The 144,179-nt window shown below is 27.5% G+C and overlaps 4 protein-coding genes across 10 annotated transcripts; 3 read left to right on the top strand and 1 right to left on the bottom strand.

The window, feature by feature from the left end:
• Positions 1 to 45,564: 45,564 nt before the first annotated feature.
• Positions 45,565 to 46,949, top strand: LOC135927084 (uncharacterized). The gene is made up of 2 exons (XM_065463021.1): positions 45,565 to 45,783; positions 45,829 to 46,949. The coding sequence occupies exons 1-2, from the start codon at positions 45,615 to 45,617 to the stop codon at positions 46,947 to 46,949; spliced, it is 1,290 nt and encodes a 429-aa protein (XP_065319093.1). The 5' UTR covers positions 45,565 to 45,614.
• A 4,356-nt stretch (positions 46,950 to 51,305) lies between these two features.
• On the top strand, positions 51,306 to 52,444 carry LOC135926299 (transmembrane protein 120B-like). Its single transcript, XM_065462120.1, has one exon. The coding sequence runs from the start codon at positions 51,342 to 51,344 to the stop codon at positions 52,404 to 52,406; it is 1,065 nt and encodes a 354-aa protein (XP_065318192.1). The 5' UTR covers positions 51,306 to 51,341; the 3' UTR covers positions 52,407 to 52,444.
• A 23,630-nt stretch (positions 52,445 to 76,074) lies between these two features.
• Positions 76,075 to 88,621, top strand: LOC135926199 (dnaJ homolog subfamily C member 25-like). The gene is made up of 11 exons (XM_065461966.1): positions 76,075 to 76,202; positions 76,254 to 76,282; positions 76,332 to 76,397; positions 76,442 to 76,495; positions 76,541 to 76,595; positions 76,641 to 76,747; positions 83,869 to 84,036; positions 84,321 to 84,385; positions 84,738 to 84,864; positions 85,559 to 85,693; positions 88,183 to 88,621. The coding sequence occupies exons 1-11, from the start codon at positions 76,097 to 76,099 to the stop codon at positions 88,306 to 88,308; spliced, it is 1,038 nt and encodes a 345-aa protein (XP_065318038.1). The 5' UTR covers positions 76,075 to 76,096; the 3' UTR covers positions 88,309 to 88,621.
• Positions 88,622 to 93,780: 5,159 nt separating this feature from the next.
• LOC135927551 (uncharacterized) lies at positions 93,781 to 134,894 on the bottom strand. 7 transcript variants are annotated; one of them, XM_065463609.1, is made up of 3 exons: positions 134,876 to 134,894; positions 102,902 to 103,743; positions 93,783 to 95,873 (listed from the first exon to the last, which is right to left on the bottom strand). In XM_065463609.1, the coding sequence occupies exons 2-3, from the start codon at positions 103,623 to 103,625 to the stop codon at positions 93,940 to 93,942; spliced, it is 2,658 nt and encodes an 885-aa protein (XP_065319681.1). In that variant the 5' UTR covers positions 103,626 to 103,743; positions 134,876 to 134,894; the 3' UTR covers positions 93,783 to 93,939. The 7 variants fall into 7 exon arrangements, with proteins under 7 accessions (XP_065319682.1, XP_065319681.1, XP_065319680.1 ...); XM_065463608.1 differs by having other exon boundaries at positions 102,902 to 103,747; positions 134,876 to 134,892; XM_065463606.1 differs by lacking the exon at positions 134,876 to 134,894 and adding an exon at positions 115,390 to 115,530.
• Positions 134,895 to 144,179: the final 9,285 nt, after the last annotated feature.

Genomic DNA, 144,179 nt, shown 5'->3' with positions numbered 1-144,179 from the left:
ATTTAAAACTGTATTCTCAAACATTAAAACACTCAACTTAACCTAATTTAGATAAAATTAAAAATATTTTTAAAAAATCGTATAAGAAAATTGAAAATCTTATCCAATAAAAATTCTTCTTTATTGTTGTAATCAGTGTGGTTTTATTTTTAAATTGAAATCTTAAATATAATATGTATTGCATTATAAATATTTTGTTTAGATTATTTTTACCGATTAGTAACAATATATTATTTTATTACCATTTCTTTTTATTATTACTTGTATTTAACTAATCAATTTATATTAATTTTAAAAACATGAGTTTGCAGCTATATTTTATATACATAATTGATTTACTTTTGATATAAAAAGAGATCTTATTATAAAAACATATCAGTTTTACATACAATTAATTTTGCATTGGAATTCAATAAATATACCATTTTGCAGGTTTAATTCTTAATTTAAATCCTAATATTTGAACTGAGCTAAATCCTTATAATTACTATTCTACAAGCTATTTTCCCCCAATACCTACTAATAGAGAGACCATAACAATTATCAGGACAAGACTTTTCCACGCTTATCTTTAGATTTGATTTATAATATATTATAATGTAAATTTCAAAAAAAAATAACAGAAATTTTATATTAATTTTAACTTAGAAAAAAAAATTAATTATATGCTATTACATTTTTGATAACCTATTATATAAGCTACTATACAAATAAAATTAATAAATGCAAAATAAAATATATTTTTTTTATTTGCGAGTATAATTGTGATAAGAATAAATGATACTTTCAAAAAGATATATGCTTTAATTCTCTTAATTTTAATTACCTCAATTAGTATATTTGAATGTGGTGTTGTTAAAAGGCTCGATATGAGCCGATTTTAAAAAACGGCTAACTCAATGATATATCCAGATAAATATTAGGCAATTTTGAAGATTTTGCTCATAGTTGGCACTTAGATAATATTTTTCTGGCTAAAATATTGAGTTAGCTGTTTTTAAAAAATCGCCTCAAATCAAGCCATTTATCAACACTATCTGAATAAAATGGTAAACTTTTTTTTATAAAATTTGGTCTTTTTTAAGTTCGATAGTGATACATTTAAAGGTGTAAGAAAGAGAGAAATTATAAAATAAAATGCTTTAAAAATTTTAATTGCTTACGATATAAAAGTTAAAGTAATGGATGATTGGTATAATAGAAATAATCCTTAATAATTTAAACGATTCCGATGTAACGATTGACAAATTGTATTATTCTATTTTATTTTCTGCTTTCTAAGTAACAAGCGCGATTGTCTAGAAAATTTGTGCCCCAACAACCTCTGGCAGTTGACTTTAAAAAAAATGTCTGTAAATTATAAAAAGAATCAAATAAGTTACAAAAAATAATACATATATATATATATATATATATAAAACATTATTTAAAATTTTGATTAAATATCCTCTTTATTTTTACCACTAGACAGACACCCAGATCTTGAGTAGCACTATCCGAAAAAGTGACCCTTTCAATAGTGAAAACGCCTAGGTAAGGAGTGGGGATAGCATTTCTCGTAACCATAGCTCCAGCTACCATCATTGTAACACCAACTACTAAATTTGTTGAAGGTCCTACAACATTTGTAATCGTATCAAGCACTCTTACTCCAAATAAGGATTGATAACATAATTTTCACAAAAAAATATATATTTTTTGAAATAAATTTAATAATATTTTGACTAACAAAGCATTTTTTAATCAATAATAATTTTATAATAATAATAAAATAATTAGGCTTAAAATTCAAAATAAACTGCTTATAAATGTTCACAGGGGCAGGCCAAAAATGCAGATGCAAGATATATTTTTCAAAAATATTATTTGATTATATAAATTTATATTTTTTAATATTTATTCCTTCTCTTTTCTTTTTAAATATATATTTAATTTATATATATTTATCACATTCATTTACTAAGTTATTTTATAAATTAATTTTTATTTCAAGTGTTTCTTTGGCGCAATATTTATCTATTATTTTCAAATTTCTAGTGGCGTTATATTTATCTACCCCTTTCTCTATTTGTATCAAATCGCCTATCGCTCAATTCTGCGATCTCATTCATAACTTCTCATGTTGATCAATAGAAAGATGGAATCTCCTAACCGCAGTCGGTTGTACATTCCGAAATCTCTAACAAATCTATCATCGAAACCCTAATAAAAAAAATACAAAATTGTCTTAATCCTACCGAAATCAGTGATATATAACTATTACAAAACAATGATAAATACGGCGGGCATGAATGGCTCGAAGCATTTCCAAGCCAAACCTTAGATAATCTCTTAACCAATGACCAACTGAGAGTTACTATGGGCTTTAGACTTGGATGCACGCTTACACATTCACACTCTTGCCACCAATGCAGCCTACCCGTTTAAACTAACGCCAGACAGGGTCTAAACTGCACCCTTATTTTTTAAAAAATATTATTAATAATATATAACATATGGAATTATCATTTTATAATATATAATAAGTTTTCCCTTCCACCTGCATGGTAAACAAAGTGGCGATAAAATGAATTTACAATTGTTCATAGGTATCCCAGGAAAGAACTCTTGGAATCAAAAAATTTTGAGAATCAGAATTTATAAATTTTTTTTATAATTTGCGGGAAGAACAGGAAGTAGTACACATTTTAAAATTTCCAGAAAACGGCTTTTGGAACAGGCCCTAACAAAAGTGAGTGTAATTTTTTTGTATATTATATTTTAAAGGCATGATTTTTTTTAAGAGGGTTTCGGGTTAAAACATAGAGTATAAAAAATAGATATTGCAAATTTTAACCCTATATTATGTGAGATTAAGCATAAGTTTTAACTAATTCACTTTATTGTACTCCACTTTTCTTTTTCTTTTTTGCAAACTTTTAACAATTCAAAGCAAGTTCAAAGATTACACATTCCCTTTTGGGAGATTCATGGGGTATTTACTCTATACCTGAATACGAGCCTGTCAAAATCAGATCTTTTAAGATTAAAAAAATTCTTGAAGAAAAAAGAAAGAAAGAAAGAAAGAAAGAAAGAAAGAAAGAAAGAAAGAAAGAAAGAAAGAAAGAAAGAAAGAAAGAAAGAAAGAAAGAAAGAAAGAAAGAAAGAAAAGAAAGAAAGAAAGAAAGAAAGAAAGAAAGAAAGAAAGAAAGAAAGAAAGAAAGAAAGAAAGAAAGAAAAGAAAGAAAGAAAGAAAGAAAGAAAGAAAGAAAGAAGAAAGAAAGAAAGAAGAAAGAAAGAAAGAAAGAAAGAAAGAAAGAAAGAAAGAAAGAAAGAAAGAAAGAAAGAAAGAAAGAAAGAAAGAAAGAAAGAAGAAAGAAAGAAAGAAAGAAAGAAAGAAAGAAAGAGAGAAAGAAAGAAAGAAAGAAAGAAAGAAAATTAACTACTGTTCATTTGCCCTTATAAATTGTTTTTTATATCAATTTTTATTTGCGTTTTTCTTTACCTATAATATAAGAAAAAAGGTACTATAAATTTTTTTTCATCATAGATCAGCATGGGCCCGACCGTAAAAAATATATATATTTATGTTTTTTTAAATGCCAAGGTATATTCAGTAAAAGTTTTGAAAATAAAAATTTAAATTACGGAACAGAAATTATTGATTTCACTTTTATGTATGTAATTTTCCTTGGAATGCGTTTATGTAACTGAATTTAGTATAATTTATTATAAAATATTTTCATTAACCAAATTATCGGTGTATTATGAAATGAAACAAAAAAAATTCTAATTTTCCAAAAAATTACAATTAATAATTTTCCATTACTATTGCTGTAGTAAGGAGTCGAAGAAGCATTTGATGCTAATCCTTGGACAACTGAAAATGTCGCATTACAGTCTTGCGGCTATAAAACACCTGCTCCACTTTTGATACAGGGACCATTTAACATTCCTGATACTAAAATTTTATTTAATATTTTATTTATAAAAATTAAAGAGTATTTTCATGATAAAAATTAAAGAGTATTTTCATGATAAAAATTAAAGAGTATTTTAAATAATAAAAATTAAAGAGTATTTTGATGATAAAATTGTAAATAGATGAATAAATTTTTTTTGGATTATAGGAGGTTTGAATTTTAGAAAATTTTTCTATGAACTCGAATAATAATTTATATTAAATTTTACATATATTTTTTTTATATAAATTATTAAATGACTCAAAGGTTAACAGCAAAATTGTCAACTTTTCATAATATAGGTATTACAAACATGATAGAATATATTTCCGGTAAAATCAGATTTTTAAATTTTTAAAAACGCGCTCAAAAAATGATTTAAATTTGAAAAAATAACACATTGCCGGAAAAAACACATTGACGTTAAATGTCATATAATTTAAAGGGTTCTTCATTAAAAATATAAATCAAGAGAGGGCTGAAGGAGGATATAAAGTTTGTCTTTCTTTCTTTTCTTTCTTTCTTTCTTTCTTTCTTTCTTTCTTTCTTTCTTTCTTTCTTTCTTTCTTTCTTTCTTTCTTTCTTTCTTTCTTTCTTTCTTTCTTTCTTTCTTTCTTTCTTTCTTTCTTTCTTTCTTTCTTTCTTTCTTTCTTTCTTTCTTTCTTTCTTTCTTTCTTTCTTTCTTTCTTTCTTTCTTTCTTTCTTTCTTTCTTTCTTTCTTTCTTTCTTTCTTTCTTTCTTTCTTTCTTTCTTTCTTTCTTTCTTTCTTTCTTTCTTTCTTTCATTCTTTCTTTTCTCTTTCTTCTTTCTATGTAACATTTGAATGAATTTATTTAATTTGTTTTTTTTAACCTATTGTAGAATATGAGTAGGTGAAGTTGCGAACAACGTAAGTCGAAGGCTGCACTGAACACTGGCAAATGACTGCTTCTATATCGTTATAATTAGTGCTCTATTGATTCAGGTAATAATATAGTATAATAAAATATCGCGATAATAACTTTACTATATTCATAAAAGAAAAGTACTTACCAACATGACGTAAGAAGAAGGGTGCTAGCATTATCAGGACCAATACGGATAGGAATAAATTTTTTAATGAATATTTCTTTTTCATATATATAGTTTTTAAATGTAACTAAAAAAAGGAGCAAAATATGGGAAAAGTATCTATAATAAATTATTTTATAAAAGAAATTGGGAATATTTTTTTTTCAGTTTAAATGGATGGTTACGTGATATCGAAGAAGGTATTTATAATAGTTTCTTAATGTAACCCTAGAAGAAAAAGTTTCGAATTTCATATAAATTATACATAAAATAATTATATATAAATAAAATTCAAGGTTAAGTCTAACCCTCATATGCTGATTTTTAATAATAAATTAAAAAAGATATCTTTATAAATATACCCAAAAAAATAACCTTTAGAAAATATTATCCTATTTTTGCAAAGCGTCACTTTATTGTCAGATATGCGGGGTAAGTTATGTTTTTTTCTAACACAAATTATTTAAGGGTAACTCTCCGATCATATTTATTTAGCGATAAATGATCAAAAACTGTGAAGTTTTATTGTAACAACAACAAAACAAATTATACGTGATTTTATCAGAGTCGTATTCATTCTTCCTAAATTTATTAGTAAAATGGGGAGAAAAAAAATATATCAAAGTCGATAGATATAATAATTTTTAATAAATTGGTCTCTCCATTAAGCCTTCTCTCATAATAAAATTTTGCTTTAAGAGGAAATTTAGTGTTTAATATTCAAAAATTTCGACACCTATTATCTAGGCCTTGAGATTTGTCCATCTGTTTAGCTTTAATTCTGGCAATTTATTTTTATAAGCTAAAATTTTGATTTGGCCGTTTTTTTTAAAAAAATTAAAGGAAATTATAGTTTTAAATAACTATTGAAATCACATGATCATGGAAATAGGTAGATTATAGTTTAATTTTATAGGTCATTACCCCTATCTTTCCAATTCAAAAATGATTTCAATTTTTTTTTGGTAAATATTGTTCAGAAAATAATGAATAATAAAAAAAATTTTATATTCCTCGTTGTTATTATTTTTATGCTTAGCAATAATGATGCTAAAGGAAACTTCCTTACCAAATTTCGATATCTAAAGAATATAGGGCTAGATAAATTGATAAACCCATATAAAAACCTTAAACATTGATGTTATTTACAAAAAATATTTATCAATGTTGGGTCATGGGAAAAATTAATCATAAAAGGTTAAAATGTTAACACATCTAACTTTAAAGTTATTTTTTTATAATTGTATATTCAGTAACGATTAATTATCTAATAAAATATGCTGTTAACATATTATAAATGTTACTTTTTTTGACCTTATTTTCTGCATAAAATTATTTTTTTAAAATACTGTTGCGTTATATACTTTTTGTTTTTTGAACTAATTTTTATTATTTATTATAATCTAATTTTTGTTATTTGTTATAATCTAATTTTATTTTATATACGGCGTAACCTTACTTTTTTATATTATTTTACTTTTTTTTGTATTTCGTGTGTATTCTAATTTGGACTTATAAAAATGTATATATACGAAATGTGAAATGAAAAAGAAGTTAGTTAATATTATATATTTTTACTGACTCGCACCTCGCGACATATCGTTAGTCCCCTTATTCTTTTCAAATACTATACTATAGTTGTTCATACAATCAACCATGCTGTTTTATTTTATTTTTTTTATGAAATTTAACTAATTTTATTATGCTTATCAAATTGATATTTTATGAAAAAATGAAAGATAATGTGGTAATTTACGGCTATATCTAGATCTGTCAGAGTTGGGTGAGATGATTCTGCTGTACCATATAAAATTTTTACAACTATTTAAATTTAAAGTTTTTATTGGATTAGCGAAGATAAATTAAGCTATTATTAATACAAAAATACAATAATTTGAGGAATAGATCTAGATATACATAAAATTTTCCCCTTGGAAATAATTTTATTTTGAATCTAATGTGTGAATCCCCAATATTAAAAAAAACAAAGACCACAATGCCAAAATATTCTTATATCCTTTTCTAAATGGGTTACAAATTTTAGTTTTATTATTTCATTCCTTTTCATCATTAATCAGGGGCTTTGCAAGTCTTTACAATTTCAGGGGGCTCAACTAAAAAAAATTTATGGGGGGCTTCGCCCCAATGCAAATTTGTGGGCTTACGGCCCGTTTTTCCGGCCTTCGGCAGGGTTCTATATTAGTATATTATACATTTTTATGAATTTAACTCTGAACCAATATTTCTAAATTTAATATTTTTTCATTTATTATATTATGCATACAAAATAAACTGGCTTATAGTGTTATCAATATTATAGCCAGAAAAATATTGCCTAAGCCTTTCGAGATTTCTCCAATAGATGTCCAAACCTTTGTTCCTACAAACAAAATCTTCAGGCTTGCATAATATTAATCAAGATAAAATATTGAGTTAGTCGTTTTTAAAAAATGGCTCAAAACGAGCCGTTTAACAACACTACTGGCTTATAATAAAATAATACCAGATTTCTAAAAATAATATTTTTTAATACAAAATATGTAGTTAGTACATTATAAAATATTTTCGATTGCTGATATAAAAAAATTTACGTCTAAAGAATTACAAATTTATTCATACATATGCCTCGATTAATAGTTTTTAAAAACCACATAATGCGATAATATAATTCTTAGCAACTTACATTGACAAAAGGTTATGAAACAAATATAAATTCTATTACCATTTTATACAAAGTTTTATAGAATAGACTAATAAGGAAAAATATATAGGTCTAAACCAAATTAACAATTATTGAAGAAGAGATAAACGACCAATCAAATCATAAAACTATATGGTGGTTAGAGCTTTCTCTTAGATGACATAATGGAGGCTAGATAATTAATCGAGAAAATTATTGTGAGATATTAAATTTCTAAAAGATTATGTTCCATTTTTAATGATATATAAACGAGTACACAGTTGACTATTATTGTATATCTAAAATAATGCTCTCAGCAGCTGTAGTAATAAATAAACCACAATTAATATTTACTGTTAATTTGCATATTTTTTATGTTAAATAAATTGATAAAATAAAAACACTAAGAATCTTTGGAAGAAATAATTATGCAAATATATTGAAGCCTTGAGTTATTTACACGGCAGATGCCATATTAGAAATGATTTTATATCTATAAGATCAGGACCAAAATGATATGATGAAACAATTAAGATTTTATATAATATTGTCGCACCACCTCTATTTGGTATATTTTATCTTATAATAATAGTAGTTTGTACAATATACTTTTATTAAAAATTTAACTCAAAACTGTTTTTCGAAAAAGAAACACGTAAAAAAAGATAAGAAAAGATATCTAATTTATTACATCCATTGTAGGATGAATAATAAAATGTTTAATTTAAAATTATTTTCTAAATAGATGGCGTTAAATACATGAATGCAAATTGTTACAATATTATTATCAAAAGCATTTATTAGTAAAATTTATTATAATATTAACTGTAATATATTATTTAACTGTCTAATACGTCTATAAAAGTGGCATTTTATCTATTATTTTATAACCAACTGTATATAATAGAGGATTATAAACTATATGTCTATTTACTTACTTTTTATAAAGAAATCTCTTATACTTATTTGGACCTTGGTTTTTAGGAATAGGTATGATAATTTAATTTAAAAATAAATATACAGTTAATTAGTCATTTGAACTCGGCTAATTATTAAATTTGTTAGTTTTCAATTAATAATTGATTATATTTATTTAATTATGGTTATATAGTAATTTAAATAATAATAGTCAATTAAGCCTCAACTATTAATGCTAAATTAATATTTAGTTAGTGATATTAATATTCTATTTTTAACACATAATGTTTGCAAGCTAACATAGTGAAAATATAATTGTGCATTAATCTAATCTAATCGAATATTTAAAATTAAATTAAATTAATAAAAATTTAGACAGTCTTATCAATTTTTAAATTATAAAATTAAATCTATATATTATTTAATATAAATATAAAAGAAATAGTTTAGGGCTCAATCAACAAAATATTTTTAGTTCAAGGGGTTAAGATTCCATTTATTAAATTTTTTAAAATATATTTTTAAACCATCACTTTATTTTTAGATACATAAAGGGAATTAAAATTCTATTCTACTTCCCTCAAAAAAAAATTATATTGTCATTCTTTTAATATTTTGGACATACATAGCTTATAAGCATATGATGTAGTATAAAATTAAATATAAAAACTATAAATCTACATTAAACATTATTTGATTACATTGGATATTATATAATATTATATATATATAACATAAAAATATAAAATTAAAACATGGCCATCGTTCACAGGTCATATAATATTCTCAAAAAATCTATTATTTCATTTAATTTCTAAGATTAGCTTCATTTTTCCATATAATCTCCGAAATTCACTTCATTTTTCATCAATTCATTTGATACCATCATCTCATAATCTTTTTCAAAACATTCAATTTTCCTTGCTACCATTACTCCCATATGTAAACCATTTTCCTATCTTTCAACATATCAGGGCTTTAATGAAACATATATGATATATAAAGAAAGAAAGAATCAATTTAAAAATTGTTAAACAAAAATGTAGACAGTTTTTTATAAACTTATTAAAATCATTTTAGAATGAATAACAAAATATCAGGAAGTGTTTTTAACAAAAAAAACCAAAATTAATATTGAAACATTTTTTCCCCGAAAAAATCTATTATATAAATATAAAGTTAGCATCTAACGATTTGATAATTTCTATCATAGAACTTGTTACTGTAAATAGTGGCCTTTATCAATCATTGAAGATTCGGGATTTAAAATAATCTTAAATCCACTTTTATCTGGGCTTAATTTAGTTATTGTTACATTCTATATTTTGGTTATTGTTTTACTTTTTTATAATTTCATTTTGTAACCTTTTACTTTTTATGAATTCAAATTTATCTTTTCAATTTAACTTTTTATTTTTGTAATTCAACTTATATTACCTTACTTTATGTTTTTATATATATTCTAATTTATATTTTTAGAAAATATATATATACCTTAAGAAAAGAGAAAGAAAATATAGTTAATAATAATAAAATATATTTTTATATACTTGCACGTTTATCATGATTCTTTTCATTAACAAAGAAAATTTATCCTAACTATTAATAAAACAGAACAATATATTATAAATAAAATATCAAGAGAGGTAGAAGGAAAGCTAAGTTTAAAAGTTGATGCAGTTCAACGACACACAGGTCAATTCTTGGTATAAATATTCTATTTATATTAAAGTCCATTATTGAGAACTCTTGGAATTGTAAAGCTGAAAGAAAGGGGTACAGGAAAATAAACTAAAAACTTTACAAAATAAATATATACCATTACTTCTGACAATAGGCAAAAAATTTATTAAAGCTATAAAACTCTTTCAGCCTGAAATTGATTATAATATAAGGAGTGAATCAGCAGATAATAAATATATGGATGTAAATGTATATAAATGATATATCGATGATTTTCAGAATATATTTAAATAACTATTTTATCCTATCCAATTTATAGTGTGCGTTGTGCAGTTCATACATTTCAGCTTGCACTTTAAGATGCAATAAAATTATCACCCATTGTGGATACTTCAAAAGCTAGGAGTTTAAATTAAATTAATACATCTCACATATCAAAAGTTAATGAAAAATATGAAACTCCTTAAGCCTATGTTAGATTGCCACCCATGGCATTCATGATATTTTAGAAGCTTATTTTAATCAAACCTAATATGGACGATTTCTTTTCAGAGAAATCATTATTTATTGACTAAGATTGGAAAGAGATAATAACGAATGTTTAAATTTTAAAAACACTAATTTCAATCTGTACAGTTAACACTGACAGATTTTGATGCAGAATGCTTGATGCTGCATCTAACTAGAAAAAAATTTAAACCATTTTTCTCAATTACTATAAATTTGTTATAAGAACATTGAAAGAAAGGTTTATAATAATGAAATTCTTTTAGCTGCCATTGGATCCAAGATACTAGGTTAATTAAAAGCTTAATAAATTAATTATTTTGGATTTAAAAATTGTTATTTTATGAAATTGGCTTTATTATAAACCGTATAAATACTTAGTGATGATGATAAGATTTGTGAGAAAAGACATCTTGTCAATTTATGGATAAAAGCATAACAACGCCTATTTTATTTAATTATTAGCGATAAAGTTATTGAACAATAAGATCATTTAGAGAAATTGATAAAACTCAAAAGGCAGCGAAATTACTTAAAAGAGGGCCAACGATTGTAGAGAGTAGTATTGGAACTATAATCACTGGATTTAGCGATTTTAAAAGATTTGAAGAAATATTTTGGATTTTTGGGAGTCTGCTAAGCTGGTCTTCCCTGATTTATATATTTTATCCAAAATCTTATTTGCTGTTCCTGCAACCCAAGTTAATTTATCATATTTTCACGTAAATATATTTAATATAGGTTAGCGTTGAAAGATCTTTTTCACATTTGAAATTCATTCTTTCACCACATAGAGGATAGTGAGCAACTCTTAGAAAATATTATGCTAATACGTCTAAATAAAAATTTTAAATTGATACATGACTATGCTCAGTATTTTAACTATATTTTGCCTATATATAAAATTTATTTTTTACAGATTTATGCCTAGATTTTTAATTATGATTTAAATATATAAGTATATTTTTTTACAAATTCAAAATTTCTTAAGCCGGAGCTAAACACGAACGAAACCCGAGTTCATAAATATTTCCCTAGAACCTGTAACGAACCCACCTATTTTTATTACCTTAAACCGAACCCGAACCTGACTTGGGCTTAGAGATATTAACAATAATTTTTGAGTCATTTATTTTTTCTAAAAGCAATTTAGCGAAGATTTAAAATGAACATAAATAAAAATTAAGTATATTATGAAATAAGATAATTAATAAAATTATATTTAATATATATTTTAGGATATAACATCTTTTGTCTTTATATCTCAAATAGGGCTTATAATTAAGTGTATTTACATTCTTATCATAAAGTCGCTTGAGAATTAGAATATTCCATTTCCATTTTTTGGAATTTTACAATACAATTGAATGATTAACCTCCCATTACATATAATTTGAGTTGAATTATTTTATAAATATTTTGGAAAAATTGATCTATGTAAAAGAAGTCCTATTGGCAAAAAGTGGATATAAAACAATATAATTCTCTGGCAACTAAGTAACAAGTTAAGTGCAATTTTCTTGTACAATTATATTTCCGGTAATTCTAAGTAATTATATTAATAACACTTAATAAATTTAAAAAATTTTTACAGTTCTTGCACAATTTTATTTTGTATCAAATTAATTTTTTTTTTTTAAAATTATAATTTTCGCCAATCTAAGAACTTTGGATTACTAGCCCCACATTGATAGCACTGACTCGAGGATTTTTTTAAATATAAAAAGTGGTCTATTCTTCTGTCTATGCACATTATTTTATAAGAATAAAATCATGAGGCTCTAACCTTTTCAAAAGCATTATAAAGGTTCTGTTCAGGTTCGGCATTGAAACGGATATTTAAAAATCGATGTTGAACGATAAAGAATTCATAATATAAAAAAGAAATTTTTTAACAATAAAAAGAACTTATGGAAGAAGTGTAAAAATGTCTTCAAGTTTAAGGATGATGTCAAGAGTAGAGTGAGGAAAGATGTTAATTGTCCCATGTCCCTGCAGGAGATCCTAGATGTGCTAATTCATAAAGTGTAGTGAATTTAAAATCATGAGTGTTAGGAGCGTTTGAATTTAATTGCATGAATTCGGATTTTCTCGAGTTAAGAGAAAGTTCGATAGCTTTGTCCATTTCATGATTTAAGTTCTTTGCCAATTTCACAGCTGGAACCACTTAAGATTTTATTATCGATGTACCACGCATGAAGCCATAGAGCATGAAAAGTTTATTAATTTTATTATGTCATTGATTTCAACTAAAAATATAACCGGAGGGAGGTCTTCCTATTGAATGCCCTCGACTGAAAGTATCTTTTCTGTGTTGAAATGTTAAATTGTTATTGGGTTATTTTCGAGATGAATTATTGTCAAGTACTTACAATTGGTAGGGGCTGAGGATGTGTGATGCTTCGTGTTTGATTCATGAAGAAATTAATTTTTCTACCAATCTGCCATAAGTTGAACAAATGGAGATGGGCCGGATTTCCCTGTTAAATTTTTTGAGTGCGATGTATCTGGCCCAAAGAGCAAGGGGGTTATAAAGTACATCTCCATTTAATATTTTATTGTATAAGTTGGGGATTTTAGTGAGAATTAAAACATGTGTACATATCAAGGGAGTGGTGATGTCTTATAAGAAGATTGGTCTAACCCCAACAATTCCATGCGCTGAGTCGCGATAAATAAATAGGATTGCTTTTCTTACTTCTTCCTATGTGAAATCTACTGCACTATGCTTTAAGGTTAAGAAATTATTGGCTTAAGAGTTGAAGTCGCGTGTTTTGAAAGTAGCTTGCTTCAGTGGCATCGCTAGGGGGGGGGGCGCAGAGGCTAGAGCCCCCTGAAGCAAAAATTTTTAATTGCTCCTTAATATTCCTTTGAACTAAAAATAAATCTTTCTTTTATAATTCAATTGAGTAATATATAGATTTAATTTTATTATTTAAAAATTAATAAAACTATCTAAATTTTTAAAATACTATTTTAATTATTAGATTAGATTAATACTTATAAATTCTATGTTCACTGTGTCAACCTGCAATCAAATTCTGTGTTAAAAATATATCAATATCACTCACTAAATAATTTAGCATTAACAGTTAAAGCTTAATTGATTTTATTATTTAAATTATTATATAACCTTAATTAAATAAGTAAAATATATAATCATTTATTAATTAAGAATTAACAAATTTAATATTATAATTAGCCGAGTTCAAAATCACTAATCAACTACATTATTGATTTTTAAATTTAATTATCATGTCTCTTCCTAAAATTATTTTCAAGGTCCAAATCCAAATGAGTATAAGATATTTATTTATAAAAAGTAAGTAGATATATGGTTTATAATTATATATAATATATAATTATTTATAAAATATTAGATAAAATCTTTTACAGACCTATTTGACAGTTATATATATTACAGTTAATAATTTTAAAATTTTAATAATAAATGCTTTTGATAATAAATATAAGTAACAATTTGCATTCAATATTTACCGCCATTTATTAAATATATTATTAAAATTAAACTTCTTATTACTCATCCCACAATGGATGTAATAAATTAGATATCTATTCTTCTCTTTTTTTACGTGTTTTTAAGAAAGCTATTTTTTTCTTCTTTGAACAGTTTTGAGTTAAATTTTTAATACGAATATATTTTTGATATTATTACAATCATTTTAAGATATAATATACCAACTAGAGGTGGTGCGACAATAATATATAAAATCTTAATTACTTTCATCATATCACTCTGGTTCTTATTTTATAGTTACAAAATGCTTCATTTCTAATATGGCATCCTTGCCGTAGACTTCAATATCTTTGCATAATTTCTTCTAAAGATTTTTACTGTTTTTGTTTTATCAATTTATCTAACATAATAAATTCTGATATGGGTTACCATCGTGAGTGTCATGTGGCTATGACTGCAAATTAACCAACATCTATTATTTATGTGGCTATGTAATTTAAGTTTATATGATTGCATATTTTAGATGAGCAATAATGGTCAACTGTGTAGTCGTGGGAAATAATTTTAGAAAATTTAATATCTCACAAAAAAATTTTCGATTACTTATCTTACTTCCATCATGTCATCTAAGAGGTAGCTCTAGCCACCATATAGTTTTATGATTTAGATTGGTCATTTATATTCTCTTCCTTAAGAATTTTTGATTTGGTAAGGCCTATAAATTTTTTCTTATTAGTCCATTCTATAAAACATTGTCTAAAATGGTAACAGAGTTATATTAGTTTCATCACCTTTTGTCAACGTAACTTGCAAAGAATTATATAGCCTTATGTGGTTTTCAAAAACCTTTATCAATTTAGGCATATGTATGAATTAATAAACCTCTTTTATTACTTGTTTTTTAGGCATAATTTTTTTATATCTGCAAGCGAAAATATTGTATACTGTAATAAATAGATGTATTAAAAAATATTATTTTTAGAAATGTCTTGTATTGTTTTAATTATTTATATGCCAGTTTATTTTGTATGCAAAATAATATAAATGACATTCAGAATAATTGTTTATAGTTAGCATATTTTAAAAATGTATAATATATTAATATAAAACCCTGCCGAAGGCCGGGCAAAAGAGGGCCAAAGGCCCGCAAATTGGAAAATATGGGGGCGAAGCCCCCTATAAATTTTTTTTAGCTGAGCCCCCTGAGATTGTAAAGGCTAGCGACTCCCCTGGCTTGCTTATGGTTTCTTCGGAGAATCAGCAAGAGTGTCATAGGTGGAATAAAGTTAGAGAGCCCCTTTAATGTATTTCTGTCGATTTTCTTCGAGATCAAAGTAGTTTTTTGCTGAGATGTTACTTCTTTTTTTTGGATTGCCAAGATTTGAGTGTCGTGAAGACGGGTATGGATATTTAACTGGCGTCCATTTGTTGAGGATTTCTGGACTCGTTCGGTATTTTTAAAGTGTTGTACCTAAAAAAGAATTTTAATCATTCTTATTCTTTGTTAAAATATTTGCAGGACTGAGGACATGCAGTCACAGAGAGATTTGGAAACTTTTATTCTTGCACTTTTGGGCATTCTGGATATGATACTTTGTTTAGTGGTATTGAGAAAATTGTATGAGTAAGAGATATTCAAGGCATGGTTTAAAGGGGGTGAATGGGCCGAGAAGCGAGTAAGCTATCTGGGAGAGAAGCATAAGTCTTGAATGAGATCACCTATTAATAATTGGTTCTTCATGAACATAAAATACACATTCATTTTTTTAATGCAAAATTTCAGACAGGTAGGGCAGATTTTGGTTCGAAGGAGATAGCCATTGCTGTAATAACATAAAGTTGAATAAACCTTAAGATTGCGCGATAGAATAAATGGTTCCACTTTGACTGATTTTGTTGAAGTAAATAGTATGGATATCTCCGGTCTTTATAAACATTGATGTTTTCCGGGCTAACACAACAAGTTTTCCATCAATTGGTTTCGTTCAAATTTCTTTAGAAATTTTATGATCGTTTAAGCTATCTCCCAAATATATGAAACATAAATACAATTACAAAATTAAGTAGTGCTAAAAGTCAATTATGTGTGAGATCAAACCAGTTCACCATCTTCTTTGAATGCTGGCATTTAACAATATTATGATTATATATAATCATTCTTTTAAATTAGTAACTATCAATTTTACATATAAACATAATGCTGTTATAATATGTGATGGAGTTATTTTAAATTCTATCAGAACTCTTACATGTGAATAATTCTAATATGTATCATCATACTCAAAAAGTCATTCAACTTTAGCCAAAAATGTTTTTTTAAAAAATATCCTTCCAATAAAAATTATCATATCTTATTAGATTCAATAATAATATCATACCAAATTCAAACATTCATTCATTCTTATACATCATAAACATATATAATAAAATTCTTAAACAATCTTCTATTAATATTACGTTTCTTACATAATTAATACATAAATATATTAAATAAGTATTAGGATATCTCACATGCAACAGAATTATAAGAAAAGAAAAAAACAATGGTATCAAACAACCAATTATATTTTTTCAGTTATTTTGTTACTTTTCTCCTTATTTATAATTTGTACTTTATGATAAAACTGTTAATTTGATTTTAGGTAAATTATTTGACTTCTTTATAGGGATTGGTTTATTTATTAAAAGTTGTAAAATATTTATGCCTTTATAATATTTATATTCAGTCTTTGAAAATTTTGACTCCCAATCCAGACATAAAATGTATGTTATTTAAAAAAAAAAGAATAAATAATTAAACTAAAATCTAAATAAACCTATTTGAAATATCATATATTTCTCACATGCACTTTTAATTTAAGATACCTTATATCCTCTTCAACATTGAATATCTATATTCTTCTATAAACCAGATAACTTTGAACCATCTACCGATTAAAGCACTTAGTTATTTTATATTCAATTTTATTCATTTTGCCCGTCAAGATGATAGTGAAATCAGAATTTTCTTATTTATTCATTGATGGACAATTTAGAAATTTCCCTATAATTCTTCTGATTTATCCATCATCAAATATAGTAAAAAATTCCTATTCCCCATCATTCTTAATGTGAGCTGTGACTCCGATATCTAATTTATTTATCTGATTTATCTATCATCAAATAAAATGGAAAGTTCTAATTATATTTTAAAAGTTCAAGGGAGCAGAGAGATGTTTGATTGTTGCGACATACTAAACAATTGACACTAATAAACTTCATTATTTTTAACTAGCTGATAGCCCGTCAAGAATAACGGGCCTTCAGAATATTTACCTTATTCGATGATGGATGTTTAATAAATTTTACCTTTATTTGATGATGGGAATCAGAAATTGTCCAGAACGAATATTAAAAAAAAATTATTATAGGCTTGGCATATGTTTATAACAGAGAATGACCTGCAGGTCTCTGATAGGTTTTAATTATAAAAATATTAAATTGCATGTATAATTTTTAGTAGGCCTCAGATTTATATTGTTTACAAAGTACTAAAATTGTAATTACAATTTATATTATTTATTTTAGATAGATATTCCTATACACTACAATCATTCGTAAAAGAACATTATTGTGGCTTGCTCAACACTAAGTGCGTGATTCCTCTAAATTTTTCTTTGGAAAAACCCTCAGATGGCAGATTAAAGAAGTTAAGATACCATAAATCAGATATATTCCTTTTTTTTTACAAGACCTTTTATCTAATCATAACAATAAATTACATTCAAACTTTATGAAACATCCGTTCTTATAATAGTTCTCTTGCGTTGGCATTGATGGGTGCACAGATTTCTATTAGTTTGATCCCGGACTCATATTGTTTACAGTTCTTGGGTAAATTTAACACAGAACATCTCATTAATATCCTCCCACTGGGAGGCTTCCCAAGTTTTTACAACTATCCTTGAAACTACATAGGCATTAATGGCAGGTTACATATGAAGGAAAATTTAGGTTGCAATGAGGATCTCTTGAAAAAATTAGAAACCCATTTTCTTTTAGCTTTAAAACATTGAAAGAAATTGAGAAAGAAGAAAAATAAAGCCATTCAAGAAAATCGTCTGATTCAAAAAATCAATATGATCTTTCGTGCAGATTGCTCAAGCGACAAGCGAAGATATAACATCCTTAATATAGATGAAGTTGCTATGATTTTTTACAAATGATGATGGTGAACAACCCCATTTTAAACGGGATCAAAGTCTATCCTTGAGTTTATGATAGTAATCTCATTTGATTGTAATCTCATTATTACTAATCTTTTTCCAATGGTATATCATCTATTATTTCTTTTTGTTGACCCTGGTTGGAATCATTTAAAGTGTGAAGGTATAAGGTGTAGAAGAGCAAATATCTCACTATTACAGTTTAAATGTTTTTTATTAGCAATTCGTGAAAATAAATTCAACGCAATTCTTCATGCTGGGAAATAATCCTAACATTATATTTACAGGTCGAGGCAAATAATTTAATATTTTATTAGACAAAATCAGCCAAAATTATGAATAGATGAATATCTGGAAGAATGGGTCAAACAATCTGATTCCTGGGAAATCAGTATCTTTTCAAGGTTCTCAAAGAAATATGCGAGAATGCTATCATGTTGCAATTACCATTGTGCTCAAATTTGGTAAACCTGATTTGTTCATAGCTTATACATGCAATCCTAATTGACATAAAATTAAGGAATATCTATTTCCAGAGGAAAGTGCTTCAGATAGATCTAATTTAATAGCCAGTGCTTTTAAATTAAAATTAAACGAATTATTGTTCGATTTATATATATATATATAATTATTTGGTAAATCTATGGCTTTTATATATACAATCGAGTTTCAAAAAAGAGATTAACCTCATGCCCATACACTTATTATTTTAAACGATGATAGTAAAATTGTAACAAAATTTGATTGTGCCAAAATGCCAGATAAAATTCGAGCTTAAACTTTTTCATATTGTTCCTTGTGGGATATTTAACCCCAAATCGCCTTGATGGAGAAACAAAATCTACAAATTACTATTTTAAAATATAATTATTTATGTTTTTTGATAACTTGTAGTCCCACCTCCGCTATTATAAAATAAGGTTTTATTTTATTTTATATTTGATATGTTAATTTTCATATAATTTTATTTGATAGATTATAATAAAGAAGTTCACATATTAAAAAAAAAATAAAAAATTTAAGAAAAAAATGTATCAATAAATTTTCCTAAAGGATTTCCAATTGGAAACAAGACCAAATATTGATGGGTTTACAAACTATAAAAGGCGAGATAATGGTATTGTAATTCTTTCCAGTGAACCTATGAATAATTCGTTAGGTTATTCCATATAATCGATATCTAATATTTAAATTTAAAGCTATAATTAAGGTAGAAATTTGTGCATCTATTAATTTGGTAAAATATATCTTTAAGTATATTTATAAAGATTATGAATAAACTGATGTTGATATTAAATATAAATATTCATGACGAAATTAAATCACATTTAAATTGCGCGATAAGTGAGTGCATGTGAATCGGAGATTATTGAAAATAGCTGATAGCCCGTCAAGAATGACTGGAAATCAGAATTTTCTCCTTTATTCAATGATGGATGAATAGTAAATTTTACCTTTAATTGATGATGGATGAATCAAAAATTTTCCAATCTTATGAGATATGATTCAGGAATTTATGTTTATTTATTTGGGTAATTCTAAAATTTTCCATTATTTGTAATAAAATATGTTTATGAATTCTATATTTTTAGTAATTTGAATTCATGTAAATTTTTATTCATTTGTAAAATATTATAATATAAAAAAAATATATTCTTGCTAAAAGAGAATTTTGTGGGGCAAAGTTAAATCGAAAATAAGTTAAACAAAACTCATTTAGCAAGAATGTATTTAGATTATAAATTACAAATGAGTAAAAATTTAGTTTAAAAGATTTATTATTGTGCACATAAATTAAAATTCATAAGCATATTTTATAAAAAAACAATAGAAAACTCATAAGATAGGAAAATTTTTGTTTGATTTTCATTGAATAAAGGATGAAAAATTTGATTCACCGTCATTCTTGACGGGATATCAGCTAGTAATGAATAATGCTAATATGTATTTTAGTTTACAAGATTATATTGATCTTACCATCTTTGAAAAGTAGCTGATGGATAAATAAAATCTCTCAGGTCGAAATCTTTTAGAGATCCTTTTTCATAGTCAATATAGTTTTAAATTTTTAACAACCCGATATGAAACAGAGAAACCTCTATTCACAAAAAAAAACACATTTTCTTTAATATTTTTATCTTAGAATGTTTATGAGAGCGAATTGAATTTTATATGTAAACTTTTGTCAAGAATTTCATGCTATTTAGGGAAGAACATATCGAGAATATTTTATAGCACAACTCTTACCGAAATTTCTTCAGGGCTAATACATAAATGGCGAAAACTTTATCGTCATTTTATAATAGCTTAAATCTTATAGAGAGAGATAAATCGCAAAGAAAATTTAAAGAAAACTATTCTGAGAATCATTAGCGAAATCGGGGAAAAAATTCTTAAAATCAAAATAGAAAAAAAAAATTATTTTAGTTCTTTCAAATATTTTTTCTGGTTCAATTTATTCCTTTATTTTAGTTCTTTCATATATTTTTTATGGTTCAATTTATTCCTTAAACTGAATAACCGTTTTTCGGGGTAATTATGTTTTACATATCTAGCTAGCATTAACTAATAATTCCTGAAATCCAGTATTTTTTATGAGATTTGAGTTTTTCAACGGTTTAAAAAAAAACGACCCAATTAAGATTATTAACCAAAATGACATTACGTAAGTCTAAAGATTTATGCAAATAGCTGGCAGAAATGTTTGAAAATTTATTGGGCCAAATTTCGATGCTCACATAATTATATTTTAGCTAAAGTTCTTTATCGGGCCATGATCCTAGTCAGGCTTTTTTACTCTACTAGTTATAACATTATATGGTTAAGTAGTTAATCGATATACTTTTAAATATTGTTTATAATTTTGGCTAACAATTTTATTTAAGAAATCTTTTTCAGGAATATAATTTCCTGCAAATTCTTTAATATATAATTATATTTCATTTGGCAAATTTTAATTCAATATAATATATATTTTTAGTGAATTTTTTTCCCCTATTTTATTAATTTTCTAAAAAAAGATAAATAATCTTTTTAAAAAAAGAGAGAAATTTTTTTCCCAGGAAATTATTATCCAGGAGAATTTCCTTCAGGGAAATTTTTTTTCTTGAGGATTTTTTTTAGAAAATATAGGGCATAATATATTGTTGAAAAAATTTATTTGGTAATTTGAATTATTGACATATTCTATTTAACATAAATTATTAAGCATCTAACCAAAACTATATATTGCATCTCAGTTATTTCAAATAATAAACCCTCCCCCCCCCCACCAACTATAAATATTGATGTTAATAAAGTATTTGACAAAATTTTGATCTGCAATGTAATTGGCGATCTCCTTATCGACTTGGATCTGGTATAGACTGCAGATGTATGGGAATACTGGTATTCATAGACCTAGACCCGGCCTTAAGCCCCTCCCTGGTACAAGGTCCGGGCCTTTAATTTTTTTAAATATACCAGGGTAAGGCTAAATTGCAGGTCCCAGCTTCCATTGATTAAGAGGTCAATTGAGATCTGAAGTATCTGATCTTAATCTTATTTTAAAATGACTACCAAACTCTCAATTTCTTAAAAGTTAGAAACGATCTGGTAATAAATTTAGCCTAATTAGATATAGAAATATTTATAAATCGTAATAAAAATTATTTATTCTTTATTTGATTTTGTATTGTGTGTAATACTATATTATTTTTAAAAAATTTAAATCACATATATAATATGAATCGTAAAACAATTTGTTTAAATTTGATTTATAATTTATTATTGTAAATTTCAGAGAACAAAAAACTATTCATAATTATGAATAATGAAAGCAATAAAATCATTTTTTGTGAGTATAATTGTGATAAAATAAATGATAATATCAAAAAGATATATGCCCAATAAATAATTCTCTTAATTTTAATTACCTCAATTCAATTCGTATATTTTAAATCAAAGACGTTCTATAAGAAGGGAATTAAGAGATAAAATTTGGCCGTTTCTATGTTTGATAATTACGAGGGGTAAGAAATTATAAAAAAAAAAATGTATAAAGAAAACAAAAATAAGAAAAAATGTTTTAAAAATTTGATTGATCATGGTAAAAAATTGAAATATTGATTGGTATTTGATAAATTGACAAATAATATTTTTTTCAAAAAAATTTACTAAAAATATTTTCTATTTTATTTTCCGCTTTCTATGGAGCTCGTGAACTTGAAATGAAAACTTTCGCTCCAACTTTAACACCGCTGGCAGTTAACTTTTAATAAAAATAAAAAGAAAAATTATCAAATTAAAAAGAATAAATGAGTAACTAAAAAATAAAACATTATTTATAAAAAATAAAAATGGTCAAAATTTTGATAAATATTTTCTTTTTTTTACTATTAGACAGACACCCATATTTGCGGTGGCACCTTCGGAAAAAGTGATGCTTTCAACAATGAAAACGCCTTTGTAAGGAGCGGTTACCGCAGTTCTCGTAATCGTCGTAGTAAGTAACATTAAGGGCGTATCAACTACTAAAGGCATTGGAGCTGTTATCACACCAGTCATCGTATCAAGTGTTCCTACAGCAACTAAGGATTGATAACATAATTGTGTTACAAAAAAAATATATATTATTTTGCAATAAATTTCTATATTCAAAATAAATTTTGTAATAAAATGTGAGTTAAATTCAATCAAGTTTTAATTGTAATATAATGAAAATAAAAGGAACAAAATTAAAAAATGAAACTTTGTAAAAAATATATGTGTGTAGTTAAAATTTAAATCTATGCTAGAGTAAGGTTATTATTAAAATCATATGAAGATCAAAGGTTTATTTTGCATGAACTCGTATCAAACTAATTTTAAAATATCATTCTTGGGACACAAAATATAAATGCAATCATTATTGGATTTTTTTTAAAATTCCTTAATTTTAATTTTTCAAAAAAATATATTATTACTAATGTAAAACTTTCCTTAGAATCATCATTTTATATTAAATGGTAAACAAAAATGGCGAAAAAAGGCGCACTTTACTATATAAAAATAATATGGATTTACATTTACTCCAAGTTATCCTAAGAAGGACTCTTGGAATAGGAAAAAATCTGAGATTTAGAATCTTTTATAATTTTTGTGAAGAACAAGATGTAGAACACATTTTAAAATCCAGAAAACCCTATTTTGTAACAGGCTCTAATAAAATTGCGAGTAATTTTTATACATATTATTAAAGGTTTTTTCATGATTCATTTTAGGAGTGTTTTTTATTTATATATTTTTTTAACTCCTAGAATTAGGAATAGAAAAAAATACATGAATTTAATAATTGATATAATTATTTTCTAGCAAAATATATCAATGATTTAAAAATTTGTATGTATTATGTTCCCTCTTAGCTGTAAAAATAAAGCTTAAAGTTTATAGCTTATCTAGATTGCGCTATAACGATTAGTACAATAATATCGCCTTGGAGAAAAGTCGTTATGTGTAAAACGGTTAAAAGGTTGCTTCTGATTATAAGAAAATTTTGAATTAATGTCTTGCAACATATAAAAAAAATATTTTTGACTATAAGGAACTTTGATCGATAATTTATGTGTTATATGGATTAAAATGATTAGAACAAATTAGTTATAGTAAATGAATTGACATTGCCTGATCCTATCATATTGCCTAATCTCATTCCTTATAGCCATGTTAATTTAACATTAACTATAAAAATCTAGAGATTATATTTTAAATTCAATAAATATTAGATACCTAATGTTCCAAATAATTTTCGTAAGATACATTATCGGTATTATGAGATGAAAAAATTTAAAAAAAAGAATTCCTTTCTGGTAATTATAAATAATATTTTTTTATCACTGGCGCTATAGTAAGGAGCCGCAGAAGCATTAGATGATAATCCTTGGACAACTAAAAAAGTCGCAGAACAGTCGATCGGCATTGCAAGAGATTTGATACAGGGACCATTTATCATTCCTGACACTAAAATTTTATTTTATTTTAATTATTTTACCAAAAAAAAAATGTTACGAGTACTTTATATGATATTAATTGTAATAGAGGAACAAATTTTTTGGGTTTTACACTATTAGAGAGGCTTATTAAAAATTACTTATATAAATAAATTTTGTAAAAAAACGTTCGTATTTGTGTTTTTAATAAATAATAAAGAGGCCTGAAGGAGGTTTTAAAGTTTATCTCTCTTACCTTCTCTTTCTTTCTTTCTTTCTTTCTTTCTTTCTTTCTTTCTTTCTTTCTTTCTTTCTTTCTTTCTTTCTTTCTTTCTAACATTCGAATGATATATTTATTATATTTGTTATTTTTTTTTACCTCTTTGAGAATATGAGTAGGTGAAGTTTCGAAAGACGCAAGTAGGCGGTACCAAACCTGCGCACGCACATGCTAATGTTTCTATATAATTATAGTTTAGTTTAGTATTCGTGAACTATTGATTCAGATAATTATTGTATATAAATAATATAGTATAATGAAATATTCCCATAATAAAAAAAAACAATTTCCTTTTATTTTCTAAAGGAAAAAATAATTTTTTTTATTTTTATTAAATGAAATTTTTTTTTTAATTTAAGTTCAAGTCTAGGTAAGAAAAGAAATTAAAAGAAAAGAAAAGAAAAGAAAAGAAAAGAAAAGAAAAGAAAAGAAAAGAAAAGAAAAGAAAAGAAAAGAAAAGAAAAGAAAAGAAAAGAAAAGTAACACTTACCAACACGATGCACGATGAAGGGTGCAACCAATATCAGGACCCATACAGATAAGATTAAATTTTTCAATGAATATTTCATTATTTAATATATTTTTACTTTAATATAATTTAAAAAAAGAAGAAAAATATGGAAATGTATCTGTAATTAATTAATTTAAAAGAAATTGGGAATATTTTTTTTTTAATTTAAATGGTTGATTTCGTGTTACCGAAGATGGTATTTATATAGTTTCTTAATATAACCTTGTAAGAAAAAAGTTTCAAATTTCATAGAAATTTTTACACAAAAAAATAAAAAAAATTTAACAATTTAAAAAATAAATAAATATATATATTTTCTATTTTTTTTAAAAAAAAACCTTCTAATACAAGGTTAAGTCTAACCCACTTATGTAGAATATTAATAACATATTTTAAAAAAAAGATACCTTCATAAAATACACCCTAAAAAATAACTTTTATAAAATATTAATCGTTTTTATAACTATAAATCTTTAGCAAAGCGTCATTTTAAGTCAGTTAGCTATAATCAGATCTGCTGGCCATGAGTTGTGTTGATTTTTTTAACACAAATTCTTTAAGGGATCAAATTTATTTAGCGATAAATGGTGGAAAGCTGTAAAGTTTTAATTGTAATAACATAACAACAAAACAAATTATGCTTGGGGTTGTCGGAGTCATATTCATATTTCTTAAATTTATTAGTAAAAGAGAAAAGATATGATAATTTGTTTTTAAATTTGGGCTCTCTTGTTACCTATAATTATTTTAAAGCCTTCTCTCTCTCTCCAAAATAAAATCCTTAAGAGGAAATGTATAGTGTTAAAAATCCAAAAATTTTGCCCACATTAAGCATTACCTAGGCCTTGAGAATTTGACCAATTCTGTTAAAATTTTGCAGTTTACTTATAATTTTTATAATCTAAAATCATGATTTAGCGGTTTAATTTGTAAAAATTGATGTTTTCTTTAAATATCAAAGGAAAATATGTAAATAAATAGAGAGATAATAAGGTAGAAACTATTAGTTATTTTATGACCCTAGTTATTAACGAATAAATTTATTTTATGGCGGGAAGGTGGGGTGGGGGGGGGGGTAAAGGGACCTTTTCTTGAAATCAAATGGTCACGGGAATAGATAGATGATAATTTGATTTCATAGGCCATTACTTTTTCCAATCTAAAATTGATCTTAATTTTTTAGTAAATATTATTATTCAGAATAATGAATAATAAAAAAATTTTATATTCCTTGTTGTTATTTAATTTATGCCGAGCAATAATGTCGCTAATGGAAATATCCCTTTCAGATTTGCGATAGCCAAGAAGAGAGGGCTTGATAAATTAATCAGGCCTATATAAAAACCTTAAATATTGATGTTATTTTTGTTAAAAAATTTTTTTTATCATTTATTGGTTCGTGGGCAAAATTAATCGTGAAGGATAACGCATTAAAGTTATTTATTTATTATAATAGTATCATCAGTAAATGATTAATTTATCTAATAAAATATTTTTGTTCTTACATATAATAAATGATAATTTTTATTTAAAAAAAACCTTATTCAACCATTCCGTTGTGTTTTATATTTGTTTTTTAAAATAAAATTTAAACGATTTTTATTATATTTATCAAATTGATATTTTAGGGGAAAAAAATTTAAGGTGTGCTAATTTCCGGCTACATCCTTAAATTTTATATGAAATAACTACCCAGAGTACCCACTTTCTTTCACGGTTTAACTGGGTTAAAACTTGATGTTCGATTTTTTTTATTTTTATGACATTAAGGATATGTGCATAAGTAAAAATTGTAAGGATGATTTTTATTGACATTTTAGATTTAGGGATATATTTTTTTAAAGATATTAACAATCATTTTGAGTCATTTTTTTTGTTCTCTAAAGACAATTTCAACGAAGATGAACATTGTTGTAGCCGCTGAAAAAAAGAAGAAATAAATTTAATATAATATACTGAATGTCAGTCATTTTATGACATGAACAATTAATTTTCTTTGGGGGAAGAAGGGAGAATGGGAGATCAGAAGATGCCAGCTGGAAAATAACAAAGAATATTGGGATTTGAACTATTTTTATGAATATGAAACATTTATAAATTATTATGATGTGAACATAAATAAAATATGATACAACATGAAATTAAACAATGTGTTTGTTCTTTGGTAATGTTTATTGTTGGTATTTATTTAATTATTAAAAAAGGATTGTTTTGGATTGTTAAGTTATATTTTTAGAGGGAAGGGTTGAGAGTAAGGGGCATTCTTCTATTAACATAAATAAATATTTAAGTATAATGTGAAATAATGTATTAAATATTAAAAAAAATAATATCATTGGGATCAAAATGTAGGGATAGGTTTAGACATTGACGGGTCCCGTAAAGCCTTTCTGGAAACTGTTTTCAGATTAAGAATTTCCAATGACATATAATAATGCCTAGACTGATGATGCATTCAATGAAAGTGTACATCAGTGAAAACGATAGTCATTTTTTTAACATGATAATAATTACTATATGGGTTTACCAAAATGGCGGATCCAGCTGATTTTGCATACAAGGAAGCTTTCAAAATGCATTATCATGAAAGCATCGTCAGTCTAGGTATTATTATTATATGGCAATGAGAGCGTCATAATAAAAAAAATAATATAATATTTTGCACTGAAAAAGAAAATATAAATAACATTATAATATTTATTTAAATTTGATTTTAAGAATTTATTACTTCAAACATATCTATAAGAAACACATGTAAATAAGACATTATTATAAATAAAGAGTATAAATTTATGAATCAAATCAATAAAGATGATAATGAATAAAATTATATTTAATATATTTTTTTTTGTGAGGTATAACATCTTTTGTTTTTTATATATCAAAAAAATTGCAACTAAGGTAGTATTTGCATTCTTATCATAAAGTCGCCTGAGAATTAGAATATTCTATCTTCACTTTTTGTAATTTTAACATTAGAGAGATTGAATGGGGTTTAACCTTGTATGAATTCAATTTTGAGTTATTTTATAAATATTTCGGATTTTTTAAATGGAATAAAAAAATGGAAAAAATGGATAAAGAAAATCTAATTCTCAAACGACCAAGTAACCAGTATAATGTATTTCTTTTGCACAGTTATATTTCCAGCAATTCTAAATAATTACATTAAAAATAACTAATTAAATTTTTTTTAAAAATATTTTATAAGTTCCTGCATTATTTTATTTTATATCAAATTAATTTTTTAAAAAAATATTATTTTTTTTAGCCAATCCAGGATCAAACCATGAGAACTCTGGATTACTAGCCTAACATCAAAAGCACTAACCTAGAGGTTTCTAAAACAAGTAGGAGACCGGGGTAAAGCGGTTGACGGGGTAACAATGTTAACGCGAATAACTTTTTAAACATTGAGTATAAAGACCTTAAATTTGGTGTGAAGATGTATTTTTATATCTAATTTCTTACCTATGTTCATCTTTTAAAAAACTTACCTGGTTTTATATATTTTGTCAAAAAACTGTTTTTTACCCAAAAAATATAAAAATCATTCTCTAGTATATTTTGCTTTTAGTAAAATTTACATATCCTCAGGATTCAAAATTTGGCACACATGTTTCTTAATGTATTAGCTATAAAATAAAATTTATCTGACATCTTTAGCTATATTAGAAGTCACGCAATAACGATATTTATAATATATGTCACCTAGGGGTAAAGCTGTTATGGGTAAAACGGTTAAAATATAAAATTATTCACATTAATTTTTCATTAATTCATTTATTATAATTTTTATTGTATCAATCAAATAATGAGAAATTATAAAAGAAAAACCATATACAGAGATGTAAATATAATAAATGAAGCCATAAAATATAAAATAACAAATAATACTTCATTAAATTTGTCTGCTAAAAAATTTAACATACCTTATACAACGTTGAGAAGGAGATGTAAAATTGGTATTAAAAGTTCAGATCATCATAAACAAATATTTACAAATGAAGAAGAATCTAGATTGTGTGACTACATATTAGAAGCAAGTAGGTCATTTATGGGATTAACGCCTAAACAAGTAATTAAATTATATTGTTTGTATTATATTGTATTTCATAATTTTAATAACTCAATTTAAATATCAATATTAATTTGGTAACTTTAATAAAAATGCTCAATTGAAATTATATTGTATTTCATAATTTTAATAATGCTCAATCTAAATATTATTAATTTGGTGACTTTAATAAAAATGCTCAATTGAAATTATATTGTATTTCATAATTTTAATAATGCTCAATCTAAAAATCATGTGGGGCAACAATTTCAGATTTATGATATTCCAGGAGTGTTAAAAAATGAAATACCAAGGGCAGTGACATCAAATAATATATTAAATGGATTCTTAGCATGTGGCATATTTCCTTTAAACCCAAATATATTTACAGAACAAGATTATATCTGCTGTAATAATTCAAATGCTAACTCAAATATTGAATTTGAAAATAATGATGAAAATATTAGAGTGACTCAAAATCTTACAGTGACTCAAAATCTTACAGTGACTCAAAATAATGATAGTGATTTATCTATATTATTGAACGAAAATGTTCCAGATGATATTGATGAACCTTATCATGATATCTTACCATCATGCTCAAAAAATTATAATAAAGTATTCAATCCTTCATCTATAATACCTATTCCAAAATTATTCAATATTTCATCGGATAAAATATCTAAAAAAAAGAATTCAGAAATATTAACATCTACACCTTATAAAAAAAAATTATTAATTCAGAAAAAAAAAAGATATCAAAAAATAATTGTTTATGTGTTATTTGTAATAAAAACTATAAAAATAGTCGCGAGGGCGATGAATGGCTAAAATGTACAATGTGCCTTGAATGGGCACATTCTAAATGTGCTAATTATGATAATTATTTTACATGTCCTTATTGTATCGATTAGTTTTTAAATAAAAATCATAAATAAATCTTAAATTTGTAATATTTGTTAAATAAAACAATAAATATGTGTCAAATATTATTTTAACCACTTTACCCTAGTGCTTATCCATTTTACCCTGTACCCAGGGTAAAATGGCGAAAATGAGTAGTTTTACATAACTAATCATAGCTCCTAAAATATTATAGGTAGAGGGCTACACTTTTTTTTATCTTGTAGAAGAGAGATGGGGCTACACATTGATCTATAATTTGTTGTGTTTGACTCTTGTTTAAAATTTTTATGGTAAATATGCAAAATGCCTATCGTTTTACCAAAACAAAATTTATTAAATCGCCTTTATTAGCTAAAAAAAATTTGAAAATCAATCCTAGGCCCGGCCGAGCCATGCAAATGGTACCTCTGTAAGGCCGCATTCATAGTGAATCCGATCCGACACGATTTAACAGCTGGTCGATTTTTAAAATCGGTTTATGAGAATCAGAGTTGTTAAAAGATACTTTTAAAATGGATCTAGATACAGATACATCGTCTAAGATAATATCTAGATACAGATTAATCAAAAATCTATCTAGATACAGATACCACATTTTTATATCTAGATACAGGATCTAGATACTTGTATCTAGATCCTTTAACAACTCTGATGAGAATCAATTTTTCTTTATTAAAACCAATATTTCGTAGGTTATTATCATGTATAGAATTAAAGATAAAATTAATGTTATTTAAAAAAAAAATTTATCTCCTCATAAACATATTTTAAAAATCGATCAGCTGTTAAATCGTGAATGAGGCCTAAGTCTTCTGTATTATATATATACTGTACTTATTTGTGATTACTAAACAGAAAAAGGAATTCTTCAAAAAATATATAATTTGCTGTTCCCATTTCCAATTGGTTTAGATTTAAAGCAAAGATTAGAAACAATAAGAAACACGCCCAAATGAAAAGATTTTTCTTCTTCTATGGCAAATGATCAGTTTTCCAAACCTTCAAAAATGTTTTTAAAAAAGTCAATATATATATAAGTGAGCCATTTTATAGATAGGATTCGTGAATAAACAGCTTACAATATAAATAAGGAAATAACTGAATTATGGTAATATTAAGCATTATAAAATATTCATACTTTTTAAAAAAATTGTTAACCCATCTTTGGATGTATAAAAAACAAACAAATTGGCGCCGTTGCCCTACCCGCTTACCGTTTGTACAGACCTAAGCATAAGGAAAGTTATAACTGGCCATATACTCTGTTATAAACTGGTTATGTTATTTTAATTAATAATTTCATTATTAATATGAAATATTAGGATATAAATTATGTATCGCAATTAGGGTTAGCCTTTAATATTTCTTAATTTTAATTATTCACAAACTTAATAATTATGGATAAATATAATTTAGCCACTCATTGAACTTAATAATAATTTTTTTTATGGACACTCAAAACCCTAGCTAGATAACATGTAAAACTCGAAAATATTACAAAGCGATTACAAATTGAACACTTCGTAAACTATAACTATGTAGTATATATACACTATATTTTGTTAAATGTGGTAGATGTAGAAACTTTTCTATAAGTTTTAATAAACCCAGGTGTGTTCAGATTAAGATGTTATAAAAATCAGTTTCTATCAAGGATTTTCACATTTTTCATTAAATTTTTAAAATTTATACAAAAAACCCATTTGTAAAAAGATATGAGATGATTTAACCTTTAAAAAAAAAATTTAATTTAACCATAATTTTTGAAATTCGATATTTATTAATTATTCAAAATATGTGCTTTAAATTTTTTTTTCCCTTTTTATAACTAACATAGAAATAGTATCTTTATATTTATTTAAGTAAAATTGAAGGTTTATCATTAAATTTAACAAATTTCTAGGTCTTCGTTTTAATCAATTTTTTTGTTACATAATATTTTGGAGTAAAAAAAGTTACAAATTTATCTTGAAAATATTTTTATTTAAAACATAATTTTGAAATTTTATACTCTAAAACTAACCTGGAAATTGGATCTTATCGCTATTGAAAGGTTACTTGGATAATGTAAATATTCTTAAAATTTGTATCTTTTTTGTAGTAAAAAAAACGAAGGTTAAAAATTGAAAACAAAAATTTTTTTGGAGGTTATTATATCATCGTAATCAAGGACGGTAAAATTTAATGAATATGAAGGACACGGGTAAAATAATAGTCGTTAAATAGTAAATTATGTAGTCCTGCGTTCTTTAGTCGGCCGCAGGTAACATTGCGAATAAAATATATAGGGACATAAATATTAATGTTATATTTTCTTTCTATTCTTTTAAAGGTTTTAATCATAATAAATATTACAAAAGCTTTGAGATTTCAATCTAAAGGTTAAAAAAAAGTTCATTTTCTTGCAACACATCTTGAAAGCTTAGTTATTGTTTTTTTTGGCAAAGGGCACCTTTGATTTAATCGGAAATGTATTCCAATATGAGTTTTGCCCTATGAATTTCAGACAATTTTGATTTATAAATCTAATAGTCTTTTCTTTTTTAAAAATTTATATGTAAATACCAGATAAAACATCATTATGAATTAAGGTGTATTTCCTAGTGTTCGATCTTTTGAAATTCTCATGTTTTGGGTGACTCTCTATACATGCTGCTTTACTGAATGATTTAAAATCTAGAAATGTAATATACATGAATTTCAAATCCCAATAGGGCACATATATATAGGATAAAATAGACCGAGTTGTTAAAAAGATACCTTTTAAATGGATCTAGATACAGATACCACATTCATATATCGGGTACTTTAACAACTTTGAAAATAGATAATTTAATTATCTAAAGTTATTTGCTAAGACTTCCATTTTTTTCTTTGGAAATGCTTCCTCTTTAATTTTAAACATATTTTTTTTCTTCCTTTTTTATTATTGCAACCCTTTAATGTCACATGGAATTTAAAATCTTGATCATCAGCTTATCATTAAAATCCGGAAATAGCCATTAAAAAACTAATTTTTTTTTGCTTTCAAATTTTTTTTATTGATAGACATTATGTTGTCTCGTATTTGGATAATATCATAGACTAGGACACTCATCGGGTCAAGAGTAATTGCAATATTGGTCATATACATATTAAAATATAAAGTAATTTTATGTTATTTATGTCAACATTTTGCTAGGTAGTCAAAATTTTTGTAGCTTATTTTCTTATTGCTGGCTAATAATTATCCTTGTGATTGTCAGAAACCTATTTCCATTGTTATGATTATTGCCAATTAATTTTGTATCTTCATAGGTGCTAATCTATAGTAATGATGCATATTTTGTTATAGATACTCAATTTTTTTAAATATAAATTTATTTATTTTGTTAAGTCTCATTTTTGGTATACAATAGAATGCTTGTTATAAAATGCAACAGATTCTGCAGAAATAGTTGTTACAGGATATTTTGACTTAGAGAAATTTGGCTATCGCCATTTTTGCTAGATTAAATATCGACGTGCGACAACTTAAAAATAAATTATTAGCAAGAATTTTGATACACAGTTCTATCTGCAATTTTTAGAAAATTTACTTAGCTCACAAATCGGTTGCATAAAAGTTAAACTAAAATTCTTTTTAAATGCTTCTAGAGCCTATGTAACGTGTAATTTTCAAAAAATTTAGACTTTCATTTTAAAATCATTTATATTTAATATAAAAAAAATATTAATTGATAAATATACCAATATCGAAATATTGTTAATTTACTCCATTATTCAATGAAATCATTGTAGTTAATACATCCATTATTTGAAGTGACATTCAGATCATGCCATTATAATATTAGAAATTATAAACTAATTACTAAATTTTTATATTCAAAGACATTAAGTTAAAATAACTCTTCATAAGATGTTAATTCCTTTAAATCTGTTATAGAAATTATTAAATTCTTACTAAAATATACTATATTATTTTAAAATTTGTAGATAATTTTAATAATGATTTTAACATGGCATTAAAAATTTGCTCCATTATATTCATAAAGATAATGTAAAAATTATTAAACTCTATAGTTTATTCTCATTTTTTATAAAAATGGAGAAGTCGGATTACAATTTTGGACCCACGATTATTGATGAACATCATTCTTAGCCATAATCTTACACTAACCCTTATTCACATCCGGTTTTAGTCTATATCTAGTTTTGATAAATTACGTCGAATTCACTATCCCAGCCCTAGTCTCCATCAGGTTTTAGTCTGAACTTAGTTATAGTGAGACAAATCTAGCCCTAGCCCTCATATTTACTAAACCTAGCCATCTTATATTTATTAACTCTAACAACCATCTCATATTTATTCCACAGCATATCATATAGGTAAAATATGACTTAACTATTATTTATACCTGTCGTAGTCAATATCTAGCCTTATCCCGTATACTTAGTTTGAGTAATATGTAATAAACCCTAGTCTATTCAAGCTTTAACTTATTTCAGGCTCTAGTCTAGCCTAGTTTCATTAAAATATCTCTAATATAGTTATTTCATATTGACTTATATCCATCTTACCACATACCATAATTTTGCACGTATATTACTTTTACTTAATATTAGACCATAGTATGGCAGAAACTATTTTAGCTAACCCTGCTGAAATGTCAAAAGCTAGGGTGGCCAAAATATAGTTATAACTCTCTGTAATTTAATATATTATAAGTAAATGTTATACTAATTAATAAAATAAATCGTATAAATGATCGTTTCTATTCATACTTAGACTTTTCTCGGGTTGTTCCTAGTCTTCTAGTCGTCAGATGCGGAAACTGTTGCCTAATTATCTGATTACACATTGAGTAATTAATTTATAAATCCTTTAAGGAATCTGTTTTAATATTATCTTTTCTATATTATCTAATCCTGATTATCAAATGTCTATTAATCAAATGTTTATATACTTATTGGTTCTTAAATCATGAACTATACCTCTTTATGGAAATATTTCGTTTGAAATTTCTTAAATAAATTGCAAACAATAATTGATTTTTTTACTTACTTTTCCTAAACTATCCGCTTTTATGGATGACATAAAATTTTTCGCGCAAAATTCTAAATATGTGGAATACAAGGAACATCTGGAAAAACAGCTACCAACTTTAATCTCGTAGTTACTTTACAAATTTTGCGCACAAAAACATACCAGTATATTTTATTTATAGTTAATTATACCAACTTATTTTATTTATAATATTACGGTTCATGGGGAAATAAAAATATGATGTCAATTAAAGGGCTCTTAAAAAGACAGACATCCGCGGAACATAAAATAGTCTAAATCAAACTCTCGTGCTGGGCCATTTAATTTATTTATTATGACATAAATTTGCCTAATTATCCAGGTTAAAAAACATAATAAAAATCTTGGCTCTGCCCAGCCTTCAATTTTGGTTAGACACCAAAAATATATAAGATTTCCTATCAATCCTAACCCTATTTGTGTTACCATTAGCATACCATATGTTATGTCCATAGAGTATTTAATGTAAGAGAGATCGACCTTCATCTATTTTCTAAAAAATCTTATCTTCCAAGCCAGATATGGACCAAAAATGATATAAAAGTGTTGCTGGCCTTCAATACTTTGTTAAAAATAACACGATCTTTAGAGGAAAGGAGTAAGTCATTTTAACTAACTATCATTTATAATGAATTTGATTATATATATATACTAAAGAAATATTTCTTTTTTAAAGATAAAAAAAAGAAGTAGCATTGAATAAACAGAATTTATAAGGGAAAAATAAATCTAAGATTCGATATTTATTGATTATGTTTTAGATTAATTAACTAGAATTGCCTTTGAAAAAAAAAAGTTTAATTTTTTTTTTATCTCTTTAAGTTTATTTTACATATTTTATTTAACAAAAGAAACTGTTTTAACTCTAAATAAATTTACCTTGTGCACTAAGAAAAACTTTATACGCCGGTTTTTAATTACACTTATTAAATTATTTTTCAAGGTTGGTATAAGTTCTGAAAAAAATTTTTTTTTTCTATCTAATTTTCGTTAATCACATAGGATAATTATTTTGAAAGTTAAAAATTGTATTTTGTAATTACAATTTCAATTTCAAGAAATATACCAAAATTATAAAAATTCATTCCTTATAACTCATGAATGGTATATAATATTTTTTAATATGTTTTATCGAATAAAACCTAGATTTAATACATGTAAACTAAACTCATTAACTTATCATATAGGCTAAATCTAAGCGATGGATGTTAGAAATATATTTTTTTTTATCATTTCATTCAACAACAATATGTAAAGTTTAACACATTTAATGAATTTTATTATTATTAATATAGGTTTTTATGAATGGTTATTATTTTAAAAATAAGAAAAATTAGGATCCGTCATAGTTGAAACTAAAGTAATGATCAAATTTTTCGATATAATTAGTCGGAGGAAAATGTAACGGAGAGTTCCTGACACGTTCCCGGATGGGAACTTGGGGAAAATTATGGAACTTGGAATCAACAAATAAGTGTGATCCCGGGAACGTTTCCGGAAAAGTTTTTGTGAAATTCCGGAAAATAATATTAAGAATTTATTATTTAATTAATGCGAACTCCAGTTTGCTTCACATAATAAAATTATCATTGATTATTTAGTATTATGTGATTTTATAAAAATAGGATTATAAAAATAAAAGAAATTTTTTAAAATCATATTTCAAATAATTTTAACTGTTTTATTATAAAATTTATATTGCACAATAAGAGTTTTTAAATTTCAGTTGATAATATTGTTAGGTTACTAAGTCAGTGTTTAAAGATATTTTTTAGGCTCTCAAGTTTATATTAACACTACACCACAAATATGAATGATGATCATTTAGAATTGGCTTTAGAAAAAAAAGCTGATCCCTGCTAAATTCAAGTTCAGATTAATACGGTAGGTGATATATGCTAACCATGACATTATGTTCATAACGGAAAGCGACGAATGATATCAGTTTTTCATACTGGATTTTATTATAATGTCTACAAACTTCATAAAATACTCATTTCAAACTCAAAACAAGACTTGCTATAGCCAAAAGATAAGTTCGAGGGAACAAATGACCTAAAATCAATTTTACAGGATTTCTCTTCCAAAGAATATAGATCTACCGATAGGTGCAAGATATACTACCTTTACGTATTACAATCAATTTAGATGTCTACAACAAGGCGCACATGACTTGCAGCTACAATGAATATCTAGATAACATATTACTATGGATCCAATTTTGATACTGTACAGAAGGACACATAAACTCTAATAGCTACCTTAACCAAAGGGAAAATCACCATGAAACTATATAATCACAGACCTAGTGATACAATTAAGCTTCAGTTCAAAAATGTTGTCATCGGCTGATAATAAGACAAAAATTGGAAGATTTGGTCGAACTTTCTATCTAGATACTGAAATCATCAAAGTTTAGCACACTAAATCATCACACTTAAACAATCACCGGCATGTCAGGATGTTTTACTCCTTACTGTGCGACCATGAATTAAACGAGGGTGGCCATACTCTTCGATATAGAACAATATAACAAAGTCAGGCATAATAGAACTGCTAAAAAGAACAGCCACTATGCATATACCCACGGAGGGCACCAAGAGGCCAACTAGTCAGACAAATATAAAGGAATCTTTGCAGAAAATAACCAGAATCGTTCACAATAGATAAACCCTGTTTCTTTCTTAAGATGCCCACGGACTATGTTACACATATCAATGCCAAGGAAATGTTAGCTATTTTGATGATAATTATGACACGCAAGGCCATCAACATGGCATTACTTCATATCTTGAGTATACCAACAAAAGTAGGAATCGAAGTATTCATAATAGATTCATATTTTCGGGTATTATTCGTATTTCCGGATCGAATAATTTTAAATTCGTATTCGTACGAATAATAAAAAACATTATTTGATTAGATTATCATTTTGATAAATATAAACAAAAATATATGTTAATGGAATTATATTAAATTTAAAAAAAATGATTGTAGAATAAAGGTAAAAAAGAAAATAAATAAAAAGTTCCGCACTGTTAATAATTAAGAATAATTTAAAATAAGCTTTATTAAACGACTCTTGATCCAATTTTTAAGCACGGATAAAATTAACTTTTTAGCAATTGTTCTATCTATCAGCAGAATCTTAAGGCTTCAGTAATATTTTTCTGGATAAAATATTGAGCCGTTTTATCAACAACACTAATTTCAAATATTTATTAATAATAATTTTGAATATTTATGAATAATTTTCAAATATTTACGAATATCTTCAAAAATATTTTGATCTTCAAAAGAGCAGGGAGAATTTTTGAAAATTTTTTGAATTTTGAGCAAATAAACTGTTCAAAATTATATAAATATCAATATGATACCATTTTGATATTTTTTATCATCCAAGGGAGATATCAATAAAACGGATAACTTTGTAATGATTACTTTAATTAGCAAGAATATTAACTAAGATCTAATTTGGTTATTGAATCCAGAAATATATAAATTCTATATTGCTTCATTTATTTATGTAAAATTTACTGTAGTTTAGGATTTTTTTTTATATTTCCATAGATTCAGTAAAGTCAGGGGGTGTTTAGGCGAATTGTCTTGTTGGAACGAGTTGATAAGATCGGAATACAAATTTTATGACCGTCTATTTGTGCCAACTTAAATTAAAGGATAAGAATTGAACCCGAAAATAAAATACGTATTTTAGGAATTATTATTTTAAAATAAAATAACTATTTTAATAATAAATTTTATTTTTCCAAATTAATTATTGAACTTTTAAAATTTAGAAAAAAAAAGTTTATCCACATGGAAATTTAAAAAACCAATTTTACACCAAAGATTTATAAATTTTTAAGTAAAAAACTCCTTATATTTTAATGTCTTTTAGAAATTTATATTATAAATTTAATATTCCTGTTGAGGATTGATTTTGAATAATTAGTAACCCAGACCCATCACGTGCACACAACAACCATTTGATCGAATCTAATATATCGCCCAATGTAATTGCCGATAATGTTTTATCAATGAGACAAGATCAGCGCTTTGTATCTAATTCAATGGCAAAGAAACGAAATATATATGTGTATATCAAGACTCTGGCTGTCTCCGATTTCTTCTACTGTATCAACGCTATCGCTGTACAAGTTCTTTATATAGCATGTGACAATTGTCACAAATCATTCTTCTTTATTTTATATTCGTTAAAAATTGGATTCCCTCTAATGGACGGCTTTATTAATTTTAACTACCTACTGAGGGTTTTTATATCCTTAGACCGTCTATGGGCGCTCGAATTTCCTTTCTCTTATAGAAGGAAAATGTCCAACTATTTTATCAAATATGCATTAGTTCTAGGTTTTATCTTCAGCTTTTTAGTAACTATTCCGTACAGTTGGGGATTTATTCAAATCAAGTATATAGAAAATGAAACAGCGGGGATATTATGTAATCAGCTGAGCACCAAAAATATTTTGTATGAAGGTTTGGATCTTAACTCAATTGAAACTAAAAATGAGAGTATAAAAAATCATTTAATACCATGTCTTGATAAGAAAAAAGTTATTGTTAAATATACCCATTCCGTTAACCCGAAATCCCATTGGTTCCCGACTTATAGAAAATGGATAACTCTTATCATGTCATTCATTCCATTTACGATATCATCAATAGGTAACTTTTTTATAATTAAGAAATGTTATAAAATTTCCCAAAATAGAAGAAATTTGAGGAGAAGCAATAATGATGTTGCAAATACAAAAGTAAACCCCATAATCAAATGGCTTAATAAAATGGTGTTCAGACATAGGATTCATAACGCGGAAAATATGGAAAATTTTTTACCAGTTATGCAAAAGAGAGAATTTCAGATTACGATTTTAATGTCAGCCTTAAATACGCATTATATATTCAGCACTATTCCTATGATACTTTATATGTTTATATACCAACCATGGACAGATACGTTCTCCAATAGGTCTGAACTATGGTTTCAAAACATAGCCTATTTAACCAAATATGGTAATAATGCGCTGAGTGTGTATATAACTCTTTTTTTTGATCCCACTATAAAAACTATATTTTACGATGTTCTTAAAAAGTACTGTTGCTTTAATAAATAAATATAAAACAACTTTGTATCTGTATTAATTTATAACTATAGTATTTATTTCTATGTGATTAATATAAATTGGTTCTTTTATATAATAATTTGACTTTTAACTCCGAAAACAGGATTTAGCTAAAGAGGGGAGTGAAAGCACCACTTAATGAGTTTTCTTGCATATGAATTTTATTGGATGGGTCTTTCCAGTTTTTCACTTTAAAAAAAATTAAATATTTGAAAATTTTGAATTATACTTCTAATTTGAAAAAAAATATTTTGTTAATCTATAATTTTAATTTATTTGTATATAGTGACCTATGGTGGGAAAGGTGGAGATATGAGAGTTGGGAAGGGGGTGGGGTATTGTCTATAATATATAATAAATAGGCATATTTCCCAAGTGGTACTTGGCGGCTACCCCTATGAAAACTCATTATTCGAATCGCTCTATATTAATATGGTATTAATATTTATAATTAAATGTATATTAATTTTCAAAGTTAGTAATACAAATTTTGAAACTTAAACTATAATAATTGAATACATTATTATCTTTATACCTTACGTAATTATCAAAAATTTAAATTTATACTTGTCATATCATAAACAATATATGATTTTTTTTTTCAATTATATTAATCGTATAAACGAATTTAATTTAAATTAATTTCAATTGAGATGAGAATAATAACAAAGCTTATAATTTTTGCGACCCAAAAAAAACATACCATTGGTAGTCGAACTTATACTTTTATGATATTGCGATCCAGGGCAAAACAAAATATGATAGCAATTAAAGAGAAATATTTAGGCTATCTAGGCCCCATCTTTACCCATCCCGACTCATATAATAATTTGAAACGAGCTCTCCAGCCCTACCATTATAACTTATTTATAAGGAAAACGACTTTAATTTTTGCTTAATTTTTAAGACTTAAATCGGCCCAGCCATTAAAATTTTGTACTCAAGCCCGAAAACCGTTCTCTAATTTTAAATATCAAATTTCTATATAAATTTTTTCACCAACAGACAAAATATCAGGAGTTTTTTGTAAAAAAAAATAATTAAATCTTTAATAAAATTTATTTTAAATATGGGTATTATAAATATTTTTAAAAAATATTTAAGTTCCAATCGTTGATTTAGAATAAAAAAATTATATTAAATTAGTTTATTTTTAAAATAATTCCCAAATTCTACATTTTATTTTGGGCGTTTAACCCGGCCCTCGTAGACATCTTAATAAGATATAAATTAAATTTTTATATATGACTTGTGACGAGCTTGGGAAAACTATTTGAAACTTATTATGAGCTTGGGCCGGGTTTAAGTATTTTTTTATATAAAATATGAGCCACGTTTGGTCTAGGCAGTAGGCCCTGGCTAGGCTTGATCAAAAAAATTAGGCTCAGGAGGATATCTGAGGCAAAATATATCATCCTGTAACATGCAGATCCAGTTGCAATCCCATTAAGGATCAATGTAAACCAATCTCTGACCTAATAATAAAGGTATATAATTTTTAAATTATCTCTTATTATTGCCATATTATATATACATTATTTTTAATAGTTTTGCAATTGCAAATAAATATTTATAATAAAAAAAACTAAATAAAACATTTTTTTATTTCTAGTGTTTGTTAAACCGATTTTAGCATATATTTTTTAAATGAATAACTCGATATTTTATTCAGAAATATGTTACGCAACCCTCAAAATTTTGCTCATAGATCGTACAAAGTTTGGAAGGAAAGAAGGAAATAAAGAAAGAAAGAAAGAAAGAAAGAAAGAAAGAAAGAAAGAAAGAAAGAAAGAAAGAAAGAAAGAAAGAAAGAAAGAAAGAAAGAAAGAAAGAAAGAAAGAAAGAAAGAAAGAAAGAAAGAAAGAAAGAAAGAAAGAAAGAAAGAAAGAAAGAAAGAAAGAAAGAAAGAAAGAAAGAAAGAAAGAAAGAAAAAAGAAAGAAAGAAAGAAAAGCGAAATCTCTAGGCTTGGGCAATATTATTATGGCTAAAATATTGAGTCAGCCGTTTCAAGAAACGACTCAAATCGAGCAATTCAACAACACTAGATAAATAGTATATTCCATTCTTTTTAAAAATATTTAGACTATCGTTACCTTCGACATAATGCTAATGCGCGATAATTGATCCAATACATTTATTTATAAATGGGATTAAAATGCATTCCAAAAGTTTAGTTACCTACGTATACGCCACTTAAATTTACTTTTCTTCCTGATAATTAAATTTGACAAATTGATTTTTACTATTTAGCACACTGCGAAAATTAAGTTATTAATTTGATTTTTTTTTATTTCTGGACTTTTATCGGCCTAGAAAAAAAAATGAAGAAATTTAATAATAATCATCATCAACATTATAAGTGCGATTAAATTCAAGCAATTTAAATTTTATTTATATTATTGTATATAATAAAGTCATTTATTTGTTAAATTTAACAATACTAAAATTTTAATCTATTTAATTGAGAAATTGAAAAAAATCATTTTATAAGGTAAATTCTTAATAATAGCTGTAAAACATAAATTTAAAATAAATTACTCACTTTTTTTTCCTAACTCTGCTTTTATAGTCAATAATCTTTTTTTTCATCTCTTATTTAAGTTTGAAAATATATATTTGTTAATGAATTCTATATTTTAATCAAAAATTATAGTTATTTGACGAAACTATTCCACATTTTTATAGCGCTATTTTTTGGGCACCTTTTAGATGATAGGATATAAATTTTGACACATCAAACATCGTTCTCTCATATGCATCTTAAATGATCATTATTTGATCAATCCTTCAAATCGTGAATCATTGTCATTTCCTAAAAATAAGATATAATATAATTTGTTTTTGCCTCTGAAACACTCTTTAAAAACAGTAAGTGGGATAAGGTTTTTTAGTCGGCGGCATAGTTGGGATATAAAATAGTTTTATATCCATGCCATATAAAAGTATCAAAAACCTTTTGGCAAACTTTAAAAAAAACTGATGCCGGCAGATCTCTCCTAAACTCTACTCTATAAACATAATATATGGTATATCAATTATCACCTAGTCCCGTGTGTTATATTAGATTTTTCATAAAAATAATTTTAGGTTTTTCACTTTTTTTAAAATAAACAATTTGAATTTTATAGTCGTTATTTTAAAAAGTTATTACCCTTTTTGCCTAATTTTTATTTCAAATTCTTCCTTATTTTTGGAGAGAGTGGAGGAGGGGGGGGGGGGATTTAGGGATGTACATGGGGGAAGTTTTTGTTAGCTTTATATGATATTTAACAGACAAATTTGTGATGGGGGGTGGGGCAAGGTATACCCCACCCTTCGTTGCGCCTACTTCAAAATTCCAAATATTTAATTTTCTATTAAATTGATATAAAACAAGAGAAGCGACAAGTTCCTATTATATGGCATATTAATAATCTATCATTTAAATAATAAATTATTATTGTACCCTATAATACTATAAAAATCTCAAAATTTCATTTTTAAAAAAAAAATCTGATATAATTTGAAAATAAGAAATTACCATAAGAGGTATAAAAAAACCAAAAAATTTTGAAATTTATGGAAATTTAAATTTTTAATATTTTTTGGCACCTAGAACGCTTGAACTCTCCCCTTTTGAAAATGGTTCTGGTTTGGGTTCAGCAAAAATACGCTAAAAATTTCTATGAGCGCCTAACTATTGATTTTATTTCAAAAAAGATATTGGCTCCCCTATGTAAGAAGTTGGGGCCCGACCAGCAGGAAATTCCTATCTACGGCCCTGCTGAAACAAAAAAATACAAATATAAAATATAATTATGCCTGTTTGTAAGTTTGTAGTAAATATCTGCAAAGCCCAGCTCGGAGCTCAGCCCGTTGGGCTGGGTAATTCTTGCATAAAAAATTTAGGGTTGGTTCCTTTATACATAAAATATTAGGTATGGCCAACTAGGCAAATCCCTGATTCGCTAGTGAATTAAAATGTTGGTATATTATACTAGCTAAAAATAAATTACATTATGTTTATTTCCTATGTATCTTAGGGAGCGTGTTTGACCGAACTAAATCTATAAACAGTGTAGGAAATTCACAAAAAAAAAATGAATATTTTATTTATAATATGGTATGATACAATTACAAATGCACAAAACAGACACAAATACAATTGATAAATAAAAGGATTGTTGCAAAAATGGATAGCCATAAAGGAGAGATATAAGTAGAACCTTAACTATCATTGGGAAAAAATAAACTTAGATATAGATATCAAAAATGTGGTCGTCGTAAAATGTATGAAAAAATTTAAGAGGCCGGGTGTGGGGCGGTGTGTACTATAAGCTTTAATAGGGCTAGTCGGGTCTGATCTTTTATAAATTTATATGGGCTCGGGCCGAGCAATTTTTTTTAAAACATAATAACGGGTCGGACCGCACAATTTTTGCTAAAATACTCAACGGGCCTAAGCGGGCGGCGCCACACTTTGTAGCCGCTAATTTGTAGCCCCATTTGTTTTAAAGTGGGATTATAGAAATGGTTGTGATAATAAATATGTAGTATAATATTATAAGATTATATTCAAGATAAGCTTATGGAATATATTTTCCAATCCTATGAAAATGGTATATCATTTTAAAATATTGAGACTATCGTTAGTTACCCTAACCGTAATGCGCATGCGAGCGATTCGATAACATTGAATCCCCTAAAATTCAGCGATACCTACGCACACACGCGTTAGATTAGATTTTTTTTTTCGTGTTAATATAATTTAAAAAATTAATTTTAATGTGCTCTGCAAAAAATTAAATATTAATAATTTTTTTTGTAAGATATTTTTTCTTCTAAATTTCACCGGACCGGCCTTGAAAAAAAAAGAAGAATAGAATCAATTTCGTAAATAAATCAAACAATTAAAATCCGAAAATTACATTTTAATCAACTTAAATGGGATTTTTTTAAAAAAAAAAAATTAAATCATAATATACCAAAAGTTAATTCTTAATATTTTGCTATAAAACATAATCGACTATTTTTATCTTCCCCCCCGTTTTTTTTAAGTTAAAATTTATATTCATTATTGAATTCTTTTAATATTGTAAGATTTATTTATCAAATTTAAAAATATTTTTTTTATAGTTATTTAGAAAGAAACTAATTTATTTTCTGCCGCTCTGAGCCAAGGCCATATCTTTCAAGTTGGTGATAAAGTTGGGGAAATCCTTTTTTTATTTTGCCAGTGCCATATAAAAGTATTTTTTATTAAAAATATGGCCGTAGATTATTCCTACATATACTACTCTATAAACATCACGTATGGTATATTAATGTCAACACAAATAGGTTTAGGTTTAATAGGAAATTTTGTGTACTTTTGGTGTTTATTTAAAAATCGAAAAATTAGCAATGGGGAATCATCGGTTCTACCAAGCATCCCTAGTAAATTAATCGTTTCAAATATTACAAATAAAAATAATATATTAGCTTCTTCGAGACAGGTGATATCCAGTAGATCTTCTACAATGAAACCTAAACGAAATATACATTTATATATAAAAACTCTAGCTATCAACGATTTCTTGTCCTGTGTCAACTCTATCACATTACCCGTCATTTATTTGGTATGTTATAATACTTGTCGCAGATCATACCACTTTATGTCATATTCATTAAAAATTGGGTTTCCTTTCATGGACGCCTTTACTAATTTTAGCTATATATTGAGGGTTTTTATATCCTTGGACCGCCTATGGGCACTTGAATTTCCTTTTTCTTATAGAACGGTAATGTCCAACTCTTTCATAAAATATTTAATGGTCCTAGGTTTTGTCGTAAGTTTCTCAGCCACTATTCCTTACGGATGGGGATATATTGCAGTCAAGGTTGAAGAAAATGAAACAACTCCGATACTATGTAATCAGGTGTTCATCAAAAGCATACATCCTGAAAGTATAGATTTTAATTTAACTGATGCAAAATATAGGAGTGTGAAGAATAATTCGATACATTGCCTAAATAAGAAATTCATGATTATTAAATATACCCATTCAGTTAATCCCAATACCCCTTGGTTTCAAACTTATAGAAGGTGGATTACTTTTATCATGTCCTTCATCCCATTTACGATATCATCAATGGCTAACATTTTTATAATTAAGAAATGTTATAAAATTTCCCGTAATAGGATAAATTTGAAAGGAGGCAATAAGGTTGCTATGAATGAAAGACTAAACTCTTTAAACAAATGGTTTAATAAAATAACGAACCGTCATCGTAGAATTCACAATCATAACATGGATAGCATGGCAAACTTACAGACCCAAAAAGCTTCACCAGTTATGAAAAGGAGAGAATTTCAGATAACAATTTTGATGGCAGCCTTAAATATGCATTATATATTTAGCACTATCCCTATGACGCTTTATATGTTTATCTACAAACCATGGTCGGATACCTTCTCAAATAAGTCTGAATTATGGTTTCAAAACTTGGCCTATTTAAGCAAATATGGGAATAACGCGTTGAGTGTTTATATAACTCTATTTTTAGATCCCACTATAAAAACTCTATTTTATGATATTCTAAAAAAGTACTTGAAGTTTTAACAATTTTAAAAATATTATTGAAACAGCTTTACATTTGTAAATTATAAATATATAAATTATTTTGTAATTTGTGCAATTGTCGTTTTTTTTCAAAATTAGAGTTTTTTAATCATGTCATTAGATGAATATCAAATGTCTAAAAAATATGTGTTTTGATTTTTATCTTATATTTATAATCTAATGTCGTTAAGAATTTCTGGGGTCAATTATAATATTTTTGTGACACTATTGAATGTATTTGATTTAATTTTTATATTAAATAAGGCTGGAATTCTCGAATGATCTTTTATATAATTGGAAATGAAAATATTGAACTTATTTTAATAAAGAAAGTTTTTGATCTCCGAATTTATCCATGAAATTTAAATTTAATATAATTAACATTAAATTTTCCATATAATTTTTATATAAAATTATAAATGACTCAAAGGTTAACAGCAAAATTGTCTACAATTCATAAGATAGGTATTCTAAACATTATGATGGCATTCTGTAAAATCAGATTTTTGAATTTTGAAAAACCGCGTTTAAAATATGATCTTAAAAAATAACACTTGCCCAGGAAAAAAACACATAAACGCTAACACAAATACAAAAACATACCAATATATTTTATTTATGATAGATAGTCAGCATTGTTAATGGTAGGTAATTTCAATTTAAAAAAAATAAATAATTTATTAATTACATTATTTTAGAAGCTAAATTTTTTTAATATAATGAGGACCCACAGGCTGTGCTGACTGAGAATAGGGGTTAACGGTTCCTCGACCCAAGTCATGCAAATGTTTTTTTTGGGCCGGAAAGGAAAAATGAGCAATAAGAAATAAATATATATTAAAGCGATTATTAATATTATATACTTTTATATTCTAAACTTATTAAGATGTAAATTTCAAAAATACGTAAAATATTTGAAATTATATTATCTTTAACAATAAATATTCGTTAATTGATTTAGAAAAAATGATTAATTTTTTGAATAAAATCAAAACCTAATTAGGCCCTTATGGACTATATCATGAAAAAAAATTTTTATCGCTAAGTTCATTTTAGTTTATCATCTTGTTACGGAATTTGATTCTTACAAACAAATCGGCTAATTCGCATAAAGAAAATCTCAAGTTAAACACTCCTCCAAAATCATCTATGGAATTTTAAAAAAAACATATATTAAAACCGAAATTTTCCCTAAATCAAAGTTCTATATAATTTTATAATAATGTTTAACAATGAATATTGATAATATAAAATTCATTACTTATTTTAAATAACAAATAACCTTATGAAACGAAAGTAAAATACGAAAATATAGCAAATCTACCAAATATTTAAATCAAACCAAAATACAGGGTTTCTTGGTTCAAAAACTTTTAAATTTATACTAAAAAAGTAAAGCAGTGTCCAAATTACTGCCGGCCCTGGACTAAGCCTACGTATTTATATTTTATTTTATTACTTGTTTATTTGTAAAACAGTCAAAGATAAAAATTCTTATTGGAAATAGTTTTAATTATCGTTACATTCATTAAGTTATAACTGTAATATTGTTGGACGGTTAGATTTAGCCAATTTTAAATTAAGGTGTTAGGCCAAAATAATATTACCCAAGCCTTGAGATGTCGTTAATAGATGTCCAAGCCTTTTTGCATTCTATGGGCAAAATCTCTAGGCTCGTATAAAATTTTTTTAACTAAAACATTGGGTTTTCGAGTAGTTTAACAACATTATAAATAACTAACGGGCTAAATTTACTTCTTTTTTTCAAATGTAACCAGTTACAATTAAATCAATAATAATTACTCAACTATTAACAATAACTTAGAAAAAATTTGGTTAAACTCTGGACTTAGGTATCAATCATTATAAAATCTAATTTTATTTTTTTCACCCTTTCGAGGCCGTCTTTACTTATTCGTTTTATTTAATCATACTTTTAATAATCTCTAAAACTGCAATGTCTAAAATTTTAAATCAAAAAAAATAGGGTACAAATTGGTGTTGTTTCCTTTTATATGTTGTTGAAAAAAAAGGGTTGTATCACTATCGATGTTACAGTCTGTTACTAATCTATATTTGACTCTAAACCTAACAACCATGTTTTTTTTGATATGTCTTAACTAGGACTCCGGTTATGTATACCTAAAAACTATTTCTTCCATAAAACTTATGTCTGGAATTAAGTGATAAGGAATTAAGTCTTGTGGCAGATATGTACTCTTTGCTTCACATGTAGCCAGGAAAAAACATGGGTCATTCCATCCCCATTCGGAAATTAAATCTTTTTAAATATCATTTTAAGGTTATAAAAATACTCCTTATACACTTTTTGCCACACTTCCCCCCCCCCATCAACCCCACACAATGAATAAAATAGGTACAATAATTTTAAAAATAATAAAAAGAAGTATAGGTTAATATTTTATTTAAATAATAGGTATTTAAAAAATTAACTAAAAGCATTTTAATATAAAAAATTGTAATATTCTTTTTAAAATATTTAACCCGGCCCAAGGCTAGTAATGAGGCTGCAGAGCCCTAAAGTAATTTATGTAATGATCTTATAATATCCCCTCTATAAAAATAATGCCTACTGTTCCTATGTTTTACCAAGTACACTTTTCAAAATTAAGTAAAATTATAGTCGCTTTCAACCTTCAAAGCAATCAACTTAAGATTCATTTTTTAAATTTGTATGATGATATTATATACAGTAAAAATAATATGAAATTTTTAATCCACTCAGCTTACTTCGTGAGATATGTCCATTTTTAGAAATGTAAAAAATTTCAAAATACACTATATTTAATTTTAAATATCTCAAAATGTAATTTAAGCAGTATGACTAAATACTGCATAGCTAAACTATAACGTAATTATTAATAATCAATCTGTTAAATAATGGAATTGATTTTTTATATTTAAATTTGTATTAATATTTTATATTACTTTATTTGAATAAAACCTTATTTATTATGTTGATGCAAACTTACGATTATTTTAGCTTGTAACCTTGCTTTTGTTTAAAATATTTTTGTAATATATTTTGATACTTTTTATTTTTTGTTATATCAAATTTGTATTTAATATGAAAGATATATATACCTTATTTTTGATAATAAATTTTTAGTTTTATTAGATTAATGTAAAAATATAATAAACTCAATAAACGCAATATCTTACTTTTCTTTTTTTAACTTTTTGCACCATATTAGCGCCCCGGCCTGGTATGGTTATTCACGCACAATGATATATAAAAAAATCTAATATATATAGTGCCTATGCCGATAAATTTAAAAATAAAAATAATAAAAAAAAAAATTTTTTTGGAATTATGTAATAAATTATAAAAATATTCGATATAAATGGACACACACAAAGAAAAAAAAATAGGATACATAATCATATGACTTAATAATATAATGTTTATCTTGATGCTAATTTAAATAAAGTTTGAAATAAAAGTTTGCAAATTTTAAATATGGACGAAAAAATTATTTTATCTATCAGGGAGGTTAAGTTCCCAAAACTGGAGGGGTGTTTGACTGACACTTACTTGGAGAGACTTGATGATTATTTATCTGAAACAATTTTATCCGAATTAGTAAAAATGGAAACATTGATGAGCAATTTATCTGATGACCCATACGACAAAACAAGTCATTATGAACCTAGGTAGATATCAAAGATTATAGAGTTGTTCTTTAAAAAATTAAAATACCTTATACCTAGTCAAGATATTAGGATTCCAACTAAAAAATTTAATCTTGCATCACAAGGAGTTAAGGAATCTGTTTTGGATTTTTAGACTTTCTAATTTAAGTTTATTATATAATCATTTTTTATAAATAATCATCAGAAACATTTTCTTTAATATACATAAATTAATTTTTCATTAAATAGAAAATTGACATTAAATTTCAAATAATTTATAATTCTATTTTATTAATATTAATGTGGAAAAAATATATTATTTATTGCAACTCAACTTTTATTTTTAAAATATATATCCATAAGGGGGTGTTAAATGCATAAATATGAAAATATATATGTATTAATAAATCTCATAAATTTGGAAATTTAATGGTTGGGAGGCTTGAAAACTTCATTCGCTTCTTTTATAACAAAGCCAAAGACCTTATCGAAAATCTTACTTCATCATTTATTTATATTTTCATTAGTCTTTTTATTTTATTTTATATAAATATAGGGTTTTAAATATTTAAAGTTTAAAGGGCATGGTCAATACTAAATTTAATGTTAATAATTACCTAGCCTTTTAATCTTCTAACATTATTATATTGCAAATTACAAAATTATTTACCTCGTTGTAATTATATTCGCATTTTGATCATATTGGATATTTTATTTTATTCCTCTTCAGCCTAAAAAATGCTTGACGGGGTCGAAATTCAAGGTTATGAAAATTGTCTAAACTCCTGGGACAAACTAGACAGTGAATTTACTTCCTTAAATAATTCCTATAAAGAATATTTGGATAAGGTGAGGGAGTTGCACGAACTTGAAGATAAATGTGCTAAATTGCTCAAACATCACAAATACAATGATTTGAAAATCGCTAAATCCTTAACTGATCTAAAGGATACTTCAAAGCAAAAAGAGATTAAGGAACTTCAAGATAAAATAAGTAGTCGCAATGTAACCTTAAGATCTATTGAGACAACACTCCCAAAGCAAAGTTCTTTATATTTGAAAATTATATTAGGAGACATAAATGTATCACTATCAACTAATGAAAAAAAGTTCAAATACAAAGAAAATTATGAAAAGTTTAAGATCACAGTTACGATGATTATTGTCATATTATCAATCATTAATTTATTACTTGTTAAATATTACAGAGTATTAGATGCAATTTTTTGTTTCCTATTAGTTTGGTATTATTGCACCTTAACTATACGAGAGAGTATTTTACGTATTAATGGCTCCAGAATCAAAGGATGGTGGATTAGTCATCATTATATATCTGCATTTCTTTGTGGTGTCATTTTGACATGGCCTGATGGTTTTATTTACCAAAGTTTTAGAAGACAATTTATGTCCTTTGCATTATTCATATCCTTTTTACAAATTCTGCAATACCAATATCAAAAAGGATGCTTGTATCGATTAAAGGCACTTGGGGAAAGGCAAAATTTGATGGATATTACAGTAGAAGGGTTTCAGTCATGGATGTGGAAAGGTTTATCATTCTTATTACCCTTTTTATTTGCTGGATACTTTTTCCAGGCATATAACTCTTATACCTTATATAATTTAAGTAAATTACCTGAATGCCATGAATGGCAAGTTCCAGTCATAAGTTTTGTGTTCCTAGTTTTGTTTTGGGGGAATTTTCTTACCACAAGTGCTGTTATTTACCAAAAATTTATGCAGAAATATAGGCCTAAAAGCAGTTTTCAGACAAGACTTTTGACAAAATATAAACATTATTAATTTAGATACACAATTATAGACAATAATCATGACTATTACAAGATTGTAGCTTTATATTAATGTGAATATACCATTATATCAAATATGTATTAAAAGTTTATTGCATTGTGCATTTATATTTTTTTGATTATACTCTAAGTTGCAATAAACAATTATTATAATTATGATTTGTGAATTTCAAATCAAATATTTTAGCATACATTTGTATGACTCAAATATTTGTATCATTCCTACAGATTGAAAAATATATTATTCATAATGTGAATGATAAATAATTCTATTTTTTTTTTAAATTTATTTTATAGAATTGACAAGACGATAATTTAACATTAAATAATTCATAATATATCTTAGATGCAATAATAATAATAAAAATAATTATTTTTAAAAGGTTTTTAAAAATATTTTCCCAGTATGGACAACAATATTAATATTTTATTAATGTTACCAGTATGAATGATGTGTCAGTATCTTAAGGTTAAATATTCAATTTTTAGTAAATGTATCTATTTTTGGGATATTTATTAAATTTAGCATTAGAGTATTTTAATTGATTTCTTAATAATTATTATTTTCCCATTATTTTAAATACAATACCATTAAAATAAGTAGGGCTATGCTGATATTAAATATTGGATTGGCACTGATATTTAGCATTTTTCAAAAATTATCTGATTATAATATTTCAAAAGATTTTCTATTTATTTTTAAAAACAATGGAAATGCACAACACCCCACTAAATCTTTATTTATTTAAGTTGAAAATCAAGAAATTAGTAAAATTAAATAGTTAAAATTGATAGTAATGTAGATGACCTGTCATACTTGAAATATATCAAGGAATATTTAAAAGAATCGATGGTATAATAACATATTTTATCTAGGATTGCTTGGTTGGGTCATGATTGACTCATTTGTTTGGGTGGTATCTGTTTATTTTTCAAGCTTGACAAAAAACCACTATTTTGGACATGACTAAAATACGCGTCCCCGAAAACTACGCGTCCCCGGTCAAAGAGGTTTAATTTATATAATATTAATATAAAATCTTATTTAGCTTCATAAAATAAGTTAAAAAATGTTTTTTATGATTTAAAAAAAAAAATAATATCTTAGTAAAATTTTTAAAAAATTATTTTTTTTTAAAAAAAAACTACGCGTCCCCAGTCAAGATACAATTTTTTTTTTAAATAAAAGTAGATTCATGTTTTTTCGGAATCTCCTTTAAAAACTATACACGATTCTATATTTATTTTTATAAAAATAATCTATCTTGACCGGGGACGCGTAGTTTTTTCATGTAAAAAATTAGTTTTTTCAAAATTTTACTAAGTTACCACTTTTTTTTAAAATCAAAAAAATACATTTTCTGTATCCATTTAATGAGCTAAATATGAATCTGCTATTATTTTTAAAAAAAACTGTATCTTGACCGGGGACGCGTAGTTTTTTTAAAAAAAAAATAAATTTTTAAAAATTTTACTAAGTTAACACATTTTTTTTAAATAATAAAAATTATTTTCTATATTCATTTAATAAGCTAAACATGAATCTGCTTTTAATTTTAAAAAAAAATTGTATCTTGACCGGGGACGCGTAGTTTAATCAAAAAAAAATTTTTCGAAAATTAATTTTTTTTAAAAAAAAATTTCTTAATACCATTTTCGGAATCTCCTTGAAAAACTATACACGATTCTATATTTATTTTTATAAAAATATCTATCTTGACCGGGGACGGGTAGGGACGCGTAGTTTAGTTAAAAAATAAAAAAAATGAGTGTTTTTTCAAAATTTTACCAAGTTGACACTTTTTTTTTAAATCAAAAAAAACATTTTCTGTATCCATTTAATGAGCTAAATATGAATCTGCTTTTATTTAAAAAAAAACTGTATCTTGATAGGGGACGCGTAGTTTTTTCATGTAAAAAATTAGTTTTTATAAAATTTTACTAAGTTACCACTTTTTTTTTAAATCAAAAAAAACATTTTCTGTATCCATTTAATGAGCTAAATATGAATCTGCTTTTATTTTAAAAAAAACTGTATCTATACCGGGGACGCGTAGGGACTCGTAGTTTTTTTTTTAAATAAATTTTTCAAAATTTTACTAAGTTAACACATTTTTTTTAAATCATAAAAACATTTTCTATATTCATTTAATGAGCTAAATATGAATCTGCTTTTATTTTTTAAAAAAAATTGTATCTTGACCGGGGACGCGTAGGGACGTGTAGTTTTTTTTTTAAAAAAAATAATTTTTTAAAAATTTTACTAAGATATCATTTTTTTTAAAAATCATAAAAAGCATTTTTTAGCTTATTTTATGAAGCTAAATAAGATTTTATATTAATATTATATAAATTAAACCTCTTTGACCGGGGACGCGTAGTTTTCGGGGACGCGTATTTTAGTCACACCCACTATTTTAAAAAATGCTAATTTTATATATGTTTATTTAGATAACTCTAATAACATTAATATTTTTTCCCCTGTGGATCCACTTGGCTATTGGGGAATTTATGCTGAAAAGTATCCAACTTTGTCAAAACTTGCAGTACATTTTTGGCTGCAACAAGTATCCCATCTGAGTCTGTCTTCAGTATGGCAGAGATTATAGATAGTCTACATCGTAGAAGCCTATTGCCAGAAAATCTAGAGGCTCTCATATTTATTTTAAAAAATCTAATATATCACAATTTTATATATTAAATTTTATTGAATACATTATTAAATATATTCATTTTAGAAATAAAAATATCTAAAATAAATTTAATGCACAATTCGATTTGCATAATATGTATTTTTTAATTATATTTACTTCAAGGTGGTGGTTAAAATTAATATAAATATGGGACACAGCCCTAAAAGTAAGTACATTCTTTTTAAAAAAGTTTATTAAAACTATTTTATATAATATTTAGGAAAATATTTTTAATAATTTTAAGAAAAATATAATTGTGTTTTTAAGAAGGAATAATTGTTAAATTTGAAAAGATTGATTTGTATGTTCTGTCTGTTGAATAGAAATTCCCTTGCTTCAGGTGTTTGCGATTTGATTTTGTGAGCTAAATTTTTTTAAAAGTTAAAAGTTTAACTAGCGATCCTTTGGTATACGTTGCGATTGGTGAGAATATAAAATTGCTGAACTTTTGTATTTTTTTATCCTCTACTGGGGAAAATGAGACACATGTTTAATCTCAAATAAGGGATTTGCCTACGGGATAGTGGTCAGACCGTCGGGTCTTAAGACGTCATCTGTTGAGAGGTCAGGGTTTTAGGATATTCGGTAAGCGAACCTTTTTTAAAAGGAGGCTTAATAATTTGTTTATTGAAGGAAGAGTGACGTTGGGGTCCTTGTTCACTTTTCATGAAATTGAAGCCATACCTTCCCTTGGCATTTACTAGGAGGTTGCAGACATGCAAAATGAGGGTGAACTAGGGGGCATACGGCTCAATATCCTAAAGTTGCTCTTAGTTATTCATTGATTAAGAGATTCCCCAGGTTTTTGCTCGGCAGGGCTTCGTCTCTGATTGAATAACTCAAGGGATGAAGAGGAAGATAAATTCGTAAAAAATTTTATATTAAGGGTGCAAAGATGTTTTTGTGGGCGACTAATGTGGATAAAGGTATATCAGGATGGACACCATCTTGCCACATTCTGACAGAGATCTCATTAGTTATCGATGGGAGATATTAAACTAAATATTAGTAAATTATTTGTTAAAAGGAAAGACAGGGTATGGAGAGATGTTTAGTCGATGCCCCACTCTCATTTTCAGGTAATTGGGCTAATTTTTAGTTGAATATGGTTAAATTTAGATTTCAATTTTTTCCAAGAAAGATTAAAAAGGTGTTTCCAAAATTCTCTTTTAAATTTCAAAATGAAAAACGAAGAGCTGAATAAATGTTGAATTTTGGTGATATATAAGAATTTGCTAATAATATAAAGCCTTTGGAGAGCTGGCAGCCTAATTAAAAAATTTTCCCTGTTAAAGATATTGTTAAAAATTTTGGATAATGATGGCTCACATGGAGGGGCGATCCTAATAGGGTAAGATTATTGATGATTTTGTAACCTGGGAAATCTGAGGAATTATTATCAAGGAAACAGATTTCCGTTTTGGACTTGTTAAGAGCAGTTCCTGTGTTTTTAGAATTTGATTAGATATACTTTAAAACTTCTAATATTTTAGGAAGGGATCAACAAATGGTTCCATCATCAAGATACCGTAGGTTTATGTCCAAGTCAAATTTGGATTTAAGGTCGTGGAAACCGGGATTAAATAGGAGCGGACCAAGTGTGTCGTGTTGAATACCTTCGTTGGAGTCTATAATGTATGGACTGAATAGAAGGGGAGTTTTAATGCTATAACATGTTTGGAAGAATTTTGAATAATGTAGGAATTTTTCATAAAAAATATTAAGAAATCATAAGATATGCTGTTGAAGGTTTTATATATATTTGAATGGCATGAGAGGTTACTTCGCAGCCTCCCTTGACTCCGAAGCCTAATTGATAGGTGCTAAGTAAGTTAATACCTTAGGTTTGACTCGCGTCATTATTTTTACGCGTAATAACCTGAGTACGGAATCGATTGCGATTCGGCTCATACCCTCATTGTGTTTATTTAGGGGTATAAAATTGACCCAATAAAGGAATGGATTTATTTTGGGAATTTTTTATTTGATTATTTAAAAACAATCAAATAATATTCTTCAAGATGTGCAGAATTTATGATGAGAAGAGCAAATACCATCAAGCCCTGCTGCATAGAATTTGTTGAAGGAATTTATGGACTGAATAATTTCGTCATTAGATATGGTAATTGTGATGTCGTTGGTAAATTTAATAAGGATGTACACGATGCAGCAATGTGAATATTAAGAAGCAGTAATAAAGTGCTAGCATTTGGTGGAGCTAATTTATTTTAAATGGATGTTAATTTTAGAGCCCCATTTAGAGTCCTATATCCTATATTTATTTTTAATATTTTATTGCATCGATCAGATAAGTTGTTATCATCATTATCATTATGACTCTTAGGTATGTAATCAATCACGAGGAAGGAGTCAAAAGTTTCTAAATTGTGTTTAATGTGATCAAATAGGGAAATGTTATCGAATTTGGGAGGGGTAAAGCATTTGTATGGAAAAGTTAGTAGATTGTCCCATAATTTTATATTGTTAAAATCATTGTTTACTTAAGAAAAGAGTTTGATTACAAAATTGGTCAGTAAATTTCTCCTGCCTTTAGGAAGGTATTTATGGTGGGGTCATGCAGGTGTTATTAGGTTAAATTAATATTTTTTTTAGGAATGATTAAAGGATTTTGACATATTATTTTGGGGGATGAGGGCATCATTTATGAGGTGGTCCATGTGTATAAAAAGTATAGGGTTTTGGTTAATTTGAAAACCCTATTACAATGAGGACATACTCCTTAAAAGACCATTTCAGCTGTTAATTATAAGGTTGAGCATTATGATTTTATCAAGGGCTTTTAAATGAGATTCCATAAATATAGAAATTATATATTAAAACATTTTAAAAAATGTATATATTTATAAAATTGAATAAACTTTCATACGATAGTAATTATATTAGATTTAGGGTCAGCTGTTAATTATTATCCTGATCATAATGAATTTATTGAGGGCATATAATGTGAGACTCCATTATTATAGAAATTGAAAATTTTCACATGATAGTTATATCATTAATTTAGATTAGTGTTGTTAAACGGCTCGTTTTGTGCCGATTTTTAAAAACGGCTAACTCAATATTTTAGCCAAATATTGACTAATCCTGGAGATTTCAATTATGAGCAAAATCTTCAGGCTTGCCTAATATTTTTCTGGAATAAATATTGAGTTAGCCGTTTTTAAAAATCGGCTCAAAACGAGCCGTTTAACAACACTACTTTAGATAAGTAAAGGAAAAATTTGATCACATCCATTTTTACCAGTAAAAATAAATATATTCTTTAAAATAATTTACCGATAAGGAACCATGCTTTTTTTTAATATGAAAATATTTATAATTACTACGAAATGTCTAATTTTCTCAGATTGAGCCAAAATTTAATAGCTCGTAATATTATTTTGTATTATTAGATAAAATAATAATAAACGCCATCTTGTGGATAAATATTTTTAAAATCGCCATCAGTAAATGATTTAAAATTGAGAGAGATTCCGAATCCCCATACGACATATATATTATTTTAGTATGTATGAAATCAAATAGCATTTATATTTGTTATCTTTTAAATGAACAATTTTTTTGTGAATTTGAATTGCTTTTAGAAGTGTTTCACATTTATAAACGTGGGTTATCATATGAAGCTTTCTTGAATATCTTTAAAATCTTTAAAAAAAGACATGCTATAATTTAACTTGTTTTCCATAAATTATAGTACATTAAGTTAATTTTTTAATCTAATAAGTTTCTTAAATTTATCTTCAAAATATTACCATAAAGAAAATTAAGGTAAATATTATACATTCGAAATTACAAATGTTCTTTTCTTATCTTTCTTTTCATCATGCTATAATTTAATTTGTTTTTTATATATTATAGTACAATGAAAACCATTAAATCGCATATCGCTTAAGTGCAAACAATTTTGAATGCAAAAAAATACCCGCGATTTTGATAAAAATTACCAAGGCATAATGTTAAATTACATTTATAATTGCGAATCGGTTAATTGCTAAATATCGGATATTTACGAAATTTTTCAGGTCCCATTTATATGACAATAACGTTAATTTAATCGGATAAGTGAAAAATAAAAAGATTTTATCGAAAAAAATTATTAGTGACTTTTTTTACATGAACTACACCTTTAACTTGTTTTAATTCAAAAATGGTAATTTAATATATATATATAATCATGTTAAAATTATTTTTAGAATAAAACATCATTTCAAACATTAACCTTCAAGCAAAAGGGAAAATCATTGAAAAATTAAGCACTACTTCAAAAACACAATTAGCGTTAAATTATGAATGTCATGTATCGACAATTATCAGATTGGAATCTTATAAAGCAAGTATACGCTCACGATTTCTAAGGAATAAACCTCTTGCAAATAAAAGAGTTAGAATGAGTTGTTACCCAAAGACAGAAACAGCTTTATTGGTTTGCCCAACTGCGAAGTAAAAATTGCAGTCTAAATGGGCCAGTGATGTTAGAAAAAGTTATGCTTTTTAGTCAAACATTCAATGAAGATAATTATAAATTTTTATAATATATATAATTATAAATTAGAGGCATTACTAATAGCAGCTGGTTGCAGAGATTTAAGAAAAGACAGAATATAAATTTTCATAATGTTTTCAATGAAAAGGTAGTGCAGATATTATTAATGCAAATGAATGGAGCAGAAATACACTCCCATCTCTGATTAAAGATTATCAAAGAAGTAATAATTACAATTGTGATGAGACAGGACTATACCACTGAGCATTATCAAGGGGCACAGTGGAATTTAGAGGAACTCAACCACTGGCTTTAAAACAGACAAGGAAAAGATCTCAGTTCTATATATCATATATGGGGATGGATCTGATAAAAAGTTATATGTTGTAAGGAAATTTAAAAACCATAGGTGCTTTTAAAATAAAAATTTACTAGTGAAATACTACTCCAATAAAAGCAACTGGATTACAATCTCAAATTTTGAAGATATCTTAAGAGAATGGGAGTTCTCAATAGAAGAAAATTTTATTGATAATAATTTTTTACCAGCAAATACAACATCCCTATTTCAACCTTTGGATCCTTTAAATGTCATTATAGAAAGGGTATAAAAAGATGATAACATTTATGGAAGGAAATGACACAACCTCTTTTTATACAAGATTTACATATTACGATAGCCTCTGTCTAATAAAATTTGCATGGGGTGAGGCGACAAGTACCACAATCATAAAATGCTTTATTATAGCTAATTTCTTTTATAAGTCTATGGCATTTGATGATTGGGAATCGGAAGATCATGTAGCACTAACTGACAAGGAAGAAGATGAATTTGATCCCACATTTGTAGAATATGCGTTAAACGATCAGGGAATATTGGATAATCAGGACATTTATATTCAAATAAGATTAGAATTGGAAGATTTAAATTACTTCAGAAATTTTAATATGAAAGCTATGAGAATGACAAAGGGAACCTAGAAATATCTAATCATTTAATTACAAAAAATAAGGCTCATAATGGTTATTATACTTTTCTTGAATATGCTATGATTATCTAAGGGACCATGATTCACTAAGAAAGGTAGAGAATATAGTAGAAAATATTTTACTGGATAGGGGTTTTAACTATTCGCCATTTTAAAAATATATTTATGTAATCATTAATTTCATTATCTTAATGGATTCCTTTAAAAAAAATAAAAAAAAAGGTCGATGCTTATTGGACAAATCATCTTCCTTTGAAAATGGAAGAAAACAGGAATAATTTATTTTAGAACATGTTTTTTTTTAGCTTTAGGTCAATTAAAGAATTAATGTGGGAAAATAATTATTGCAAGCAAATGAAACGTACCTTATCTCATTTCTAAATATTCATTTTTATGAAATACTTTATACATATTAGTTATATATTAAACTGTTTCAACTTACAGGATAAGTAGAATTACGCGAACTACTCCAACCACTTATCGTTTAACTACTACTAACAATGACAATTTTGTAGCTTACTACAGAACCGATATAATTAGAAGTTCACCAACTCACAGTACCATTAGAACTACACAAACTGCTCCAGCCAAACCACAACTGAGAATGACGATTATACAAATTACAATAGAACTGAGACGACTAGAACTACATCAGAACCGCGAAAACAAATCTAATCACAACTGACAAGGACAATTTTAAAACTTACTATAGAACAGTGACAAATTGAAGTTCACCAATTCACAGTACCATTGGAACTACACAAACTACGCCCAAGCCAAAACCAAAATGACGATTGTGCCAGTAACTACAGAACTGAGACGACCAGTACTATATCGACTTAAAACAAACACATATCTTCTAAACGCAACTGACGATTGTTATCAACTTCCTTTTTTTTATCTATATTGTATATTTGTTCATATTTATATATATGCTATTTAATAAATCGATTTTAATATTTTTTTAAAAAAAATTGAACAGGATCGCTTATTTTTATTTCAGATATTCTTACCAAAAATAAAATACCGAGAGTCTATCATAACTTACGTGAGTTCTTAAAGGTTGAATGGCAGGAAAGGAGAAAAATAAATGAATGAAATAAGCCATTCCACCGGAAGAAGGCAGGCTTTGCTTGCTGAATATCTTTAAAATGTTTTACAAACCAGGGCCCGTATATTTTTGCCTGGAGCGTTTAGATTAATTTTGCACGAGTTCTCTACAGAGCGTAATAATTTTTTTTATGAAGAAAAAAAAAGATATGTTTTATTAATTCTAATCATAAATTTTTTTTTTATGAACTCCACAGGCCTGAGTCTGACTCCTAAAAATATTTTCCACAAGTTGTCCGCCGTGAAATTTGCTTGAGCTGCTCAGATCTCTTAGATAGACACTCACGAAATGTAGAAGAATTCAATGTATTTTCCTCTCCTTATAGCATTATTTTACCATTCATTCTTAAAAAAAGAAGTCATTATCACAAATCATAAAAATCAGTTATTGACAGAAAAATATATATATTTGTGCATGATAATTTTAAAATTAAAATTTCGTTTTACATATATTTTAGAATTGTGTGGGGGGGGGGGTCTGTATTGGATGCAATGCTTCTTCCAGAAATGCTATTGAAGGGCCTTAGTCTCTTTTACTCCCCGTTTTTTTATAAGTTTATAATAAAAAAAATATATTCTATACTAGAGCCTTGCAAATTCTATTTTTTTATTTTGTCTCCAACTCTTCCCGATCCTAAATTTTTTTTAAGGTCGTAGCCCGACCAATGACATATAATGATACCTAGACTGAAGATGCATTCATAATAATGCATTTGAAAGAGTAGTTGAATTTAAATCAGACGGACCCGCCATTTTGGTAACCCATATAGTAATTATTCTCATGTTAAAAACTACCATTAAATTGATAACTTGCTTCCTTATTATCTCGATGATCAGGCAATTCTTTAATTAAAGTTTGCGTCAGACATAGGAACAAATTGGCCTCTCGTTTAAAATTTTTAATAATGACATGGGTAATCAAAATGGCGTCCCCAGCTATTTTCATTTGATGTACGCTTTTAATGAATGCAGCGCCAGCCTAGATATTAATTTTCATTGTTGATTTGTTTTGTGATTAATTTTCTTTTTTTAAAAATAAAATTATTTATAACAAAAAAAAATATATATTAATCTCCATATATGTTAACAATGTATGTGACTAAACAAAATTTTTGAGCATAATGATTTCATAATATTTATTTTTTTTAGCATTTATAATATTAAAAATATTATAATGTAGTGTTGCTAAAAAGCCCATACGGCCCTAATTAAGATTATAACCAAAATAACATTATGTAAGCCTAAAGATTCTGCTCATAACTGCCATAAATGCTTGGACATCTATATGCCAAGCTAAAATCTTAATCTGGCCGTTTTAAAAAATATACTCAAATCGAGCTTTTTAACAACACTAATTACTTAAATTTTTTAGTTTGAAAATTAAAATAAATTAGAAAAATGTATAATATTTTATAAAACTTGATATAAAATACTGATCAAAGAGGATCAGACTATGACATATATAATACCTAGACTGACGATTCATTAATTAAAATGCATTTTTAAGAGTCGTTTTCAAATCAGCTGGATCCGCCATTTTGGTAACTCATATGATAATTATTCTCATGTTAAAAACTACTATTAAATTGATAACTTGCTTCCTTATTACCTCGATGATCCGTTAATTCTTTAATAAAGTTTGCATCAGGAATAAATTAGGCTCTCGTTTAAAATTTTAATAATAATTACAGTAACCAAGATAGCGTCCCCAGCTGTTTTTCACTCGATGTACACTTTTTAATGAATGCATCGTCAGTCTAGGTATTATATATGTCATTGGGATCAGCTAAATAAGACTCCATTTTGTTTTTTTATAACAAATTGATTGTTGATGTCAAAAACGAATAAAATTTCGATTTTTATTTTATTAATTAAAATAATAATTTTATTTTTTAAATTATTTTTTCCTTTTTAAATTGCAAAAAAAATAAAAAATCGTCGATTATTAAATTTTGGCATAAATATTTATATTAAACGCAAATGCTTGTTTATCTCTTCGTCTTGATAGCTGAATATTCTTGCGATCCGGGTGAAAGATTTCACCCGCATTCGTATTCCAGGAAATCCTCCTTGGATCACGTGGATTATCACCGAAAAGGCAATATTTTAAATCACGAATTGGCGGGGAGACCCAAATTAAGTTACAACGGAAGCGATCATACGGAAATGTTTCTCAAGGCGAGACAATTCTTGGAGAGTATCGATTTCAATCATACTCAATCATTGTTCTCCAAATACACCCCGTCGTGGTATTCCTCAGCGTACGATAAATTATTGACCAATGCTAACAGCGAGAAAGGCTTTACCGAAGCAATTAACTATTTCCAAACTATTAACCCTTCGCTAGAGGATATAACTGCTACGTCTGGAAAATTGATGAAAAACTTGTTGGAAAGCTTGGAAACGTATTACGGTCAGAATAAGATGCCCTCCTTAATAGAACGACCCAAACCGCGTAATTATTCCATAACTTCTCCATTTTCAAACCTGGACCTCCAATTAGTGACCCCCATAACGTTAAACAATCTCATGTATTATACTCAAACGATGTTAGATAAGGATAGATTAAGCGATTCCAATCTTTTACGCGATAAAAATATTAATCTACCGCTTTCGATGTCAAACTATATGAATGACAAATTGAGGGTTATAAGTCTTTACCAGCCTGATCAAGATATTCTAATTCCCAATAAAAAGTATGACGCCGAAGAAGAGATGGATACTTTTGCTAAGGGTACCTTAATTCGTGATGATAATGGTAATGCTATAGTTAACTCTTCCACCACCAAAGTGTTTAACTCTTACAAATACGATAAAATTTATGATCAATCTATTTTGCAAAATACTACATCATTGAATAATATTTGGAAAGAAAGAAACCTGTTTACCTCTAAAAATATAAATAGTTATTCTATGGAACTTCCTAATGTTAAAACTCATCGGCCAATGATCACAAGTATTGAGCTTGAAGACTATGCCAAAGTTAAAGATGGGAACGAAATAGGAGAGAATAATAAGATATTGAAACATTATCATTACGAAAATCTGTTACCAACCACATTAGATAAGCTTAAATTAGACCACCTAACTTCTCGAAAGTATCGTCCTTACGAATTTGAAACAAATTTAGCCGATTCATTTCCCAGGACGGTCGGAGTTAACAAACCTACTATTGGGCCTGTAAACTTGCTCAACATAGCTAAGAAGCAAAAAAAGATTCATAAATTACTTGATGACTATGTGTACTCGTCAAATTTAACAGCGGAAACATACACTCCCCTTAATTTTGAGAAAAATATAGTCGAGTCCATAACTCTTAGATTTGCCGAAGACCACCATTATTCGACTTTATGGTATAATTTAACAACCCATCATCGAAATTCGCTTTCAGTCACATTAGAAAATCGCGCATTAATAAACTCGTTCGCCACTAGCCCTTTGTATTATTCGTTGGAAAAAGATTTCAAACATTCGATCCATCGCAAGTTTAGGATTAATAGTTCTGATGATCAAATAAAAAAAATTAGTTCTAATATAATAAGGCAAAATGATGGAAGCTTATTGACAACTGGAGATTCCCATAAACAATTGTCATTCCTAGATGCTTCCACAAAAATGTATCGTCATTCAATCAAGAGTTGGTTAGATAAACCTGGTGATCATTATAAAATGGCGGCCAATAATGCTACACCACGCGCAATAGATCAATATAAAAATGCTCCTCACGAGCATTCAACTACTGAAGATAACGAATTCAAAGATCCTTTACTCTATGATGATAAATTCAGGGATTATAGGAAAGGCCTCACGACAGTTAGCGGTCAGCTGAATGAGGGGGAGATGCGAGGAAGAAGTGAAAACCGAAAATCTACTCCCCACGAAATGGATAATCGTATATTAAACCTTTATCAAACTAATGTTTCGTTGATACCTACGACGGCTAGAGATGTTAAATTAGGGGAAGATTCCAGGAAATGGGGTAAAACCGAAATGAATAATGAAGAAACGCTTTCGCCAAAAGAGTACGATAACCCATCGGGTAATAATGATACAGGCGATACTACCTATATGTGGCGTAACTCTTCTAATAATACCGTTAATGATTATTCTATCACTGCAAAATTTTATAAGGTTGAAACTGAAAAGTACGAGGATTATAAAAAGCCAAGCGGCCATATAGCAAAGGAGGAATTGTTGTTGAAGAAATATGGTAGTATCCTATCTGTCACGGATAGGGTTGAAGATGGCCTCTTTGAAGCGCCCAAGCTGGCAGAGAACTGCTGGGCTGAAAGACTTAAAACAGAACCATTCAGTTTTGTCCCAAATTGTAACCCAGATGGGACATATTCGGGAAAACAATGCCACAGACATAAGTAAAGAATATTTATTTTTCTTGGTTTAAAATTTAATTATCTTAAAAGTATGTTCGTAAAGTCTATCATATGAAGTTAAGCTGATATTTCTTATGTAAAAAAAAACAAATAATACATTAACAATAACATCTTTTAATTTCTTTTTTTAACCCTTATTTAGCTTGAAATAATTTACAATTATATGATTTTGGTTTATTGACTTAAAGAAATTAGCATATTTCCTTGTAAAGGTAACGAAAATTTTATTTCCCTTTTAAGATATAAATACAATTACGAACTGAATCATGTAAAACAACTTTATATAAAAAAAGATGTTGGTGCGTAAATCAAGATGGATCCCCGTTCGAAACAGACATAAATATCCGTTTTAGAGCTAAGCTGGCCGCACTCATGCTGCATTGTAAACAGATGGAAATAGAATAGATACATTGAGAATAAGCATTCTTTTTGGGGGGTAATCATTTTTCCTATAACGACTGTTTTTTCCATAATTAACCAGTTTTTTTTGTATAAATCTTTATTTTAACGATAAAATGATGATTCTTTGAAATAAACCTGAGAATGATTTAGAAATTTAAATTGTGTCCCATTTTTTATGTTTCATAAAAATAAAAATCGCTTAGGGTGTGTCCTAAATTCGACTTATTAACTAATCAGCCGACATTTTAGCGGACTAATACGAAAAATGAAAAATTGCCACCGAACATCTAAAACAACCCCATATAGGGTGTCCCAGTTTAAAAGTTGTTTCTCGGGCTAAACAGGAAGTAAATATAATCGTTATGTCGAACCAGAACATAGCCTTAGTTTGTTAAAAAATATATAATAAGGATTTTCTTATTATATATGATGCATATATCTTTCATTTAATATTTCAATATTACAATGAGTCTTTGATTCTTCCTTCACCGTTCGGGACACTTAGTATTTTACGAACAAAAAATAATAATTGTTATTTTTTTGAAAAAAAATGATACTTTGGCCCTGCAGGTTTGAAACGATATTTTTATAGGTAAAATAATTAAATAACATTTTTTAAAAAATTTTATGATTTTTATCACATTGGGGTAGATGGGACCCTCTCCAAAAATGTAAATATATCTTAATAAAATACTTTTTTTTTGAAAGAATTTTATGATGAGACACACTCATAAGATTATAAAAAAAAACTTTACCATTGGCCGATACAAAAAATAATAATATTTGTATCGGTTTTGATATCTGTATTGGTATCTACATATGTTTCCCTCTTCTCTGACAAATGCTCTATAATATATAAATTGCAAAATTTTAACTTTTATACCATCTCAAATAAAAACAACTAACGAATTTAATTAAGGTTAATTTTCAGCGCTTAATATCACATTCCCTTATTAGAATCATTAGAATACGATTTGTAATATATTTTTTATATTTTAGAACACGTTTAAAAATATTTATAAAATTAAAAAATAATAATGTTTAAATAGCAGCATTTTTTAAAAAAAAATATAGAGAGAATTTTTAAAAATAGTAAGAATAATGGGAGATTCAGACATATACACATCTAGCACTGGCAAAGAAAGTGAATACGAGGAAGATTACGACTATTCTACTTTTTTCGATGAAGATCTTCTAAATACTGATTATGATAATATTTTTATGAATAAAAAGGTAATTTTAATTTATATAAAATATATGGATAATGATTTAGGAGGTCGGTCAATCTTATCGCCCAAATTCTAATGTATTAACACTGGTTTTTTTTTTTAAATATATACCTTAATTGCCCTGATTTTAAGCTGCTCGATTTTATCCTATTTTTAAAAACGGCTAACTCAATATATCTAGAATAATACTACGCAAGCCTAATGATTTTGCTCATAGGTGTCACAAAGGTCTAGACATCAATTAACAAAATCTTAAGGCTTAGGCATATTTTTCTGGCTAAAATATCTAATTAGCCGTTATTAAAAAAAGGCTCAAAACGAGCCTTTTAACAACACTACTAATCTTTACAACCTTCCCTCCAATATTTCTAACCCTGAGGTTTTGCTGCACATGTCAATCAGTTTATATAAAATAGGCCCCAACTATAATCGAAACCAGGACATTAATTTGCTAGGCTTTTACAATCAAAGTCTATAGCGTGTGAGCCATCTCACGATTCTAACACAATAATTTTTTTTTGTGTGTCAAATTTATGAAGTTATTTAATATATGAATAAATAAATATAGAAAACCAATGTAATTTAATCTATTGAAACATATGATAATAATAATTCTGTCTATCAATATCATGAACTCTGAGAAGAATTTTGTTCCCAACTGTCAACAAAAGTCAAAATGTCTTTCGGGGTTAAGTGTTTTTCCCGAAAGTTGATGGGAAAAAAGGCATGCTTAAAAATTTCTCTTTTATTCCGTTTTTTTAAGTATGTATTAGTCTTTTTCGTAGTTGCGCTATGATGGTATAAAGCGATGCGATAATATTTAGCTAATTTTAAAATTCGTGCTATAGAAGTCAATCACAGATAATTAAATTATTAAATGTGCGAAATATTCCTTTATTTATTTATTTTTCTTTATACATAGAATATATTATTAAAAATCATAAAGTCAAACATAAAATTTATATAAGGAGAAAAAAACAAATTCTAATTTTGATAAGTGCTTCATTTGTGGGATTGTTCTCCAAATGAAGACGAGTAAGATGTATAGGCCACATATCCGCCAATGATTCCAACCCCTAATTAAAATGGAGTGAAAGGCCTTATTGGATGTAATTATTTTAGTGACAAGATGGCCTAAATATGAACCAATGGGTATTGGTCTGATATCTTTGTGAAAGAAACAAGAGTATAACAAGTTATATTTTGTGTTTTAGATTAAATTTTATTTCTACTTTAAAAAATAAAATAATAATAATTATAATATGTATATCATCGACTGGTATATATACTGGTATGTGTAACAAAACATTTAAATTAATACTCAATAAATTATTTTACAAATTTGAATAAACAACACAATATGTAACAAAACATTTAAATTAATACTCAATTAATTATTTTACAAATTTGAATAAATAACACTATTAACATTCCCCTCCTCGACAAAGCATCAAGTTGCTGCTCAGAGGGCGCATAAGTCTGTCTGATGGCGTGAGTCCATACATTTTTGTAGGTTAGAAAAGTTGCTGTACGTTATCATTATTATAAGGATCAAGTTTGAATATATGGAATAAAATTTTGGAATAAAAGAATTTGGAATAAAATTTTTGGAATAGGGAATGATGTAGAATAACATAAGAATGATAAATCAAAAAAAATTATATAAAATTTCGCGTTTTTTTTTTAAATTTTGCGTTTTATATTTTATTAGTAGCGTTTTAATATTTAATTAGTAGCGTTTTAATATTTAATTATTTTTATTTATTTTCAATCTCCGAGGTTAAAATATGCAAATATTATGCACATTTCCCTCTCTTAAAAAAAATTTAAATTTCACACAATATTTTTCTAAAATAATGATGTTTAATTTTTACATAACCTTTTGTCTTCAAAAGCTTTATTTCAAAAACATATTTATCATATTAAGTATTACTTATAAGGGTTATGTAAATCTATCATGTGATTTAAACCTTTTAATTCATGTTTTAATTACATTTTAATATATTTAAAATTAAAGTTTTATCTTCTTGTTTAGGATTTTTAATGGTTTATTTTTAATTATATCTAAAAATTCATCTTTAGGTTTAGGTAATTTACAACAATTGGTCATCATACAAGAAATCAAAAAAAAATATCAATATTTCACTAAAAAATTAAATAAATAATTTTTTAAGGCTTTTATGTGTTCAAATATGTCCATTATTGATTATTTTAATAAGTAAATTTACAACATGCCTTTATCTCAGCATAAAATTTTAATTTAAAATAACTTTTCTTCTTACGTGGATTAGAATAATAAGTGATCATCATTGGTCTCACAATATAGAATTCATAACCTAACGTCCAACTTCCATATTGGTTCTTTCTAGGTTGTCACATTAGGTTAGGTGCTGGTTATCATATTCCAGTCCAACATCCAGAGCCAGGACACTATGAAGAAAGAAGCTTTTTGCATGAAAGTGCTAGGTTTGATTCTAGGTCATCTCCATAGATTAAGCAATCAACACAATAGGTAGTCATCACAATAGGTAGTCATATAAATAGAGTCATCTCAATGGATTAAGCAATCATCACAATAGGTAGTCATCACAATAGGTAGTCATATAAATGGAGTCATCTCAATGGATTAAGTAATCGTCACAATAGGTAGTCACCACAATAGGTAGTCACCACAATAGGTAGTCATATAAATAGAGTCATCTCAATGGATTAAGCAATCGTCACAATAGGTAGTCAAATCGATAAATAAGGTAGTAATCACAATTTCGAATTTAATTTAATTTTTACTTTTTTATTTTAATTTTAGGCAAATTTTATATATTTTCTTCTTTTTTTTTTTTTACAAAAACGTAACGGGGCGCCATGAAAGAAACAAGAATAAAATAAGTTATATTTTGTGTTTTAGATTAAATTTTATTTCTACTTTAAAAAATAAAATAATAATAATTATAATATGTATATCATCGACTGGTATATATACTGGTATATGTAACAAAACAGTTAAATTAATACTCAATAAATTATTTTACAAATTTGAATAAACAACACAATATGTAACAAAACATTTAAATTAATACTCAATAAATTATTTTACAAATTTGAATAAACAACACAATATGTAACAAAACATTTAAATTAATACTCAATTAATTATTTTACAAATTTGAATAAATAACACTATTAACACTTTGTTAGGATTCTGTAAGGCTTTAAGTCTGGCTCCAAAAAGAATTGGGAGATGAAGTTCGGAACATCACCATAAGATATGGTTGCGCAAGTTTGTGATATTAAGAAAGAATTATTAATCGTTGTTAAACGATACATTTCAAATCAATCTAGATACAGATATTTCTAAATGGATTTAGATAAAGATACAGTTGTTTATTATACTTATGTAAGGTTGGCATAATGCTAACTTTAGAATTCAATTTTTTTAAGTTTAAAATTCGAAGTGAGTTAAAAAAAATTATTGAGCAGATATCACATCCGTATACAAATATTGAATTAAAATAATGATTGTTAGATTTTAATAAATCTTATCCACAAATATATAATTTGACTTGATATCTTTTCAGAGATTGCCTAGAAATATTATCTAAATATAAAGATATATATTTTTTATAATTATATAAATTATTAATACAAATATTTACCATGTTACCGTCATCTATTGCGTAAAATAAATATTTTCTGGTTTGTTTTTTTTAAATAAATTAAACTCGGAGATATTTTTTTTTAAATGAATTTAATTTCAAATATTATTATTTGATTTTATGAGTTCGGCTACCAAATTTAAAAAAACCAACGATTTCATCTCTTTCGAAAGACTTAATTTGTTCAATTATGTTTTGAACTAATATTTTCTATATGGAGGATGGTTTTCAATGCAAATGCATCACGTGATTTGTTCGAATGATGAGTTTAAATAATTTTGTTTGTATGATATTATTGGGACTTTTAAGTTAATCAATATTTAAGGATAAATCGAAAGTCAGGGGATACTCTAAATGGTTTGTAATCATTTAAGAGACTCACACAAAAGAATTTAGACCAAAATTCAGCAACCCTCCCACCCTTAAAGTAATTAAATTATGTCGGGTATAGGCTTTTGTTTTGCCCAACTTTTTTTCATCCTATGGACGTTAAAATATCAGTTTTCGGGATTGTTGTGCATACAAGTATGTGTGGCTTGCCCTTTAAACGGATAATTATATCAATATGAATCCAAAATGTCTCGAATAGAGATACCGATACCTCTGAAATAGTATCTTGATAAAATACATATTTATTATTTCTAATATTTTAACATACCTGATTATTAATGTATCACAGCTATAACTCTTTCTGTTTATAAATTGTTACATTTGGGGTGTAATAAAAATTCTGATTGAGGGAACACGCCTTTTTGCATTCACTTCACTGTCAGAGAATACTTTAAACGTGTGGATTAGTTAAAAGCGGATTTGCGTTTTTCCTTCTATATATCATTATTTTAATAAATTATTTCTATTTTACCCAAACCAAACTCACTATGAAAAATTTTTATGATTAATATACTTCGATATAATAATTTAAATATGTATGTATATATATAAAATTTAATAAAGCATAAATATGTCGATTAATAAAATTCAGATAAAATGAAAATATTGTGTTTACCAATTTTTTTAGTCCATCTTCAAATTTGCTCTCAATACTTAAAATAACTCAACAAATTAGTTGCTACTAATCTTCTTTTACTCTTGCTAAAATTTGATAGACACATTTCATATAAATTTAAGTGTCTAATTTAGACTTTTAATTCAGCATTTCAAAGGTTAGTTTAATGTCTATTATATAGTAAATTCTAATTTAAATATATATTATTTTCTTTTCTCATATATATTAGGTGAACATTAAAGCTTTTCATGCTAAGTGCCGGGAGTTTTACGAAAAAATTTATATATCCCTCAAATATCTAAGCAACTTTAATATGGTATTATATTGTTTAAATGTCATTTAATTATATGATAAAAAAATATAGCCTTTTTCATGCAAAACTACTCTCGATCAATGTGTGACCTATCTAATCAACATACAAAGCATTTTCAAAGGACTGAACTATGGTAAAATTTTATTTTCATGTTTAACTTATCATTTATTAATAGTTAACATAAATATAGGATAGCTAATTTTTAGATTAATAAGCTTTACAATATAATATTTCTTTTCTCCATAATATATTTTAAAGTAGTACTAATCAGATATTAATTTCTGAAGTAGTTTCTTCTATAAATCCATTTGGTCGACTGTTAAATTTTTCGCATAAATGTGATAATCAATTTCACTTTTAGATCCAACCTTTATTATAAATTCTATTAGCAGTGGAAAAATTACTGCAGTACTTATCATTACCCTTCATTGTCTCAACCTATTTTATAGCCATGGTCTTCTTTTAAAAAGTTTGTTCACGCGTTCTCCATATCTCCCGTCATTACTCTTTACTAAATATGAATTGTCGTGTTCTGTAAAATCTGATCTAAATATATATTAAAACCAAGTAGCAGTTAAGCCTGGTGAGCGTTCTGTTATTCACAGATTTATCATGTCGTTTACTATTAAACTATCCCATATCTTGCCTCCTTAATTAATTATCTGAAGCGACAAAATATCGAGTCTTCAGCTAATATATTTAGCATAAGAAACCTTTTCCTCACAAGTTATAAATTGTTATTTCTTTATCAAAATTTATAATGAGTTGACTTTAAACGATTTTCAAACTCCCGAAGTCCTATCTGTGTAAAGGAGATCATTCACGTGATTTGCTCGTAATATAATTCTTCTTTTTAAATGAAATATTCCTTGATTATGCCTAAGGTTTATATAAAGAATATAGCCTCTTTGCCAATATTCACTAATGTGGTAGTAATGAAGGGTAAAAAAATATTACATTTTATGAATACGAATATTTATTGCCTTCGGCGACTACATGACAGAATATTCACTGTAGCGAACCCGCCTCAAAAATCTATCCTCCCCCCTATAAAATTTCCGCCGCCTACGGCAGTATATATAATTAGTTAAACCTTTTTAATTATTATAATGATGCTTCCTACATAAATTTTAAAAAGAATAACAAATTATTAATACTCTACTACTATTAAAATATTGTGAAAGTAAAAGTTATGTTAAAACACGAATTCAATTATAAACCCCTGCATTTACATAAATTCATTATCATAGTTCTCCAACCCTTTTAAATAAAAAGTGATTCAGAAATTAATTTATTTCGAAAATAATGTCTATGATTGTTTGCAGTACGTAGATTTGGTTGATGGTTATATTGTATTATAATAGGTCTATAATAAAATTATTAATTTTTATAGCAATATCTTTTGCCCTATTTCATCTAAAAATTTAATAGAAAACCCCCCAATAAAACTATTCTACCCCTAATCTAAGCCTCTTATAGCCTACTCACTACCCCTCTGCCTCAAAAAAATTGGCAACCTATTCCTACCCTCACCACTCATTTAAACACTGATTGCCTTTTGATGAATAAGTAACCACTATAGAAGCGTATTGTGCATTCGATTTAACTAATGCGCCCATTCAATTATAATATTCTATGAAAGATTGCCCTTTCAACCAAAACTCGAGAGTTACATCTTCCGATCTTTTACTGTCCAAAATATTGAATCCAACTCATTCTAATTAGAAGGAATGTTGGCTGGCAATAGTGTCTTGTGAATTAGGTAAGCCGGAGGACGCGAGTACCTACCCTTATATAGAAGTGTAAGGAATGTGTATTTAAATGTCAACCAAAGTGTTGCAAAGTTTGTAATATCCATAATTGTTAAAGTACTATCAATATTAATATTTTAGTTGATTTAAAATATAAAATGAAAAAAAAAAAAATATTAAAAAATAAACTTTTTCTTTATCTTCTATATCCTTATAAAAAAAATGTGCAAATAAATAAAATTTTAATTTTTATAATAATAATAATAATGAGAACAATTTAGAATGAAATATTTTGGAGTGGTTTCAGCTGCTCTTTAAAATTTAGAAAGATGCTCAAAAAATTTGGAAGGGGTGAGACTTATGTTTTACCATAGCCTTCCATGCAATACACTACTATTAATAGTTATCGTTGCTAAATTGTATCCACTTAATGTTGTGATAATCCATTAAATAAATATTTAAAGCATTTACTGTTCTAGTTCCATTTTATTATTTAAGTGTATAACACTATATTAGGCGGAATGTTTTATAATGCCAAGTTTTGTGGAATAAATAAGTTGAATAAATAATCAAAGATCCCAAATATCATGGTTAGCTTAAACAGCATTGCAAAATTAGGGATGCAATTAAATAACGAACTCTAGTGTCTTTTTTTGAATGTAAAATATAAATATGGATAAAACTTTATATAAAAATATATTTGAAGACAGAGTCCAGACCTAAAAAAAAATTGCTGAATATGCTTTATGTTAGACATGAAAAAATTTATAATTATTTAAAAATGCAGGAAATTATTATTTTTTTATTGCTTGAAATATATTAAATATTTGTAGAAGTGTTCCCTATTAAAGAAACTTATAAATAAAAATAGCTTCTAAACTAATTTGCCTAAACATACATGCACAGGTTTATTCAATCTTTAATATATACTCACAAGGTTGTTAATCTTATGGAATCGATTGTGCAAATTATAATTATGATTGATGCTATTGCTATATGTGTTAGATAGTTAACCTCACCCAATTTATATTAATCATAAATATATATATATATATATATAAATCATGTTACCATATCTAATTGACGAATATAATATCATAAATAAATATTTTATTGCAACATATTCCTACATTATTACAGCTTCTGTTCTAAACTTAAACTCCTCTAAATTGTATTATTCAATTCATAGACTCTTTGCCTACAATTGAAAATTTGCGAACGTTTCAAGATGATTGTGAATTAAAGGGAACTAAGGATGCCATTCGAAATATAATCTATTATTTAGTAAATGTTAAAAAATTGCATCCAAATGATCCGAGCATAAGAGCATATATTAAATACATAAAGGTAATTAAATATTTATTACTTATTGACAAAAAATAATAAAGGAAAATTGTATAGAAAATGATGATCCTAATGGAATTATAAGAGAAATATTTTATACTCTAACAATCTCAAAATAATATACATAAAACAGAAATTATAAAAAAACATTATCTTGTATTATAATTATTTCTGATATATTTTTCTTATATGTTGATCTAAAGATAAATAAATATTTTGTGTTTTTATTTATCATGAATTTTAAATCACACATTCATCAAAAATGGGATGTAAAAATTTAAAATTAGGTTAGTTGGGATGTTTGATACGTTAACTCTTAAATTAAGTTTCATATTATGCTTCCTTTCATGCTTTACAGTATCCGTCTTATCTATGTATTGCGAAAGAGAAAATTGCTATGATTGTAAGTTTTTTATTTCTTAATAGGTCACGATGACTTAATCATATTTAATAGTATTAAAAGTTACAAGAAGCTCATCAAAAGTAATAGATATTTTATAATCATATCAAGTTTATTAAAAAAAATTAACAGTCGGAAATTTCAAAAAGTTATAGAGTATTGGCAAAAGAATATCATCCAGATCGTCACAAATCTCAGGTGATATTAATTTAATATTATATTATATTTGACATCATGTTTAGGAAGACAAGGATAAATATGGAAAATTATTTATGCAAATTGCTCAGGCTTATGAAGTTTTTAATTTAAAAGCATTATTCAAATGTTTATATAAATTTTAGGTACTCAAAGATGAAGAAACACGTAAAGAATATGATTATATGTTGGATCATCCTGGTACATTATTATATCAACTGAATTATTAAAAATTACAAATTTTAGATGAATACTACAGAAATCATTATTATTACTACAGAAGAAGGTATTCTCCTAAAATGGATGTTAGAATTGTTATCGCTGTTATAATTGCAATAATATCTTTAATACAGGTAATTGTGTTTATTTTTTATCATAATTTTAATTAAATTAATGAGTAATTTATAGTTATAAATGATTTTTTTATGAAAAACTTCATTTATTATTATTTTGTCCTAATTATATAAAATTTTATTTAGAACCCTATTTTGAACTAATTCTGAGCATGACCTAATGTTTTTTATATTGGCACCACAATACAGTATGTCTCACATCACATACCTACCCTTCCCTTATATAAATAATTTAGAATATTATAATACTAAATATTATGGTTATAGGGTACAATATTTATTTTATTCATTCCTAATTTACAATTTTCTACAAATCACTCCAACTCATTCATATATCTTAGGGGTCTGCAAATGGCATAATTTTATGACCTGGCCTAGCCAAGCCTGGTTTCAATATTTTGCAACTCGGGTTTTAAAAAAATTTAAATACAGGGCCTAAACCAATATATCGGTTGTGAACACCAAAATAACAACTATATAATATTGAAACACTTTATGAATTATCATTTCGATGAAATATCAGAATTTATCAAATATATCTATGTTAGCGTTAATGTGTTTTTTCTGGCAATGTGTAATTTTTTTTCAACTTTAAATCATTTTTTGAGCACGATTTTTTTGATTTTACCGGAAATATATTCCAGCATGTTTAGAATACCTATCTTATGAATTGTAGAAAATTTTATCAATAATCTTTGAATCATTTATAATTTATATGAATAATCGATGGAAAAACTAATATAAATTACATTAAGTTTAAAAAGTTCATGATAAAATTATCTGAAATTCATAGCTAAAATCAAATATTTAAATTCAAAAAAATTGCTCAAAAAATGATTAATAAGTTGAAGAAGGTGCGATTTTTTAAATTTTAATGATCTAAATCCTTTTTTTGTCCGGAAACCTGTTTTCCCACCATTTTATATTTCAGATAAATTTTATAAGATATTACACACAACTTGACTAAGGCAATTCGGGACTTAGCCAGGGTTGCCAGATGTCATGATTTAGTCTTTCCTGCTCAGCTGTTTAATTTATTTTGGTCCAGCCCAAATAATTTTTATTCAGATGATGGGCAGAGAATCAGACTGGGCTTTGTAGACCTCTACTCTTTCTGCATAAGTTAACTTTCCTGAAGAAGTGTAACCTAATGGATTATTAAAATCCTAATTGGTAAAATCTTTCCACAATATGGAAATTTCTCCCACATAGAAATATTTTAACACCTAAATGTATTTTATATTGAGATTGAGAGATTGTTACAATAAAAATCTGTTTCATTATTTTGAAATGTTATCAAATTGCTAGTTTCAGTGAGGAATGACATGACATTCATGCAATGTTTTGAATTAGATATTGCTAAATATTTGAAAACAGGAAATCACTGATTGTGAATGAAAATCAGTAGCATATCCATAAATAAACTATCATAGTTAGTGTTGCGTAATCGGCTAATTTTAGCCGACTATAAAATGGCTTAGCCGAGATTTTAGGTGAATAAATCGGCTAAGCCTAAAAATGGGCTAAGCCTAAATATTGGCTAAAATAAATTAGTCAAAAATTCTGCATCAATGCCTAGCATTAATTATTATTTATTTATTTTAGTAAAATAATTTATTTTATTTATATTTAATGTAAATATTTTGAAATGAAAATAAATTTATTTATTTGATGTTTTTTTAATAAAAAAAATAATATGCTGCTATATTGTAAAAATGTAATATTCTTTCTAATATAATTTATTAGTAATTTTCACAATCTTCTTTGTAAATACATCTTTTATTGAGGAATTATATTGTAAATTTTATTAGATAAATAAACAATCTTTTAGGTGAAATATAATTTTTTTTATCATTTTTTTAAAATTATCTATTTTTTATTAAATGAGGTGGATTTTATGAAACTTTTTTGATGTTATTTTATATGATCTTTTTAAGGTTAATATTTTAATGTGACAATTGTCATAATCGTTATTTTATAAGTTTTTTGAATTTTTTTGAAGAAAATATGTTAAAATAAGTATTAATAAGATGTTTAAATAAAAATTTAGTGAAGATATACCAATGAAAAGTGACAATTGTCATAATCGTTATTTTTAAAGATTTTTGAATTTTTTTGAAGAAAATATGTTTAAATAAGTATTGATAACATGTTTAAATTAAATTTAGTGAAGATGTACCGTAGAAAAGTGACAATTGTCATAATCGTAGTTTTTAAAGTTTTTGAATTTTTTTGACATAAATAGGCTAAAATAAGTATTGATAACATATTTAACATAAAACAACATTAAAAATATCCAGGACGGGCCGGCCCTGAATATATAAAGTACGGACTAAAAATCCTGGCCAGGCCTAATTTTTTTAAAGGGAGCCGGGACGAAATTTTTATATTTTAAAAATTAGGGTCATGCAAATAACATCTCTACTGTTATCTCATAAATTAATTATTTACAAAAACCACATTTAAAAATTCATAAACAACACTTAATATGAATAAAAATCACTTTTAAAAATATTTAAAAAAAAAAATTTATTAATATTTACATCAAATTTTATGAAAAAATAGAGAAAAAAAGTCGAGAGAATAATTGATTATTTATCAATCAAATTATCTTTAGCTTAAAAAAAATAAATATTTGTATTTTAATTTCTTAACCAAAATTAAATATAGCATTAATTTTAACCCATTTGCTTCAAAAAACTTCAAAATAACGATTATGACAATTGTCGCTTATCTAGAGTACATCTTCACTAAATTTTTATTCAAACATGTTATCAATACTTATTTTAACATATTTTCGTCAATAAAATTCAAAAAACTTTAAAAATAACGATTATGACAATTGTCACTTTTCTACGGTACATCTTCACTAAATTTTATTTAAACATGTTATCAATACTTATTTTAACATATTTTCGTCAAAAAAATTCAAAAAAACTTTAAAAATAACGAATATGACAATTGTCACTTTTCTACGGTACATCTTCACTAAATTTTATTTAAACATATTATCAATACTTATTTTAGCCTTATTGACGTCAAAAAAATTCAAAAAACTTTAAAATCTACGATTATGACAATTGTCACTTATCTATGCATCTTCACTAAATTTTTATTTAAACATGTTATCAATTTTAGCCCATCTACGTCAAAAATACTTTAAAAACTACGATTATGACAATTGTCACATTAAAATATTATCCTTAAAAAGATCATATAAAATAACATCAAAAAAGTTTAACATAAATATTTTTAAAAAATTATTTAAAAAAAACACCCTCATTTAATAAAAAAAATAGATAATTTTACAAAATTGATAAAAAAAATTTATAAAAGTTTTCACTTAAAAGATTGTTTTTTTATCTAATAAAATTTACAATATAATTCCTCAATAAAAGATGTATTTACAAAGAAGATTGTGAAATCACTAATAAATTAAATTAAAAAGAATATGATATTTTTACAATAGCAGCATATTATTTTTTTTATAAAAAAACTTCAAATAAATACATTTATTTTCATTTCAAAATATAACACTATAAGTAAAAAATATTTACATTAAATATAAATAAAATAAATTATTTTACTAAAATAAATAAATAATAATTAATGCTAGGCATAGGCATCGATGCAGAATTTTTGACTAATTTATTTTAGCCAATTTTTAGGCTTAGCTCATTTTTAGGTTTAGCTAATTTTTAGGCTTAGCCTAATTAGGCCTAGCTGATTTTTAGGCTTAGCCTAATTAGGCCTAGCTGATTTTTAGGCTTAGCCTTTTTAGGCTTTGGCGTAGTTTTTAGCCGATTACGCAACACTAATCATAGTATAAAATATAAAATTTTTTATCCAATTTAAACATCCAAAAAATAATTTAAATTAGAAATACAAATAAAAATTGTTGAAAAGCAAATTAAAAAAAAAATATCCTGATAAAAATTTAACATTAAATTACCCATTGACCTGCACAGCCTGGTTATACGGTCCGGGCCGTATTTTAATTTTTTTAATATAACCGGGTTGGTCCTGGCTGGGCTGTATATTTTAGAACCAAATATTTGAAATTAAATTACCATTATTAGCTATAAAGATCAAAAATAAATAAAAATATATTTTTTTAAAAAAACCCAGGCCGAAAAAAAATCGTCAGGCCGCCGTACAAATGGTACCCTCTGTAGGTCTCTGAAATTGCCATAATTTTACGTCACAAATCACTCTAATTATGATATTACATTAATGTTAAAAAAATTTTTTTTAAACTATAATCTTTTGCTTATGGAAATTTAATATTCCAATGTGATTAATAGGAAACTATTTAAAATATTATATATTATTAAAAATAACAACTATTTGTCTTTGTATACCCTAAAAGGAGCTGTCACTATGTCAGAAAATTTCAAGTTGAATTTTTTTTCATGTGGTATTAAAAAAAAATTTTCTTATTACCGTGAATGTAGGGGACATACACTGGCTTGAGTAGTAAAATATATTTAGGAAGTATTAAGCCACTCATTATAATTAATGCTTGTATTTTGGACAAAATTTTAAAATTAACCTGGAGTTATTAACGATAAATTTAGAGTAACACAATTTTTTATCATAATTTCATTTTTCTACATTTTTTTTTTGAAAAATTTGAATAGTTTTAGAATAAATGAATACATTATAAAAATGCTAAAATTTGTTTAATTTTAGTAGTTTTCATTTATTTCAATTATTTTTTAAAATGCTTGCTATCCTGTCACCATTTTTCTTTACATAGTCTGATAGCGACCACTAAATTGTTGAAAGAATGGAGATGAGACTTGTGTCATGTCAAAATTGTAAACAATTTTTGTAAAATTAAATTTCCAGGGTTTGAAAACAATCGAATATGAATTTGTAGATCAATACTACTGTTTTTGATGATCGTAACCTATCTCCTATTATATTTCTCTTAGTTTGGTATTTGAGAAAATTTCCCATACTTTTTGAATTTATTTCTCTTTTTTTCAAGCAGTTTCTGTAATAATAATATATATATATGAATGTAAAAAATGTAAGCAATACACAATATCCTACCCTTATTACAAATCGAGGTGGGGTACATTGTATCCCTAATATGCGTTATAAATGGATTCGCAAAGTCCTTCCCTCACTTAACAATCACTGACGTACGCCATTCTATCAACGGATCGCGACTATTTTGTTTTCGTTTGCAAAATTTCACCTTTACCTTGGCTAGCTAAGATCATACAGATAAAGGAGCTCCAGGTTCAGCGATATTTACTAAAATCCATCTATCCATCTCTTGTTTATTTATTTCTTGTAAGTATTTCTACTCGATTTTCGAAAACGGTCCTTCACCCCCCCCCTCCCTTTAATTCCCGCCCGGTCTTTGACGTTGGCTAATTGCGCGGGGTTAATTAATAAACCGGATATTTACACGTTTGTTTTATGTGTATTAGAGGCTAAGGAGTGAGGATATATCAGAGAAGATGTTTTATATTCACATCAGGGACCTGCTGGCCCAGTTCTAAGCCCGGCCTGGCCCGAACATTTTAAATATACCTGGGCCGGGTCTTAAGTTTTTCTTTAAAAAAATATCTTGGCCGTGCCGAAAAAAATTTTACAAAATAAAAGGGCCAAATATCTAAATGTTTGTGATTTGCAGCGTCGATCTTTGACTTAGTTTTTTAACATGTGCTAGAACACTGAACACTGGTAAAGGGCCCTTATCATTTCACGTTTATATTTACAATATTCTAAAAAAAGATAAAAAAATTGTTATTGGAAATAAAAAGATTATAAATAAATATTAGCATTTAGCAAAAAATTATTCAAAACTTGTCACAAATTAAATAATTTATTTGTTTAATCTAAATTCGAAAAATTTGATATCTAAAAATTAGTCGCACTTTTCTTTTTTTTAAAAAAAAGGCATTTATTATTTTTTTTAGACGATTTTAAATGCTTTGGACACCCTTAAAGAAAGAAAATATATTTTTGCTTCATATTTAATAATGTTAATTAGTATTGACGGCTCGTTTTGAGCCGATTTTTAAAATCGGTTAACTCGATATTTTAGCCAGAAAAATATTGACTAAGCCTCAAGATTTCGATAATATTATGTATAGACCCTTGTTCCTTTTGTGAACAAAATCTTCAGGCCTACGTAATATCTTTCTGGATAAAATATCCAGTAAGCCGTTTCTAAAAATTGGCTCAAAACGAGCCATTTAACAACACTAATGTTAATATATAATATATATATGTGTTAGAAGCAATGTGTCATTTTTTCAATTTTAAATCATTTTTTTTGAGCCCGTATTTTAAAATTCTAATAAAAATATAAGTAAAAAGTTTTTCAAATTGCTGATAATTTCGGCAGATAGAAAAATCGGTGAAAATAATCTAGAAAAACTTATAATCACCATAAATTTATTTTACAATTTTGCCATTAACCCTTGATTCATTTATAATTTATGTTTTAAAAAAAAATTTCTATGGAAAAACGAAATGTAAATTAGATTAAGCTCAAAAGTTCTCATGGCGAAATTGTCTGAAGTTTTTAGAATAGGTATTCCAAACATGGTGGAATATATTTCGGATTCGCGCTCAAAAAATAAATCATTCAAAGTTGATAAAAATAACGCATTGACGCTAACACACATAAAATACATTAGAGATCTGCAAAGTTAGGCACGGCCCGAATGGGCTTCGGCCGGTCCTAATTCTATTTAAAATTATCGGGTTCGGGCCGGGCCTAATATTTTTAAAAAAATCGGGACGGGTCAGGTCGGGCCTTAGAAATTTTTTAAAAATATATCTTAAATTTATCAATTTTATGTTGAATTTTTTTATGTAAAATAAAAATATGTGATTTTTATTTATAGAAAGTAGACGCCAAATAACATATATCCTTTATTTTGAGTTATAAAAATTAATTTCTATATTTAAATAAATTCGGGCCGGACCGGTAAAATTTTTTTTAAAAAAATTCGGGTTCGGACCAAGCTGGGCAAAACTTTATAAAAAAAAATTTCGGGCCGGGCCGGGCTTTAAAAATTAGGCCCAATGCAGATCACTAATATATATATATGTGTGTACACTAAATTATTTACCATTTCAAATTGATTGACTAGTATTTGACTGCGTGGCAAAAGTACAATGAGGTGCTCAACTATTTTTTAACCATTCCCAAATATCGCATAAAAGCCAAAGAAATAGCCGAAAATCAGGGCCTGCTCTCTGACCTCTATGGCCCATCCGCTAAAAGGTTGAATCGTCAAAAAAACCTTAAAATGAGCAAAGTAAAAATGCTAAACTTTGTTTGAAATATATTTTTTTTTACCTTATCTCCCTTGAGTTTGAGTGACAGGAATCTATGACATAAATCTTTTTTTGGTAGTTATACGGGCTTTTGATTGATGAATGGGGTATGGTTGCTTAGGGTTTAGTCCGAACAAAAATAAAAAGGATTTATTTTGAAAATAAGGGGGAAGTTTTGGAGGAAAATTTATTTATTTTTTTAAAAAAATCATCATTACTTTAATTAATATAACATATGATTTTTAAAAATCTTTTATTCGCTTAGGAGGATATGAAATCGGAAGAAGAAAGAATCCTTAAAAAGATCATTCGAGAACAAATGGATGTCAAGTATGACAAATTTAGCATATTACTTTTGTTTTGCAATTCTATGTTCCTATTAACTCCTGTCTGGCCTAGGAGTCGTAAAAATTGACCTAAACTCGAATCAAAAAAATATCGAATCAGGCACGAGTCCAAATGGGTACAAACAGATTTTCACGTTACACTGTTGGCCATGCACTTTTACTTCTACTTCATACCCAATAAGGAATATTAAAAGTTGAAAGATAGTTAAGCCTTGCAAAAGCTAAAAAAATAATAATGTATATCATATTTTTCCCCGAGGAGTAAGATAAAGTTGATGGCTAATAAACTCTATCTAAATATATATCTATTTTTTTTTAACTCCTCTATACAAAAGGGGCGCCTACGCCAAGCCCGAATGGACGGATCTTATAGTCGTTAAACTCGTTCTCTTGCCGTATTCTCTTTACGAATACCTGAACTGGTATGCCAGATGGATTTACAAATTCGATTACCTCAAATTAGTACTAGCTAACCATTTTTTTTAAAAAAAAATAAGCATTAAAGATTTTTATTGGTTATACGAAATGATAGATTTATATGTTACACGATTGCCTTAATATATTGTATTTGTATATAAAATGGGTTTAATATAGAGATGATGAATTTCCAATATCTTTATCAGCCCAATGCTCTTGGTAATCACTCCCCTATTGATATTGACCAAATACCAAATTATTTAATCATTATAAAGGGGGGTTAGTTTAGTATTGCGTCAAAAAATAAAATGGTTTCTCGTGAATTTTAAGACTTTACATCGATCATAATATAATATAAAATGCCTCAAAAGTGTTCTCGAGTTGATACGTCAACAATTTAGTTGCTTTTCAACCTGAATTCTTAGTTATCACTAAATCACAGTGTAGTATGCAAAAATACAGCATTATCTGTAGATATGGACTCCCCCCCCCGCGAATCTGTCCTGATTATGAATTCAAAGTGAACAGGGTGTGAAACAAACTTTTTATAATTCGGGATTTTATGATTGAATTTTATGCGGCACTATTTTTTAGCTTAAAATATTGAGGTTAAGCGCCCTCTAACCCTTTGTAACCAATTTTTTATCTTTGTGAATGCTAAGTAGAGTACTCCAATAATCCCAGACCCACCATTTTATATTTACTTTTGCCTAACAATATTTATCTTATATACCTTCAGGAATACGGAATGGAAGAAAAATTATATTTGATTCGCAAGTTCATGAAAATGAGCCAGTGTCAATTCGATCAATTTACGGAGGAGGAAAAGGAGGAATACTTGGAACAGACGCTTTGGATAAAAACTAATTTTGACGTAAAAATTTTCCCCTTATGATATTATATTATTTTTCGGTTCAACTTTTATTATAGGGTAAATGATATATGGTACACGATTTTGATGACGATATATCTGCATCGAATTGCGCGAAAATTATTAACGCTATTCGCCATGGCTTTCCATTACCAGCCTGCTAGGTATTGGTTTTATAAGTGCAATATCTACGATTAGTTTTGTTAAACGGCTCGTTTTGAGCCTATTTTTAAAAACGGCTAACTCAATATTTTATCCAGAAAAATATTACGCAAGCCTGCAGATTTTCCTCATAGAAGGAACAAAGGTCTATACATATATGATCGAAATCTCCAGGCTTAGGCAATATTTTTCTGGTTAAAACATTGATATAGCCGTTTTAAAAAATCGGCTCAAAATGAGCCATTTAACAACACTATCTACGATTATACATTCGCTGTCGGGGGCAATGATAAATTTGGCGATGCTTTAAAAACCCCCCAAAATAAAATTAGGCAAAAAGGAAAATTCAAAATAGCAGTAAATAAAAGAAAGATTATAAAGGAATTTGAATAAAAATATTTTGATAAGATTTATATAGCATAGCGAAAAAGATGAGGAAAGCGGCCTAATTTCTCGTTTGGGACTATTATTGTATAGATCATTATCGCTAACCAACCTAACAACTCCAAACGTACTCGAGCAAAAAGAACGGCTTAAAATTTCCATATATGCGGAAATTTTAGAAGATCATATTTTTATTCCAATGAAATCGACTACCTTGACTTCCTTTGGTAAGCTTGCATTATCTTTCTTCATGGATTTTGTCACATCTTCAAGGTTACTGGCTTTCCTCGTGAAGCCTTCTTCCTCAGACAGAGATTTGCCATAGCTGTCCTTAACGCCACTTATATAAGCTTCAATGGCAATCTTCTCTCCACAGAACTTCGCTAGATTACTTATTCTTCTTATTTTAAGCGATATTTTTTCTTTGTTTTTTTTAACATAAAACATTGTATATTTTAAATAACTTGTAATTTTTTTAATGTTGAAATATAGTAGAATAGAAAAAAAAATTGATTTAAAGGTTTACTAAATTTTTTTAAATGTAATTTTATATGTAAATATTTTTATATATAGATATTGTCAGTTGCTTGTATAACTATCAAACTGTTATAATATAGAGATCTGCGGCCTAATTCTTTTTGGGCCGGGTCGGGCCTAATATTTTTTAAAAAAAATTGGGCCAGGTCGGATCTTAGAATTTTTTTTAAATATATCTAAATTTATCAATTTTAATGTAAAATAAAAATATTTTATTTATTTAAACTAAACGACTTATAAAGTATGTCTTTTAATTTGAGTAATTATAAAAATTAATTTCTATATTTAAATAAATTCGGAGCTGGGCCAGTAAATTTTTTTAAAAAAATTTCGGGTTTGGATCAGGCTGGCAGAACTTTTTTAAAAAAATTTCGGGCCGAGCCAGGCTTGAAAAATTAGGCCCGATGCAGATCACTAATATTGATAAATAATTTATTATTGGAGTTATTTAAATCATTTCAGGTGCTACATTTTATCTTCTCATGATGGACACCTTATGTTACGAGAAGTATTATATTATGTTTAAATTGAATAATTAATTTAGATCGATTTATTAGAATGTGTACCAATTATCATTAACCAGTTACGCAAAATGTCTAACCTTCCAATTGATATTATAGGCACGTTTTAGCTTCTAAATTTGGAGGAAACCTTATAAAAATTGCTCTAGTAATGGAAATCGGAGTTCCAATACTTAACAAAAGAGCGGGGAATGAACATTTTATTTAAATTTCGCGCATAGTAGCAGATGTGGATATATCGTCTTCAAATCGTGTGTTAAATATTATTGCACCAGGTTAGACGTGATGGAAGGGGTTGGAGTAAACCTTTTTTTTTCAATATAGGAAAGACAAGGATAATATAAATCAGAGACCCCACCCTCGTCAAAAAAACAGGAATTTAAATTTTTATTTTTTAAAAAAAATAGAAATTTCTTTGGGTCCGATGTAAGGGCTCATATTTTTCCGTCCTATTTTTTTTAAGTTTAAAGTTCCCCCTCGGTCATTTACCCTACCTTCTCGGAGGTTCATCTATTAATAAATTAGGGAGTGAGGGATATATCTATGGCAACTTTGTTAGGATGATTTTAGGTGAATAAAGTGTGGTAGTTTAGTGAAATCCAAGAATTTTTAACTCTATTTAACCGAAATTTTGATAACAGGAACTTAATCGAAACCGATTTTTCAGAGAGATGTCTAACCCGCTCCGGTCCATTTTACCCCGGGTTCGAGTTTACATTTCCTGCTCTTATCCCTACTGGAACTGTAGACATCAATTTGTTTTTTTTTAAATTTTTATCTTACATATATGAACGAAATAAAAAATAAAATATTTACGAATAGTAATAAAAAGAACCTAAGGTATTGGTGCATCTCAGTTTTATATTTCATAATTTTATTTTACGAAAGGAATGGAAAAAGGTCAAAGACGAAGAAGCCAAGAAAAAATTGCTTCAGAGCGGCAAATACAAAAACTACAAGCGATGGATGAGGAAAGGGGGGCCGGGCCAAATTTCTTTCGTTGAAGATGAATAAGAATTTATTTTATTTTATTTATTAATAATTTTAAAATCGCGACGTATTTTTTTTTATTTACCAAAAAAATTTTATACTAGAAAATTGTGACCGAGTAAAATTATTCTTGGTGCAAACATTAAATTCGACTTATGTATATTTTTTTAAATTAAAAATGGTCTAAACAAAATCGTCGATTTCAATAACTTATACTCCTCACGCCTAATATATTATATAAAAAAATGTTTTTATATGATTTATTTCGGAAATGTTTTTGCTAATATTTATTATGAATTCAAATGCTAAAAAGGCTAAATTTTTTCGCAAAATGTTATAAAAGGGAATCAATTATTATTTAAGTCACAATTTTTTTTTTTTAAAAATGGAAGAATATAAAGCGTATAGATAAATGATATGATATTTTTTCGACTAACATTTATTTTAATTTTTTTTTTTAGAATTAGATGAACGAAGGAATTTAATTGCGGTTAACTTACACCAGTGGGTAAATAGTTTCGCGCTTAAAAAATATTTTTACATTTGGTTATAAAATACATTTCATCTTTAGGGTTTACTCACTCACTTGGCAAAATTCTTAAGGGTCTTCAAAGTTTTCACGGGGTTTGATTCATTTTGCCCCACGATGGCGCCACTGGAAATGAAGCTTGATGCCCCATATATGTATAGTATAGATTATTCCACCCCGTTACCTGTTTTTATCCCTCTATTCCAATTTCGATATTATATATAATTGCAACAAATAATAGATATTTAATGATAATGAAATGTGTAATAATACTTTATTTCTGCAAATATCCGCATAATATTACTGCACTCCAAATAATACATATAAAAACTGATAACAATAAGAATTTTAATAACGACTAAATTTTTGTTAATCAACAACAAATTTTATTAAATGTCGATGAAACCAATGACATATAATACCTAGACTGACGACTCATTCATTAAAAGTGTACATCAATGCAAATCAGCTGTGGACGCCATCTTGATTACAGTAATCATTAAAATTTTAAACTAGAGCCTAATGTATTCCTATGTCTGACGCAAACATTAAATAATTGCCTGATCATCGAGATAATATGGAACCAAGTTATCAATTTAATAGTAGTTTTTAACATGAGAATAATTATCATAAGGGTTACCAAAATGGCTGGTCCAGCTGATTTTCTTTTAGCGACGCTTAAAAATGCATTTTAATAAATGAATCGTCAGTCTATATATCTATCATACTCCATAACATAGACATCATATATGCGTAGAGTACGGGTCTACGTAATCTAATTAGAGTTGAAATATTTGCAAGAATCAATCTTTCCAAGAAAACTAGAGAAGTCATTTATTTCAGCCCTCATAATATTAAGTAGCAATATGGAATGTGAAATTGAGGTTGACCATTGTAAATGCTTGCAATTAATTTTGAGACAGTCTAGATTTTGGATAGTGATAATTCTGATCCATACCTTGATGGACATTGATATCTCTAGTGCGACTGGTAATATAAATTGCAATGCACCAGCTGATCGAATTAATATGAAAACCTTATAATTTGGCATAGCATATAAATTATGCTAGAGAGTATCCGTGGTATAGCAACAAGATTTCTATAAATAATATGCTAAATAAAATAGGGAAACAATTTTTGAAAACTTTTTTAATAACGAATGTGATCTCGCATTATTGACTCCATTTAAAGAGTGTGTAGAATTTTTTTTCCTCCCAAAAGGGATCATTGATTTAGGTTTATTATTTGGCAGTGAAATAGAAACAAATAAATGAATCTGATAGCTCAGATATCATTTGACTAAATATGCAAAAAAAAACCTGACCTTAAATTTCAATTATCGAACTGCAAGAAATTTATTTTATATAATAATTTTTTTTTATTTATACGTCGATTGTGGCCATTCCATTGAATCGAATGCCTATCATCCCTTTCACTGCAAGTTCTTCTTCTGACGTCCCCACCATAAATTAAGAACATTCTCCTACCTGCCCTCAAAAAAGTTAATATACCACCCAATCTTGAACCGGTGGGTCTTTCAAATAAGGCTTATTGGATGTTATATCTTCTGGACGAACGGTCTTCCACTGACCTAGGACAACACTTGTATCGATTTTGCAGCGAAGATTACTCTCATCCATTGAAACGGCATAAGTTCTTTAAAAAAATATATGTTGGTCTCGTAAACACGGTCTTCATACCAATAGTTGCCAACATCTTAAGCATGTTTCGAAAATGATACCCTTAATTTTATCAAAACCATAGGCAAAAAATGAGACAGATTACAGGCGGTGCCAACGATGATTTCTAACATCATCAGCGATTTCTCCCAAGGCCGATCCAATTTCTTAAGCATTCACTCCTCTCTAGGGTGACACGTGCCACCTTTTTTTAAAATTATTTTTTAATGTATTTTTGATATAAAATTTATATATGTGAACTTGATAACTTTGTTTTAATAAAAAATCTAGATTATTACTAATGTGATGCGATATTCTGACCTGAGTGAAAAAGCAATTTCCTAGTCTATTTCGAAGAACGAGAAATATTATAAAATGTCGGGAAAAAGAATGATTTAAGAACTAAATTATATTATTAATTTTGGAACTAAAGTGTGGAAAAATAAATTATAAAAAAATAGCAATATATTGAATTTAAAATTCAAAAAATGTTTTAAATTAAGTAGCCTACAAATTTAGCGCGCCGCCACCAATTGAGACATCAATGCACAAATGTAATGATGGTACTGTCATCGCTGTGCTCATTTTATAAATCATTATATACATTTTTATATAAATTACAATATTATATGTTGTTGATTGGTGGAAAAGAAAGTAAATAGTATTATTAAGAAATTAAACGCCAATCATTTGTTTTTTTGAATAATTACAAGAAATTATTAGTTTTTAGGAATCACTTTTTGAAAATTCATATTTTTTTAAAAAAAATTATATCCTTAAATAAAAAAAACTTTTCTTTTTTTTGAATTATATTTTTTTTAATATAGAAATTATCTTCATATTTCCGAATTTTAACTGTAATTTTAAATAGAATTAAGAAAATTATTGAAAACATATTCCTTTGTCATTACATTTATAAGTTGGAAGCCCTAGCAGATAAGGGGGTTAAGATAACTATATTAGAGAGTCAAGAACCTCGTAAGTTTGTTAAGATAAAATTTTTTGTTAGATAATATTAGGTGGCTGTCGAAAAGTTATTTTCAAAGAGATCAAGATTAGACATGTTATTTTAATTATACGTTATTATAATCATAATTTTATATTAAAAAAAATGTATGTTTTATTTCTTATTCCTCTTTATTTATCATAAAATTAGATTATAATTATATATAGCAGAGACCTGCAGAGGTACCATTTGTACGACCCGGCCTGGGTATATTTAAAAAAATTAAAATAATATAGGATTTTATTTTTTAAATATTAAGCAATGCGGTATATATTATTTGTTTTTGATTCTTCTTACCTCTGCTATATATACCAGAGACCAAGCAAGCCCTGCCTAGGTACACGGTCCGGGCCGTATTTTAATTTTTTTCAAATACACCCGATTCAGGCCTGATTTTTTTTTTAAATACCCGGGTTGGGCCGTACATTTTAAACCCATATATTTTAATCACCATAATTAGCTATAAAAATAAATATAATATATATTTTTTTTTAAAAAAGCCGGGCCAGGCCGTGCAAATAATATCTCTGCAGGTTTGATATTTATATATGAGCATTATTTTTTCTAAATAGTACTAATAATTTAGAATTATAAAAATCAGAAGTGTAGCGATCGTTAATTGTTTTTAAACAAAAAAATGTAGTTGATTCTATTCCTCCCTTAAAATCACGATTGAAATCATTTAAAAAAACATTAATACAATGTTTGACAATTTTTTAAAATTTATACTTTAACATATGTGAGATAAATTTAAAAGATGACTCCATTATATGCATGTCTATATCCTGATGCTCAACATCTTATACAAACTTGGTATGTGATTGTTGAATTACAATGTTATATAATCCTTGTTCAATCCATTTGTAAAAAAAATTATCCAGATACCGAATACAATTTTTACTCATTGCTACATTGCTGTGAAAATATGGCACATTATGCAACACAAGCGATTAATAAGATACTGTTGTAATTGTATATTTTTTAGATAATTTTATATAATATCCAATGTCAATCAAGTAATGTTTAAATGTAAATTCTTATTTGAGGAAAGCAGCAAGATTTCTATGTCTTGATTTTGATGCTTTCTTTGCGATACAATAAAATATCAGTTATTGATCTCGTCAGTGGGATAATAGTGATTGAAAGAGATTGACTACCCGTATATTTTATGAAGAAAGAGAATTTTCTAAGGCTTAAAGAAAATTTGCAATTCTACCCTGGCCCTTAAAAGTAATTTTGTAAGTTATCCAGCCCGGCCCTAAAATATTTCTCCGATTTATAGTTATTTTAACGGAAACAACCTGAACATTTATTTTTAGATGTCTAATTTTCGAGACAATGATCATACTAATTTATACATTATGTGATAATAGCATGGTTATTATAATAATAATTTTCAGTCAGACAACAAAACGTATATTGATCAATGACATATAATAATACCTAGACTGACGATGCAATTGTTAAAGGTATACATCAACGAAAAACAGCTGGGGACGCCATTTTTGGTTACCTATATCATTATTAAGCATTTTAAACGAGAGTCCAATTTATTCCTATGTCTAACGCTGACTTTATTAAAGAATTGCCTTATCATCGTGATAATAAGGAAGCAAGTTATTAAGTTAATAACAGTTTTTAACATGAGAATAATTACTATATGTGTTACCAAAATGGCGGATCCAGCTGATTTGCATTCAACGACGCTTTTAAATGCATTATTATGAATGCATCGTTAGTGTAGATATTATTATATGTCATTGATGTTGATACAGAAAGACTCAACAAGATTTTAGCACATGATAACGAAATATAACCAAAAAAATTAAGGGACAAAACAAAATAAAAGTCAATGGACAAATAAAAGACTGTCGCAACACAGGTAGCGAATGGCTGTTATGTTATATTAACTTGTACAATATATTTTATACCGGGATCCTTATTATCCTGCTCTAAATGAAACTCATAAATATGCTATACCTGTTATCTTACTACCTGCCTTTACTCACGAACTAGTGTTTTATTTATAATGAAAGAGTTAGAGATCATATATAGGATCGATGTATTCTATTCATGAATATACATTGTATGCGCTTCACTCGCTTATGTGATAAAATATTGCACTTCAGTAAATTTCTGGCGAAATCGCGGTTCGACTTAAATTTCTCGTGAGCGTGATTTTAAGCAATCAAGAGCTAATCTAGCTTAAAAGAAGTGTAATAATGTATCACTGATATGATAAACCATATATATATATATATAAATTTATTAATCAGGGCGTGTATCGTAATTTGATTACAATGATTAGATAAATAAGTTTATATTATAATATATATTTTAATTTTGGTTTAACAAATGTCCATTTCTCATAAATGTGTGTCTAAAACTTTAACAACGTTCTACAAATTATATTCACTTCACATTATATTTTTTTAAATTAATTATTTATGCCAAAATTTTTGAGCAAAGCAGCTCCAAGCGTCTTGGAACATACTGGAAAATGTGGCCCGAAATTGTTCGCTCATGATACAATATATTATAAAATTGGCCGAGCTATTGATAAGGGCCATCATGTCCATCAGATCTCCCAATGGGCTGTAAATTCTCAAGAAAAAGGGTTGCCCCATCAAATTCTCTATACACAATAGCGCCAGAAATCCGGATGGGAACTCCGTTATCAAAAAGCAAAGTAAAACGGTCAATAGTAATTGAGATGTCTTGTCAGTTTTGTACCTGTGGTGATGCGATACTTTGGTCTCGATAGTTTTCCTCGACTTTTCAGAGCCAATTCTAGGCCGCGAGGCTCTGTAACATTTTTTCTTGCGGTCATTCGTAGCTACAGCTGGATCTTTGAAGTTTTTGCTACTCCTTTTAAAACTGGAAACTTTGTTAAGTTCGCCAAGTTGATCATCATAAAATTCTGGATCTTTATCAGGAGCATCTATATTTGGCGCGGTCTCCATTTCAATTGTTCTCAATGTTTTTTCATGCTCATTGACAACATCTTCCTGGTCATTTTGGTTTAAACCCGCGTTTAAAAAGATTGTACTTGATTTAGGACCTAGATTGTTAGATGAATAATTTGAGGAAGTTAATAGCTTAAGAGTAATAGGTTTTTGCTTAGAAAAGAATCTAATAAAGGAAAATTTGGAAAACTTGCGCCAATTTATGGGAACTGGGGTGTTTACTTTATAAAATTCTCCTTCAGATGTAGTATTTAAATTAGAAAACTGACGCTGGCAATTGGAATAAGATCCCACACTATCCTTCTTATATATATTCGTAACATCAGGGCTGCTATAATTCGTTCCAGCCGATTTCTTTCGAGAAAATGATTGCTTTTTTAAAAGTGGTTGATTGTTGGTAGGTAAATTACCCGTTTTAAGTTTTTGACGTCGGTAATTCGCTTTACAAATGATCCATATGAGAAACGCTGACATTATAGTGAGCATTAAGCAAGGCAAAAGCTTGCCCGCCACGCTATAAACTACGAAATTAATGAGTAAAAGATGAGAGTGCTTGGAGTTCATGGCGGTTATGTATTTGCCTTCGGTTAGTGGCCCATCTGGTAAAGACGTTTCATTGATCGTGCCGTAATATATTTCTTTGTAATGATCGCTAGGAATCTCTCTAAAAATTTCGCTAGATTGTTTTTTAGACTCCTGTCGCATCACGAGGTCGGGATAACTGTATATCTTGTAAGACGGTGTTGATACATTTCCAAGTTCCGTTTCAACATCAACGTAGTCGAGAATATATAGGAAGGATGAAGTTCTCTTGACATGTTGAATACCATTGTGACGGGAAAAACTGTTGCGAACAATATCCATAAAAGAATCGTTGAAAGTTGAAGTCGTGATATAGAGACTAGGTGGGGTAGGTACAATAATGAATCTTTTGGAGCGGTATTGGTAGTAGCCTTTATTCTTGGTGGGCTGCACCTCGCTAAAAAATCTTTTAGTTGCGGTGGTCTCGTTAGAATGACTGGCGAACAAATTGTCGAAGCTAGCGTTTTTGGGATGGGAATCACCAGGGATGGATGATTGCGGAACCGGGATAATTATATAACTCATGTAATAAGGCAGACATATTAGGATAACGACCCCATATATAATGGCCAGGCATACAATGGTGGTTACGTTATTGAAGTAGCGTTTTCTCAAGAGGGGTTTCGATATGGAGAGGCAACGAAAAGCGGCCAGAAACACGGTTACCCAAGTGGAGATAGTATGAGCTGTCATGGTTAAATTAAAGTGAAACAAAACGAATAAGGCCCAACCATAACTGTGGAGCGATTCTTTCATGGAAGGTATATACATGTAGAAAGCGAATATCAAATAACTCGCCATCACCAAAACGTCGGCCAGGGCTATACCTTTTATGTATTTAAAAATGAATTTATTGTAAAAAATGTGGATAAATAAGGCATTAATCTTTATAGGATATATGTTATGCGTATCAGGGGAAGTCGGAGCGCGGTATTACTAATGCAATAAAGTAAATGCTTTTTAATCCTTAAACCGCGTCTTAGCTCGTCTTATGTTATTTATTCTAAAAAGATAGAGGGTGGTGACTTTAAAAATAAATAAATCACATATTTCGAGACTTGAATCACTCATGTAAAAATCTATAATAACAAAAATAGAGATGAGCTAAGACGTAGACGTAGACTTATAGTTATAATTGTTTTCATAAAATCAAATGCAGAAAGACTTTATCTAACTTACGAGTTATGGATGAAAAGTATCACTAAATGTTAGTCTCAAAATCACATCTTCTGGAAATAAATAATTTGTTATAAATGGTTTTAATTTAACCTTTGTTTTTTTTAAAAAAGTATTTTGGGTTTGCGTGTCTGTACATGAATAAATTTTTCATAACAAAGTATGACTATTAAAAACCCTATCATGTTATTAAATTATTCTCTTCTTTTTTTTTATTATCTTTATAAGGGCCTAAAATGTAATACGTAGTCGTCCTAGAATCGGAGTGCTCCACTGGACATTTTCAAAAATTTTTGAAGTTAGAATAGGATAATAACTTATTTACTCTCAATAAACTATATCAAAGATATTAATTTTAGCCAAAGTTATAGAGCTCTGTTCAAAATTGATCAATAAGCTTTTCCTATATTTTAATTTTAAACTTCAATGTTGATTTTCTCATTGCATTTGTGCAAGTGAGAGTATTCAAGGCCCGACGAGGTATTTACTCTTTTTACCCCGCCATTGCCCTGAATGTATTAGGTAAACCGACAAAAAAAAGTATAAGAGGAGTATAAGTAAGTTCTAACATAAAAATGAAAATTATTTTAATCCCACTAATAAATACGAAAATTTTGTCGCAAAAGAGCTAAATGTTTTACGATTCTACCCATAACTATTACGATAAATATATCGGACTTAATTGAATTGAGGGTGTTTTTAAGCATTTTCAAGGTGTTATGAATTTGGCCGCAATCAAATGCAGACGGAATAAACAAAAAAAAATGTAAGAAATTTTTATTTATAACTTATTTTACGTTATTTTATAGTTTAAATCAAAATGATTTTAATACGCGTTTATATCTTCACGAAGGTTAAATGGGAAAATAGAAAGTCGCATAACGTCTTAAGAAGTTAAGAAATTAATCATTAATTATTACAGTATTAGCATTTCGTTAAAACAGTTGTGAGACAAACTAAACCATAACGCGTAAAACTATTAATCAACTCAAAAGTAATTTATTTTACAAACACATTATCATTAACTTATCTCTTTTTTTTTAAAATCATAAATTTGATTTATGAATGTTTTCTGCATTTTTTTAATCTTTTCTTCCCGAATTTTTTTTTATCTGATACCAATAATCTATTGCTTATATAAAAATATAATAATTCTAAATCAATTAAAAATTATATAAAATGTGTGTTTCTTCTAAAGAAATTCCTTTCTAAAAAATGTATAATCTCTCTTTTTTTTCTTAAAAAATATAATCAAAAGTTTCAAATGATATTTTTTCTATAAAAAGATAGATATTTTCCAAGAGCTTTGGGCCTTCGATATGAATTCACGGGTCGTTTAACTCGTTAAAGTTATTTAAATTATTATGATTTTAAAATTAGTAATAAGGTAACTTTTCTTTCTTTCTTTCTTTCTTTCTTTCTTTCTTTCTTTCTTTCTTTCTTTCTTTCTTTCTTTCTTTCTTTCTTTCTTTCTTTCTTTCTTTCTTTCTTTCTTTCTTTCTTTCTTTCTTTCTTTCTTTCTTTCTTTTGGAATTTAAAAACGTTTTTTTTGACGCTGCAACATAGTGGAAACTTGGTTCCACTTCTATTCCTAAACACGTTGCTGGGCGAATGGAGGAAATTTTAGGGAAATTGTGTATCGTCATTTTAAAAAAAATAACTTTGTATCTTTGTATCTTTGTAATATAATTTGGAAATATTTATTTGGTTATTAGGGTTGGCGAGAAATTTTCTACACTACCCGTCCCCGTCTAAATTCAGTGGCGATATATTTTAAAAAGCAAAGCATTTGAATGATCAGACCAGACCTAATTTTGAAATCCATTCAATATAATTTATTAGAAAAAAAGTCATTCTAAAAGTTAACCACCCCCCTCCCTTTCATAACAGAAAGATCCATAGAACATTTGCAATGCTTATTTTCTCAATCTTTTCATATTTAGCAATTCTTCCTGAAAAGTGTATTATGTAAAATTTAACAAATATCTGCAATTTTTAGCGAAATCGACAGACGTACATGGCAGCCTCGATTATACATTGTTTGGACATAATTTTAATTAATAAAAAACCTTGGGCTTTTAATCGAATAGCCAGGGAAGTTCTGAGAATTTTGGCGGCCCAGGGACCATTTTGAAACCCCCAATTTTTCTAAAACTCCAAGAATGATCAGAAAATAACAAACTAGGCTCCTTCATCTATAAGATGGGTTTCGTGTATGAGCAGCTTAGAAAAAGTACTATTAGCAAATCGATATCATTTTCTTGAAATTAGGAACTCTTAGATTCCAAGAATATAAAGCTGCCACAAATAAACCCATCATAAAATTCGGATGTAGTTATAATGCTTGTCGGCAGGTGTCATGACAAGGCCCTCCACCCAAAGGGAGGGGCACAAATAAATTGCGTCATTGAAATTTTATATATTAGGAGGAACAATACCATATGTCGTGTTCATTAAATAATTTTAAATGTGACTTAGGCGATAAAAAATCACAAAAGATCTTCATTAAGCTGTGTCAAAAAAATATCAAAAAAATTATTAAATTCACAAACTTTAATGAAAAATATGTCAGAGACCTACAGGCCTGGCCCTAAGCCCGGGCAGTATATTTTAAAACCAAATATTTGAAATCGTCATTATTAGCTGTAAAAATCAAAAATAAATAAAATAAATTTTAAAAATATCCGGGCCGGGCTTGAATATTTTTTTGAAAAAAAAAATCCGGGCCGGGCCGTACAAATGGTGCCGGAAGGTCTCTGAAATATATAAACAATTTATTTTAAAAATATAAAAAAAATTTGTTCCAAAAACATAATTTTTAGGAAAAATTTCAAAAATTTAATTATAACGATATTTAATTCTCTTCCCTTCCCTTCCCTTCCCTTCCCTTCCCTTCCCTTCCCTTCCCTTCCTTTCCCTTCTCTTCTCTTCTCTTCTCTTCTCTTCTCTTCTCTTCTCTCTCTCTTCTCTTCTCTTCTCTTCTCTTCTCTTCTCTTCTCTTCACTTACGTTGACCAAAATATCTAAGCATTCTCAAAATAAAAATCTTCAACTTAAAAAAAAATTTTCAGGGATCTAAATTATTTTTTGATTTTGAAAAAAACTTTGATTTTAATTCTTCAAAAATGGTCTTTGGAGAGAACTTAAGAACTAATGAATAAATTACAATTTAATTTTTTTTAGCGAATTTTATAATTTCAATTTAAAGTGTAAATAAAATTTTTTTTTTTTTAACTACTATACCACATAAAAATAAATTTCTTTATATAAAAGGATTTAATACTTTAATTGCCATGGAGTTAATAAAAGCAAGCTATATTTTTATATATAGTATTTTTAATTAACTTAAACAAACCTATAAACTAAACTCTTAAATAAAATTTAAAAAAAAATAATACAATATACAAGTTCTAATACTATAAATTAACCATTATAAAAATTAAAAAAAGATTAAGATATTATATTTCATAAATTTCGATTTTATGAATTTCTAATTTTATGTTTAATTTTGGTTGGTAAAGGTAACAAAAATTAATTTTTTATATGATATTGTTATCGGAATATTATATCTTTTTAAAATCGAGAATAGATTAACATTAATATATTGTTAGTTAATTAAATTAATATGAAATTGCGATTTATAGGATATTTAAATATATATAACCATGGACCTGTGGGTCCGGCCCTAACCCCGGGCAGTATTTTAATTTTTTTAAATATACCCGGACCGGGCCGGGCTTGAAAATTTTTTTAAAAAAATAATATCCGGGCCGGGCCGTATATTTTAAAACCAAATATTTTAAATCGCCATTATTAGCGATAAAAATAAAAAATAAATAAAATATAAAAAAATCCTGGCCGGGCTATACAAATGGTAACCTCTGCAGGTCTCTGATATATATATACCTTTCTTTAGTGTGCGTAATAAAATAATGTTACCAAGGCGTGTAAAAGCACGAATTCACTTTTAGTGGGGTTAGTTTGAGCCGATTTTTTAAAAACGTCTAACTCGATATTTTTTTTTATTAGGAAAAAAATATTATGCGAGCCATAAGATTTTGCTATTTATAGGTGGCACAAAAGGTTTGAATATCTATTAACGAAATCACGAGGTTAAGAACAATATTTTTTCGGGCTAAAAATATTAAGTTTTTTTGGGAATTTATTAAGAATATTAGAGTTGTTAAATTTCGTAACTTTAACCATCTCGATTTTGGCTTATTCAAGCTTTTAGCCTAAAAAATAATCGAATTAAGTTTCTAAGTTGAGTATTAACTTGAAGGTTGATTGGAATAATTTTGGTTAAAAAAACAACGGCTACTCTGTTTTTATAGTTGACTAAAGTTATTTAGTTTTAACAACACTAAAGAATATATTTTAGTAAGAAAAATTGACATAACTCCTAAATTAGTAAACTATTAGTATTTGTTTTAACGGCTCAATTTGAGCCTAATAAAAAATTTTTAAAAATGGTCAAACATTAGGGTAAAAGTTTACCTAAATATTATAAATCGCTTATAAACATACAGTAAATGTGTATATTGAAGAAGAAGAAGAAAAACTTCTATAAAAAAAAATTACAAAAAAATGTTTCATAAAATTTGTAAGGAATTATAGAAAAATAGACCAAATTTTTAATTTTCTAATGTATAAAATTATATTTATAAATTTGTTGAATAATAATAATATATAGAATTATTTATTATATAAAAAACTATTCTTTTTAAAAGGTATTTTACATTTCTTTGTAAATTTTGATCAAATTTTTCAATGATTTCATTAGTGTTTGTTAAACGGCTCGTTTTGAGCCTATTTTTAAAAACGGCTAACTACATATTTTAGCCAGAGAAATATTGCCTAAGCCTCAAGATTTCTATAATATATGTATTATAGATCTTTGTTCCTTCTATGAGAAAAATTTTCAGGCTTGGGAAATATTTCTCTGAATGAAGTATTGAGTTAGCCGTTTAACAACACTAGATTTCCATAAGTATTTGGGTGTCAAAACCCCGTGTATACGTGTAGAGAGGGGCTAATCGATTCTATTTATTTTCTGAGATATCACTTCTCATATATAAAATGCCAAGTGCTAATGAATGGACCTAGCGGTATAACAATCTTTGTGTAATTAGTAAATAACTCTTTTCTATGGATTGTTTAATGAATCAAGATAGTGTTGTTGAAAAAATTTTCGGGTTTTTTTAAATCTTAATAACTAAAATGTTGTTTAACGGAGGCTTGAAGATTTCCCTAATAGATGTCCAAATCTTTGTGCCATCTAAGACCAAAATCTTCAGACTTTTTTGGCGTAATATTTTTTCCGAATAATTATATTGAATTATTATCCGCTTTTAAAAATCGGCGCACATCGAGCCGTTAGTTTAGTTAGCGATTCGGTCCGCTTTTGACAAAATCTAGAGGCTTATTAAAATAGGCCAAATAGAGGTTTTAAACAAGCATTAAACATGAAGGAGAAAATAATAATATTCTTGCTGATCCTAGAAAAATATTTGAAAGATGAGCTTATCTTAGTGCGAGTTGGGTATGCCATTATCAAATTCACAATCAGGGAATTTATAAAAAATTTCTTCATACTAGTATGGGAGACCGGGGAACTTATGAGCCCGGAGTTCACGTGTTTTGAGATTTTCTTATTTGTTTTTTTTTTAAAAAATTCATAAGCGGCTAGAAAACTTCTTTCGGATCACGTATAAAAATTTTTATATCACAATATATGATTTATACCCTCAAAAGCAGTGGCGTAGACAAAAAGGGAGGGGTTAGGGTTGACCCCCTCCTCTATACCCAAAATATGGATTCGAGCAAAATAAGGTCTTTCATGAATTGAACCAAAAAATTCGGATCCATGATATTCTCCCTAAAAACTCCTTTATAGTAACTTCGAAAATAGTGTGAGATATCACGCGGCTTACAAAATTCTGAGGCTGTGTCCTATCGGCTAAATTTTGATAGGTTCTAAGTATAGGCTAAAAAGTGTATGAACGAGGACAGTTTGTTTTAAGTATTTGGGTTCCATTGATTTTTCGTGGTTTATTCTCGTTTTTTTTGTGTTTTCTTCGTTTTTTTGTGTTTTTTTTTGGTTTTTTAAAAAGAATAATTCTATTACTTTTTTTGGTTGTTTAGTATTAAAGCTGACGACCTAAGACACGCCCTTAATGCTAAATTATACGGCTATACTATACTATATGGTTCAGCGATAAATAACGCATGGTTATAAGCGAAATGGCGGCTACTATAATAGTAAGCACAAATAAATAATGAATTTTAAACGCTTTCGTTTTAATTGGATAGCATTTTTTTTTAAAATTTAAATGTCTCATATTAAAAAAAATATTTATAATAATTAAGGGTTCAATTTTAAACATAACTGCGTTTACGTTTTTTTTTAATTTGCGTTTTGAAACGCTGCGTCGAAACGCGTTCAATATGTGCGCACTATAAACGAAACTTTTTTTGTATTTACCAAAAAGTCATATTGTATATAAAACATGTATCTTCAAAAAAAATACTATTCGAATATTTCGTGTTCAAATAAATTTAAAGTTAAATTGAAAGATAAAATTAAATCGAAGACTGGGGTTCAATAAATATAAAAAAAAAGGGGGAATTTGGGCAGGAAGTCGGGCGAACTAATATCAAAATAATTAAAAAAATCGTACCTATGAGTATAATATTGGTCGGGTTGATCATATGACGCTTGGACAGAACGGCTATGTTGAACACATTGGCTATGATTCCGAAAGTGCAAATGACGACGGAAAAATACCCGTGAAGGTTGCCGTAACTGTGATTGAACTTGATCAGGTGTCTTCCCAAAGCCGAGTACGGAGTAGCGGGCGAGGCCTTCCTTATTTTTCTAGTAATGGCGGGTCGCGTCACCAAGGGCGAAGGAGGAGACTTTATAACGATCGTATCGATGTCTCTATCGCTAAAGTGGTTTAGGTCACCACGGTGGTTCGTGGTCAGAAATATTTTAGAATTCTCAGGAAAACTTTGATCGTTATCCTCGAATACCCCCCGATGTTTACTCCTTTTCCTATTGTTCCTCTTATCGTGGTGGATCCCTTTTTCGAAGAAGGGCCGATCATTATCGCCGTAAACGCTCCCGTAAGCATTTTTTTTGGCTTCGTCTAAGTAAACGATTAAAGATGGACGGTACCGCGCGGATGAAAACACTCGCGATCTTTCGGTTCTTCTTCTTCTTCCTCTTCTTTCTACAGCTTCGGGTTTCCTTCTTCCGATATCCTCTAAGGTGAGCAAAGGATAATGATGGTCGATTTGGGATCGGTTGCTATAAAGAGGTAGGGGAGGAGATAGAGTTTTACTACAAGTTACGTTATCGAAGAAGTTAGGTATCGCCAGGGAAAAGAACAAGTTTGTCATCGTTTAACTCTCTCCTTTCCCCTCAAAACAAAACATAATTCTTCCCGACTTTTAGGATTGGTTGAATTTGAAAAGGAGGTCGATGATATAGCACTGAATTTATCTCTTCCGTCAATTTCTATCTTGTTATAAATTTTTTTTTAGTAATTAATTTTATATAAAAGTTATAAAATATATAGGGGAATTCTTTAAAAAATATATATAATTATTGTTATTATTAATTTATTAGGCTTAAGAAATATTATATATTATTTTATTTATTTTATTTTTTTAAAAAAAAGATGAGATGAGAATATAATTAAGTTAATCTATTTTATTTTTAATAATTTTATGTATGACATTTTTAATTTTTATTAATAATAAAAATATACTAAATAAATTAAAATTGATCATATATTTATTTTATATTTTCATTTTATTTTTTTTGATTTTTATCTGAAAATTTTATTTATATTTTGATATTTAATATTTATTTAATATTTAATTTTCTGTAAAAATAATGTTTTCTAAGGAAGAAGGTATGTATAAAATGAAAATGGTGTTCCCAACTGGTGAAGACCGGGGGGTTCAGTTCAGTGGTCAGAAGAGACTTTCATAAAATAAAATAGTGTTAGGTCCTGCAGTTTTTGGCATATCGTTACCGAACATGGTTACTCACAATAGGTTTTAAGTCCATTAGCCTATTTCGATATAGGTCTTATACAGCCCGGGCCGAAATAGATAGTTAAACCCCCTTTCCTCGATAAATTCGATCTTTCCCTAGAAATATTATAATTTACAAGTGTTATTTTAGTTCTATGACAAAAAAATAAACAATTCATTTCATTTTTTTTTAAAAAAAAATTACCATTTATTATTTAATATTGGCTTACCATTTGCCAGTGGCACTAAATTAAAAAATTATTGACAAATTATTTTACTCGAAAATTCGAACAAATTATGAATAACGAAAAATGATAATTATCCAAAAAAAAATCTAGGACATCTAAAACATACTAGCAATATGAATACTAATTTGTCTCGATTCATATTTTTCGCATTTTCTATAAACCTTAATTCTAAGGGAGATGATTCGGAATAATGGTGCAAAATAAAATGGCTGCATTTGAACCAATATTTTAAAAAACGGCTAACTCAGAAATACATTGCTTAAGCCTCGAGGATTTAGCTAATAGATGTCAGAATCTTTGTGCCATCTATGGAGCGAATTCTTCAGGGTCGCGTAATTATGAAGCGATTTAGCGTCTCACGTAATGTTGTTTAAAAAAACCTCCCGATTTGGGGCGATCGGCCCGATAAAGATTTTAGTCAAAATTGATATTATGTTAATCCTCGAATTTTGGCGAATAAAAGGAACCAAACCTTTCTGACCATCTTAAACGAGCAAAATCTTCATCCAGGCTTTGTCATTAGTGTTGTTAAACGGCTCGTTTTGAGCCGATTTTTAAAAACGGTTAACTCACTACTTCATTCAGAAAAATATTTCCCAAGCCTAAAGATTATGCTCATAGAAGGAACAAAGGTCTAGATATAGATTATAGAAATCTTGAGGCTTAGTCAATATTTTTCTGGCTAAAATATGACGTTAGCCGTTTTTAAAAATAGGCTCAAAACGAGCCGTTCAACAACACTTATTTGTCATAATATCATTATTTTAACTAAAATCTTAACCCGTCTTTTTAAACAACACTTAATCGTAACTCATAAAGTAATAAGGAAATATAACCAATTTTCTGAAAAAATTTTTTTTACAATTTTTACAAATTTTAAGACCGGTAAATAAATGATTAAATATGGTATTGAATTAATATTTTTTTAAAAAAAACTTACTTAGTTAAAATACTAATAAAACTCATAATATATAGCTAATTTTTAATATTTTTTTTTTTGTAAATATCGTATTTTATTATTTTGGAAATGGTTTTTTCTTTATCATTTAAGACGGAAAATTTAAAAAAACGAAATTTGGCAAAATTTTTATATATTTTATATTTTTATTTTTGGATTTCTTTATAGATGCCTCGTGGTGAATTCATAAAGAGGTTGGTTGGTTGATGCAAGATCCCAAGATTATCTTCTATAATAAATAATAAAATAAAACCTTATACGTGATGATATAAAAATTTCACAAATTACAATTTTTACAAAAAAAATAAAATAAAATATAAAAAATAAATAATCATTTTTATTAAATAAAATAAAATTTTTATTTTTTTTAATAAAAATTTAATCAAAATTATTATAGTTTTTTGAAGAAGGAAAAAAGTTAAAAATTTAAATTCTTATCTTATTTAAAAATAATAATAACATTAAAATGTTAAAAGATAAACATTCTATTTACGTTCTGTTCTCTGAATCCGATTTGATTCCACATCCGGTCTAAATTCTAAAGACTCGAGAAGGTTAGAGTTTTCTTCTGTTGAACCTATGGGGGGTAAGATTTCTCAACATCCGTTAAAATCGAACATTGTTTTTTTTTGAAAATTCGGTTACGGCCCCCTTCATTAATAATTTCCCCGCCATTGGAATATAACTATGATTTTCTCCACTCGAGATTGTATATTTTACCCATAGAATCTTAATTAGTTGACCCTTCCTTACTCCAGTGGGATCTGTATATGACACCAATCGTGTTAAAGTTAATATTACTTGAAAAATGGTAATTCATAAATGATATCAAATCTTCAGTAGCTTCATTAAATCTACACATATAATTATGCAGATGTATACAAAATTTCGTCAATTTTTGGTTAGGTAGTTTCTTAAAATATAAAATTTACAATTTATTTTTGATGAATGAATATTAATTTTTATGAAATGTGCATACAAAGCCCCGTATTGCCTTAGTCGAGTTGTTTAATATCCAATGACATATATAATGCCCAGACTGACGATTCATTCATTAAAATGCATTTTTAAGCGTTGTTAAAAGCAAATCAGCTGGACCCGCCATTTTGGCAACTCTTATGATAATTATTCACATGTTAAAAAATTAAAATTATCTCGATGATCCGGTAATTCTTTAATAAAGTTTGCATCAGATATAGGATTAAATTAGCCTCTCGTTTAAAATTTTAATAATGATCAGTGTAACCAAGATGGCGTCTCCAGCTGATTTGAATTGATGTACAATTTTAATGAATGAATCGTAAGTCTAGGTATTTTGGTAATATCTTATAAAAATTTATCTGAAATATAACATGCCGGGAAAACACGTTTCCGGTAGAAAATAAGGATTTAGATCATTAAAATCTATAAAAAAAAATTAAAATAATTTAAAAAATTGGTTTTGTTTAAAATGCTTTTTTTGCATTTTTTAATAATCGAATTTTGCCATCAAAAGTGTATTTATTCCCTTATGCGTAGAATATATATCTGAGAAATGCTAGTCGTCTTAAGGCCGGCCCGGGTACACGGGCTGGGACTGAAGATATACGGGCCGAGCCGTAGATTTTAAAACCAAATATGAAATCGCCATTATTAGTTATAAAAATCAAAAATAAATATAAGATATTTGAAAAAAAATCCGGATAGGACCTAAAAATGTTGGAAAAAAAATCCGAGCCGGGCTGTACAAATGGTACCTTTGTAGATCTCTGGTATATATATTATTTAAATTTCAAATAATTGAATAGTTTTTTAATTTATATACCACGAATTAATCGCAACATATATAATTATTATAGGCAGGAGTTTAAAGTATCTATTTGAGATCCTAAGGTACACCCTGCCCCGGTTTATCAGATACTTCGAAATTTAAAAAAAAATATTTTTTTACTTTGTAATCCAATCTACAAAAGTGTCACCATTTCTATGAAAGCATTAATCTAAAGGTTTGTTAATTTTATTAATCTAAAATTTTAAAGTGGTTTTTTTTCGTGTTCTCATTCTTTTCAAATTGAAGAAAAAAGTTTAAAAAAAAAGCCTAAAAAAGTATAATAAATAAATATATACAAAAACATATTTTGTATTAAAAAAAAATTTCCATTTATATAGGTTTTTACGACCCTAGAAAATAATCTAATATGAACTAATAATAATAATAATAATAGTCATTAAAAAAAATATATATATATTAATAATTAAATTATTACATAATTTTTAAGAATATATATATAATAAATAAAAAAAATCTTTTTAATTCCTATATACAAATTACAATAAAACTTTGTATAATGAGTGTATTTATTTTAAAAAAATTAGTCGTAGAGGAAATGGCCGATATTTGATTACATTCATTCATGTGATATATAAAAATCAAGCAAGAACCTATCAGAGTTCAAAAGTCTAAATTTGACATTTAAATGACTCCAATACCCCCCAACTAATTTTTTTCATATATAAAAGACAGGCTTAGATGCTAGATGGATTCCAACTATCGTTGTTTAGACTATAACCGGAATCTCGCCTTTATGTTCCAGAACTTTCCCCCTAATCATAAATTATAACAGTAAATATTTAGGTTCTGATTTTTAAACCAAACACATTAAAAGGGACAGTTTTTTGATCTATAGAATATGTCAATTTTTCTCTCAATAGAGTCCAACATTCAGCCTCATAGTAACGGGGGAGTGGCAACATCTTTTGGCGGCTAATGGAGGCCTTAAAGGTCCCCATGTGATCTGGGTCTAGAATAGGATTACCCTCTCCTCGACGGAGTGTAAAAACCCACTTAAAGGGGGGTTGATGTCATGAAGGGCATCCGATTGTAAAAAACCTTGCTACAAAATTTCCCCTATGGTTACAACTAAGCATGAGCGGGCTACAGCCCAAGGTACCCCGTGGGCCTCCCCTCATCCGCCAACGACAAAAAGAAGGATGGGAAACCTGGTGAAACCACGATTCATGAAAATGAAACTTACGACGGCCATAAACGAGAGAGAGGGAGAAAAAATATAGGACTTAAGCTTTCGATCACTCGAAGAACAAAGAGAAATTAGGACCAATCTAACCGTACATTTTCGTTTGATTATTATTTTACTTTACGTTATTTTGATAAATTCTTAGAAACCCTGGTATTCCAATTCTGGATAAAGGTGAGTGCATGTAAGTATGCTTGTATTTTTGCATTTTAATCTCATGATTTAAGAAAATAAAAATTTTGGGGTCGATTTTTCAAATTTTAATAATTTTCTTTCTTTTTTTTCATTTCAAAAAAAAAACAAACACGTGATTTACAGGTTATTCAAAACGGAAACGTTTTTTTTGAACCAACCCGGTTTATCAGAGATCTGGGGATTCGGAACAAGTCCCTCCTTGGGCGCATGCGCTGTGAAGCGTCATAAAAAGAAACAAATTAAATATTAATAATAACCTATTAACAATCTATAATGATAGATAACTAATTTAGACGCAAAAATAAAACATTGCAAAATATATATCTTGGCAATATAAATAAAATACAATATATACTCACTACCTTATACCATATATATATTTATTCTAACAATTAGTAATCCGGATTACCTTAACGTAATCTCGTATCAATATCTAATTTATTATAAGATTATAATTTAAATTGGGATAAAAGAGAGATAATAAATGATGCAATATATATTGATATTGAATATTAATTATATAGTAATTATTAGATAAGTGTTTAAAAAAAAGAACAAATTATGCTAGGAAATGAATATTTTAAATGATATATAATTTCTCGGTAAATATGTGTGTATGTATCATAAGATATTAGAAAGAAATAAAGAAATTTCTGTAGTTTTATAAAGAGGACGATTTTATAAAAATTAATAAATGCATTAATATTTTAAGCAAAGTATTAATAAATAAAATTATTATATTATATATGGTCAAAAGAGAATTTTGAAATATAACTTCGTTTTGTTCTGGTACTATTTAATAGTAATATAAACCATTTTCATATTTTCAACTTAAAATGCCAATATTTGTAGCGAACTTATATGCTTACTTTATTTTAATTATTGTGTTTTGATATTAATAATAAATTTATTCATAAAATATTGTTCAAGTTTTAGTAAGTAGAAATTATTTATTTATATTCATAATTATTGCCTCGATTGTGATATTTTCGTTGTGGTAAATTTAAACGTTTATAATATTAAGTGTTTGCTTCGCTTCCTTTATGATTTATTTATATCGTAAAGAAAGAAAGAAAGAAAGAAAGAAAGAAAGAAAGAAAGAAAGAAAGAAAGAAAGAAAGAAAGAAAGAAAGAAAGAAAGAAAGAAAGAAAGAAAGAAAGAAAGAAAGAAAGAAAGAAAGAAAGAAAGAAAGAAAGATTATTAAAAATGGAGGGGTGCTGCCTCTTAACCAATATATTATATGAAGGGGGAGGGCAGGATGGTATGAGAACCATAACTACAGAGCGATATCGTATGCGAGACCACATTTTAATTTTTTTTTATAATCCCGAACCGAACCCGATTCGAACTCTCTTATTATTTACTGGGATCACACAACCCTGAGCACAAGAATTCCTAGAAGATGAGATATTCCCAAACATACGCTTAAAACAATCTTAAAAGACGTCACGTGATATTAGATATATGTCCATTCCAAAGACGTTACAGGCGGTAATAGCATCTGAGGTCATATTTCATACCCTTGAATCCACCCCCCCCCCTTCCTTTTTTTTTATAACGAATTTTTTTTTCGATTAAAAAACTTTTATACGGCAAAAAAAAATTTTTTATGTCCGATTCAAAATTTTAAAAATGTTATCTTTTTTCGAAATTATTGTAGTTTTTGAAATGTATGTTATAGATTATGATAATTACCCTCGTGGTGATATGTGTGGTATATGGTATATTCATGAATATCTAGAACTTATTTGGAAATATAAAAAATTGAAAAAAAAATTTAGGTTTTGCAAATTATATATAAATAATTTATTTCGAAATATTTGTTATCATTTCCCGTGCAAAAAGCAGTTGTTTTATAGAAAAATTATGGATTTAACTATTATAGTTGCATTGAATAAATATAAAAAAAGAAGTGAAAAATTCGACTTTTTGAAGTTTTCAATTTTTATTATTATTTTTAATAAAAATACAAAAATTTAAAAAGAAAAAATGTTTTTATCTAAAAATATTTAAATTTAAACGCAGATAAATAATTTTTTTTTAAAGCGCACATATTTTATAACTTTTATCTCATACTTTACTTGCATTCATCATATAGCAATAATGAGTATAAAGGTTTTTTTTGTTTCCTATATTCGATAGAGTTCATCGTGCCCCGGGCCAAAACTGGGCCCAAATATACGGTTTAGACCCGAAAATAAAAAAACCCGGTCCGGACCTAAAATTGATATTGCTATTTTTTTTATATAAAACTCAAGCCGGATCGCTCTAATTTATATCAATTAAATCGGTTGGGAAATGTTGGATTACAATGGAGTTAGCGTTAAAGACCTTTTACTTCGTAGATGGCAGGAACTAGAATCTTAATTTAGGCAAAATCTAGCCGTTTAAGCAATGATTAATAATTCATTTATTGCTCATATTATTCAATTTTCCTCTTTAAAACCCATTTCACAAAATATGGTGACCGAAATTAGTCTAATTAATAAACCCGGGTCGGGGCCTGGCGCAGCTATAACTCTGTAGGTCTCCTGATGTTTGTCAAACAAAATTATATGTGTATTACAAGGGTTTTGGGATAACCGGAAGAACGTGGAATCCTCTTTTAAAACTTACAAGAAGCAGGAAGCGGAAGTAAAACCCATTTCGAAATTTACAAAATCCGTCGAAAACCAGTTTCTGATAAAAGTGCAACTAATTTGCATAAGAGTTTAGAACCGGATCGCGTAAAATTTATGAACCGGAACTAAAACCCACTTTGCAAAATTTCGGAAACCGAACTAAAAAAATATATTCAGAATGAAAACCGGTCATAACACCCCGTTTTCGGTCCAGGATGCAAACTCTGGTATTAAATATTCGAAAACTGCGAACCGGTCTCATTGGTTGGTGACGTTTCGGATATTAAATAAATCATTATTTAAAATAAAAATTAGTTAATGATGATGGGTTGGCGTCAGTTGGTTAATGTTTTTTTTTAACAAATAAATATTTTTTTTAAAAAAAATTTAAATCAATAAAAATTTTAAAATATTTTAAAAATAATTATTAAATTCAAAAGAGAAATGATTGATTCTGTTCCTTATCTTTTGAAATAATTATAAAAAGCAGATAAGATAAAAATTGATAAAAATAAATATTTCTAAGATTTAAAATTAAATATCGTAGTTATTTTTTGTAATGTTTTATAATAAGGGAATTTTAGGAGTGGTTCGGTTTGAAGATCAGATGTGCTTCTTGACATCTAACCCCCCCCCCTCCCTCTTTAAGTGGTTTTTACACCGCGTCGAGGATAAGCGGGTGATCCTATCCCAGACCAAGGGGAACCTGAAGATGTTGTCACTCCTCCACCCCATGTTGAGGTAGAAAGGTAGGTTTTTAGTCTATTTCTGCTTTCTTCAAACGTTGGGGTATACATTTTTTTTTCCTTCTAAAAAACTAGGTTCAGACATTTTTTTTGTCAGGCCGTCTAAAAAACGACTGAAACGCAAACCAGAGATTCAAGCAGAACCTGAACCGAACCGTTACACCAACTTAAACCGATGAATCAAATCACCAGAACAAGAACCAAAACTCTGAAAATACCGGTTAACCGGGTTGAACCTTTTGATATTTTAGCGTTTTTTTTAAAGATGATAATTAGTAATCACCTTTCGACTCATAAGTATCATTAATTAATTTTAGATACATTTTTTTTGTATCTTTTCTTAACTATGTCGGCTACCCAAGTTAGCGAAGCATACATTCAGCCCTTAAAATTTATTCTTCCTCTCTTAATAAGATATAATTTGACAAAAGAGAATCTTCGCAAAATATTTTATTATAATTTTTTAAAAGGATTAAAAAGGTGATAAAATATTTAAATAAATGTGTTTTTCATTTTACATATGTACGCGAAAAGATTTTAATCTATTTTTTTAAAAAAAATAACACATTAACCATAAACCGTTATTTTTTTTTTATCTGTACCAAATACTCGTTACTTTTTGGATCCCCAAGGAAAACGTTTCTAAAAAAAATGGAACAATTTCCTTCCCAAACTATTAATAAGTATCAAAAAAAATTTATCTTATTGAGAGAGAGACCATGTAAGCCCGTTTCCTTAAGCCCGGCCTTCTAAAACTGGTAATACTTCAAAATATTGGACTAAATCTTTATAAGTTGTTACAATCAGTTTAACCATTTGAAAACGCGATGTTCGATTTTCCCTTTTATAAAAACCATTTTTTTTTTCCAATCATAATATTTCAAAAATGATAATATTTTGAAAACCTGATCCGGTCCGTAAATTAATCGTAATTTTAAGAATATCGAGCCGGGCCGAATAATTTGAAAAAACCGGTCTGAAGCCTTAAATTTTGAAAATTCGAGTTAAAAAAATCGGGGGAGTGGAGGAGGAGAGATTTATACCTCAACATGTATCTTTAATAAATATTGTCGCGCCACAAAATGCTTATACCTGGAAGATTTCGAAATCTATAGGAATCCATATCGCACAAAAAGTGTTTGTTTTATTTGGGTTATTTTTGGGAATCTCTGGGCATTTCCAGATTCTAACGATTTGAAGAAAAAAAATGTGAGTTGATTGGATATATTCCAGCACACGTGTTAGAGAGACATACCCATACCCGCACACTGAATTTTAGTTTTAGACATTTTTGTTCCAAGATTTGATTTTACTATCAAATCTTTTATAGAAATTTTAAAAAGGCATTCGACAGTTAGTGGCCGAAATTGTTTCAAATTCATGAGCCAGGGTAACTATATACTTACTTAGGATACATTTACTTATACCGCCTGCCTGTTTTAAATCAACGCCAATCGCTATGGATTCCATATCTGGAAATAAATGCCAATGCTCCAAAAAAAAGAAGAGTTTTCCTAAGAAAAAAAAGAAGATGAGGGGCTAATAAACGAATTCCCCCTCCAGCTTACCAATAAACCTGCTTGGGTAATTTTGCAAAATCCTGCTTCCGCCCTAACTCTACATGGAAATGAAATAAATTCATTACCTGTTCCAGGGGGACTGATGCAAATCAGTGCAGATGGGACACTTGACGCTGAATATAGTTTTGCACCAAATAATACCATATATATATATATATATATAAATAAAATAACAATAAGAATAAGAATAAACGGATTATCGAAAAAAAATTTAAAATCAAATTACCGTCAATCTTTATTTCAATAAGGGTTTTTCTATTTTAATGCTAAAGAATCTCCATAGAAATATGTCGTTAAAAAATTGTACATCAATTTGTGGATATATTATAAGTCTTTTATGGGCTTAATTTAATTTTTTTTTTATTTAAAAAAAACAAAATTTTTATTTATCGAAGTTTTTATTAATTTCATAATATTTTATTTAAAAAAAATAAAATAAAATAAAAATTTACTATTTATAATTAAATATATATTTATAATTTATAAAAATATAAAAAATTTTTAAAAAATTAACTTTTTGTTAAAAATATTTTTATATAAAAATAAATATCCAAAACATAAAAAAAATGATAATCTTTTTTTGGTTTATTTTTAAGGGGACAATATAAACTTTTATTAATTGTCAAATAACTTGTTTTAGCCTGAAATTTATAAAAAAAAATTTCAAGCTTTTCTTTAAGTGAAATTAATATTTAAAAAAATTTTTATTTTATTTTTTATTCAAATTTTCTAACTCTTGTATAAGTCATTTGAACAAGTATAATGGGGAAATAAAATTATTAAAAGTTACGTTTTTAACTTTAAAATTAAAAGAAAAAAGTTGTCTAAGATTAAAGGCTTAAATTCTTTTACATAATTTAGAGAAAAAATTTTTTTTTTTTGGTTAACCACGGCCTACAGGCCCCGACCCGTAAAAATGACAGGATTTTAAATAAAATTCGGATTTAAATTTAAGTTAAGTCAATTTAAACAAGTTAGAAACTTTCTTTCTTCTTTCTTTTCTTTTCTTTTCTTTTCTTTTCTTTTCTTTTCTTTTTCTTTTCTTTTCTTTTCTTTTCTTTTCATTGGCCGAATTATATTTTTTTTTATACAATTAATTTTTAAATCCGAGTTTATGGCCCGGTTCGATATTTTTTTTGTTTTATGATCGACCCGATCCGCCCCGATACTTTTTAATTGAAGATATAAATGAAATACAATTTTTTTTTAAAGAAAACTATAAAGTAACTTCGTTAAATCCCCCTAAGATTTAGTCAAGTTTTGATCCTACAAAAATTCTTCTTAATTTTCAAGTAGAGGCTCAACCTTTGAGTTTTTAAGCGCAAAAGGCTTGTACATTAGCCATATTTGAAATTGGCCAAAGTTAGGTGATTTAATCGCGCTATTTAGTTTAATTACAAACATAAAATCACTAAATTATTTTGTCCCCCCCCCCTAAAAAAAATTTTTTTATCAATATTATCAGATTTTTTTTAAAAAAATAGATTATTTTCTATTTTCTATTCTATTCTATTTAATTTTTTTTATTTTGAGCATAGCTAAATTCCTGGTCTACCGGAAATGAATAAAAAAAAACTCCGTGGGTCAAGAACGATTATTCATTAAAAATCTTGACTACCTTTGAAAAATAGGGGAGTGGTGGGGGGGGGGAGAAAAAAATTCAAATGCGGGCCGGCCATTAAAATTCTATCTCCGCTGTTATCTGGTTAAAATAAATGAATATCGTCAAATTTTAAAATGAAGAATAAAAGATAGTCACCTAAACTGGAGACACGAATTTGCGACAAATGGATGGACGTAAATTTTCATATTGTGGAAGCGGGGCGGAGGCGGAGCTTTATTAGGTTGTGCTTTCCCGCTTAAATCATTTTATTGGGCGATTTTTAGACTTCTTCACTTTTTTTTTTAAATATAGATATTTTTGTTCGTTATTCAAAATTATTATTTAAAAACAGAAAAATGAAATTATTGGCATAGAGATTTTTAGTCATAAGTGGCGGAAAGGATGGGATATCTATTGACCAAATTTAAAACTTATGCAGTATTGGGGCACGTTGAACGAAAGATTTAGAATGATTGAGCTAAGAGGAAATGCATTCCGTTGGAAATAATAGGACCGAGCCCTCTAGGGAGACAAACGAAGCCTTGAATGAAAGGAATAATGGGGTGACATCATGATAACAAGGCCCAAGACCGCAAAAAAGTGGAGAAAGGGAACAAGGAATGATATTGAGAAAGAAAGAAAGAAAGAAAGAAAGAAAGAAAGAAAGAAAGAAAGAAAGAAAGAAAGAAAGAAAGAAAGAAAGAAAGAAAGAAAGAAAGAAAGAAAGAAAGAAAGAAAGAAAGAAAGAAAGAAAGAAAGAAAGAAAGAAAGAAAGAAAGAAAGAAAGAAAGAAAGAAAGAAAGAACGAAAGAAAGAAAGAAAGAAAGAAAGAAAGAAAGAAAGAAAGAAAGAAAGAAAGAAAGAAAGAAAGAAAGAAAGAAAGAAAGAAAGAAAGAAAGAAAGAAAGAAAGAAAGAAAGAAAGAAAGAAAGAAAGAAAGAAAGAAAGAAAGAAAGAAAGAAAGAAAGAAAGAAAGAAAGAAAGAAAGAAAGAAAGAAAGAAAGAAAGAAAGAATGAAAGAAAGAAAATCGGCTTACCTTCGAACTATTTATTTATATAAAAGATTTGAATTTTTATTTATTTAGTGGCCTTTGATATATGCTTTATGATATGATCAATTATTAATTATACTATTTACAATTATTGTATAATCAATTAGCGTATCAGCATTTATATTATTAAATATATTTAGTTTAGAATTATTATTGATTTAAAATTTATTCCATAATTATATTTTAGTAATATTATAAAATTTGTCAGAATAATTATGATCAAATCTACTCCCCCAATCAATATCTTACAAAAATACATCATACTTTTACTTCTTCAATAAATAAAAAAATATCCATTATAATGCGCATAAATTGACCGTTTCACAAAACGCTGCGTTGTAAGCGCCAATAAGGCATTTCAAATTACCTCGCGCAAATTGGTAAAATTACCGTTATCGCGTTAGCAACCATTTTAAAAAAACGCAAATAGGTTTGCTTTCTCAATACTTTTTTTTATTATTCTTCGCTTAGTAATATTATATAAAAGATCTAATATAAAATATCTTACTTATAATCCTAAAAAAAGGAATATTTGGAAAATTAAAGAAATAAGAACGCAGACGATAATATAATTTTCAAAAGACAAATCCTTTTTTTAAGAACTTATTTAAAATGTTGCGTGGCAAACGCCAATAATGCATTTCAAATGTGCTCGAGCAAATTGGTAAAATTACCGTCATGGCGTTAGCAACCATTTTAAAAAAACGCAAATAGGTTTGCTTTCTCAATACTTTTTTTCAGAGTTGTTAAAAGATACTTTATAAATGGATCTAGATACAGATACATCGTCTAAAATAATATCTAGATATACCGATATTTTAATCAAAAATCTATCTAGATACAGATACCACATTTTTATATCTAGATACAGGATCTAGATACTTTAACAACTCTGCTTTTATAAAAATGTAATATAAATAACTTACTTATAATCCTATAAAAAGGAATATTCAGAAAATTAAAGAAATAAGAAGGCAGACGGTAATATAATTTTCCAAAGACAGATCCTTTTTATTTAGAAACTTATTTAAAATTTTGATTCGACGATATTTATTTTTTAAAAAAGCAACCTCAAATTTAAACAAGGGAGGCGGTTTTTTTAATTAAAAAATTACGATAAAACGTAAACGCTCAATTTGTGAGCACTATAATAAACCTTTCGTCTGCCCAATAAAGGAATCTGATCGGTTAATATTTTATCAATTCCATAATTACAAATCCCCCCTTTTTTTGTAATTAATAACTAATAATTAATTCCACTTTAAAAAAAATAGGAAGTTAATAATTATAATTAATTTCATTTTTTTTCAGACATGTTATTAGGAATTAGCAGTCATAATTCATAATTGCATTTATAATTCCTTTTTCTTATTTAATTACTTTTTATGAAAAAACGTTTAATATAAAAATAGATTTATATTTAGGATCATAAATGATATTCCATTATGTTAATAATTTATCAGTGTTGTTAAAAGTAAACTAGCTACATTTTTGCAAAAAATTGTAACTATAAATGTAACTAATTACTTTTTTAAAAATTTTCATTTATGTATATATACATTTTTATTATTAAATATATTAAAATAACTAATTTTATTTTTTAAGATGTTATATTATGATAAAATTAATTTTAAACTTAAACTTATTAATTTTAAATTTTGATTAAATATCTGATTCTGTATGCGGGACTTTTTTTTTGTGTATAGTTAATATTGATGAATAAATCAGACAGATACAGAATCATGACCGCCTGGATTTTTGTAGGGGGAAAGCACTATTACATGGGTTTCTACCCCATAAATTTTAATTGGTGGGTTCACCTTTGTAGGCCATTGGCTAGGTTATATTTTTATAAAAATAGTTTTTGGTTTTTCATCATATTTTTAGTGTATATTTCTTTCAAATTCTTGCTTATCATATATATATTGAATATATATTAGGGGAGAGATAAGGGGGGGGGGGTGTATGTTGGAGGAATTTTATTTTTTGAGCCTATCTCACCCTAACCCTAAATTTAAAATGCTATTTAAGAGAATAGACAATTTTTTTAAGGTGGAACTCTATTTTACAGAATTTAATATAAATTCCGACTCTGGCTAGCTATTAAATGAGAATGATATTCAAAATAATTCAAAAATGGTGACATAGAAATTGTAACATCCCTTTTCTAAAAATATTACCTAAAACAAAACAGAATTAGATGTGAAAAACACCTTAGCTAAACTTTCGATAAGTTATTTGGGATTTCACGTAGAGATAGATGACTGGGTAGTACCAGGCAATATTGGCGTTAAGTGTTTCCTATCGTGGTTATTGTTAAACGGCTCGATGTAAGGACTTTTAGATTTTAGCCAAAATAATAGCCTAAAAGATTTTGGTCGTAGATGGCAGAAAAGTTTGGACCTCTATTTGGCAAATCTCGAGGCACGTTTAGCAACACTATTCCTATGCTTTCTCAAAAAAAAGAAGATATATTTCCAGCACCTAAGTCATCCAAAGCCAAGCTACGGGAGCACATCTTCTGTAAGATTATCTTCACATAATGTGTCTTAAATAATTGTACTAATTTAAGTTAGATGTACATGTAACAAGATTTTTGTTTAGCTATAAATATTATATAGAATTATCAATTAAATTAAAAATTACTTTGACTACCTTTCCGTGGAAATGATAATTTCTTGTCATACATTATATATACTCACAAGCAAACACAAGATGCCAACGATGTCTTTTCGTATAATTATAAGAATGCGTATATATAACATTGCCAATATGAAAATGGCAGCCTTTGTATCTGAACTAATTATAAAAGAAATTAAATGATTACTTCTTATAAAACCTAATGTCATCCTCACACCGAATGCGCCCCATAAAACGTTTTCTCGCTCTGGGGAGGTCTATTTTTTGAAGAGAAACAAGAGCCCACTTTAGACAGAAATGTTTAAGATAGTTTATTATTAAAAGGCAAATAAAACTTTACTGATCCCCATTTTTTTATAAAAAATAATCGGTTCATATAGTACATGAATATTATTCTAATATTTTATTTAGGTTGTAAATATATTTTATTCTCCAGGATTTTTTGGTTCAGTGTAATTATATTTTTATATACATAAATAAATTATACATTTTCTTTTTAATTTTTAAATATACCATTGATTAAAGATTAGTGTTATTTATTTTATATTAAGTATTTAAAAAAAATGATGCGTTGAAGTAACTTGTAATTGTGACTAGTTACTTTTTATGAATGTAACTAGTAACTCTAACTAGTTAAAAAGTAACATATAACAACAATAAAATTTATATGCAAATGTCATATGATATTGTTGCACTTTATATTGAACCAGTAAAATAATATTTATAATTATATTATATATGCTATTTTAATAAAGTTTCTCCTTATTTTATCATACCCAACTTTAATTTTTAATTTTAATATAAAATAAATTGTGAATTATGTAATTATAATTTTTAGAAAAGGAATTAGTAATTATAATTAAATACAAATTTTTGTAATTGTAATTAGGAATTAATTTTAATTTTTGAGTAATTATGCCTGCCCCATCCCTGTATTATATTAAAACAATTTCAAACTGACCTTCTTCTTACGGAGGAGAATAAGAAAATGATATTATTATTAAAATTTTGTGAATCAAAAACAATTTTTTATTTTTAAATTTTTTTTATTATTTTGTCAATATTTAGGTATTCAAAACGCGTTCTGTATTACAATATCTATTGATTAATTTTTGGTTATCCATTATCAATATAATAATTACACGCTTTAAAAATAATCTAATGACACAAAAAAAAAAATGATATATTGACAAAAAATATATATATATATTTATTAAATGAATTTCATAAAGTGTCGCCAATTATTAAGATGCTGCAAGATGTGATAACGTAATTAAATTTATTATGGATTGGAAAAAAATAATAAATGAAAACTTCGAATCGGAGATTGGAACGCGGATTGAAATGGATTTCCGTTTCCGGTTTCTGAATATTTTTTAGGTGACCGCTTACGATTCTTATAATTAACCCTCTTCCGAATCCTGGGTCGGATTCAATACTCTGTAAGAAGGCCCAAAATTTGAAAGATTAGCTGGAAAACTTTTCCCCACATCTGTTTTGACTGCAGCACTGCCAAAGACAGCCAAGGAGGGTGTAGCGCAAAATCTAAATCCTTAGGGCTTAACCACTACATCTTTCTTATCTAGACGAGCCTTGAAATCTGACGTAAATACCAACCGAACTAGAACTATCTAAACTTCCAGATCAGATGGAAAGCTCCATGGTAATGAAATCACCCAGATCTCATGGAGAGATGTTCGATTTCTAGCGTGGCACTTATCCTGTTCTCTTTAGATCTATTGGACGCCTCCAACTAAAGGCTTAATTAGTCGAGCAGAAAGTAAGGGGCTAAAAATGCATAGTATTCGGAAAGCCTACATAATAATCAGATCCTCTACTAACAACCTTCTTTGGAAAACTTCCTTCCCTTGCAAGAACTTGGAGTCTGTCTAACACTCGCAAGTTTATTAGCGAACCTCAAGAAGGCTTCCGCTTATGACAGCTGATCTCCATATCTACTCTCAATGGGACCACCACATAAACTTCTGAATATGCCTTCCAATGGAACCCCCTCTTATAGACTTACTTTTTTAAAATTATAACGAGTGTTTGTATGATCTAATAAATACAAAAATTGTTAGAGCCAATTTATTATAAAACCATCTTAAATGAAGAAATCAAGCTAGATTGACTCCTGAAAGAGACATCAGCTGTGAGTAGAATGCGACTTATTTTATTAGAAGGGATTTCGATTTATGGGCTCCTGAAAATAAAATGGGGTTCTGGTTCCAGTTCTTTAATTTGACACGAAGCCTGGTTCGGAACTCGAGCTGATTAAAATTTCTAGAGTCATTGGCTCGTTCTTTAAAATTTGAAAGTCGGTCCGGAGGGGTACTTGGACTGGGGCAACAAAAACTAGCATCACCCTCTTTAACCACAGACCACTATAACTGAAATTTTTTCCTTTAAATGGAAGGGAAGGGGGGGGGGGGTGGAGTGGGTTATAAAATATATACTTTATTTCTTAGAAAATAAAAAGGTTAATAATATAGTTGGCTAATGTCGGCTATTCGGCTCGATATTCAGCAGGGGAAGATTAGCTAACATCTAGGGCGTTTTAATTTATATTTGTTTCTTCCAAATTTCAGCTGCTATCTTTTATATTAAAAAAACCCAGAAGCTTAAAATAGTTTTCGGTTAGAAACTTCGTTTAGACGATTTATTAGCCGGCTAAAAAAATGTCTTAAACGGTTTAAAATATAGTAATTATATCCAACTACGTTTAGTAATAATAATTTTTTTAAAATTATATTTAACCCTTAACCCTAACCCATAAAATTGTTATTATTTTTAACAAAACTAATAAAACAAATAAAAAATAACTTTTTTTTAGTTTAAAGTTTTTTGCCCCCCCCCCCCTCCTCCATCATTAAAAAATAATATTTGGCTTGGTTTTATAAATAAATGAAAGTTTAATGGTGTAAATTAAAAATAAATTATATCAAAAATTGTTGGGAGATGAAGGGCTATAAAATATATATGAGTTTTAAATTGAGTTCCGAATTTCGGTAAAAATAAGTTATATTTTATTAAATTAATTTCGGTCAAGCAAAAGACGGAGCGGAGGAGACAGAAGTGAAAAGCACCATGATCCGGACCAATCAGGTCAGTTAAAATGAATCCGAGCCCCACAATTGGTGCAAGCAAGATCTTACGGGCCTAGTAATTAAAATTATTAGGGAAGGCGGGGCCAACCATGAATAGTATTTCAAAAATTTTTCGCGAGCCGAACTCGTGATGATCTTCTAAATATATGCACGTCAAGGAGAAATGTTGAGTTAATTGAGGGGAAAAGAGGGGAGTGTGGCCATGTGTGCTTGTGAATTAGGAAGGAAGGAGGAGGAAGGAAGGAAGGAAGGAAGGAAGGAAGGAAGGGAAGGAAGGAAGGAAGGAAGGAAGGAAGGAAGGAAGGAAGGAAGGAAGAGAAGGAAGGAAGGAAGGAAGGAAGGAAGGAAGGAAGGAAGGAAGGAAGGAAGGAAGGAAGGAAGGAAGGAAGGAAGGAAGGAAGGAAGGAAGGAAGGAAGGAAGGAAGGAAGGAAGAAAGGAAGGAAGGAAGGAAGTTGGCAGCGGAGAGTTAAATGCTCAGGAGAGTTAAAGCCTATAAAGATAAAGGAGAAAAAAAGTTATATTATAATATTGATAGTAATGATGATGATACAAACTATTTATATCACAAAAATTATTATAATTAATATCGATTTTTATCATAACTTTTTTTTTAGTGATTAAAAATTAAATTATTTTCTCATTAAAAAAGAAAAAAGAGAGAAAAAAATGTAAAATAAAATTTAAAAAAAAGAAATTAAAAATTGATTTGTAAGTTTACATTTTGCTATATTTTTGCAGTTATAGTTCAATTATGTTATATAATATATAGAGATCTAATGTTTAGGTCCTGTCATGCCCGGAAAGTATTTTAATTTTATGGTCAAATATCAGTGCAGGTCATTGTGAATGGTCTAAGTCACATTAAAATTTAAATAAATATTAGACTATTGAACCCTGGCTTACTGAAAATCTAGACATGACTCTGGTCAATATCTATCTCGTATTTAGCCAATCGGGTGGAGGGAGGCCTTGGGGTCATTGGCTTAGATGGGTTTTACTCTGTTCTGACCAATGGTATAAATAATAATACTAACCTAAAAATTCATTTAAAAATTGTAATACTACTATTTGAACTCACCAAAATCTATAAATAATATATTGTAAATTGCTCCATATTGTTTTTCGGTTATGATTATGATTATAATTACAAAATGCACAATACAGATATAAACAGAGTATACATTTATCGATAATTGATAGCCATTGAGGAGAGATGTAAGAAGAGCCTTAGGAAAAAAAAAACAATTAGATATATATATATATAACATATCAAAAATGTGATGACCTCAAAATTTGTACAAAAAAATTTTAACGAACCCGGGCAGACTTTCCGTAAAACTATAAGAGGCCAGAGCCGGGTCCATTCTTCGGGGTAACGGGCAGGGTTTCGTAAAATAATTTCTGGCCGGCCTGAACAACTTATGCGAAAGTTCTAAACGTGTCGGTCTTTGCAGACCTATACGAACCGACTGCCGAATATTTATATTTAAAACGAATAGAATTTTAATTTGTTTGTTGAGATGGTGTATATCAGAGACCTGCAAGCCCGGCTCTAATTTTTAAAATATACCAGGGCCGGGCCGGACCTGAAATTTTTTTTTTTTAAAAAACCCGGGCCGGGCCGTATTTTTTTAAAAAAATTTATACAACATGAATTATTATATTCGTCAATTAGATATGGTTATAATGATTATACATAGTTATGATTAATATAATGTTTGGTGAAAGTTAACACTAGCTAACACTCATAGTATCTATTACATTATATAATTATAGGTTTCCTGCCATAGAATAAATACATTATTATATAATATATGTTATATTTTTTATTAATATATCAGTTTTTATTTTTTTTTATTAATACAATTTAATATAGTATATTCTCAAAATATTATTTACACAAATTTTTTATAGTATCAATTTGTAATATATTAAATATCTGTTTAGAATAAAAAAAAATAATAAATATTATGCTTGCTTATTTAATGATGGGAATAAAAACATTCGTCTATAGATGTCCCTTTATCATTATCAATATGATTCGCCTACAACCAAAATAGATGAATTTTTTGTATATACCAGTTCGAATATAATTTTAAAAATATTCCGAGCGGGGCCGTAAAAAATTTTTGAAAAAAAAGAAATCGAGGCCGGGCCGTGACAATGGGACCTCTGCAGGTCTCTGGTATATATTATTTTATTATTTCCCTTTTATTTGATCATCTGGGGTGGGCTAAATTAAGAATAATCACTTTTGAGGGACTCTCCTCATCATTCTATTTTCTGCTACTTCTGTATTCTTTTCCATTTCTTTATTTTTTTGTTCTTTAAATATGTTATCTCATCTTATCACATCTCATCTCATCTCATATTATCTAATTTATTAATTATAATTATATAAAATTCCCCTGCACACCACCACCCCCCCCCCTCCTTATTAGTTAATTTCTCAAATTTTTATTAATTTAATTTTTTTTTATTTTATCATAATTTTATTTTCCCCTGTGTTTTTTTATTTTTTTCACATATATATATTATTATATTTTTTTTTTTTGGCCTTACGAAAATTAAATGTCAAAGTTACGAAATTCTCTCGACTTTTTTTGTTTTTAAAGGATATAAAATATAATATAAATTAAATATAATAAAATTATTTAAGAGATTTATATATATATTTAATATAATTTTTATAAGAAAATGTATTTTATTATAAATAATTAATTTGGACAAAAATTTTTGTAAAGAAGAGTGAATTTTTTAAATCTAAATTGATAGATGAATTGAAGAGAACTCTCCCCTCTTCTTTTCTCCTAATTTTTTCTTCTTCTAAAAAAATGTCACTTTACTTTTTAATTGATACAAACAATGATGAAGGGAGCTGTCCCTGAGTTATATATATATAAAATTTTATTTAATGAAAAAAATAAGATGATTTAAGACAATTGGACAAACCTATTCGTTAATAGAAAGAAAAAAAAATTGTATTAATAAATTAGTGTTAGAAATTTCAAAAAATTATTCTTTTATACCATAAAATTAATTTTTTTTTGAAATCAATTTCGGGAATTTTTAGTCAAAATATGGATTTGATCTTAGGGGGGGAGGGAGGGGGGAAGGATTCCTATATTATATATTATGGGGTAGCACCCAGAAAGAGAGTTGATGTGTTGATTGCATCCATCGAAATCTCGCAGAACGGGGTGAGTTTTATCCTTTTAGTTCGACATATATAGCCAGTATATACCAGTTTTTTTTTAAAAAATTAAATTATTATTTTATTTCATAGTTATCAGGGTGGGAACCTAAGCATCATCGTTAACGTTGGGGATCTAGAAGGTTCTGTAGGACAGTACTCCTGTAAAGTCGCTTTTGGGGGGAGGCTGAGCCGATCCAAATCCGCTAGTAAAAAATATTTCTGACAGCCCAGATGCGGCCTAACCCGACCAGAACTTTTTAAAGTTAAATTTGGAGAAATAATTCTCTTACAATAATCCCCCCTATCTATCATATTTTCTTCACGAGACTAATTTAATATGATACAGGTGAATAACCATGTCCAAGCTCTTCCCCTTTTCTGGTTTGTGACCAATCCATCGAATGAAATGCCTATCCTCCCTTGCCCCGTGGACGGTAACCCCGCCATGAATTTATTAACAACATTAATCTGCTCTCAAATAAAAAAAAAAGGTTAATATCCCATTTACTCTTGAACCAGTGGGCATCTCAAATGAAAACGACCTAAGCCCGGATGGTTACCAACGAATTCACTCCTCTCTAGTTATAGTTGGACAATTACTATATTTTTAGCCGGCTAAAAAGTCGGCTAAACCTAATTAGCAGATATTTAGCCATTACCCATCTACTCTCTAGTAAGAAAAAAAATTCTTTTTTTTTCATATATTTTTTAATATTTTCTGATTTATTTTATTTCTTTCTTTTCTTTTTTTTTTTGAAATATATTTCATTCTGATATCGTTCAGGTTGTATTCTTTATAACCGTTTTTTTTTAAAAATAAAATTCTTCACAAAAATAAAAATAAATAGTATATATTATATTAAGATTAAGATTAACCATTAAATTTAATGACTTTTTTTATCGCCACTTTAAAGAAAAAAATTATTTTATTTTTTTCCCAGTGATAAAAATTTTGATTTACTCCTTTAGCAAATTAAGCATACCATCGCAATTGAAAGAAAAGTTATTATATATATATAAAATTATAATTGTTTCTCATAAATAATAGATTTAATTCATTTCCTTTGTTCTACCTTCCCCTAAACTCAACGAAATTAGTCGGAATTAACGTTAACAAATTGGCCTGCCCAAGTTGCATTTCCAAAGCCAGTATAATAGTGTTGTTAAACGGCTCGTTTTGAGTCGATGATTTTTAAAAACGGCTAACTCAATATTTTAGCCGGAAAAGTATTGGCTAAGTCTCGAGATTTTGCTAATAGATGTCTAGACCTTTGTGCCATCTATGAGGGAAAATCTTCAGGCTTGCGTAATGTTATTCTGCTGGATGATGTGTTGAGTTAGCCGTTTTTAAAAATTGGCTCAAATTGAGCCGTTTAACATCACTACCCTAAACTCAGTGAAATTATTAGGAATTAACGTTATCAAATTTGCCTGCCAATATGCATTTCTAAAGCCAAGTATAATCAATTTGCTTCAATTAGAATAACATTATTCCCAAAAAATATCGGCTAGAACCATCGGAGATGATTTTAGGCGAGCTAAAACTGGGTTGGCGTATTTATAAAAATTTATTGATTTGTGACCGTAATTGTTCTTGTTTTCTTCCCCTCAATTCTTTTGGATTGTAAAATCAAAACACTGAAGGAAGGAAGGAAGGAAGGAAGGAAGGAAGGAAGGAAGGAAGGAAGGAAGGAAGGAAGGAAGGAAGGAAGGAAGGAAGGAAGGAAGGAAGGAAGGAAGGAAGGAAGGAAGGAAGGAAGGAAGGAAGGAAGGAAGGAAGGAAGGAAGGAAGGAAGGAAGGAAGGAAGAGAAAGAAAGAAAGAAAGAAAGAAAGAAAGAAAGAAAGAAAGAAAGAAAGAAAGAAAGAAAGAAAGAAAGAAAGAAAGAAAGAAAGAAAGAAAGAAAGAAAGAAAGAAAGAAAGAAAGAAAGAAAGAAAGAAAGAAAGAAAGAAAGAAAGAAAGAAAGAAAGAAAGAAAGAAAGAAAGAAAGAAAGAAAGAAAGAAAGAAAGAAAGAAAGAAAGAAAGAAAGAAAGAAAGAAAGAAAGAAAGAAAGAAAGAAAGATAAAATATAAGCCTTTTTAAATATAAAAAATAAAAACATGCCCAAAATATAGTTCCAAGAAAATTTAACATAAAATTTTAAAAAACTTCTGAAAGTTTTAAAGCAATTCCAATTTTTTGATTAATAGAGACTCAGCCCTAAAGAAGTGTGGAAAATCGTAAGTTCTGGATCACCTTCACTTTCTATAATATATTTTTGAGGAGAATACATCTCGATTTTTGAGCCGATTTTTTTTTAAAAAAAAACAGCTGACTCAATATTTTATCCAGAAAAAAATTATCACGCGAGCCTGAAAGAAGATTCCTAGATGAATGACACGTAGATTCGGACATACCATTTTTTTTCTTAACAAACACCATTAAAGAGGGTGGTTTTATACATGTTCATTATTTCGAAATTATTGAACATTCGGGGAGTTTATTTTGTTTTAACCTCGGGAAATTAAACGAAAATAAAATTAATATTCTTATATATTGTTTATATTTGAACAGATTTCACATATCCTATTGCCTATAAACCCCCCTTAGTTTAAATATTTGATCAGTCAATTTCCTAAAAAAATACAATTTTTATTATATTATATATTATATATTATTATATTTTTATTTGTTAAAAAAAAACTAATTTATTAAGCGGTTTAATGATAGTCACTACCAAGTCAAGGTATTATAGCAATTTTTCTAAATACCAATCAAACTTGCTAAATACAGACCAAAATTTATTTAAAATGTGATAAGAAACTAATTATTTAACATATATTATAACCGAATCACGTGGTCGAGGTCCGGCCTCCTATATATAACCCCCCCCCCCAAGAACGGAATCACCCAAGTTAGATTAAGAAGAAAAAAAATATGATAATTGCTGGGATTCGAACCCGTGACCATCGGATTGGTAAAGCGACTCTCTTGCCGACTAGTCTACAGAGCCTTTCCAAAAATCACGATTTTTTCAAATATAAATTATAAATAGATTTGGTAGTGCTTATCCAAATGAAATATAAACAAAATAGCTAGGTGATACCTTAAGTTAGTGACTATCATTAACCTTATTAAGCCATGTCCTTGGTGGACTCAATTTGGACATTCAATTACTTTTTGGGATAGTCTAAAAAGTATTATTTTACTTTTTGATATAAGTAATAAAAGGTATTTGATCGACAATACCCTTTATTTAATGTTTTTTTTTGGATATTAAGCCGATACTTAAAAGACGGCTAGATAGCGGGCTATTGAGTATTAAGTCGACCTAGGACGACAGACTTTTAATCTTTAATCTTTAATAGCACGTTGGTCATAGACATGCCCGAATGTGAGCGTACGTGAATTATATGAAGGCCCATCCTTCATATAATTATGCCGATTTTTTTTACTCAAGGATACCAACAAACCTTGTAACCCAGAAGTAAAAGTTAAAAAAAGGGTGGGACTACATCCCAGCTATTTGTACATGTTAGTAATGAGTATGGCAAAGGAAAGGAAAGAATATAAGAATAGAAAAAGTTTCTTCTTCCAAAAAAATTAATATTTTTATTTTAGTAAATTTTATTTGCGAATATTATAATTTATATAATTAAGGACAACAGACTAAATCTTTATTTATTTATAAAAAAAAATTCATCATAATATTTAAATAGTTATCGAAGAAGGTAAGATTCCTTCTTTGTGGGGGGTCATCTGTAATCTTGTCTCCTCTTTAAAATATGAGGGTCTCATACAGGCCTTAGTGCTTGGGAGTTTACCCTAACTTAACAATTATATTTTTATGACCCAATATTTTTTAAGAAAATTCGTGCCGGGGTCGGGTCTTAGAAATTTTTTTAAAATATATCTTAAATTTATCAATTTTACGTTGAATTTTTTTTATGTAAAATAAAAATATGTGATTTTATTTATAGAAAGTAGACGCCAAAATAACACATATATCGTTTATTTTTGAGTTATTTATAAAAATTAATTTATATATTTAAAATAAATTAGGGCCGGGCTGGGCGGGGCCGGCAAAATTTAAAAAAAAAATTTGTTTTATTATTTAGTGTTCATCTAAGTAGTAGTGTTGCTAAATGGCTAACTCAGTATTTCAATTTTGCTCTTTGAAGGAAGAAAGGTTCTAGACATATATAATCGAAATATAAAGACTTAGGAATATTTATTTTTTTTTAAAAAAATATTGAATTAGCCATTTTTAAGATTCGGCTCAAAACGATCCCTTTAACAACACTAAAAAGAGAGAGCCAGTAGCTTGCAATTAATATAGAAATTGCTCGATTATTTATAAATATTTGTTGTTTTTTAAACAAAATTTTTCAACGGGATCAAATCTTTGCATTCTAATATCTGAGGATCTTCACCAAATTGAGATCGACTTGAAGATTCTAGGAAACTTGCGGAATCATCTAAGAAAGATGATCAACCGAAACAAATTTTGGGCTTAAAAAAAATCAAAATGATGACACCCTTTTTTTTTAGCCAGGTCCGTTAAATTCTCTTTAGGTTAATTTACCCAGCTCACTGAAAAGTATCTACGAAATTTGTCACCACCGAATTTGTTGATTTAATGAGTAAATTTGTAATTTTTTTTTTTAGTTAACGCATTCTTATTAAATTTTAAGATCTTTGTATTTTTGATTGTCGTCATTGACTGTATAACCAGTTCAGACAGTTGTCGTCCTCTTGAATCTACTATAATATTGCATTTGACAGACATATGAGAATGATCGGTGTCAACTCCTAGAATCTGGTGGTAACTCTCAATTGTTACCTGATAAATTTGGTAACATGTGATTGCTAAATTTGACCAGAAAACTGGTGCGCTAATTTCAGTGAGCTGGTATAACGAAAAAAATCAACACAATTTGCAAATATATTATTAATATTTTCATATTGTTTTTTAAAAAAAAAATAACAACTTAATAATTAACTCCTTCGTTCCTAGTAATATTATATAAAATATATATATAAGTTATAAGTTGTGAATGTTATATCTAGGATTAAGTTAGTTAGGAAATGATTAATCATAACAGATTATATATTAAAGAATTATTATATTTATAAATACCTTAATTAGTCAGTAGATAAAATTTTTTTTAAGGGGATATACATTATTATATTAAATAAAATTTAAACCTAATACTATACACGTTAATAGTAAATCGAAGAAATTAAGAGATTTATTATAAATATGTTCTTATTTTACAAATAATGGCGCAACACATACCACCACCCAACCCCCTCCGCTATAACTAGAGATCTGCAATTGGCAGTTTTTTAACACCCTACCCAGCCCGCCCTATAATATTTTCAACATTGGCAAGGTGGCGGGGCGGGTTTGGGCCGGCGAATTTTTAGCATTCGTCAAGCGAAATGAGCAGAACTGGCTTCAAATGGACTCGTTAATTATTTTATTTTTTCAAAGGATCGGACTTAAATATTTTTGCGCTGAGTTTCTAATTGGGAGTCGTCAATTTTTCTAAATCAAATTAACATTGAAACGCTCGCCCTAGTGCGTCCATTTGGCTCGAAATATGGCGCCGTCTTGGAACGCGGCTGTCTTTTTAAAATGACTTCCTTTCGGACTCACCCTATAATCCTAACTTTTATTTTTTTTTACGAAACCAAATAAGCGTCGTTAAAACCAAATCAGCTGGACCCGCCATTTTGGTAACACATATAATAATTATTCTCACGTTAAAAAGTACTATTGAATTGATAACTTGCCTCCTTAATTATCTCCTTGATCCGGTAAATTTTTTAATAAAGTGTGCATCAGAATTTAGGAATAAATTAGAGCACTCGTTTAAAATTTTAATAACGATTAGTGTAACCAAGATGGCGTCTCCAGCTGATTTGCATTCGATGTACACTTTTAATGAATTAATCGTCAGTCTAGGTATTATATATGTCATATTGATATCGACTCTATTATTTTGCCATTATGTTTTTGTATTTTATGCTTTCCGATAATATTATTTTAAAAAATAACCTATCCTTAATTTTCGTTTTTTTTACTACATATTAATATTATACTTAAACTTGTAATACTTAATATTATCATGCTTTTTACTTTTTTTAATATATTAAATTCTTATAAACTTCTTCGAAAAAATGACATGATAAATGAAATATATTTTTCGGACCATTTTCTCAATCTCAAATTTTTATACGATTTTTTATTTTTTTAAGAAAATTCTTAATAATATTTTTTGTTACATTTATTTTCTTCTTATTTCTTATTATATAAACCACAGCATAATATTAATAATATACTTAAAAAAATTTTTAAGAAGTTATAAAAAAAAAATAAAACTTTTTAATCCAAATGACAAGAAAAAAAAGCAAAATATTTATTATATTTATATCTAGTTATATCTATTTTCACTAGCTTTAAAAAATAATTTTTTCAAGAAAAAGGAGTAATACTAATAAATTGATAAACATGATTATGTAAAAAATATGGGGAATTTGTAAGGTTCCTGATAGTGTTGTTAAACGGCTAACTCAATATTTTAGCCAGAAATATATCGACCTAAGACTTGAGATTTCGATAATATTGTCTAGACACTTTGTTCCTCCTATGAGCAAAATCAGCAAAATCTTCAGGCTTGCGCAATATTTTGTCTGGATGAAATATTGAGCTAGCCGCTTTTTTAGCAACACTAGTTCCCTGAAGTTATACCTAAAAATAAATTAGATAATAGATTCATATTTTGAACGAATACCAAAAACGATATTATTCGATTCGGAAATTCGAATCATTCTTAAATATTTGAAACTATTTCCATTTTAACTTTATATTTCTCGTTAAGGAGTGGAAGAGGCGTGCGTGAGGCAGCTTTCACTTTGTTTTCATATTTTAAACCAGTTTGATACGCAAAAAAAGACCCTGATAAACTGGCAAATTATTGATTTGTCGTAGTGGATATAAAATATATTGAATATATTAATAAATTCGGATAATGTTCTGGAGCTTAATTATTGTATTTTTTAAGTCTATTGATTTTCCTACATAAATTCGTAATTACGACACACTGTTTTTGTGTCTATATATATATTTTTTTTTATCATCTATTCGATAAAAATGGTTGTTTAACTTTTATCTGGGAAAAGAATAATTTTTACAGAATTTAACAATTTAAAAATTAAATTTCAGAATTCACTGTGCATTCATTAAAAAGTGTAATTCACACCAATGAAAAACAGCTGAGTAAGCCATTGTGACGTCATTTTTGTTACGCGTAACTTTAAATGGTCGTTTAACTTTTGTCTGCTGGAAAAAATTTTTTTATTAAATCCGCTCTTTTTTTTATTTAAATTTAAAAATTTGGAATTAAAAAAAAATTAAATTTTAGAATTGATAATGCATTCATTAAAAAGTATATACCAATGAAAACAGCTGAGAACGCCATTACGTTCAGAGTTACGCGTAGCATATATATATATAATTTTAATAAAAGCGAAATAAAAGAATACCCCCCCCCTACCTCACAATTATTCTAAGGCTCTCTCACAAGAAAATTTGTAATTAGCAGAGCAAATTCAAACAATTCAAAGTATTCTGGATCCCTAGAAAATAGGTTATTTACCTGAATGGCGTGTCACATGGTCCCCAGCTGATTTGCACTCAAACGAGACTTTAAACCGCATTATTTATGAATGAATAGTAAATTTACGAATAAAAAAATCCTCGAATGAATAGCATATTCGATTCGAATTTCAATCGAATACGGATATTTCAATAATTTCCCCGATAGTTATAATTTGTCTATTTATTGTATTTATTTTTCTTTAACAGCAAAGGTAATCTGGAAATGCGTCTTTAGAGGTATTGTAATCCATATGCCAGGCGTGATTTCTTTTCTCTGGGAAACACGTATATTTTAGGTTATAATCGGTTATAAATCAGGGATGTGAACCCAAACCCGGATTCAAGGGTTTTAAAAACCGATTTCCTAATAGGGGTCCGAACCCGCCCTGGGCCCATATTACCCCAGATTCGATGAGCTATCCAATGAATAGGTACAATTTCAATAAACCCATTTTCGGGTTCAAGTGGGTGGGGTATACGTATAAAAATTTGCAAATTTGCGAAAGAGCTCGGTATGTCTTCCTTATCAATTTACTAGTTCTGATAAATAAATATCATATGTTAATGCATTCATAATAATGCATTTGAAAGCGTCGTTGAATGCAAATCAGCTGGACCCGCCATTTTGGTAGCTCAGTATAGTAATTATTCTCATGTTAAAAACTACTATTAAATTGATAACTTGCTTTTCCTTATTATCTCCATGATCAGGAAATTCTTTAATAAAGTTTGCGCCAGACTTAGGGATAGATTAACCTCTCGCTTTAATTATAATAATGATATGATAATCAGAACTAATGGCGTCCCCAGCTGTTTTCATTTATGTACAACTTATAATGAATGCATCGTCAATCTAGGTATTATTATATGTCATTGATTATATTATAAGCAAATTTTAGGCTAATAAATTGATGCGTAAATTGAAAAATTATTTATCATTTATAAACATTCATTCATTCATTTTAATTAAGATCAATAAAAAATTTATATAAAATAAAATTTCAACAATTTTTGTTACAGGGAAGGTAGGGGAGGTATGAAGCTTCAGTTACGAACCCGGGTGTCTTACCTGATTCAAGGTTTTAAACCGGATCCGCTGCAGTGAACCGGGGCCCATATGCATATTTTTTTGATCCCTAACCTCTTTCGTTTTACTTCAACTGGACCTAATTGGGGACATATCAGGGGAAACATTCTGATTCCAGGTCTAGTTAATAATTACCCGAGCATTAACATAACAAATAGTTAATTATTATTATCGTATTGCGTATTACATCGTCGCTAATTCAGTCTAACTGCGAATGCAGGGTTATATTTTACTAGTAAAATTTTGTCATAGCGTTTAAAAGAAAATGTATATATATATATATATATATATATATATATAGAAAGAAAGAAAAAAAAAAATGTATTTTCGCATGAATATAGTTATTTGGTTTAGTATTATATAGTATAGTGTTGTTTAAACAGCTCAATTTTGAGCCGATTTTTAAAAAGGGCTAACTCAATATTTTTGCCAGAAAAATATTGGTTCCAACCCTCGAGATTTCGTTAACAGATGTTCAAACCTTTGTGCCACCTATGAGAGCAAAATCTTAAGGCTTGCAATAATATTTTTCCTAACTCGGCTCAAAAAGAGCTGTTTAACAACACTGTTATATAGATGGAAAAATATAAGGGATTCGTTGAGTTTTCGTGTAAACTAGGGTTGTGAGAAGGAAAAATACCCTTCAGTTTTTTTTCAACTCTAAAAAAACGTAAAAAAACAAAAAAATTAAAGCTTAAAAAATCATTTTAACGATATTTTTTGAAATAGTTTAAACATTAAATTAAAAACTAATTTAGTTTTGTAAAAATAATAATTGTGATTAATGAAAAAAATTATAACAATATTATTAGCAAATTAAATTAAAGATAATAATTGTGATATTGAAAAAAAAAATTTGTTTTCCCCATCAAAACAAACTAAACACAATATTAAATTATATAATTTTAAATTACCTTTTTTTTCACGTTAACATTTCTTTTTTCTTCATCTTTAATTATATACCATAGAATTTTTGTGATATAGCAGAAAATTTGGAAAGAAGAAATAATTATAACATTTTAAATTAAGTATCTTTAATATAAAATGTAACTTTTTGGCTTATTTTGCCACTTCTTTTCTTATAATAAAAATAAAATGTTTAAAATTCGAAAAAGTTTACTATATAAACATTTGATAAAATTTATAATAATATATTTTTTAAATTAAATTTGTTATAATAATGAGATAAAAAATTTAATTTTTTTTTTTATTTGGAAAAATTTTTAAAACGTTAAAAGTTATAAGGTAAAAAATTAAAAATTAAGGTATAAAAAAATATAAATTTTATGATTTATAATACTATAATAAGAGTAATTATTATTATAATATAATTTTAATGATCTTTCGTTAGTGAAAATTAATAATAATATATTAGGGAGGGGGGGAGGGGGGTTAGGGATCAGTTTTAATGATACCGATATTTAGATACATAATGATAGTAATAATGATTATTGATTTTATATTAGTATTTAATTTATGTTTATATGTAAAATTATTATCATTTCAAAAAAATTAAAGCAAAGAAATAAAAGAAAAGAAAAGAAAAGAAAAGAAAAGAAAAGAAAAGAAAAGAAAAGAAAAGAAAAGAAAAGAAAAGAAAAGAAAAGAAAAGAAAAGAAAAAGAAAAGAAAAGAAAAGAAAAGAAAAGAAAAGAAAAGAAAAAGAAAAGAAAAGAAAAGAAAAGAAAAGAAAAGAAAAGAAAAGAAAAGAAAAGAAAAGAAAAGAAAAGAAAAGAAAAGAAAAGAAAAGAAAAGAAAAAGAAAAAAGAAAAGAAAAGAAAAGAAAAGAAAAGAAAAGAAAAGAAAAGAAAAGAAAAGAAAAGAAAAGAAAAGAAAAGAAAAAAAAAAAAGAAAAGAAAAGAAAAGAAAAGAAAAGAAAAGAAAAAGAAAAGAAAAGAAAAGAAAAGAAAAGAAAAGAAAAGAAAGAAAAAAAAAAGAAAAGAAAAGAAAAAAAAAAGAAAAGAAAAGAACAAGAAAAGTAAAGAAAGAAAGATAGAGAAGACGACCTCATTTTTTTTTATCCTGCACAATTATTTTTTAAAATTTGATTTTAAAAAAAGGCGCCTTTAAATGACCTATCAGGACATCATAATAACTCATCAGAAATTCCAGAAACATGAGATAAATAACCAATCAACCAAATTGGGACATTCGTATAATAAAGATTAATTTCTATATATATATAAATATTTATTTTTTTTTGAATTTCCTTATTTTAAGATAATCTATTTTTGTAATATCCTACTTAAATAATAACCTTCGTTTACTTCCCCCCCCCCCTTCTAGAGTAGCAAGAACGTTGTTGATTTCATTTGATGGTAAGAAATGCAATCAAATTCTGTGTTTAAAAATGGAATATCATTTATGATATCGAAATATTAATAGATATTCTGGGTTATTGAGCCGAATACTCCTAATTTTAATAGGGACCCCACGTGGTTAGGATCCATTTTCTAGTTTCTAATGAACTTATCTTAGCCTGGTTATTCAAGAATGAGTTATTGATACCATATGAAGAAGTGTTTTTCATTGTCATTAAAAATTATAGATTCACGCTTAGAGATATTACTCGAAAATCAAATAGTACAGTTACTCTCAGTTATCTATTTTTACATGCAGAAAGCGACAACATCTAATTTACCTTTAAAAATAAATTAAAATCTCATTAAAATATAGAAGGGAAAATGTATATAATATATTGTATAAGTATCGATATCTCAGTAAAATATTAGATATTTTGACTGAATAAGAATAGATTATAAAATAATCATTGTTATAAAAAAGAATCATGAAACATAGCTCTAACTTTAATTGGTGAATCCTTCCTCCTTCTCTCTCACCCAATGAAATCCTTCTTCGATTCTAAGAACTTTTATAGGCTTAGGAGATATTGGATCATTCGAGAGGATTTAGTATAAGACTATATTACCCGCTAAGACTGAATAAAACATGCGATAAGAAGAATTGTTTTTATCTCAATATATAGCTTAGAAATTTAGAAACATTGCAAGAGAGCGTATGAAGTTCTTAAACGTTTGTGAGCGCCGTTGCTGACAGAAGCTTCAAGATGGGAATATTTCGACGGTGTCTAAATCTCCAGAAAAATTACAATTTACAAGATGTGAGACGATCCGTATTTCATTATAGATACAGAATTTGTTTTTTTTAATTGTTAAATCTTTAAGTGTTGATGAGAATTTATCCATCTTGACTCCAGATGAAAAGATAACTTCTTTTTTTTTGTAAAACTCAATGGAAATGAATATTTTTCACTATTCAGCAACTTGCGCCAACTTGCAAAGTTAATGCGCAAGTTTCTATATTTTAGGGTATCACACTAAGTGTCGTAACATGTGATGGACGTCAAAACGATATTCGTACAATATAATTCGCTCTCGCACATCTCCAAGATGACCCGTGTTAGTTTAGAAAAACCGATGAACACAATTTCAGTCTATAGAATTATGGCAGCAAAGAATTCAGGAGGTGCCGTCACTTATCAACCAAGATAGAATCAGATAAGTTTTTGACAGATCGAAAGAAAATGATTTCTAGCAGTCATTCTCAAAATTATAAAAATATTTAAGCTACGACACTCTGCGTGACCTCCCACTTACATGTACCAATGACGCGGGTCTCCTCTTATTAAAAAAATTTGATACGGAGGAACTCCACCTGAGATTTTTATGACCCATCTGATTCGTCCACCCCTCCCTCACGTGATAAAGGTCTTGTCACCCTGAGTCTAATATTTAATGAAAAATAATATATAGAATATTAAACTACAAAATATACAATAAAAACCACAGGCATATTATTACATTATTACATTAGAGTTAGATGAATGGCATCGTAGACTGCCCCTAAAGACCGAGTGGATATTTTTCCCACGTGGTGGCAAGAAAGGATTGATTTTTTTTGTGGCAGATAGAAGAAAAAAGTGTCCGGTAGAAGAAAATGTGTAATACAATATTTTAAAAATTATTACTATAATGTGTCGCATAAATAATAAATAAATAAAAAAGATTCAAAACAGATTCGTAGTAAAGGTTACGTTGTAGTTTATTTATATATATATATATATATATTTCATTTGACAAAAGTGATTGTGATTTATGTTAAACAGATGTTATTTTCGAATAGCCAATTGTACCTTTTTTTTCTAAATTTGAATTTATTTTTAAAAAAAGAAAAAAAAAGAGTTTCATAGTAAATTATTTTGGGAGATTACTATACTACTAAATTTAGAATAAAATATCCGTGGTTTTCTTCTACGGTTTTTCTTATCTATTCGATTTTTGTTTTTACCTCTATGGAAGTAGTGTTGTTAAACGGCTCAAATTTAAGCCGATTTCGGCTAACTCAATATTTTATCCAGAAAAATATTATGCAAGCCTAAAGATTTTGCTTATATAGATAACACATAGGATCGAACATCTATTAGCGAAATCTCGAGGATTAGGCGATATTTTCCTGCCTATAATGATGAGTTAGTCGTTTTTAAAAATAGGCTCAGATCGAGCTGTTTAACAACACTATGTGGAAGCTACCCTGGGTTTAAAAAAATAGCTATCAATAGTGTGTTTTGCTTAGAAATTAAGTCTTTAAATAATTCCAGGCTTATGCATTGTTTAGTCTTGTTTATTACAAGTTCCTAATAACGTGTGTTTAGGGATGGGTTCTAAATCGCTAAAAATTTGAAATCTTGTTCGAAGAAGCCCTGAGTTTGAAAATATTTAAATTTTAAGTTAAATTTAGGGATTAACAGTCCATTCCTGATCCCAGAAAAATTCTAATTTATCATTTATTTAGAAAACAAAGTGATTTTCCGTATCGCATCCTATTTTTTTTGGTATTTCTGAGCCAATTTTTTTTTTAACCCTAAGTTGAGTTGCTTGCAGGGCTTTACTAACCACCTTAGAAAATGCTATTGCATTTACTTTTTCTATACTTTTGGTATATAATTTTTATTCGAACTATTTTGAATAACAATATTTATCTGAACCCCGGGTCTGGACTCCGGGTCTGTGCTTGGGGTTCGTACTCAGAGCTGGCTTAGTCGATTTTTAGACCCAAACGCCGGGTCTGGGTTTTACACAACCAATCAATTAACACTAAGTTTGAACCTACCACTAATTATTTATCAAATTAAATTTCTTAAGGTGTATATAATTTATATTTCTTTGACATATAATTGATTTTTTATTATATTAATAAGGATTCATTTTCCTTAACTTGTGACACCATTTATTTGACTAAAAATCCTAATTAATAAGGTTTAATTTAAAAAATATTTCCAAAAAAAAATAAAAAATATATTAAAATTTACAAACATTAACCCAAATATAGGGGATTTATTTATAAGGTGGTATATTAATTATTAATTTGTTTATTCTTTTATATATATATTATATATATAAAATGCGATTTCTAAAGATTGACATACGTAATGGAAGTCGAAGATGAATGAATAAACCTTCCAATAATTTCGTGTGTGTGAGGGCAGGGTAGTGCAAAAAAATATTTTAAAAAACCAATTTAAACGAGAAATCCGATAATTGTTTACACTTCCGGCGGAGAAATTTCGATTTTGCGCTGCCACCCCCCAACTACGCTTATGAATAAATTAATATCATTAAGATTGCAAACTATTTTTACCAAATGTAAAAAGGCGCGCTTTATAAAAAATAGTTTTAATACATTTGTATTAAATTCAAACACTATTGGCATTTTGCATATACTACCCTTAAAAAATTTAAAACGATTATCGATCATAACAAATTATATATCTACATGCCTATCTATAATACTTTCAAAATCTTTTATTGGTTATCTGGACCGTGCAATTTTGGTCATTTTAGTCCATGTGGCTAAGCATCAGGACAATTTTTACTGAGGAAAATACTAGCAATTTTGATTATCTATTTTATGCTTTTAAGTATAAAACTAATAAATACAATCAGGGAAGTGTAAAAATTATCAATAATATTGAATGTGCCTATTTTACGCATTTCGTAATACATTTCAATTATTTAAAAAAAAATTGTATTCCAAATTACACACAAACTATTTGAATGTTCCTTTTTTTTTGCTCAAAAAAATATTTTTCTGTGGTATAGCAAAAAAAATTTTTTTTTACTGCTTTAATCAGGCATATCATTTTAATCGTTCTACCAATAACAGCTTTACCCCAAGGTTATCTATATATCAAACATTGCTTAACAGTCAAGCTATAAACATGTATACAATTTTTAAAAATCGTGGCACAATTTTTGGGTAAGAAATGAGTGTTATTTAGTATTGTAAACCTGGATGAATTTCCGAAGGTTGAAGAATAGGCAAGAATATATACCAAAAAAAAAGAAATCTTGAACCCAATTTTAAGGTTTTTACGCTTCAGAGGGTTAAAAATTGTGTTTTTAAGCTGCTTCGAGTTGAGCCGATTTTTTTAAAAAAACGGCTAACTCCATATTTTACCCAGAAAAAAAATTATTATGCATGCCTGAATATTTTTCTATAAATAGCAAAAAAATAAGTTAAACAGATTATGTGATAGTTTATCATTTATATTAAATTATACTAAATACCCTGGCCGTAAATCTTAAAAGGTTATATATATAATTATTATTATTATTATCAGAGACCTGCCCGGGCCATGCCGTATATTTTAAAACAAAATATTTGAAATCGTCATTATTAGCTAAAAATAAATAAAATATATTTTTTAAAAAATCCGGGCCGGGCCTGAATATTTTTTTTAAAACCCGGGCCGGGCCGTAAAATCGGGGCCGGGCCGTGTCCTACAAATGGTACCTCTGCAGGTATCCGATTATTATATATTTTAACCTTAAATCCAACATTAAAAAAAATAAATCGTAGTTTAATTTTTTAGTCAATCAATCACTCCATAATACAATATTCAAAATATCTTCAATAATACAATAATAACAAATTAATATTATATATATTCCAAAGTTGATCACCAAAAAAAATTTAAAAAAATTACGATCCTTTTTCATTATAAGCAAAACCAATCAGTATTTATTTCTTTTCCATAAAGTTAAATAAAATACATGGATTAGTATATCTTTTTAAAAACATGAAATACAGTAAATATAATCTTTTACATAAAAAAAAATAAACATTAATTACAACACGCCTAACTCTAAACAGGTCCAGTGTTTGGTCTGTCTGTATATTCCAAAAAAATAAAAAAATTGCTATTCTAAAATATAAATGCCTTGGTAATACATAATACATAATACATGATAATTTATATTTTAGCAACAATTTATAGGTTGGTATGGCATAATTGTAGGTCATCTTATCTGTTTCCTAAAGTATTGTCGAATGTCCGAATCAGCATTGTGGTCCTCGATCGTTCCAAAGAAAAATTTTTTTTAAAAATTTTTTTCTTAATTGCGTATAAATTTATTTAAAATCTATAAATATAATTATATAAGATATGAAAATGAAATATATTTAAAAAAACAAATAAGAATTTTAAATTTTAAATGATAACATGGTTTAAAAATATAATATTAAAAATTATATGTAAAATTTTAAATAACAATAAAAATATATTTGTAAAATATTAAATAAAAATAAAAATATATTGTAAATTTGTTCTAGCATAGTTAAATTAGATATTTATAAATTTAATAATAAAATTTAGATCGTTAAATTAATTAGATTTTAAAAATTTTAATTAATTTTTTATAATTTTTAAATAAAAAGAAAAATCATTTAATTTGGTAAATATAATGAGAAAGTAAAGGTGATAACTAATATGTTTGGGATTAAAAATTTTAAACCTAGAGTAGTTTCTAGATAGTCCAATCGCTTAAATATTGATGCATCTACGATTGAGGATTTTTTTAAAATTTCTTACTCCCTTATTGATACATTTTTATTTCAATTAAAGGAAAGATTTATTAGTCACAATTTTATTCTAAACAGCTTTCATTTTCTTTTGCGGGTTGAGTCTGAATACACTTGAAACGCGATAGGATATTAAATCTCAGAGTTTTATTCTGATGAATTATTAGGATCGTATAATAAGTTACTTTGTGATGTCGAATTTTGGTATAAATATTTTGACAGAATAGAGTACTCTTTGAGACCAAAAAATGCTTTGCAGGTCCCTTTCCATGTGTAATAGCACTTTAGATTCCCTGCCTAATATAAAAACATTGCTTTTTATTTTAGCTACCTTACCGATTAGCACCTGCACTAAAAGGTCTTCTTCAATTTTGAAAAGGTTAAAACCCTATTTTAGAAATAGCACCGATGAAAGCCGTCTTAAATGATTCGTAATATTAAATATTTATAAGGAGATTATTCTAGATAAAAATTTGATTTCTAGATAAATTAGTTGTTAAATCTCAGAGAAAAATACACCTCTCTTTATAAATTCAAATCGTAAAATTGCTATATTATTATAACATAAAAATTTTTATATTCAATAAGTAATTATAATGAATTCTTAGTCATAATATTTATATATTACACTATTTTTAATAAAAATATTGAATTTGCAATAAGAATTAGTGATCTGTATCGGGCCTAATATTTCAAGCTCGGCCCGGCCCGAAATTGTTTTTAAAAAGTTTTGTCGGCCTGGCCCGAATTTATTTAAATATAGAAATTCATTTTTTATAATTACTCAAAAGAAAAGATATACGTTACATGGCGTCTAGTTTTCATAAATAAAATCAAATATTTTTATTTTACATAAAAAATTTAACATAAAATTGATATATTTAGATATATTTTTTAAAAAAATCCGAGGCCCGATCCAACTCGACTCGATTTTAAAAATATCAGGCCCGAACTTGCAGATCTCCAATAAGAATTATTAACGTTTTATTAATATACACATTTGTTATCATAAAAAATAATACATAGTTAAATAAAGGGGTATTAATTTATTACTTAAAGTATTTTAATAATAAATAAAATTATATAATCAAATTCTCTGCAAAAATTTTTGTTATATGCAAAAATTTAATTTAAAATAATTATTTTTAACAATAGAATAAAGATATATTGAGTGTCATAAAAAAATGAGAGGTTTGGGGGAGGGGGGCGAATTTATTCTTCTTTCTACACCGAATGGATTGAATTAATTTTACAATTGACTAAACATTGATAAAATTTTCAGAATAATGCTTTCAGTCGCGTAATAATCATAAATTTGGCCAAAATTTTGTTACTAATATTTTTTTTTCATTTATGTTGGCTACTATAATGATTAGACACTAATAAAGCACAAAATTTTGGCAAATTTTTAAAATATGGTTTAGAGGCGAAGCCCCCCCAAAATTTTTAACCCCCCCCCCCCCAATAAATCAATCCTGGCTACGCTACTGGTTGTCCATCATTGCCTTGGCTTGATTGACAACCACTTCTATGAACCATGGCTTGATTAAACATCAACATTCCCAAATATCAGATGACCCATTTTACTCGTGACTTTGTTTGATCACGATGACAAATACGCTCCATCCTGTCCCCAAACAGAATACGATTTAATTTTATTTTCCCCTAACTTTTCTATTATTACACCCATTTCCCATAATTCGACTTTATTATAGCACCGAGTTCATACCTTGTAACATTGGGTTCCTTTGACAGAACATCAGTACCACCCTTTTGACTTTAAAAGATCCAGTAGGAATCTAGATATTCTACCCAATAATTTTTGTTGGAGTAAACGCCCCCCCCCTCGCGGGTTTTATAATTTTTATGATATAATTGAGCGAGCCTAACCTAGCCCTTTCAATATTTGATCTTAACCAATTTTTAAGTAGGGCCACCATCCTCTCAGGATGCCCATTGAAGCTGATATGATATGGTGGTGCCAAAATCTTGTTTGGTTTGTGTGTGATCATAGAACTGTTTAAAGTTTTCGCCGATGAAAGCTGGACCGCCATCAGAGACTATGACTTCTTGGAATCCCGAATTTTGACCATAAATTTTGTAATTTGTTGATTACAATACCGGTGATTAAGTCATGGACCACCTCATATTCAATCCATTTTGAGTGCAAGTCCACAACTAAGAAGTATGATTTTTTATTATTTAAATCAAAGAAATCGACGTGTATACGTTACCACGGTGTACTTGTTCTGAGCCATCTTCCACCAACATCTTCATGTGGTATGGTGGCATAAGTATATAGAAGGAATAAAGGAATTCACATTTTTATAACCCTTTC

This window comes from Gordionus sp. m RMFG-2023, chromosome 3 (genome assembly GCF_954871325.1).
Source record: "Gordionus sp. m RMFG-2023 chromosome 3, tfGorSpeb1-WG-v2, whole genome shotgun sequence".
Taxonomy (NCBI): Eukaryota; Metazoa; Nematomorpha; class Gordioida; order Chordodea; family Parachordodidae; genus Gordionus; species Gordionus sp. m RMFG-2023.
Note: the sequence above shows the minus strand (reverse complement) of the source record. Positions and strands in the feature narration are given on the sequence as shown.

Excerpts from the sequence above, each read along its gene's own strand:
- LOC135926199 (XM_065461966.1), top strand. The coding sequence starts at position 76,097 with ATGTTTGATACGTTAACTCTTAAATTAAGTTTCATATTATGCTTCCTT. Across the intron at positions 84,386-84,737 it reads CGAGAACAAATGGATGTCAA|GGGCGCCTACGCCAAGCCCG; the intron begins GTATGACAAATT and ends TCTATACAAAAG. Across the intron at positions 84,865-85,558 it reads AATTCGATTACCTCAAATTA|GAATACGGAATGGAAGAAAA; the intron begins GTACTAGCTAAC and ends ATATACCTTCAG.
- LOC135927551 (XM_065463609.1), bottom strand. The coding sequence starts at position 103,625 with ATGACAAACTTGTTCTTTTCCCTGGCGATACCTAACTTCTTCGATAAC. Across the intron at positions 95,874-102,901 it reads GACCAATATTATACTCATAG|GTATAGCCCTGGCCGACGTT; the intron begins GTACGATTTTTT and ends AATACATAAAAG.
- LOC135926299 (XM_065462120.1), top strand. The coding sequence starts at position 51,342 with ATGCTTGACGGGGTCGAAATTCAAGGTTATGAAAATTGTCTAAACTCC.
- LOC135927084 (XM_065463021.1), top strand. The coding sequence starts at position 45,615 with ATGGCCGTAGATTATTCCTACATATACTACTCTATAAACATCACGTAT. Across the intron at positions 45,784-45,828 it reads GGTTCTACCAAGCATCCCTA|CTTCTTCGAGACAGGTGATA; the intron begins GTAAATTAATCG and ends ATAATATATTAG.